Here is a 144,179-nt window from a genome sequence, read left to right on the forward strand (position 1 = left end):
TTAACTCAATTTCCACACACCAAACACAGAAAAAAAATGACAATGTTTTCCTAAATATCATTTTGTGTGAAACAAGCGGAGCCTAAGAATTTTCTTCTTTTCCCTTTGCACCAATAAAAACCTTACTTGTACAATGGGATATCAAATTCTATGTATTCCACTAAAAAGTAAGCCCAAAAATCTGATGGAGAACAATGGCAACAACCTTTGAAGACTTGGAAAAGGCGTGCAAGATGAAGATATGCTGTTTATTTTCTTTGATTGATTTGGAATTTCATTTAGTGTTTGGAGTCTATTAGGAATTTAATAAGTTACCTTTTTACTAGTTGGAATTGGATTTAATGTTTCCTTTTCATAGTTGGCGGTGGATATGTATTTCCTAGTTTTATTAGAATATTTTGGGTTTCCTATCTTGACTTGGAGTACTCTCAGTACTTTAGAGAGTCTATGTACATCGAGTTAATTCTTTCTTTTGATTAGACTTGATGGTTGTTTGAGTTGGCAGTTCTTTGCTTTGGAATTGTGTGATACAATTCTTCTCTTAGGTGTGATGCTTCAAAAACCCTATGTGTGACACTTAGGTATTTTTGGGTGTGATGAAGCCTAACGATTTATTACTTGTTGTGCACTCATTGTCCTACATCAAATCTCCGTATCAGTTAAACTTTTTTGCTTTGTTTCAGTAAGTCTGCACAAGGTATATTACAGAAGCTGCATTACGTGATATTTTTCCGTATTGTCCTTTTAGTATAACTAAGGCCAAATTTTTTTGGCATTTTTCCAGGCATTTCATTTTGGGAAAATGATAAAGAAGCTGAAATCTTGCGCCTTGGTTATGTAAGTAGAGAGTTAATTTGGTATTGTTTTTATCGTATACAACTAGTGGAGAATGCTCGCTTGTTATATTCTGCATACAACCTGTTCCGTTATGGGGTAACTCCCATTTCAGAGATTGAATGTACACATTAGCCTCTGCAATTGGGTGGACAAACAGAGTTTTTCCCTTTCCTAAATTACTGGCCAAGAGTCTTCAAGTGATGGCACAAGTTTTAATGTTATTGTCTTTACTTAACTGCAAATACATCCCTTGACTTTTCATGTCAGTTGTAGAGTCGCTCTTGTCCTTCTCATTTTTGCAATTAACACCTCAACCTTTTAAGTGGTTGAAAATCATCTCCAAGACTGCTATCCATCCAAAATGGCTCATCTTAATAATCTTCTCCTTTTGGGTGACATCATTCTCAATCTGTGGAATCTATCTCTAGCTCTTCAAAGGTGTCCTTTTTCATTTTTATAAAAGTACCCGGCTATTCAGCTGTTTGAATGCCTTTGGTAGTGATTTAATCTCAATAATCAAAATCTTGGAGCGCTTTGCCTAATGTGCCTAGTCCTAGTCTTAGTTTTGTTATAGTTTGATTGCTCTTTTGTTCCTTAGCTATTGCACATCTCTCACGTACTAGAATCTTCTTTTCTCAAGGAAATAATAATGAATCCTTAATAATAAGCAGAGCATGAAAAAATTAATTGGCTTTTGAGCTGCTTTAAAACAAAAAAAAGGGGAAGTGCATTTATATAGAAGTGTCTATTATCTCTCTTTTTCCATTGTTATAAATTGAAATCACTTGATTCTTACTGATATATCAACTTAATCAAGTTCTCAGCATTTGTTTCTCATGAGTAACGTGATTTATTAGACAAAATTAATGCATGAGGACTACACTTTGGTACAAGCCCATTGCATCTCAAGGAAACTTAATTAACAATGATATCCCACTTATTACACATTATTTGGCGGTGACCCCAAGTATCTTTTCTCTCCAAATTTATATGATCCTTCATGATGACATTTAGTGGCAACTGCTATTTGCATCCCTTACTGCTATTGTGCCCTATGTTGCGTCACACCATCTAAAGTTTTCATAAATCTCGATGTTTGTAATTTTGGAAATGTTGCCCTTTTAATATACGAATTAACTGCGTTGTTATATAATATTTTTGTTGGTAGATCTTCTAAGGTTTTCTATGGATATATTTCTTGTTGTAGGTCAAACCTGAGATTATTAGTTGGTCGCCCCGAATCATTGTACTACACAACTTTTTAAGCACGGAGGTATCTCTATCATCACATGTACTACTGCATTTTCCAATAATTTATGTGTTAAATTGTGAGCAGTACTAAGATTGCATTAGTTGGATTAACTTACCTTAAAGTTCATCTTAATTAAACAAAAGATTGAAGATTTCATTTCATGGGCAATTCATGTTATCATTAGAAATATTGCGAGTTTGAATGCTCTATATATTGAACCTTGTTGGAATATACCTCTAAGATTGTGGTGCTTTTGCATATCATAAGGTGATGATAGGTAATCTAGGTCACAACTATTGACCACCTTGTTTGTCGAACCTTTGAAGTATATGAGGTGGAATCTCTCCATTTTAGGTACTATAAATTACTATTATTTTAATGTACTGGTTAGGGAATAATAACTGAGCATATTGATGTAGGCCAATTTTTCATGCAAAGTTTTCGGTTCCAAGATCATATTTGAAGAAGTAAACAAGTAGATGAGGTGGAATCTCTCCATTTTCAATCTAAAAGATCGTCCTTTGGAATTCAAGCTAGAGAAAAGAAAGAACAACTTTCTTGGTACATGGTATGGTTATAGGTATGCTGAATGCTAGTTTCTCTTGTTCGTGGTTCAAGGGGGTGGGGGAGGGTAGGGTTGGCTAAAAATGTTGTCTCAACCTATAACAAGCTTTCGGCCAAGCGGAGCTTGAGTACTTCATTCCTACATTTATAGTGTGAAGAGAAACAGGTCAAATTCTAGTAGAGCAAATAAAATGTTTTTGTTTCACTTTGTTATTTGTTAGATATTTTACTGAAAGGTGCATGATCAAATCGGAAGACGATTCTGTAGATAATTCTACTCTCAAGTTAGACGAGATGAAGTGGTGCTCATTTGTATGTGACTATGACTTTGACCCTAGTAAAATTCATGAAGTTGGTGAAGCCATGCCGTCAAATGTATTGAAGCCTCCTCTAGTTCTAGAATCAATTCCAACTTTTAGGACTGTGGAGCAACCTTGATGATTACTACAAGCTCGTATTGATAATGGTGCTGATGCACAGGGAAAAATCGAAAAAATAATATCGTGAATGATATGCAACGTGTGTGTGCGTTTTCTTTTCTTAAATTTTACTTGCTGAAGAATTAAGGACTAGGACTTGGCAGCATAATGATTGTGGAATATGCTTTCCCTTTGTTTTTATCTTTCCATTACGTTGTTGACTGTCTTATTAAGAAGAGAGTAGACTTTACTGTATTTGTTTCTAAACTAGCTTGAGTATTGATTACTTTAATAAAAACAACACACAAATGCTAGAGGCACATTTTTTTTCATTCATGTTCCTGGATGAAGGTATGTAATTGATGACGACAGTTGGTCCTTTCCTAAAGCTTTCATTATAATGTACATCATCTCTTAATACTTGTCTTGAGCTCAAAGAAAACTGTTCGTAACTGCAAACCACTTTGAGCAGATCACAAATCCCAAAGCACTATCCAACTAAGCCTACCCTCCTGTACAATGAACTGGAGATACTAGCCTTCCACGTACCCGTAACTGCACTGCATACCTAAATGAACCACAACACAAGGAACATTATACTAAATAGGGCTAATAAATGGTGCAAGGAGATTTACGTTGCTACACTTGATGAAGATCACATTTTTGCCTTCTGCATGTTTGCTGTCTTATTGTTGCGACAGTTCTCATGGATTCATTGTCTCCAACCTTGATTCAATTGGATAAATTAATACAGTTTAAATCTCCATGTCTGGAATCTTATCGAGTCGTGAGCGTTTGTCTTTTGATAAGTTTGAGATAATTGTTGCCGGAGACTTGCAGCAATAGCTTAAAATCCTTCTCAGACATAAGATTCTTTTCTTTTTCTGGATAAGGACATGTATGATGCTTGTTAAGATCTGCAGTTTGGCTTGAACAAGCTGTTGGTAATGCAGAGAATCTTTTTGTCCCCCCCTTTTCTGGAACAAGATGACCCTACTTTATATCCCCTGTAGGAGTTGGAGGTTTGTCTGAAGAACATTGGCTATATGATGTTTATTTAGTTTCCAAGGAAAACAAGATGGAGCAGCAGCCTTACCATAATTCCTTTAAAATAATTTTTGAAGGGTATGAAGAGATTAACTATATCTTCTGTCGTGGCCATGAATGGATTAACAATTGGCCAACTCTTTGATAGAACATTTTACAAATTTTTTGAATTGTTAGTGGGATAAGACTTGGCTTATGGTTGTTGTATCATTTTGTGATGAATAGCATCATAGTTTTGCTTGTGCATATGTAGCTACTTAGGAGAATAGGAAACATTGTTTGCTATTGAAATCTGAGGATGCACTCTGCTGATACCTACAGCTGGTTAATTGGAATTTTGTTTATGTTGCAGGAATGTGACTATCTCCGAGGCATTGCCCTTCCGAGGCTTCAGGTTTCTACAGTGGTGGATTCAAAAACGGGGAAGGTCTACTCTTTTTCTCTTTTTTAGATTTGGTATTTCGTTGATTTATCTTAAATAGTGCTGATAATCTCAATCGGATGATATTGAGTCTCTAGTGTGTACTTTTCTGTGACTTTTGACCAGGGAATCAGGAGTGAAGTTAGGACAAGCTCTGGTATGTTTCTGAATCACGAAGAGAGGAAATTTCCTATGGTGCAGGTTAGTTCAGGATCATAAGTCTATTCTTTGAACCTGGAAATGGTGCCAGTATTTACCAATACAACTAAGTGACATCTAGTGCGATTTGCCTTCTCTATTATGGGGGAACTGTGGAGCATTTTCTCAAAATGAGGTTTTCAATATCATTTCTTTTATCAAATTCAGGCAATTGAAAAGCGCATTTCTGTCTATGCTCAAGTTCCTATAGAGAATGGGGAGCTCATTCAAGTCTTAAGGTAGGAATTCACTCGTTCTCCTGTAAGCTGTTGCTCCTGAGCAGAAGACTAATATGTTTCAGTATCCAAGCTAACATCTCCAGAAGCACAGGTATGAAAAGAATCAGTATTACAAGCCACACCACGATTACTTCTCTGACACTGTAAGTCCATTTAATCTCTTTTGGCTGTTGTACTTTCTTTTGCTTCGTCTTGCACTGTCATCTTGTTGTATAAAGATGTGTTGCCTATTTATGAAACTGAAATATATTTTATTTTCCCCTTTTGTAGTTCAACTTGCAGCGCGGTGGTCAGCGAGTAGCCACAGTGCTTATGTATTTGAGTGAAAATGTGGAGGGAGGAGAAACTTATTTTCCTATGGTAAGTATTTTTCCACGTCGATTCTAAATTTCCATCAATATGCAACTTATTTGGGCACTGTCAGTGTCTGTTCTGTTGATGTCATCATTTGGATTTAGATTGATATAAGTTGCTTCTCATAAATATAATTGACACTACACTTAGCTAAAAATGGGCCAACTCTTAGATGAATTAATTAAATTGATACATAGCACCTTAATCGTTTAATTCATAAGGTCCAGTTTAGATCCAACAAATTTCATTCAGGTCATAAAACAGTGCTACGGGTATCTTGTTTCTGTAAATGCTCAGATAACTGGAACTTTCTAATGCTCTCTGGCCACCAATTATATATGAATCAACTTGTGTTTTTCTGGATATGGTTACTGCCTGAAAGCTCCCATTTGTTTATATACTTGTGTAACTCAGCCATTTTAGTTCCAATCTTTTACCAGGGCAAGTAAATTTCGTATTTTTTAGTCATGGTTTGAATACGAAGGACCTTCAGAAACTTTACTTTTGATAAGAAATATGCATTTCTCAATGTCTGCGTCATTTCTTAACTAATTTTTTCTATGCATTATACATGTATCTGTTTTGATTTCGGAGCATATAATGATCAAAATTCCCATATCAAATTGGAATGACATTGATCATGTGGACAACACAATGATGTGGAGGATCAGATTCTCTTCCATAACATTGGCTGGCATACAATATGGAGCTGCTTTATAGGGAGGGGAGGGTTGAGGCCTTCTAGGGCTTTCTTTTCTTGATCTGTACTGTCTAGGTTGTCTATAGTAATTTGTTGAATTCTCTACTCTATGTTACCACCAATTTAGTTGAGCGTATGAGAGAGGAGTCTGTGCAATTGCTCTACTTCTGTGATTTTGTTTGCCCAACTTTTGGCATCCTTCCCTGTCTGATGCCTTTTTTTTATGCTTTCTACTATGTTTAAAATTTGGCATCTCATGGTTCCTACTTTGGTTTGCTGCATAATCAACTTGGTTTTGAGGCAAGCTTTGGATCAAATTCGTAATGGACATTGCTTTCTCTTCACGGGCTAGCATTTTCTTAATATTACATTGATACATGTGACGTGGCCAGCATTGACCGATAAATTGGCATGAAGTGCTCTTGAATTTTATCATTTGCTGCTGTCTATTATCTCTGTATTAGAGGCTGGTTTTTTTCGTTGACTCGGTGTTTGCATTTATAGGCTGGAACAGGTGAATGTAGCTGTGGCGGAAAGATGGTGAAGGGCTTATCAGTGAAGCCAGTGAAAGGAGATGCAGTGCTCTTCTGGAGCATGGTTCGTCTCAATTTATTTGTTACTAGAGTTGGGTGTTTCTTGCTTACGTAGATATCATGTGTCGGCACACATGTCAGAGTGCCTTTTTATTAAAGGAAAATCACTTAGTAATCATTCATGCCAGCATTACATAGACGGGAGAAGTTAGGTATGGTTTGGCGTCCAGGGACTACAATGTAGTAGAAACCTCTGGTCTTCAGATAAGTTCATCAAGTTGCTTTAGTATGCCAAGTTTTTGTGAGGCCTTGCATGTGTATCTAAATGGTCATTTCTTCGGGATATTAGTGATAAGGGAGATGACTGAAGATTGCATCGCTTGTGGTTTGATGGAATGTAGCATTAGGAATGCAAAGTTTTGGGACTCAGTTACTCTTACTGGAAGGAGGAGACTTCGATTTGTAGTTGTAAGTTGTGAGTATGCTGAGTTTTTGTGTGGCCTCGCATGTGTATCTAAATAGTCATTTCTTCGGGATATTAGTGATAAGAGAGATGACTGAAGATTGCATTGCTTGTGGTTTGATGGAACGTAGCATTAGGAATGCAAAGTTTTGGGACTCAGTTACTCTTACTGTAAGGAGGAGACTTTGATTTGTAGTTGTAAGTTGTGAGAGAAAGATAATCAAGATATGCTGAGTGGATGAGATGTTAGACTAACCAAACTCGCAATTTTTTCCTTGAAAGTCCCCCGAGTCCAAGTTTGATGCTGGGTATTATATTTTCTTTTTTGGCCCCATGTGATTGGCAGGACAAATTCTTCATTTTGATCTTGGCTTATCTTCATTTCTTTTCAGGGACTAGATGGACAATCGGATCCAAAGAGCATACATGGAGGATGCGAGGTTCTAGCCGGCGAGAAATGGTCAGCTACTAAGTGGATGAGGCAAAGAATCACCAGCTAAATTGATTTCTGAGTTATTAGATTACACGGGGTGGATTTTCTTGCACATTCGTCACCCCGATATAAGCATCTTAACATGATAGGAATGAAGTTTCATGTTGGTGACAGATACAAAATAGACACGGCGAAGATAATATAGTGATGAAGTGTTCTAAAGTCGGCAAAATGGATTGCCGACCCTATTTTTTGAACTGGCATTCTTTTTGTCCCATGGGGAATCACGGGTTAACACAGATTGTCACAAAAGCAAGGCCTGAAAAGGGGAAAAAAACATTTGGGTCGTGTCAAGTCATCCTAATTTACTCCTTTACTAAGCTGTCCGCCATTGCTCTGTCAAAGCGCCGTAACCCAAGTATCCGAATCTTTCGTTGGCCAAGAAACATACGCAAGAGCCTAGCTTTTTGCATATTGGATCAGTTAATCTTCTATCAGAGCACCTAATTTGCCCGTTCGGTCTTTGCCGGTGACAAACGCATGCTAGTTGGGGAAGAAATGTGCGGAGTATGGCATGACTTCTTGAGGCAAATGTGGGCTGGGAAGCATTGTGGAAGACAGTGGTTGACAGCAGTTGCTGACCTTCTTATGTTGCGTAATTTCTTTATGCAATTGGAGAAGAAACGAGGCATGCAGTGTTGATGTTGGGCTTGAATGCAATGTCACGTTTTGTGCATGAATCCGAATCCAGGTGTAGATCTTTGTATCCTAAAGGATATGAGGTAAAGCACGCTCAAGTATGATACATGGTAAAAAAATGTTACATGAAACATTCGGTACATGTTGGAGCGATAATTTGTGAACTTTTCAATTTATATCCTAAGTGACATATGAGAAGGATGTTTGAATTTGAATCAAGAAACAGAACTTCGAGAGCGTATATCAAAATGTTGAGATACTTGAAAAGATGGGATAAACGCTTTTAAAGTCTTCAAACTTGTAATGAAAATGTAATCGAGTGCTAAAATTTTAAATTTGTGCGCTGAAATATTAAAACTTAGCAAAAATCGCAATTAAGTCTTTGTGTCATTTCCGTCCAATTTGAGTAAAGGGGAATAATAGCACGGCTTTTAAGGTCATGCGGCGATAATTTGATGTCAAGTGGGTCATACGTGAGGAAATAAAAAAAAAGGGAAAAATAAAAATAAGCCAAAAAAATAAAAGCAATAGAAATTGGGGCTAAATGTAATACGGCACCGCAGCCCCACGTTCGTCAGCCACAAGCGAGGGCCCTCACACGGTGGTGATGCCTTACCAACACCATGCAAGGGCCTATAAGACCTCACCGGTGAAGATGAGGCGGCAACGCAACGTCATTCAAGCAATAACGACGAGGGTCACTGTTGCCACCCCCTGTTCTAATTTTTTTTTCCTGGGCTTTCATGCTTTATGCTTTTTGTTCCTTTTTTTGTTTTTTGGGATTGCTCGTTGACATAGCGCCCGCCTGAGATCAAATTAGTCCCACGTGAGCCACTGTTGCCATCCCCTGTTCTAAACATTTTTGTAGATAATGATAATATTTTTCGTTCATTCGTTTTCGAAAGTGATACAAGTGATTATTTTTCAGAAAATACTTTCCAAATCGTTCATTTTATGCAAAACAAATGGAGGCTTAATCTTTATTCTCGTTAACGAGCCAAGAGCTTCGAACCAAAAACGTTGATAAAGAAAAAATAGAAAGGAAGAAACAAATTGAGCGGCCCATTAATATAGTTTATTATAGTTCACGTCTACTTTAGATCTTCCATTAATACTTAAATTAGGATAGAACGTGATTATGTTTAAACTACACCGTATAAAGGCAAATGCGTTACACACGCACAAAAAAGGGAATTTATTTGAATAATTAGACTATAGAATGAATTAATTGTGGAAACATTAAGTATTACGCTATAATCCTTCTGTTAATTGAAAATGTTTTTAATATTTTTTCAAAGGAAAAACGAGAGTGATCTGAGTACTTGCATTTCTTCACCAGACGGATTAGGGTTTCTCCTTCCTCCTCCTCAGCGCATAGTAAGATTTTCTCGCTCCTCTCTCTCTCTCTCTCTCTCTCTCTCTCTCTCTCTCTCTCTCTCTCTCTCGTGCATAAGATTTTCAATGGAGAATCACTGAGAAATAAAATATAGCATAACGCTGTCCTCAAATGAAGGAGAAGAACTGTATGTTAGCTGTATGTGTTGTTGGTTGTTACTATTAGTATTGAGTGGTGGGATACTATTATTTTAGAATCTCGACTTTGCACGGTAAGGGAGAAAAACTTTGTCACTGAGCGACTTGCATCTCCACTGAGTGGAGACTGGACATTGATCTTTCAATGTATCCCAAGGATGGTTGCCATACTAATAATCTCGTTATCACAATGATTCGTGTTCGTGCAATTTTAGTTGATGGTTAAGAAGCTATACATGCCAAATGCAAACTAAGAAACCTGATGTTGTTTTCTTATTTTGATGGGTTTTGACAAAGTCGGGGCTGTTTGTCTAGATGTTATGTTTCTGTCGAATTGTTCGATGAGGGGCTTGATTTGTTTGACCATTCATGCGAAAGCTACTTCGACTGCGTGATACTAAATCTGACTTTTTATCATGATTTGTGTCTCAAGAAACTTTTTCTGCTCAATATATTCTGTAATGGCAAACTTGTTAATGGTGATATGTAGAGATTGCAAATGGTGGAAGTAAAGTTCATGCTGGCTGCAAAACAAAAGAGCAAGAACAAAAATAGGAGTGGCCTGCAGATAAGTGGGTATGACGTTTTCTATTATGATTGAAATATGCACATAGATTTGGGAGTTTTTTAAGGTGGGGGAAGAACAAAAGAGGATTGACTTTTGGCTGGATTTTGCACAAATAAAAGAGAGATTGTGCTCTAACGATGGTTCTCTGAAAAGGAAATTATGAACATAGAAATCCGTCATGTACAAATTCTTTAATGTCATCAGTTGGTGATTAAAATTTGCGACCAATAGAATTGGCTATGTCACTTCTTGATAGTGGACCTTTTCTATTAATGCTGGGAACCTATGGTTCCCTCCACGTATAAGTTGGTAGTTTCTATAGCATCAGTTCTAATTCTGGGGAGCACTCGTGCACATGCACTATCTATGTATTTTCTTTTGGAAACATTCATAAATTCTATCTCAAGTCCAAGTTGGTGGCTCCCCAGTGTACATAATAGACAGAAAATTGGGAAAAGGCGGTTTTGGCCAAGTCTATGTTGGCCGATGTGTTTCTACTGGAAGCTCAAGTGATATTATTACTGGGCCAGGAATTGTAGAGGTGCATATGTTGCTCCAGTTTTGATTGCCATAGTGTGCATATCTTTTTCTTATGATTCAATTAACATTTTTTTTTCACATGTGGCATTGAAATTTGAGCATAGAAGTAGCAAAGGATACAACTACGGCCCACTCATGAATGACAAGTCTACAAGTAAGTATTATTGTCCTATTATATTATTACGCCTTTTTGTCACATTCTGTTATTAAACTTTACATTTTTTTTCGGTCATATATACACAACAATCTCGGTGGTAGTCATGGTGTACTAAGAGTACACTACAAGGTGGCATTGAAATTTGAGCATAGAAGTAGCAAAGGATACAACTACGGCCCACTCATGAATGGCAAGTCTACAAGTAAGTATTCTTGTCCTATTATATTATTACTCCTTTTTGTCACATTCTGTTGAACTATACATTTTTTTTTCTGGCATATATGCACAGCACTCTCGAAAGTAGTCATGGTATATTAAGAATACATTACAAGGGTCGGCAGAGTGTTTTCTATGTCATGATCTGCTGCTATTTCCTTTGTGGTTTGCAGCATCAGATAGTTTCTCCTGTCTTCTTTTAAGTTGTAATAGTCCGTTAAGCATATTAATGATCGCCTGTAGGTAATGGATATACTCGGGCCAAGCCTGTGGGAGGTGTGGAATAAGAATTCTCACTCGTGAGTGTTCGATATTAGCCTATGATCTTATGGTTTATATTTCTTGAATCAATCCTTTTTAATTGCTAATTTGATTGTATCTTTTACTCTAGAATGTCCACTGATGTGGCATGCATAGCCACTGAAGCAATATCCATATTGGAGAAGTTGCGCATAAGAGGGCATAAGAGGGCAAGCGATCTGTTGCCAACCTTACGATTGTTGCTTTTAGTATGTATGGGTGAGATTTTCTCCTGTGTTATTTGCGCCGTGGAGGCTTCATGAGTAGCTAATATAGCCATTTCTTATCCAGGTGGTCGAACTAGATTTCGTTTATCCCAGCGAGGGGAGTCTGGATATCGTATGGAAGCAACAGTTGCGACGTGGGACCATGCTGCATTCGTTCTCAGTAGACCACGAAGAAAACTTGTGGATGAGACCAAGGAGACTCTTCGAACTTCCGCTTTTCCGAGCACATGATGTCAAGGAAGCATGCAGCACCACCTTCTGCTGTTGTTTCAGAACTCGGTTTAGTGTTTCTTCAGTTGAAGTGTTTAATATCATTTTCATCTTCTTATTCAAATGAATAGGATTTCGATATCAAATACTAGAGTGACAGTTTAACCCAATGTTGGGTTTTGCAATAGTTATCACATTTAAATCAGCAAGAGGGCTAATGCCTCCTTGGGTCAGATTCTCATTTGTAAAAGTGTATAACTCTACGAGATGCAGTTGCATCTCGGTATACACGCGCTGAAGTCAAGTTTGTGGTGGCCTGTGATACTAGTTTACCTAATTCGTAAGGGATGCGGCGGCTAATTCATTTACTTGAAAATGGCCAACCACAATGGACATTTTAGGGTTGGTGGTTGTGGATTAAGTGGACCTTGCTTGGAGCTCGTTTTGGTTTATGTTAAGTTTGTATGAAATTCATACTCACAACCGATCCATTTAGTGCTTGGTGTTGCCGTTTCTATGGTGCACTGCATGTTGCACTTGGAGGGTTTTAGGTTTTGCCATAAGGTGTTAAAAGGATTGTGTCGTGTGACGAAAGAAAGATAAATTTGAAAGGTATCTATGACCTTGATTTCTTAGCTTCTTTTTACCCAGGTGGCCTATGCAGAATGCCTTTAATGGCGGTTTTACTTGTTCGATAAGAGGCTAGTGTTTGTTCCAGTGTCCTATTATCAAATTATGCATTACTAGGCACGTATCCTGTACTTGAAACTCGTCGCAAAAGCATAGGTTCAATAGCGGTTGCCTTGAGATGTAAATGATCGTGCAAGAGCTACTTCAGCATTGTTCCTCATTCTTTGTTGACCAAGAAGATGAAAATGATAATATGAACTTCAACTGAAGAAACACTAAACTGAGTTCTAGAACAACAGTAGACTTTATCTTTGCTCATTCAAAATGGCAAACAATGCCACAATATATGAAACAAAAACAAATCATATTGAAAGGGCAACCGTATATGTCAAAAGTTCCCTACGTCCAAATATCAATAACTAAATCCTTCAAAATAACATGATTATGCCCCCAAAACAATCATAACAATTAAGCAAAGGCTGGTGCTGCGTGCTTCCTTGGCACAAAATTCAAATTAAAAAATACAAAAAGGTATAAATTAATAAAAACAGTACCTGCATCACCATCGACTCCATAAATCAGCAAATAAGCCAAAAAAATTCCATCGCCAAGCGCGCAAAAAATAACATTATCTCCAAAGAGCTAAGCTCATGAAATATAGAGCACTCAAAAGGGAGTGGAAACAGCAGACTCTTCCAAAACGAAAAATGTTACAAACTTGCTCTCTAATGGGCAAAATTGAGCACAGATCAAGCATAATCTGTAGGAAGCTTCTCCCATCATGCAAAGAGAAGAACTAAGAATCCTTGCTTTTTGTTGATGTCATAAAACACCATTAACGCCTGTTACTGTCTTCATATGCCAAAAAAGGCGAATTTCAAATGACAAGGATTAGTCTAAACTACAAGATGTAAAAAAAATGGTGTACTTTCTCATATCATGCTATGTACAACTTAAATACAACCAGATTAGACCCATAAAAAGGAAAGGCTTTACTCATATCATGCACTTGGTGTGAGGTGCCTCCTGTGCATGAAAATTCCTTTCTCTTTCGCTTCTCCCTAGCGCCCTTCAACCGAGTATTCGGTACACCTTTTGGCCTTCTTCGAAGGGGATCAAGTATTTGAATTCCACAATTTTCTGCATATTTAGATTCATCACTTTCCAGCAAGAAATTAACATCATTTTTACCTATGAGAGATTGCGTTTTATTCGTGATACAGGAGCAAAGATGCAGTAACATTGTAGTTGCGATCTTCTCCGAAACATCATGATTCGCACTAATGTTCATAACACCGAAAGCCAATTGCATCAACCTCTTTAAGCACAATGTCTTTGACTTTATCACATCATGAGAGTTTTCTCTTGTTGCGGAAGCCAAGCGATCGAACAATAAAATTGACAGAATAAGAAAATAAATCGGACACCAGATTTACGTAGTTCGGTCGTAGTGACCTACGTCCACGGGGAGAGCAGCACGGAATTCCACTATAGATCAAGCGATACAATTGTTGCGGAAGCCAAGCGATCGAACAATAAAATTGACAGAATAAGAAAATAAATCGGACACCAGATTTACGTAGTTCGGTCGTAGTGACCTACGTCCACGGGGAGAGCAGCACGGAATTCCACTATAGATCAAGCGATACAACGGAGATTACAACCACACTCGAGTCACTCAAATACTCTCAGTGTTTCCCAAGCCCCAATTACACCCAATAACTCACGCAGTGTTTAGCCCCACAATTTCTCACGAAATAATCTCTCAATCTCGTAAAAGAATTGTACACAAATCTTACCACAAGATTTAATCTGCTAAATCACTCACGCACGAAGAAAACACCAGGATGTAATTCCACGAAGACTCACGTCAAGCACTCGATTCGGTGCTTCAGTTCTTCTCTGGACACGAACGGCACAAAGACCACACTCTGCACTCTTCAACTTCTTCTTTTCAAAGTGCCCACGATAGAATATAATATATGTGCCCAAGAGTTGACCGAGTCATGATCTGAATCAAAAGCCACGTTGGACTTTCTTGTTCAAGCCGTAGACTCCAACATCAATTAGGAAAGAATATTTGTTTCCTCCGGCACATATTTGGAAAGTAAATTTCCAATATTTCCTTTTTGCTCAATTTCGGATGTCCGCAAAATATTAATTCGGAATATTTAGATTTCGCTTTGGGCTCAACTCGAGACATATTTTCAACATCTCTAACATCATCACAATGACTACTTTGTTTTGCAGCTTTTGTCCACCTTTTCAAAATGTATTGTGACGAAATGCTTGTGACATTTACAACATGTGTCAAGATACATAAAGTATGTCTGCATAACCATCCTTGCATTTCAAATAACTTGCAGCTATATGTGCTGGTAGAATCACTTGGACAAAAATGGACAATGAAATTTCACTACTTTCAGTTCCCAATATATAAGTGTGCAACGGCCCATCAGTTTCCGATATAAGAACATGTTCAAACAAAGCATGCAAGAACTCATACTAGAAATTCCTATAGATGACATGAGTGTAGACATGTGTAGCATGTTTCAATATTCCACTATTTTCAACCATAATCCGCAGCTTTCCTCGAGCATACTCAAAATCATCAACAACTTCGAAGTTGCGCATTTTTTCTGCTTGCTTCTCATAATGACTGACAAATTCGGACAAGATCATGGTCATGCATGCCATATCTTGAAAAACATTAATAGTGCTCTCACTTCTTTGTGTGGATCTGATTCTTGCTCAAAGAGTATCTCGGCCAAATGCAAGACACCATTTATGATGCAGGCGACACATATTAGCCAACCACTTGTTTTCCTCCAAGTTGCACTCGTGATTACATAGCTTTCCAACTATTCTTCATTTCAAGTTCAGATTCGCATTGATATAAAAGCTTATGCCAATATTTATCGCGAAAGCCTGACTTTCCAAGAAGATATGCGATATGATGCGTAACATTTTTTCCAATATGTCATACACATAAATGATGATTAGTGTTCGGAAGAACAATTTTAATGGCATTTGCCATTGCATGATCTTGATCAGTGAAATTAGTCTTTGGTGCTTTGTTACTCATTGCCTCAATAAAGGATTGAAATGCCCTCACAAAAGAAGCAATAGTTTCATCCAATAGAAATGCACAACCAAATAGAACATTTTTCCAATGATAATTCAAGCCAACAAAAGGTGCAAATATCATATTGTATTTATTTGTACGGCAAGTAGTATTAAATACCGCAACATCTCCAAAACTTTTATAATCCAGCTTAGATACACCATCAGACAAAAAAAATTGGTCCGTCTTTGCTTTTTATCCAATTGAAATGCATAAGAAATATTGCTTCCATTTAATTGTAAGAAATTTTGACAATCATGCGTAAAGCCAACATTCTCTTGTCCTCCTGCTTCACCACTAAGGTAAGAATACATTTTCGTAGCCCTTATACCAGCCCTAGCCAGAGAAGTCAAAATACTCCTATTGGTATTTGCTATATGCCGATATGACCGTATGAGATGTTTTTGTTTATCCTCAATGAAAGGATGATTATGTGTGACATCCTGAATTTCATCTAATTGATCAAGGTACTATATGGAATGGAATTAGTGATAAGTAAAGCGCGATCATTTCGACGAGTTAGATTAATCTAGGGACCTTGATTTAAAATCCGTGAGGCACCACAGTTATTTTAAATTGTGGGATTACTCGAAGGAACCTTAATTGGTACATACTTGATGCACCGCTCGCACGGGGGTTATTAGATTGATTAAATGAAAAGATATGGGCGTGGAAATTTTATGGTATATTCTAATTAAAGGTATTAGAGCACAAAGTGTAACCTAACACCCACGCATGGCTCGACGTGAACTTGCACGAAGGAGGAAGAAGTGGCCTTCTTCTTTCTTTTATCACTAGATTACTTTTTTGTCTAATTCATTTGTCCCATTCCCTTGTCTTATTAGTTTGGAGGCTAGTGGGTAGCCATGGCCTATGTTGCACTGACACGCGAAACGACACGCGACGCGACAAGACACGACACAATACGCCGACACGTCATTTCTAAAAATGTAGAGATTCCGACATGTTGGGACACGCTATATATTAAATGTATATTTTTATATAGACATGATAAATTATCATTTTTACGATTATTTCAATCAAATTTACAAATAAATAAATTAATTAATTAATTAATTTGATAAATTATTCATGACATATTTTATTATGTCATGTGATATAGTAAAGTTCCTTTGGTCATATATATTTTTCTCTTGACTATTTTCGTTTTTTTCCCACAAAAGATTAGAAATATAAGCCCAAACGTAGTCGTCTCATTACCCAACCCCCACCCCCTTCTCTCTCTCTCTCTCACTCCCTCTCTCTCTCTCTTAGAGTCAGACGAAACCCTACCCCTCTCCTGAAATCGCAAATTCCTGCCCCGATCCCGACCGAGCTCCCTCACTTCTATTCCATGGCCGCTCCTCTCCCTTACTTCGCGACCTGCCCTTCCTCCTCTCTCTCTCTCTCCTCATAGGCTCTTTTCCCCCTAACACCACCACCACCTCCTCCTCCAATGTCACTGGGAGCTTCGCTTCCTCTCTCGGGACTGCTCTCCTTGTCGGCGCTCCGCCATCTATGTTGCTTTCGCCAGGAAGTCCAGGTTCGTCTCGCTCGACTCTCTTCGGTCGCTTTTCTTTCTTCTTTCTCTCTATTGCTTTTTCCGGACTCACGTGTCGCCGGCACGTCTGGCGCATTGACCACATGTCGGATTTCCAACACCTATTGACCGCGTGTCTGAGCATGTCGGACGCGTGTCCGACGCGTGTCGATGTCGAATACCAACACGGTGGCCTCTGGGACGTGTCGGTGCTATATAGGCCATGGCACTCAAGTATGCTGCCCACCCTTGCTGTCACGCCCCGATCCCCACAAGCACGCAACATCCCACCACGGTCAATAAGAATGCGACATCCTAGGACTTGTCGCTGGCCTAAACAAACGAACTGAAGAGCAACACACACAGAAGCAATTCGAACTCTCTATACAACAAACAATTAAACGAGGTAGTACAGAGACAAATGAATCACATCAACAAAACACTTTTATAAACATAACATTATTTACATTTTCACATCATACAAGCCTTACTAGAGGCCGTCACCACAAACCACGCACATTCAAAAAGGGTTGGGTGGTTAGGTTAGCCTAACTTCACTACTCAAAAGATGTACACCTCGGACGGGAGTACTATGCCTATCAATCACCCCCATGATGGCCAGGCAGCGTCTCTGGATCAGTCTCAAAGAACTCTGGCGAACCAGGATTGGCCATGTCGTCGGACGGCTCAGGCTTGGACACTCCAAGTGGTGGCTCGGGATCAGACTCCATCGGCTTCGACTCGAGCTCCGAATCCTCAAGGCCGGTGTCCGGGCTAATGACAACACCGTCTAGTGGCATGATCTCCATGGGGTCCCATCCCTCTACTCCATCATCCGGGGGACCATCAAACCCACGCAGTGGTCCAAACAAGGCATCTCCCTCCCGGTAAAACCATGCTAAAAAGGTATGGGGTTTCCAAGCGGCCTCACCCTCATCTACTCATATGGTACTCGTATGTCTAATATATACCCTATCCTCCCCTACAGGATACTCCGTCAACATATGGTCCATGTCCATAGGGACCCCAAAATGTTACGGAGGGCCGTTGAGGTCTGTGGTCAGGGGTTTGAAAGGTTTGAGGGAACAACAATGAGAATAATCTCAATAAGTCACTACCTAAGCCTCGCTTAGGCTAATGAATACCACGGGACAATTCAGAGCATGCAAGTTTATCACTCAACGTGCCACAGCAATCACATGCGTCCTTACCTCGCCTCGGCACACACACAAGCCCTGTACGTTAGTAAACAGCCACAACATGGCAACCATTCATCGCACATAACACCCGAATCGGGGCAAGCCCATGCATAGCACACTTAATAATCTGGACATGCCCAGCAACAATCTCAACATGTCATACCCCAATGCATATCACAATCACAAGGTCCAGATTATTAGCGGCCCCTCGAGCTCCTCGAACCCGCGTAAAACGTATCAGGCTATAGGGCTTCCGGCGTAACCGGGCATCGTCCTGCTACGTCGGCGACGGCATCGTCTTGTGTCACACGCATCAAGACGGCATTCCATGAGGAGCATCAATCCGGCCTCCACCGCGATTGGCATCCGGGCCTCCCGGGCATCGTCTCGCGTAAAACGCATCAAGACGGGTTATAACCCCGCGTAAAACGCCTCATGGTATTATGTGAGCATACGGGCATTCAACACTCAAATCAATTTCTCATTTTTCGATTAGCCAATTGCCACACAATTCATGTTCAACTCATATCCAGCCCCGCCCCTAACGTGCAACAACAACATCGAAAAGCTCCCGAGAGAGAAATCAATTTGTATAGAATCGGGCTAAAAATAGGCAATTGCACAGTAACCGAAACCCTTTCGAAATAAATAGTAATTCAACTCCAAAAATTCTGAATTTTGGATATGTCACTGGAAACAGCTTGATAAACATTTTTCATGAGGACACAAAATCCAATTCCGGCTGCAAACAGCTCTTTTTGTCACCCAAAGTCATATCGAAATTAGCCCGCCAAGACAGACCGTTCGGCCTTCAAAATCCATTTCAATTAGTACCCAAATCTCCTTGGAAAACCTTGAAATTTTTATATGTCATATAAACAAGTGTTCTTGACAACTTTCATGAAGGAAGTTTGTTGAAAAGAGGTCTGGAAAATTTTATAAAAATTCAGAAAGACACACCGGTCGGGTAAACAGTAAATCCGGCAAGTTTGAGACGGTCCGAAAATAGACTTCCGAATGCTCCCAAAAATTCTCCAAAATTTCCAGATTTAATATATGACATATTTTAAGATGTTAGGGACAACTTTCATGAAGAACACCTCCTCAAGTTCGGCCCACACTGATCTCCACAGAAATAACAAAACAATAAGGCACCTTAGCAATCAACCCAAGAACCAATCCAGCAACAACCAATCATTAACCAAGCACAACCAGCCGTCAAACCAACTCTAATCAACTCATAATCAGCCCCTAAACATGCCATTGATAACCCATTGTCCTAATCAAGGCTTAGGAAGTTCTTACTAGAAGTCCTAAGCTTAAGACAAGCAAGATTAGCCAAGAAAAGCCAAGTCCAGTAGTTGCTGTTTTGGCGGCCGGATGGGAAGATCGACGGCGACTCTAGTCACGGCGGTCCACAGCTGGGACGAACACAAGCTGGTGATCACGGTGAGGGGTGGTGTTGGCTTCGGTGGTGGCTGGTGATGTCGAAAAAACGGTGAGGAAAGAGAAGGAATGAGAGAGGTGGCGGTGGGGGTGAAGCAGCGGCACCGGCAGCTGCTCCGACGGTTCTCCGACGGCGTCACGGTGGCTGGCGGTGGCTGGAACAGCTGCTGGTCGGGCAAGGGGGGGTGAAGCGAAGCTCCGCCGAAAATGGAGACAAGGGAGGAGAGATTTGATTTTTCCCTTTATAACATACTTTAATTTGAGATTTTTCCAATGTGATTTGGGTAGGACGATGGTCCATTTTCTTCACTGTGCTCAAGTTGTTTTCTACACTATTTTAGTGACCTTTCTGCCTTCACAAAAAATCTTATAGAGTGATTTTGAGAAAACTTTCTTCATAAAAGTTCTTGGAGACATCCTTCTCTACGACATATTTTAAATCCAAAATTTTTAGAGGTGATTTGGGTGCTGGAAAGAGCTATTTTTTAGAGATAATAATTCTGTTTCAGTGAACAATTTTTGTTCTGTCTTGAGCCGCCAAAAAAAAATACTTACCAAAGTTTTTGTGTCTTCGAATCCGCATGAAAGTTGTTCATTTGGGTCTCTCCTAACACATATTTAAGTTTGAGAATTTTTGGAGGTTTGTTTACTATACCTGGTGCGCCAAATTCGTTAGGAGTGTAAAACGTATTGATTCTATATAGTTGTAAAAATTCCCCATTTTCTACTTGTAAACGTGGGAATTGTGGTTCGAGACTTCTGAGAATGTAATGTGAACATCATGAGCTTTCAAATGAAGTATGGTTGGCCTTCATTGGATGAGAAATGGATGAGGAAATGGGATGACCTCGTGGGTGCAATTCTAGTGATAGTAATGAGTGATTGAATTGCAATGATTTATATGTGATACTATCATAATATCATGGTGATATGTTGTTGTGGGTCCATGTGTATTCATATTATATGATCCTATCATGTTGAGTATGGATTTGAGATATTGAGCACCGCCTACGGCCAGCGTCCCGTAGATGCCTACGGATGGCAACCCGTAGATGTTAATGCCTGTGGCCAACGTCCCACAAAAGTCTTGGTCAACAAACCGAGAGTTCCCCGATGATGACCAAGTAGGGTGTCGGGAGGAGATGCCTGTGGCCAGCGTTCCACGGATGCCCCGGAGCGGGAAGTCCACGACCAACGACCCGTGGAAGTACGATCAGTGGACCGGAAGTGACCTGTACGGACCGGTTTGCCCCCGGTTGAACCGTGAGATGGGGGTGGACCCGATATGATGATGATGGAAATATATGATTCAAATGCATGTGATGACTATGAACTTATTTGGTGATTATAAGACTTATGCTGTTAACTAATACTATTTGCATGATTATTCTTGGAGCATGTGCTATTGATGATGCTATGCTGATTGTGCTGGGATTGATAATTGGTTAGATCGCTGGGTTTAAGAAATTGCCTTATTTTCGTGCTGGGCGAAAGCTCACTCTTGTTGATTTAAACATTTTCAGATCATTAAGATGAATGCTCAACCTCCAATCCGTTATGGATCCCCTTTCCTTGTTGATGTTGTCTGGGATGATGTGATTTTTCTTGGGTCCATTACTATTTATACTTGTCAGGTTATTACCGTTTGGGTAGATGTGGGGAGGCTTCCTCATGTTTCTTATAAGTTTGTAGTATGGTACGAGAACCAAGGTGGAGTGTTGATAGGACCCTTGTGTTTTGGCAACGATGGTGGTAGTGGTGGTGGCGGCGACATTGGATCTAGTGGAGTGAACGGTGTTAATGCAGGCGACGGAGGGTTGGTGGATATATCGTCCGACGAAAGTGATCCATAAGAGATTTCCGGTACGATGGTGGACTAAGGAGGATCAATAGAATTGGGAAGACTTGTTAGGGAACTGCAGTGGCTTCTTTTTGTGCATACCGCGATGTTGGGCTTGAGACAGTAGCTTTTGTTTGGGCAAAAGTACACTATAAGTGCCATAACTTGTGTACGGCGATCACTTTGGTGCCATAACTTTTTTTCGGATCACTTTGGTACCAACTTTTTTGAAAATCGATCACTTTAGTGCCAAAGCTGACATGGCATGCCGGAAATCTGATGTGGCTCTTTTTTATTAATAGTCGATGCTGAGATGGTTGGCCGGAGCAGGCCGGAGAGTCCAGTAAGCCCTTATAGCGAAAACGACGTCGTTCAACCTTTCTCCCCCAAATATAGGAACCCTAAATCGGCTAATTGGACATATTCCCCAATTGCAAACCCTAACCGGCCATATTATTTCCTTGTTTTCCCGAAATTGACAGCCAAAGGTTACAAATGGATGGCAGGAGCTTCATCAGCGGCTCAAATTCGTTTGAACGAAGTGAAGAAGAAGGTCGGTTCTTCTGCTATTGTGGATTACCGAGTCCAAGAAGAACATCTTGGACTCGATTGAACCCCGGGAGAAGATTCCATGGATGCGCCAGGTATAGAGAAGGCTCGAAGTGCAAATTCTTCAAGTGGGTTGATGCGAAATTTTCAGATCGAGCAACAGAGGTGATAGTGAAGCTACTTGAAGCTCGACATCAACCTCCACCTGCATTAATGGACGAGTTGGACGAGTTGGACGATGTCGACTCATTGCAAGCTGAAATGAAGGCTTTAGCATCTCTGGCCAACCATTTGAAGAAGGAAGTTCGAAGGATGAAAATCGAAAGAAAGTGTTATCGATTGTTGATTGTGTTATTGATATTTTTCATAGCCTATTTTATGGTCAAATGTAATGTCAGTTATGAGCAAAAGTTTCTTAGTCTACCATAATTTAAAATATGCTTGTACTATGTACGTGTATTTGGCAATTTGTAGCTACGGTTGTGTTATTAGTTTGCTGCAATTTTTGTATGTAACAAGAGGTTTGCTGCAATCTATGACAAATGGAAGGTTGGAATTTATTGGTTCTCAATGTTGAGTTGCTTAGTATTTTGTTGCTGCATATTTTGATGCAGTTTTGCCTCATTGGCAGCATATTTATTGCATATTTTTGCTCATTTGCTGCACTTCCTCATTTGCAGCATATTTTGCTGCATTTGCTCATTTGCTGTCATTTGCTGCACTACCTCATTTGCAGCATATTTTGCTGCATATTTTTGCTCATTTGCTGTCATTTGCTACACTTTCTCATTTACAGTATATTTTACTGCATATTTTTGCTCATTTGCTATCATTGCTGCACTTCCTCATTAGCAGCATATTTTTGCTCATTTGCTGTCATTTGCTGCACTTCCTCATTTGCTTCATATTTTTGCTCATTTGCTGCACTTGCTCATTTGCTGTATATTCACTTGCTCATTTGTTGTATTTTTTTCATCTGGTTAGATGGTTGCATATTATGGAGTAAGGCTTACTACTGAAAAATGAGGTGCTGCAAGTGCTGCAACTCTGCGTAACAGCAAATTATGAAGTCGTCACAAGTTCAGCAATTGACATTTTAGTGCCAAATGTTTCTAATCGTGATCACTTAAGTGCCAGTCGTGGTTCAAAAGTGATCACTTAAGTTCTAGTCGTGGTTCAAAAGTGAGCACTTAAGTGCCAGTCGTGGTTCAAAAGTGATCACTTAAGTTCCAGTCGTGGTTCAAAAGTGATCACTTAAGTGCCAATTGTGGCCGAAAGTTGATCACTTAAGTGTCATGCCGTGTGTTTCTTTGAAAAATGGAGACTTTGGTTCCAACAAACCAATCTTTAAACCAGATCATTCCAGAATCAAAGCAGTAACTGTACCAGCACTGCTCACCAGCACCAAACCGCCCCAAACCATACTCATAAACTGGTTCAAACAGCCCCCAAACCATATTCAATCACCAGCTCCAAACAACCCCTAAACCATATTCAAAACCGGTTCAAAATGCTTGCACCAGCACGTGCTGGCGTGCTGGTGCAAGCACTATACTGCACTCCCAAATATGACAAAATCACCAGCTACCATACTATACTCCCAAATAGTAACCATACTATACTCCCAAATAGTACAAAATCAGCAGCTAGTACAAACACCATACTGCACTCTCAAACAACACAAAATCAGCAGCTGGTGCAAGCACCATATTGCACCTGAAAATAGCACAAAAAACCAGCACTAGCAGCACTAATTCCCACCCTCCCCACCAACTGCATCAGTAAGTTTCTTTGAATATTAACTTACTGATGCAACTTACAAGCACCCCACTACACCAGTACTATACTAAAACAGAACAAACACGTGTGCAAAAATATGGAAATCACAACCACCTTAACCACGGTAAACATCGAATTTAGTCATTACACACAACATCCCATTAGTCAATAACATTCCAGGACTACAAAAAATCAACCTCCTATTAGCCAATACGGCAAACCTCCCTAATTTCACAAAAACTAACAATCACCTCAACACCCTCCCATTAGTCAATAGTGATAAGTCCACCATTTCCTTTTCCTTTCGACGGCTTCTTGAATTGATTCATAATTCTTTGACTCTTTCGAACTGGATGAACTGCAGGTTGTTCTTCTGAAGATGCAGGTTCTTCAACAGCTGGAGCTGCTTCTTCTTGAACTGCTGGAGCTGCATCTTCTTCAACAACTGGAGCTGCTTCTTCTTGAACTGCTTGAGCTGCATCTTCTTCAACAGCTAGAGCTGCTTCTTCTTGAACTGCTCCAGCTGCATCTTTTTCAACTGCTGGACCAGCAGGTTGTTCTACTGGCCTTCTTGCTCGAGATTTCTTCTTAGGCGCAGCAACTATCTTCTTCTTACTGGTGTTGGTGGCTGTTTTGGAGCTGTCAGCATGTGCTGGTTGATCAGGAACTAGTGTTGAGTTTTTTGTTGGTGGCAGTTTACAAACACTCTTCTCTACAGCCACCCTTCTTCTCTTCGGACCAGCTGCTTGCGACGTTGGTTGGATTCTTTTTGGTGCAGCTCTTGACTCTTGGCTTGGGCCAACTTGAGATATGAGAACCTCTGAACTCCTCCCAGGCTACAACATAATCATGGATGAGAAGAAGCAATATTGTCATAAAAGTGAAAAACTCACGAATGAAATGCATGAGATGTACAAAACTTACATGCAAAATAGTCATTCCAGTATTGAAGTCCGTATAAATTCCATAACCATATTGCCTTAATCTTCTGCCGAGGACTCCTCTTGTTTGATATGGTGCCTCACTTTGAGGAACCTGAGCTGCTTGTTCAGTTGGTTTTCTTCTCAACTGATAAGAACAAAACAATGTCAACTAAAGCCAAAGTCTGCTCACTAAAGATTAATACAAATACATATAGCTTACTAGATATTTTATCCTAGCCTGTGCAACAGTTAAGGAGGAGGTTGCCCTTAAACCTGGGCCTCCGGTTGGCTCTTCAGCTGGTTCTTGAACTTGGCCTTCAGCAGGCCCTTCAGCTAGACAATCAGCATGCCTATCAGCAGCCCCTTCAGCTGGTTCTTGTGCTGACGCTGCACTTGATCCAATTTGAGTACCTCCACTTGGCTGTTGAAGCAACTGATGTTGCTTCTTCAAATGACAACCACTTTTGTTGTGACCTACCTCACGACAATATGAGCATTTTATCTCTATTCCTGACCTGCTCATCTTCTTACTTCTGAGCTCTCCCTCCTGCTTTCTTCGTCTCCTTTTAGGCCTTCCCATTTGTTTCTTAAGTGGTAAAGGATGAGGGGCTTCATGATTTGTCGGCTCCCGAATTTTATACTTCTAATAGGTTGCATCATGTCTTTGTATGCTTGATAAGATATGTGCTTTTGTGGTAGTAACCATGCGGGTAATCCTTGGGATTTTGGTACTTCGCTTGGATGGCACAAATGGCATGTGTGCAGGGAATTCCAGAAAGTTGCCAAGCTCGACATGAGCACTTTATTTTGTCCAATTGGACAACATACTTGTCTGTTTTTTCCATGACCTCATAGCCATCATCTCCATTCCAGATAGGATGACAGAACCTACTACTCGCCAAGTTGTCATCCAATCTTTTAGCAATCTTAGGACCACACTGTACGGTCCACTTCGCAGCCTCATCTCTCTGTTTTTGCAGCCTTGTCATGACTATCACTCGAATATCCTCAAGCATGCTGATGATTGGTTTGCACATCGCCTCTAAAATTCTGCCATTGAAGGCTTCACTAAGATTGTTATCAATGATATCGCTCTTGAATTCTTCACTGAAGAAGGCCTTGCACCAATGCCTGGGTTCAGTTTGAAAAAGTGCTTCATAACCGTCCTTCATCAAGTTAAGCAGCTGCTGTTTGTGAATTCTAAAATCAGCCATGTTGGTGCTCTTAGCTATCATCCAAAATTGCTTCTGTAGTTTCTCCCCTTTGTAGATCTTTGCCCAGTTTGCATATATGTGCCTCGCACACATCCTATGTTCAGCAAATGGCATCAACTCAGCTAGAGCAGGAAGAAGTCCCTACAAGAATTCATACATCAAGGCATTAATAAAGGCATGTGCAAGATAAAATGTCATAAATATTGTTTGTGCAGTTGCACCAACATTACCTTTTGTTGGTCGCTCATGAATGCCCAACCTCCTCCATTAGTGATCTCAAGGTCCGCCATCAAATTTTTCAGGAACCACGACCAAGTATCCTTGCTCTCTACCTTCACAACAGCCCAAGCAATTGGAAACATCTGATTATTGCCATCCCTCCCAATGGCAGCCAACAATTCTCCCTTGCACACACCCTTCAAGAAACATCCATCTAACCCTATGACTCGTCTACAACCAGCAACAAATCCCCGCTTGCATGCATCAAAGCAAATATAAATTCGGTCAAAGTTAGTCCCATGGTTAGGCAGTGGCCGCTCCACAACCTCAACATAAACTCGACTACCCGGGTTTTGCAGCCTACATTCTCCAACATATTCCCAAATTTGACCATATTCTTCTTTGTACCTCTCTAGAATTTGTCTCATCACCTTATACTTGGCTCTTTTACACTGATTGAGTGACACGTTAATCCCTACCTGCTCCCTCACCAACTGCTTCAGCTGAGCACTCTTCACATCAGGCATCGCTTTGATGGTATCGAAGAAGTGCTTCGACAACCAAGCACTCGTTACCCTTTTGTTGTCAAACATGATGGAACAAGTATGTTCCTCCTGTAATGACCTAATTTGGAATGACCCGTCCCTCTTTGAACGTGCGCTATATATCTTCCACGAACAACTAGGTTGAGAACACTTTGCTCTAACATAGTCCTGCGTATTTCGAGTGAACTGAAGAGTCCTCTGTTCAGCTATTGAATACTTGATAATCCCTTCTTTGAATTGTTTGGCATCAGAAAATTTCAAACCTACAGTCAACATAGAAGAAGAAGAGCCAGGATCGTATAACGGATACTTACGTTTCCTTCTGCGCACAACGGGATCATCATCTTCATGCTGATTTTCAGAATTATCATTCTGTTCATCAGAGCCACTTTCTTCATAATCAGTGTCATTACCTTCAGCTGGAGCTCCATCAATGCTATGTCCTGGTTCAGCTTCATGCAATCCTCCAAGTGCAGCTGTTGATTTTTTTCCAAATTCCCTTTGCTTTTGCCTTGATTGTGCAAGTTCCTCATCGTCATCTTCACTTGGTAAATTTACATTTGTCACACCCTCATCATCTGATTCACTAGATGCAGCAACTTCCCACGACAATCCAGTGAACTCAAATCCAGTGAACTCTTCACTCGCTGCATGGCTTGCCTCCCTCTCATCCCTCTCATGTCCAGCTTCATCTATAATAGAACTAGCACCAACCTGAGTACTAGGTAAAGCAGCACCATCACCTACGTCTCCTCCCTCAGCCCCTTCATCAGATTCACCATCACTATAGGACTCAACGTACACAACAGCTTCTTTTCCATGAAGATAATGGTAGATGATATCCTTAACACCATTATCATCATGAAAGTTTCTAATACCATCCTTCAAGCTGCTTCCAGGAACACAATAATGCAAACTTCCTATTTTACATCTTAATTGTTGAACTATATCCCTCATGAGATTAATATATGCTGGCTTGCTTCTATCGAAATAAACAATACCTTCAAGTCCCCCAAAGTATTCCCACTCGTCAGTGCCGATGACAAATTCTCCTCCATAGCAAACAATGATGCCGATAATTGTGTCTTTATCCCCCATATTGACCCTGCATTGAAGGAAAAAAGCCAAAAAAATTCAATATTTTAGCTTTCGGGACCACACCACATACGAAAAAGAGCACAGCTTCACATGAAGGTCCCCCACATGGTCGACAAGATTGAAAAAGCCACCATCAGACCACATGGGTGACAATGACAGAGGTCCCCACATGGACCACAGTCTATCGCATATACTCAGCCCGGCACCAACACAATCGAATCCACTTCAAGCCCTAATATCCGAACAACTAGCCATAATTTATGAAGTTCAAGCTTTAATTTCAGAAGTTCAAGACCTAATTTCAAGTTCGAGCCCCAATTTCCCAAGTTCGAGCCCTAATTTCCTACTTCAAACCCTAATTTCCCGAAGGCAGCCCTAATCTACCAATTAATTGAGTGAAACATAGGACAATGAAGCACAATGTGTCGATCAATTCAGCAAAATAGAAATTAACAGCCCTTATTTGAAGACCGACCTTCGTAATTTGCCACGGAGACGGGACCGATGCCAACGGGATGAGTGATGCTCAGTCCACAGGATGAGGGAGCGACGCCGACCGACCGCGAGGGGAAGGCAAGAGACGGCGTTGGCGACAGTGACGGCGACGGCGACGGTGACGGCGACGAAATGAGGGCGCCACCAGCGACGGCGACTGGACGAGGGAGACAGAGCAGGTATGACGAGCGACGCGATGCTAAGACCTTTGAACTGAGCGACGTCGTTTGCTGTCCTAAATGGAACGACGTCGTCCTTCTTGTCCACGTGGACTGAGCGACGTCGTTTTGCTCGTCCAAGTGGACATCAAATGTTGACCCCAATATCCACGTCACACTCTTTTTTTAAATAAAAATGCCAGGTCAGCTTTTTGGCCGGAATTTTGACCGGAGTCACTAAAGTGATAGATTTTCCTCCGACTTGGCACCAAAGTGATCCGAAAAAAAGTTATGGCACCAAAGTGATCGCCGTACACAAGTTATGGCACTTATAGTGTACTTTTGCCCTTTTGTTTGTAGGATTTTTGTTAATCCAAGTGGGAGCTAGTACCTTTTTGAATCCTCTTGTTGTTTTAATGAATTGTTAGTTTCATCTCCGCCCATGTACTTGAATGTTTTAATGAAGTTGTAAGATTTTCCCACTCCACTTTTCTTGATGTGTTGTGTAAACACGTTTATTTCAAGTTATAAGTTCTGACCTCAATCGCACGCTATCTTCCGCATGCATAATGACAAAATAAGAAGTCTAAAGAACGCCTTAGTATGTGTCGGTCCGGGACGTCACGTTATGAACCTCCTCAAACTTGGCAACTACCCATATTCCATCTTCTATTTTGAATTTAATGCAAGTTTTACTTCCGATTCTTTTCACAGTCCTATAAACATCTATTTGTTCTTAAGGTAGGATTGGTGGAGAGAATCCTTCACAATTATACAGAAATGTGCATGTTTGTAATATTCCTTTACTATTGCTTGCCTTTTGTCCTCTTCGCACTCCAAATCCGTTGCAAATTGCATATGCTTTGTATGTATTATAAGCTTCATTCTCGTTATCAAACGTCATGCCAATTCTAAATTCAAATTCTTTATCAATGTTATGCACGATGACATCATCCTTTGCAGCCTCTACAATTTTTTTAAAGAAAATCTAATCATTTAAAGAAGAAAGATAAATTCAAAACAAACTTAAATTCTAAAGAGATAAGTCATACCCATTTATCCCGAGAACAAGTCGAATTAGCTACCGAGAACTAGGAATTATCTGCGGAATATTAGTAAAAATGTAATTTAGTGCAAAGTTTTTGTGTGTGCGTTCTTTATTTCAGTTATAATAGATCAAAAGTGGGTTTCGTGAAAACAATATACGTAAAATAGGATTCACACCATGTGAGCACCCGCTTCTAACCCAATCTCACGGTGATGATCTCAACCCTGCTCCCTTGTAATACTGAAAACATAAACGAATAAAGCGTACAGAGTTTTCAACCCTAGAATTGCACCTAGTTATGTGAGAGCACCTCTCCCTTTATGAAACTAAAGCAAAAGAAAAAAAAAAGCTGAGGTACAATAGTCGAGTTAAAGCATGTACAAAATGTAGACAGAGGAGAATCACTTACTCACACATTGCGAATACACAGTCCCACCCCGTCTCACAGTGACAATCTTGACGCCACTCCCTTTTAACCCTTCGTGAAATTGAAGGGAAAAAAAATTGAGGTTGAAAAGATGGGTTTAAATATATACGAAATGTAGATAGAGGAGAATCACTTATTCGCACCTTGCGAATACGTAGTCTTACCCATCTCACAGCGACAATCTTGACGTCGCTCCCTTCTAACCTTTGCAGAACTGAAGCGAAAAAAAAGTTAGGTAGAACAGATGAGTTAAAAACATGTAGTAATAAGAGCAAACGTTGCACCTTGTGAATACCCAATCTCACCTTGTGAATGCCAGTCTCACCTCAGTTTCATAGACAGCCTCTACGCCCTCCCTTCTAATGTCGAAAACCTAACAAATTCGACGTGATGACTTTACTAAACCAAAACCAAAACCAAACTAAGATTTTGAAAGAGGAAAGTGAAACTACTAAAGAATTCACAATACCTTGAAAAGCAAAATTTGTCTTCACTCCATAGTCACACCTCTCCTCTTGGAGAGTTTCTCCTTGTTTGTGTGTGAGAGCAAATTGCGATGGAGAAGAAAGAGGGTTTTGAAACTCCGTCTGAAACTATATATTTTCTCTAAAGAGAGAGAGAGAGGACAAATGGATAGTTATGCGGCTGAGGAGGAGGAAGGAGAAACCCTAATCTATTTGGTGAAGAAATGCGAGTGCTCGGAGAGTTTGTCGATGGGGCTTCGGAGGCGGAGGTGATGTAATGGAGGCAGAGGTGAAGGCAGAGGAGGCTTGAAACCCAACAGTTGTGACCAACGGGGCTCTTGGAAGAGAAAGGGCCTTGGAGGCCTCTTCCGCTTCAATATCCATAGAAAAAGGACCTCGGAAGCCTTTTCGCCGGAACCTTCAAACTCATCGACGCCAGTTTCGCAGCCTTTGCAAATCGTTAGGGAGCCTGAAATCGGAACCTGAGCTAGTTGTTGGTAGTTTCTGGTGGCAGAGCTGTAAAGGTGACGATGGCGAAGAAGAAGAAGGGTAGGGCTTGAGATGGGTGAGAAATATAGAAAGGAAGGAGGGGAGGGCTTTAGTGGAAGCGTGCTTCATACGAGAGACCTGGGGAGAGAGAAATGGCTCCATTAAGATGAAAAATGGCAAAAGAACACTACAAGTGCCATAACTTGTGTACGGCGCTCACTTTGGTGCCATAAGTTTTTTTTGGATCACTTTAGTGCTAAAATTTTTGAAAAACGATCACTTAAGTGCTAAAATTTTTGAAAAACGATCACTTAAGTGCCAACTCCAGTGCCGTACACAATTTTTCACCGGAAATCCGACGTGGCATTTTTTTTATTAATTTCTGAAGCTGACGTGGCTCGCCGGAGATTGGCACTTAAGTGATCGTTTTTCAAAAATTTTAGCACTTAAATGATCGTTTTTAAAAAATTTTATCACTTAAGTGATCGTTTTTCAAAAAATTTAGCACTGAAGTGATCCAAAAAAACCTTATGACACTTAAGTGATCGTTTTTCCTCCGACTTGGCACCAAAGTGATCCGAAAAAAAGTTATGGCACCAAAGTGATCTCCGTACACAAGTTATGGCACTTATAGTGTCCTTTTGCCGATGAAAAATGCTTTGTTACATAGAAGAGAGAGAGAGGGTGCAATAAATGCCTTGCTTGGCTTAGTGCCTTTCCATACACTACAAAAAAACATGTAATTTGCGACGGAAATTTTCCGTCGGAAATTTGCGACGAAATTTGCGACGGATTATATTTTCCGTCGCAAATTAGCGACGGTTTATTTCCGTCGCAAATTTGCGACAGATGAAAAATCCGTCGGAAATTTGCGACAGAATTTTTATCCGTCGCAAATTAATAAACCGTCGCTAATTCCGTCGCAAATTTGCGATGGAAAAAAGTTCGTTGCAAATTTCCGACGGAAAAAAAAACCGTCGCCAAATCCGTCGCAAATTTGCGACGAAAACGAACGTCCGTCGCAAATTTGTAGTTTATCAGCCCGTGATATTCCAACCCTATCTCTCTCTCTCTCTCTCTCTCTCTCGCTTTTCTCCCTCTTTCATATGTCTGAAATCAGCAAAATCCGCGCACGCACATATTAATCTCGGTGAAGCTTTTGTACCGGTAAGTATCATAGCTAGCTTCGTGACTATTCATCGTTGAATTGTAATTTCTTTTATTTTATATATGTTTATGTTTGTTTTTTTTTTTTTTCTGCATCACCGGTTTAAGGACCGGCGACCGGCGACACCTCGCCGGCCTTTGGATGAGGCCGAATGGCCACGCCGTTTTGCGACGGAAATAGTTTCCGTCGCAAATTTGCAACGAATAAATGAAAATTCCGTCGCAAATTTGCGACGGAATTAACTTTCCGTCGCAAATTTGCGACGAAACCAAGGATCCGTCGCAAATTTGCGACGAAACCAAGGATCCGTCGCAAATTTGCGACGGAATCAAGGATCCGTCGCAAATTTGCGAGGGATGAATTCCGTTTCCATCGCACATTAAAAATTATTAAAAAATGATTCTTAAGTGATTATTCTTTTTGGGTATGTGTCTAATTGAAGGTCTCGCAATCCAAGTGGACGTTGCAATTCTCATCAAATTGACCACTTTCTCCTACCAATATTTCAGTCAAATATTTGGGTAAGTCTTCTTTACATGGTAATTTTTTCTATTTTTGCAATTTCATATTAATTGTTGCGTGAATAACAAAAATTATAATTTCCAAAATTTTATGGTTTTAATTAAGAACAATAGATATGATATTTTAAATATTTTACCAGAATTTTTTATTTTAATACAGACACAATGCAAAGAGAAAGGGCTTGGATGTATAATAAGAACTTACCTGGACGTCAAGGATTGACAGATGAGTTTCGTACTGGGTTGGAACTATTTTTAGACTTTGCTAGTAGTAAATATGAGTTCATGGATGGAAATAAGTTAAGGTGTCCGTGTAAAAAGTGCGGTAATGGTAAATTTCTTGTGTGTGATCAAGTTAGAGAACACCTTACTAGATTTGGGTTTAGTCCGAACTATTATAATTGGACTTTCCATGGTGAACCATTTATATCTGATAAAGGATATGGAAGAAGTGACCAATTTTCAGTTAGGGAAGAATGTGGCTATTATGAGCAATTGAACCCATACGAGAGGATGGTGATTGATGCAGCTAGTTATAATTTTGTCACAGAATCAAATCATGCAAGTACTAGTTTTACTCCTACACGTGAACAAGTGGGTACTAGTCATGCTTCACAATTGGAAGATATAGGAGTAACGGGTTTTGATGAGAATGTCTATAATGAAACTTTTCAATCTAATCAGTTCTGGGATGTGTTGAAAGCAGCAGATGAACCTTTATGGGCAGGTTGTGAGGACCACACTAAGTTATCGGTGACAGCCCGACTATTAAATATCAAGGCAGAGCATAATGTGTCTGCGGATTGCTTCAACTCTTTTGTTGAAGTAATGCGGGAATCATTGCCTCGTGATAACATCATGCCAAGTGATTTTTATGTGGGGAAGAACAGTATTGGTGCCAAAACTTGTGTACGGAGGCCACTTTGGTGCCAAAACTTTCATTTGGATCACTTAAGTGCCAAAAGTTTACGCCGGCGATCACTTAAGTGCCAAATCGGAGAAAAAACGATCACTTAAGTGCCAACGGCGAGAAATTCCGATCAAATTTAATACGTGGCTTTTATATTTAAATTTTAATGACACGTGGCATTTCTATGTGTATAATTCAATTTTTTAAATATTTTTTTTTTCTGATTTTCTTCTTTCTTTTCTTTTTTTTTCTTTTCTTTCTTCTTATTTCCGATGGCCGGCGTCCGGCCACCGGCCATGGCCGGCCTCGCCGGGCATCGCCTTCCTCGGGCGAGGCCCGGCGAGGCCGCCGTGGCCTCGGCGAGGCCGGCCTCGCCGGATACAGCGGCGAGCCCTCGCGGGCTACGCCCCGCCCGGGCGAGGTCGAGGTCGCCTGGGCGGGGCGAGCACCGGCGAGGGTTCGCCTAGCCGGGCAAGGCCCGGCGAGGCAGCCGTGGCCTCGGCGAGGGCCGGCCTCGCCGGATCTAGCGAGGCGAGCCCTCGCCGGGGCTCGCCACGCCCGGGCAACCTCGACCCTCGCACAGGCGGGGCTCGCTCGCCGAGATCCGGCGAGGCCGGCCCTCGCCGAGGCCACGGCGGCCTCGCCGGCCCTCGCCCGGAGGAAGGTGATGCCCGGCGAGGCCGGCCATGGCCGGTGGCCGGACGCCGGCCATCGGAAATAAGAAGAAAGAAAAGAAAAAAAAGGAAAAGAAAGGAAAAAAGAACGAAAAGGAAAAAAAAAGAAAAGAAAGGAAAAAAGAAAGAAAAGGAAAAAAAAAGAAAAGAAATGCCACATCGGCCTCCGGCGAGCCACATCAGCTTGAGAAATTAATAAAAAAATGCCACGTCGGATTTCCGGCGAAGTGGCACTTAAGTGATCGTTTTTCATAACTTTTAGCACTTAAGTGATCCGATTGAAAGTTTTGACATCAAAGTAGCCTCCGTACACAAGTTTTGGCACCAATGCTATTCTTCCCCCGATTTTTATGATATGAAAAAGCTAGTGGATAACTTAGGTTTTTCGGTTGTAAGGATTGATGTATGTAGTAGGGGTTGTATGATATATTGGAGAGATGATGAAAATGCAGAATCTTGCAAATTTTGTAGCCAACCTAGGTACAAGATTAACAGGAGGCCGGGTCGTAATCAGAAGCGTAGACCATGCAAGCAAATGTTTTATCTGCCCTTAATCCCCAGATTGTAAAGGCTTTATGCGTCTAAAGCCACTGCTGAACACATGACTTGGCATGCAAATCATGAAACAGAAGAGGGTCTAATGTGTCATCCTTCAGATGCGGAGGCATGGCAACATTTTGATAGAACATACCCTGAGTTTGCGATGGAGCCTCGGAACATCAGGTTAGGTCTCTGTGCCGATGGATTTGCTCCATTTGGGAAAACAGGAAAAAGTTATTCATGTTGGCCAGTTATCTTAACGCCGTACAATCTTCCACCTGGTATGTGCATGAAGACACCTTATATGTTTTTGACATTGATCGTGATAGGGCCGCAAAATCCGAAAAAGTTGATAGATGTTTATATGCAACCATTGATTGAGGAGTTACAATGGCTATGGGTTGAAGGTGTCCCTACGTATGACGTTTCTACCGATCAAACATTTGTAATGAAGGCTGCCCTTCTTTGGACGATAAATGACTTTCCAGCTTACGGAATGTTATCTGGATGGAGTACAGCTGGGATCTTAGGATGTCCGATATGTTTGGAGAGGTCAAAGTCATTTAGATTAAAACATGGAAAGAAGCCCAGCTATTTTGACTGTCACAGACAATTTTTACCGCCAAGTCATCCTTTCAGAAGGAATAAGAAAGAGTTCACCAAGAATGGGACTGAAAGAACGCGTCCACCATTGAGGTTGACCGGCGATCAAATTTGGGAGCGTGTGCAGGACTTTCCAACAGTTGTTGAGAACCCGCACGGCACGACTTTTGCGTACGGAAGTACACATAAGTGGACAAAACGCAGTATATTTTGGGATCTACCATATTGGAAGGCCCATCTTATTCATCATAATCTTGACGTCATGCACATAGAAAAGAATGTTTTCGACAATGTCATAAATACTGTGATGGATGTCGCCGGAAAAACAAAAGACAACTTGAACGCAAGAAAAGATATGAGAGATATTTGCGATCGGCCAATACTAGCTGTGGATGCAAGCAGCAGGGGACCAAAACCGAAAGCAGTTTATACATTGGATAAGGAGCAGAGGCGAGTTGTTTGTCAATGGTTGAAATCTGTGCGGTTTCCTGATGGATATGCTTCGAACCTCGGGAGATGTGTTGATTTGAATGAATGCAAGTTCACAGGTTTGAAGAGTCATGATTGTCACATCCTGATGGAAAGACTAATTCCAATAGCTTTGAAGGAAGTTCTACCGAACTTTGTATGGGGCGCCATTACAGAGTTAAGCAATTTCCTCCATGATATTTGCTCGACAGTGTTAAAAGCATCGCACATGGAAAAACTAGAGAGAGATATTCCAATTATTCTTTGCAACTTAGAAAGGATATTTCCTCCAGCGTTTTTTGATTCGATGGAGCATCTCTTAGTTCACTTGCCTTATGAGGCCAGAGTTGCAGGTCCCGTCCAATTTCGATGGATGTATCCATTTGAGAGGTAATTTTTTTTTTTAAAATACAGTTCAAATTAGTTTATCATATAATATGTTCTGATAAGCTTCTTTCTATTTCAACTAGATTCTTATATCATTTGAAGAAAAAAGTGAAGAATAAGGCACGTGTTGAAGCTTCAATTTGTAATGCATATATTGTGGAAGAAGTGACAACATTTGCATCATACTATTTTGAGCCGCACGTTCAGTGCAAGAGGCGGAGAGCAGGCAGAAATGATGAGGGCCCCATTGATCCCAATTGCACAGCATTCTCTATTTTCAATTATCTGGGTCGACCAAGCGGCGCATGTCAGTTTCGTTACTTATCAGGCGAAGAATTTCATGCAGCCCATACTTATATTTTACTGAACTGCCCAGAAGTCGAGCCATACTTCAAGTAAGTGTAAATTTGCAAATATATGTTTTGTGTGTCAAATATTTGCTAATATTTATATGGTTTTTAATATTAGGATTTTCCAAACTTCAATGTTTGGACTACAACCAAATGAGTTTGACCGTTTGTGCGATGAACAATTTGCAGCATGGTTCAAGACATATGTAAGTTGCCTATGGACCAAAACCAAGTTATTAAAATTATATACATCATTTAGTATAATATATATTATTGACTTTGCATGTGTAACCTTAGGTTCACAGTAATTATGATGAAATTGGAGGGCAAGGATTGCTATATCATCTGTCATGGGGTCCACAGTTAAGAGTTCGAAGTTGGCCAGCATATTTCATAAATTGATATAATTTTCATACTCAAGAATATGGAATGGGAAAATCCATAATGAATAGTAGTGTGTCTGTTCGGTCATCCAATGGTGGCAGTTCAGAAGATGATTTTTATGTCTTGTTGGATGAAATCATAGAGATAGAGTACCCTGGACCATTAATGATGCGGGTTGTGTTATTTAAGTGCACGTGGTTCGACTCCGTCAAAGGAATGAAGGTGCATACGAAGTTCAATTTGGTTGAAATAAATCACAAGAAAAGGTATATGAAGTATGAACCATTTGTCTTGGCACAACAAGCAATTCAAGTATGTTATGCATCATATCCTAGTTTGAAACGTGACAAAGCTGATTGGTAGGCTGTATGTAAAATCAAAGCACGGAGGAAAATCGAGGAACACTGGAAGGATAGAGCCTACCAACAAGAGGAAGTGTGTAACACGGTTGAAATTGAGGAATATAACATACCAACTTTACGAGATCCGTGTGGAGCAATGATAGATGTGGATCCAACTGAAATTTGCGAATTAAATGTACAAGAATGTTCAGAATCTGATTTTCAGACAGATGACGAAGACGAGGACGAAGACGAAGACGAAGACGAAAACGAAGACGAAGATGAAGATTAAAATTTTTGTCACAAAACACTACAGATGTGTAATTATTAATGCTACAAGTGCTATTTTGGTTGTTATCATTATTGTTATTGTTATTATTGTTATTGTGCTTTTTTATTATTGTTATTGTCGATTATTCTTTTTATTTTAATTGATCATCCGAAATTTTGTCCCTAAATGCCGACAAGTCAAATATTATTAACGTGCCCTAACATTTCCGACATTCTAATTTCCATTGCAAAATTTTAGATGCCAAAATTTTGGACTGAAAAAAAGACGTAGCAAATTTAGGACCCAAATAAATGAGATGCTAAATTTTTGACCGAAAAAAGACGTCACAAATTTACAACGATCACGTAGTATGTCCATATTTGCGACGGACTCAACCTGTCCGTCGCAAATTTGCGACGGACTCAACCTGTCCGTCGCAAATTTTGCGAGGGAATTTTTACCGTTCGAAATTTGCGACGGATTTTTATTTCCGTTGCAAATTTGCAACGGATTTTTTTTACGTCGCAAATTTGCGACGGATTTTTATTTCCGTCGAAAATTTTTTGTCGGTCGAAAATTTCCGACGGACATAGAAAGTCCGTCGCAAATTTGCGACGGAACAAATTTGCGACGGAAAGTGGAGTTCCGTTGCAAATTTGCGACGAACCAGTATAGTCCGTCGCAAATTTGCGACAAATTCAACCTGTCCGTCACAAATTTGCGACGGACTATAGTGGTCCGTCGCAAATTTTGCGAGGGAATTTTTACCGTTCGAAATTTGCGACGGATAATTTAATCCGTCGCAAATTTGCAACGGATTTTTTTTTACGTCGCAAATTTGCGACGGATTTTTATTTCCGTCGGAAATTTTTTGTCGGTCGAAAATTTGCGACGGACATAGAAAGTCCGTCACAAATTTGCGACATTATTACCCCCTCCTCCTCCTCCCCCCCTTCCCCGACGTCGCCCAAGCCCAATCTGCGCAGCTTCCCTGCCGCCGTCGCCGTCGCAGCCACGTCGGCCTGTCGCCGCCGCCCAATCGCCGCTGCCGCCGCTCCCAGGCCGTCGCCCGCCATTGCCTGTCGCCGTCGCCGCCCAGCCTCGTAGCCGTCCCGCAGCCTGCCCCGCCCATCGCCGGTCGCCCCGCAAGCCCCCCGCCCCGTCGGCGGTCGCGGCCCGGCCGCCCCGCGTGCCCCGTCGCCGCCCCCCCTCCCCCGCCGGTCACGCCTCGCCGTCACCATCGCCGCCCAGCCTCGCGGCCGCCCGCAGCTCCCCGCCCCGTCGGCCGGGTCGCCCACAGCAGCCCTCGCCCGTCGCGGGTCGCGGGCCCGCCCGCCCCGTAGCCCCCCGCCCGTCGCCCACCCCCCCGCCCGGTCGCGCCTCGCCGCGTCCGAGCAAGCCAGCCTCGCCGCCGCCGACCAGCAGACCGACGCCGTCGCCGCCGCCCAGCCCTCGCCGCCTCGCCCGCCCGCCCGCCGGAGCCGCCCCACGCCGTCGGCCGCGGCCGCCGCCGTTGCCGTCGCCGCCCACCATTAGTCGGCCGAGGCTCTCGCCGAGCACTGACCACCGTCGCCACCGGCCAACCCCGCCGCCGCCGTTGTCACCGTCGCCGCCACCCGGCCACCGTGCCGCGCCGCCACCCGCCTCCTAGTCGCCGGCCGACGCCTGCCGCCGCCGCCCGACGCCGTCACCGCCACCCGACACCGTCGCCGCCGAGCTCCGCCGTCGTTCGCCCGGTCGTGGCCGAGCACCTGGCCGACTAGTCACCATTTGGGCCCACGCCCGCGCCGGGACCGCCACTATTCGATCGGCCGATTTTTGTTGTCCTTGAACCAAGTAAGCAACTCCCTAAACCCTAGTTAGTATAATTAGGTAATTAGTCGGACTTGTTTAGAGATTATTTAGGATCACTTTTCGTTGGCTAAGTGACGGGTCGATTTCAGGATTGCATGTGGCTTTGATCGATGGTCGACTGGTTAATTTGTCTATTATGTGGATGATTAAGCGTTAAATGACGATAGGGTGATTGATTAAACGTTTTCACAGAAAATGCTTGAAAATTGAACAATTCTATAAAAAATCATGAAAAATTATGGAAAATTTAAAAAACGGTATATGTTGGCAACAAATATGAAATTTGACCGTAAAAGTTTTTTAAAATTTTTAAAAAACTAAAATTTCATAATATCACAAAATGGCAAAAATTTCATAATACCACCCATTTTGAGTGAAATTTAGATTTTTTAACGTTCCGGGAAAAAATATTAAAAAATTAAAAATTTTCATAACCTTATAAAATGGCTTAAAATAAATGTGGTCACCCATTGTGAGGGAAATTTCTATTTTTTTTTGTGAAAAAAAAAATTTTAAAAAAATTAAAAAAATATAAAATTTCAAAACTGCACAGAATTGCCTAGAAAACATGTGGCCATCAACTTGCAGTGAAATTTAAATTTTTTTAGGTGGCAAAAAAAAATTAGAATTTAAAAATTTTCAAAACTTCACGGAATGGCTTATAATACCACTGGTCACCCACTTTTAGTTATATTTAATTTTTTTAACATGCCCTAAAAATTATTAAAATAAAGAAGGACAAAAATTTTGGAAACTTACCACCCGCCTGGGTGGCGCTGCTGGAGCGCGCACTCTTCCTCTCGCAAAAGGTTGAGTGTTCGAATTCCAGGTGCCGCAGGGTGACTTAACCGGTGCACGTGTGTGGTGGTTAGCACGTGTCGCCCCCAGGGTTTACCTTCCGGCTGTCAGCCGTGCGGGGGTTCCCTGGGTCATAAAAAAAAAAATTTGGAAACTTTACCTAATAGCTTAGACTACCTGTGGCCACCCAATTTTAGTATGGAAAAAAAATTTTATTTCACAGAAAAATTTTTATATTAAAAAATAATAATTTAAAAATTCTAAAAATTTTTAAATTTCAAAACTTTACAGAATGTCTTAGAATATCGGTGGCCACCAACTTTTAGTGAAATTTTTTTTTTAGGTCCCAAAAAAAATTTAACAATAATAACAATTTTTCTCTTACAAAACTTTACAGAATGACTTAGAATACCTGTGGCCACCCACTTTCAGTGAAATTTAAATTTTTGTACGTGGTCAAAAAAAATTTAATCAAAATGAATGCGATTCATATAGTGATGTTTGATACTTGTGGCCACCCATATCGTGCTCATATATTGATGTTTCATATCAAAATGAATGGGATTCATAGTATATTTGTTCGTAGGAAATTGCACGTCATAAACACTCGATATTGGCTCATTTCAAGGAAACATTTTCTCAGTCTTTCCATCAAAATGGTAAGCTTCGTCATGTACATCATTATGTGTCCGTAATACGTGTCAATAGTTCTTTACATATTCGAATAACCTTCCTACTTGTCAGTATAAATGTGGAGGTCATTCGTATAGAAGACAAGTCTCTTCCTCGTCCTCGTCCCCATCCCTTTCCTCTTCCCCTGTCCCGTCATCTAACCCTCAACCACAATATGGTCCTTCACAATATGGACACGTTGGCCCTTCCTCCAACACTCAACAACATGTTACGGGACTTGGCCACATGCGAACTGAATCTCCTCCAGTTCAATCTTCTTTAGCTCCCTCTCCTTCTGTTCCACCCCATTATTCGGCGGAACAATCGAATATTAACGGAAACACAGGTCAAGAAGATAACCGATTCTTCATATGCCCATTTGGAGATTCGTAAGTACTTCATTTTTATTTTAGTATATGTAATATTTAGGGCTTTAGATATTGATGTCAACTGAATTGTCGATGTTGCACAATATCCGTATGATTGCAGATTCACGGATGCTCCGTCTGTTGTGAGGGAATTGAACAAAATAGTAAGAAACTTTTAGATGGGAGAGTATATTACTTACAGAAGTGTTCCACAAGAAGTGAAAGAAATGTGGTGGAATGAGTTCAAGGTAAGTTTTACATATTTTATTTTCTCACCAATTAAGTTTGGTGTAGTATATTGATGGTTAAGAATGATGTAAAGGGACCAGAACAACTCTGTAGTTTTTGATACCTAAAGACCAGATATTTTCCCCGACATGAACTTTACAAAATCTGTCTATATTTGTCTGGTGCATGGTTATGGATATGTGATCATCATAATAACTTTCAATTTGTGTTTTTATTCATTGCAGCGGAAGTTCAAGTGGGAGGAAGCGGAAGACAATGAAGTGAGAAGAATTTTCGATAAGAAAATCGGTGATTTTATGCGAAATGTCATGAATAGAGCAAAGATCAAGCAAGTGAAGCCGTCTTTCTTTACAGCTGACAATTGGGCGGCAATTAACAGATTTTGGGCATCTGAACAGAGTCGGCAACTCTGTGAGCAGAATAAGAAGAATCGATCTTCTAGTTCTAGTGATGGGTCGCCCACATATGCTGGGGGCTCTATCAACATTGCGGAGCATCGCAAACGACTGGTAAGTCTGTTAAATGAGTTATAAGTTAATTTAATTCAATTACTCATGTTTACATTTTGTAGACACAAGAATTGGGGACGGAACCGACATTTGCAGCTACATTTGAACGCACATTTCAAAAGAAAGATAAGACATGGACTGGCAATCGAGCAAAAGCTATTAAGGTATGTAAGGTTATACTTTGGCTTATATGTAAACTATAATGAAAACCGTGAATGCTTTCAATATTTATGGTAGATATATATATAGTGATTTTATTTTCATCTACATTGTTAATGTAGGAAAAATATGATGAACTTTTAATGAGCAGTGCTAGTAGTAGTGATGATTGTCCTGAGTCCGGGCCATCAGTTGATAATATGGCATTATGGATGGAGGCAACGGGTGGGGTGAAAAAAGGGAAAATATTTGGGATGGGATCGTTGTCAAGGATGTACATGCCGAATAATCCTGGAAGTTCATCATCCACTGCGACTGGTCAAAGGAGATCACGACAAGACGAGCAATTGACCCAAGAAGTGCATTGTCTGAATAATTTACTTGTTCAGAAGGACGAACAAATAAATAACTTGGAACAACAAATGAGACTCGTTATGCGACACCTTAACCTCAATCGCTATAACGATCCTCCTGTACCTCCAGCCAATCCAATAGGTGATGGGCACAATGATGACCAACACATTGATGCCGAGAATGCTGATGATGATGATGATGATGATTTTCTTTAGACTTTCTAGTTAAAATTCTCAAAATCGGGAGTAAGCTTGCTTCATAATCTTGGTTTTTCATAATTTCACTCATATTCATATGTAAGAACATTTATGTTCGTCCCGAAACGTATTTTTGTTAACCCTCTTGTTATTTTACACCTAGTTCCCCATCCATGCATAAACGCTTCTTTTATATTCTGGACTGATTTATGTATCGACATTTCCTCAGGTCTCAACAAAAGTGACTACTTTTGGTGTCCTGCCATCGTACCAAAGCTGCGTCTTCTTGTGTATGATTTTTCTGCGTCTTCTATGGTTGTCCCGTCTCTTAGTTCATGTTTTGAATGTATTGTAAGATTGGATATCAAATAGCATCATGTCAGACTCTGCAACTTTCCTTTAGTTATTTGTTTCAATTATATGTCATTGTGGCTGGTTTGTCAGAATCTATGGTTTGTTCGTTTTTCTGTTTCAATTATATGTCATTGTCTCCTTTGTTTGATATGGACAAGAATTTATGGCCGAAATGATGTAAAAATAGCGACGAATATTTTAAGCCGAATTTTGCGATCATTACAGTTCGTCGCTAATTTGCGACGAATACATTTTGCAACGAATTTTGCGACGAATTTTCCGACGAAATTTGCGACGAATTTTGCGACGATTTTGCGACGAAATTTGCGACGAATTTGCGACGAAATTTGCGACGAAATTGCGACGAAATTTGCGACAGATAGCATTCGTCGCAAATTTGCGACGAAATATTTGCGACGAATTTTGCGACGGATTGTATTCGTGGCTAATTTGCGACTAATTTTGCGACAAACTTTTAAATTTTCCGTCGCAAAATTTTGCGATGACCTAGTAGCGACGGAATTTTTTCCGTCGCAAAATTCGATTTGCGACGGATTTTTCCAAATTTTCCGTCGCAAATTTCGTCGCTAATCCGGTGTTTTTTTGTAGTGATAGCCTGCGCAAGAGAAGAGAGAAAAAAGTGGCTTTCTATTCTAATTTTTTATTTCGTGTCAATCGCCATGTGTCGCCTTCTGAGTGGATCTGAGTAGGCTTTATCACGCCACGTGAGCTGATGACATGGCGATCACAAACCGTTGAAATATTTTCTCCCCAAAGGGCTTTGGGGGTGAAAGCTGCCTTGGGAATGGAATGCTGAAGCCTTTTATTAATGAAATTTTGTCGAGTTCCTTTTTTGCCCTAAAAAGCTCACTAGAAATCCAAGTTTATCCCTTTTTTAAAACAAAACCCTAGATGAATTTCCTCCTGTAACCCCTAGCATCTCTCTCATTTCCTGCTCTAGACCCAACGCTCATTCGTGCCTACTCTCTCCCTTTCCTCCGTGACTACTCTCTTGCTTAACGATGCTTGCTCGATTGTGCTCCTTCACTCACTCTCTCCCTCGCTCGACTGCTCTGCTTCTCTCGCTCTCTCCCTCGTGACTACTCCTCAGTAGGTTTAATCTCTCATTCACCTCATTTTTGGGTTTTCTCTTTACATCTTTTTCTTGGGTGAAGTTGCTTGCTTTTGGGTGAATATGTGAGATTGGTCCTTTCGGGTGTTGTTGATTGTGCCCTCTAGATCTCGAGGTGCCTGGTAAGATATGCGGTAATCCTTTCTTGACCACTTCACCTCGATTTCTTTTGGTTTGTTTTTGGTTAATATGTGATGTATCGTTACTGCCTTTTGTCTTGGTCTATCATTAAGCTAAGTAGTGTTTCGTCTTTGTGAGAAATTTCTGCAGTTAACTCTCTTGGATTAGTTCAGTTCATGATAGATGGTAAACTGGGAGACTGAAATAGGTTTTCTTCTATTCGTTATGATATAATGGGGTGAGTTTTAACAAATGGCATACTCTATGGGAGATTTACATATCTATATTGGATGCCTCTTATGCATGCTTACATCAGTAGATTCTGTGTTCGGTTGCATTAGCATGATGAACGTGTGCTTTGTCCAATTTGGATGCCTAGTTATGCGTTTGAGTTGCGGTTTGCGGTCAAATTCTAGTCATTGTAACGACTTTCATTATAAGTGAAGCACAATCCATGAATTGGATGATATGTTTACTCGTATTGATATGGATTCTAATTGTGAATCTGGTTCAAGGATTTAGCATGTAGGTGGATGATTATGGCATAACATTCCCTATTTCTATTAGCTTATTTTCATTATTCGAATTTGTTCATGTCGTTTCACTAGTAGATGGCAAGTTCATTAAAGAAAAGGCATTTTGGAGCTTGAAAGATGTAGAAACCTTTTATAAGTTGTGTGTTGAACAAATTAATAATAGCAATCGTCCTGCAAACAACAAAAGGAATGGATGGACAGTCAAAATTAAGAGATTTGAGGACTTAAGGGGCAAAAAGTATGATAAAAGTCAAATGAAGAGTAAGTGGGATAATCTTAAGGAAGAATGTAAAAGATTAAGGACATTGGTTTTGAAAGAAATAGGATAAGGATGGGATCAAAAAAAGAATACCATTTATGCAAGTGATGAATGGTGGGAAAGGAAATTTCAGGCTTTTTCCCATTCTTTTGTTAATTTTTTTTTAAGTTCATCTTTTACGATACAACTCACGAACATGTTTATCACAACAAGAAAATCCTACGGTTAGAGTTTTTGGAATGAAAAGTATACATCCAGATCTTCAAGTTTTATTGGATAGAATGTTTGGAGATATAGTTGCTATTGGAAGTGTTACAAGGTTTATGTGTTGATGAGAATATTGTGGCCACAGAACTTGAAATTGATGATTGTATAGGATCTAATGATAATGATATAGAGGTAATGTAGGTGAAAAGATTGTTGAATGAGCTCAAAGCCATAAAAGAACGGTGTAGAGTTCGGTGAGGCAATCTCAAGAAAATAAACAAAAGAAATTGACCACAGCTGCTAAAGGCCTGTTTGGTAACCGGCCAAACAGTGACTAACTCTATTTTTTTTGTTTCCGGGAACAAAAAAAATAGAAATCTGTTTGGTAAATTTTTTGTTTCCGGGCACAAATTTGTTTCCAGAATCAGTTTTGAAACATAATCAAGAATAAAAAAAAGTTGATTATTGATTCTGGGAATAAAAAAAAAATCAAAACTAACAATAGAAACCGACATGCTCATGGTGAGTTCACACATTCTTTGGACCGCTGCTGCTCCTTCACCAGCGCTTTCTTCTCATGACGACGACTACTCCTTCATCGATGTCTTTCTTCACGACGACGACTGCTCCTTCACTGACCAAGCTTTTCGTTCAAAGTGAGTTCTTGCTGATGACTCGCAACTATGGGAGGGACGCCGTCACCATCGGTGAGGGCTCGCTCGAGCGAGCGCCAATCGGTTAGGTGACGGCTCGCTTAAGCGAGCGCCGCTCTCGCCGATTTGGGCTCGTTCTCGCTCGAGCGAGCACGATTCCTAGCTCCCGAAGAAATCCAGTGGCCCTACCTAGCTAGCTGTAACTCACAGTGTGCGTATAGGTTGACGTGCTGATCCATCGCGTCAATTTTGGCCCTCTATCTCTTTTGGCTCGGCCCTCCTCAGCTCTCCTCCGTGTAATCACCGCATTACCTCGCCGCCTCTACTCTGCCGTTCGTCTCAGGTACGTTCTTGGATCACCCTCCAAGAGTGGTGGCTGGTCATGTGCATTTCTGGTTATCGTTCATATCTTTGCGTTCTGCTCGTTTCGATAGCTAAGAGCCTTGTAGAGAGTTTCTAGCCTGTTTGGACAATGGAGTTCTTGTGCTGGTTGATTGGTGCGATTGTTAGGCCTTTCTTAGCTGGTCCACTAGTTGGATTTTGGTTCTAGAGATTCTGATTTTCAACGGGGCTATAACCCTTTTGACTAGCTCGGCGACTTGTTGATCTTGATTCCATTTTCTTTGGTGGGTAATTGAATCTGAGCTCCGGTTGGGTTTTTGGTAATGGGTGAATGCAGAGAATGCGACCATTCTCAAACCTTGAATCTTGTATTACTTCAGCTTAATTCTTACTTGCCACTTGGATCTCGTAAATAAGACGTGGAGAATGCATATCTTTTTTGGCAATGATGTATCCCTATGCCCTCTTTCTTTTCCCCTTCTTTGTGCATTTAGCTTTACCAGAGCATATGCTTCTTTGTTTAGCTCAAATTGTAGCTTGAGATTGTATTTTCCAAATTTTCTTGTGCTGCCGCTTCTCTTGAGAATGGTTGCGTGTATTGCTTGTAACTTCTACATGACTGTTATTGATTTAATGCATAACTCATATGATGCTCAACCGGTCAAGGCTAAATGGCATCTCAGAAAGAGATATTCAATGCAAAGTGGACCGAGCCTTTCACCAACCTGTTTGTAAGTTTGTTGGTTGAGGAGGTCAAAAAGGGAAATCGCACATCTTTTACTTCCAATAAAGATGGGTGGAATAACATACGGATTGAATTCATTAAACATATAGGAAACCAATATAGCCTACTTTAGTTTATGAACAAGGTGAACAAACTGAGAAAATAGTATGATAATTTTAAGAAGCTTCTTTCACGATCCGAATTTAGCTGGGATAATGTGAATAAAACAGTAGTTGTCGACGATTCAAGTATATGGGAATCTCACATCAAGGTATCTTTTAACTTTTGATTATTTTGATGTCATTGTAGATGTAAGTTTTAAAAGGTTTGATTATGTTGCTGACATATGTCATTATTGTAAAAATTGCAGGATAATAGTGGGTGGGTAAAATTCAAAAAAAAAATGGATTTCCTCAATATCCCAGGCTATGTATTGTATTTGATGGTACATATGCTACTAGGGATCATGCTGCAGGAAATGCCGAAGATTTAACGGTGTCAGAGGAAGGTGACAATGGTGATGGCAATGCAGGAGGTAATCCAGAGGACTTAAGTGATCACCACATTGATGAGAGAGTCTTTACATCCAACAATACTACAGCTCCAATTCATGACAAGCACAAATTGGATAGGACTCCAAATACCAAGAGGAGAAGAAAGAGTACCTCATTTTGCATTGCTGACACTTGCAAAGCTATACAAGAGGTGATAAAAGCTAAGACAAGTCAATTTGTGGGTGGCTTTGCCACCTCATAGGTCACACCACCACTTGTGGACCCCTTTTCTGTATCCGCTATCATTGATGTCCTAGTTAGTATGTTTGAGTTGGGGCAAGATCTTTACAATAAAGCAGTGGAACGAGCATGTGTAAGTGCCGCATGGAGGGAGGCTTTCATCAAATCCCCAGCTGAAAGGAGAAATGGACTTCTTCAATGTCTTTCGTAGATGTTGGGAAATGTACTGTGGATTGCGTGGGGTTTCATTTGATTGTATGACTTATGTTAATACTTGATATTTGGTTTTTAGAGATATTGATGTCGAGACTCTTGTACTTTTGTGGTGCCATGGGCACGACAAACTGCTTGATATTTATATATTTGATTTGCTTTCACTCTACGACTTATGTTATTGGTTGTTATTGGATTTTTTTTTCCAGATATCGATATTGATGTTCTTGTATTTGTGTGATGATATAGGTACTATGGAAGGGAGATCAAATAGTGTGTCTAATGGGCAAGTAAATCCAGATGAACAATTCTTGGATGATGATAATCTTCACGTATTGATAGCATGGTTGTGCATCGTTTCGGTGGACATGTCCATGCATACGAAAGAATCTATTAGGGACAGCAAACTATCATGACGTTAATGAATAAGGGAGATTGTTCATGGACATTCAGATAGAATATATGAAGCCTTCGGGATGGAGAGACATGTTTTTCTGAACCTATGTGAATTAATGAGAGCAAAAAGTTAGTTGAAAGATAGTCAGTATGTTAGGATGATGAACAAGTTGGGATTTTCTTATCTATGGTTTGTCACAATAACTCAAATAGAGATTTATGTGAGAGATTCCAACGTTCAAGAGAAACAATTAGCAATATTTTAATATAGTGTTGAAAGCAATTCTCAAACTCTCAAAAGAGGTTATCAAACCACCATCCTTTGATGTTGTCCCACAGGAAATTCTTATAGATCCTAATCATGAATGATACTTCAAGGTATGGTTTTTATTTAGAGTTTACACTATCAAATACACGAAGTTGATAATCTTGTATAACTTTAGATTTTTATAAATGCACAGGGCTGCGTAGGTGCTATTAATGGCACCCATATAAATGCTTCCATCCTTGTGTCTCAGCAGGTCCCATTTAGAGGCAGGAAAGGGAATACCACTCAGAATGTGGTGTGTGTTTGTTCATTTGATATAAAGTTTACTTTTGTGTATTCTAGGTGGGAAGGATCTGCCAACGATTGTCGGGTGCTTTCGGCAACACTCAAGACTCCTTGACTGCAATTTCCTCAACCACCATTAGGTATTTGCTTTGTCTATAAGAATAAACTTTCTTTATGATTGTTGTTACATCCTCAATCCGAGGACGTTTAATTACGTAACATTAGACTGTTAATCTTGGACAAGTGGACACAAGCCAAGCATTGGAAGCCCAACGAAGGCAAATGGACTTGTTCAGCCTTGTTAGGCGCCAATTAAGAGCGTAAAGCCCATTATAGCCTACATTTACCCTTTGGTGATTTTTGGAAGATTACACATTAATGAGCCATGTGCATGATTGGTGTTCTAGGTTTATTAACCTATACTTTGCATTTAATGCCCTTAATTACACCTTTTAGAAGCCTTGATGGAGAAAAGACAAGATTGTTGGTCTTGCTAGTGGGGGTTGGGCACCACTTTAGGGGGGAAATAAGAAAACTAGTTGGTTTCCCATTTGAAGCATGTGGTCTTTGTCTTGCATTTATAAGACTTGATAGAGATATTTCAAGAAGGCTTCTTGGCCTTTCATTCACTTGGATAGGAGGGTTTTAAGGGAAGGCTAGGCTAGCCAAACTTAGAGCCATTGAGTGCAAAGTGAATTATTGGCTTTTCGCTCTCCCTTGCAAGAGACTTAAGGGGAAAGACTCTTGCATTTCTCTATTATTTTCTCATATCTCACTCTCATTTCTCTCTTTCTCTCCCTTTCACACCCTCCCTTCTCTCCACCATCCACCACCGCGCCGTGCCATCCTTGCTGCCGCGCCACTGCCGTTTGCCACCGTTGTGCCACGCCATTCACCACTGTCCACGCCGTGCTGTGCTATCCGTGCCGCCGTCCATACCGTCGCCGTGCTGCCGCGCCGAGCTGTCCTTGTCCTCATCGTCGCCACGCCGTCCTCACCGCCGAGCTATTCACCGCCGCTGCACTACTGTGACACCATCACCGTTCGTTCGCCGTCACCGTTCATCCATCTTCGTATGTAGTCCAACTGGTTTCGTAAGTAGTTCTTCTAATTTGTAGATAGGACGTTATTCTATACGTGTCGGACCTAGGTTAAGTATTGTTTGAGCTTGTTCTACCATGACATTGCTTGTGCCGTAGGTAGATCATATGTACCTTGATTCGGACTTGGTTCTTCGTAGTTGGATTGAGTTTCGAGTTTAGATTCCGTGATTGTTAGGATTGATTATTGCTTGTTCTAAGAAGAGGAAGCACGTATAGCAATTTTGTAAGGTTTGATCATGAAATGCTTCTGCTATTCTTATTCTCTCTATTAATCGCCGTGTGAGTTTATATGTTTCCTTGACGCACGTATATAGGTGAAGTGTATGTGCGCATGTGATTGTTTGGTGCAACAGAAGTCTCATGTGGTTACATAGTTATGAGTTTATGAGAAACCGACGTTATATGTCATCTTGCGTGTGTTCATCTTTATAAGGGAGGTTTGTAAGTAAAGTGTGTGCAGTTTTGCATATCGAAGAATAGCGATTGTTCACATATGATTATTTTAGTGCATTTTTATGTGTGCGAGATTTTAGATGTTCTAACCATGTAAGCATTAAACACTCTTGCATTGGCCTATGTAAAAAACAATAATTGGCTTGAGTGCTTGATATGCTTGCGTGATCACATAAATGGTTCCGTATCCGTATGATTGCGGAGGACAATGCCCGATGGATTTCGGTTGCCGTTCGCGGATAGATTTTGGAACGATGCTCTTAAGTGAACACCATTTTCGAGTGAGATCGAAATGTTGTCGTGCCCGATGGATCGGGACCATGCTCGATTACGCCGGATGACCACCGACGCTAGTGTCGATCGTGGCCGTGAGCGGTCGTAATAATCGAAACACGTGTGGATGCATTGTGCATGAATATGTGATATGAAGTGTTATTGATTACTATGTGTAATTACTACATGACAATTAGAAGCGAGGCTTTACGTGTGATTATTTGTGTGAATTGCATGTGCGATGAGAGGTAAGAACTAATGTGTGATTATTTGATTGTGTTTTTGGCATGTCAAGAAGATGAAGTTATCTTTCATGTAATTAAATAAGGCAAAGCAAAGGGTTTGCTATCGGTTTGCCATCAACTTGTTAAGTCCTAGGTTTGGTGTGTTTCTGAGACAAGGTACTCTCCTATATGAGGCTTAGAGGATTTATTTATTGAGTTTTACTCATTTGTTGTTGTTCACTTCTTTTCAGACTCATAAGTATGGATAGCCTCTTCGTCCGTTTTGGGTACCCCGTTGCTAGGGATGTGGACGTTACCGAAGTGATGGTAGCGGGTTATCGAAGTGGGGGTAGCGGGAAGTGATCTAACCTATAATAAGTGTACCACTATGGTATGGGTCGATGAGGGCCTAGAACACTTGGTTCCTCATCGTTTGTGGCCTGGTTCTTGTGGTTCGATGGGGATCTATTTGGTCCTCTTCGTGGGTTTGATGGACCCCTGGGTGATCTTGGCGGAGCCCCATTAGACCCCTTGGTGGGGAATCCTCCCGATGGCATCGTGAGTGACCCCAAGTCTAACTTGGACTATGATCCCGAGCCCGAGCCATAGAGAATCGGTCTCCCGTGGTGGAACCACTTTTTGGAAGCCACCCTCGTAGATAGAGGAGCTAAGTCTAATCCCAACTTCTTTTGTTTGAATCGGAAAAAGGCCCTTAGTAGCGGGTTTGTATTTTGCTAACGTCCGGTTGTTAACAATGTGTGTGTGTCTATATATATATATCAAGTGTGTTTTTGTGTATGTGTTTTCTATGCTATCCCCTTTATGTTGTTGGTTGGGAGATTTTGAATTCGTTTCCGCGTGTGTTAATCAAAAGATAAAATGGATGGGTCGGCAATGCCTCCTGAGATGTCGCAATTCAATGACCTATGAAGGGAAGTCGTACGCCTGAGCCTGGGGGAAATAGGACTGGGGCGTGACAATTTTATTATGGTTGCATATCATAACAAATTTATATATACCATGTTATAGGCAAATACTACATGGTAGATTTTGGTTATGCATCACTTCTAGGATTTTTAACTCCGTTTAAAGGTAAACAGTATCATTTGAACGATTATAGGAGGACTGGGAGACGGCCAAGAACAGCAAGAGAATTGTTTAACCACAGACACTCTTCACTAAGGAATGTCATTGAGAGGTCATTTGGGGCATTAAAGAATCGCTTCACCATTTTGAGATACATGCATCCATTTAAAATAAAAAAAGCAATCACTTATGGTAATTGCTTGTTGTGCTCTCCATAATTATATTCGTGACCAAGACAGGATGGATAAAAACTTTTCCCTTTATGGAGATTCGGAGTACCTATTTGGATCTAGAGAAGTGAAGGTTGCAGATGATACATCACATGAACAGGCAGCTGAGATAAACATGCTTAGGAAAAGTATTGCAAATAAAATGGCAAGGGATTACAATTTGCTCAAGATTCCATGATATTGTGTTTCCGACTTTTGTAATATTGTTTTTAAATACTAGTGACGATGGGAGAGAATCCGTATGTGTCTTGAGTTTTTGAGTGCCTCTCTTGTTTGCTAACTTGTTTAAGTACGATCTTTAGGCTGTACACATAAGCACGAAGTGATGAATTTCAATGGTGTTTCTTGTGTGTGTGTGTGTGTGTGTGTGTGTGTGTATATATATATATCACCATGTTTATACATATCACCATGAGATGGGAGTAGTTCATTTGGCACTCATCAATATCGTTGATGGCTAAGAAAAGAGTTGCCCTTAGGAGGCATGAAAATCGTTCTATGGCTAGTTTGGCGATGGATCCGGTGTTGTTCGAAACCATCATGCAGAGTAATACACTTAAAGCTCGGCTGTGAGCTTCAAATTGAGATAGAACACTGATAGGAGTGATAGAGTGAAGAGTTTATACCAAGTATATACCATGTTTATACATATCACCATGTATATACCAAGTATATACATATCACCATGTTCACCATGTTTCCTTCACTTACAAGAAAAAGATAAATTGACGAGTGCTCCATGAGAATTAAATACCAAGTTTAAAAAAGCACTTGAAAAAAAATTGGAATAAAAATTTTGTGCAGATATCAAACACATTTCTGTTCTTTTTCTATTCTAGGGATAGAAATTTTGGTCAGTTACCAAATGCCTTCAAATGTTCAAAAATTGATCCCGGGCATAAAATAAAAACAAATCATTTCTAAGCAGAAATTATTTTCGAGAACAGAATAGTTACCAAACGCACCCTAAGTTAGCAACGTAAATAGACATAATTTTTCAGTTATTAAAAGTAGGAACCATGCGAGGGAGTTTGACCCTTACAAGGAAATCATAGAGACATTGAAAGCCATATCAAGATTGAGAAAAATAGAGAATTATACTTTTTTTTCATTAGATCATTTTGCAAAAAAGAAAGACCATCGGCAAATCTTCATGAACATGGATAGCGATTAGGAAAAAGTCAAGTGGATCAAGTATAAGTTCACATAGCGTAGTTATCACTAGGATGTTAGCTACTTATTTTAATTCTTTTATATGTTACGTTGTTATAATGTGAGACTTATTTGAACTACTTATTTGTACTAGTTGAGACATGTTTATGTTCTATTGCGAGACCTATTTCTAATTGGTGTTCTCTTTATTGAGTGGAGTTTATACATACATATATATATATATATATATATATGATGGTTGATAAGTGTTCTGTTGATGGATGATCTAGATAATTTGTTACATCTCTCATTCTAATTTATATTTTGTTACTTTAACTAGTTATTGATGATTCTCCTAAAAGGGAAAACCATGAAAAAGAGGAAGATGAATGTGCCGTGCTTACGGTAATTGTTTATCAGACAATATACCGTCACAAAGAACTGTGCATAACCTCATCATACATAGAAAATGCATGGTTAAGAGAGTTGATGGACATTGATGATAATCCGATAAGCTGTTTTCTAATGTTTAGAATGGATAGAACCGTATTTAATAATTTAAGGTATGATTTAGGGACACAATAAGGTCTCTAAGGATCTAGGAATATTGATATTGTAGAAATGTTAGGAATGTTTTTTCATATCTCTAAGGATAGAAATGTTAGTACAAGAGCGCTCTCAGCACTATGGTAAAACCATGTGCAGGCTATTTGGCTTAGTTTAAGATAAAGTATGTGAAATGGGAGTAGATTTGATCCAATCATCTAATTAACAATTTAAGGAAGTTCCAATGAAGATAAGGAATTATCAAAGATTTTATCTGCATTTTAAGGTAAGTTATAATTGTACAATAGAAAATATAAACTAAATATAAATCAAGCAATATTTGCGTTCTTGTTTTAGGATTGCATTGGAGCTATAAATAGTACACATATCCCTGTGGTGGTACCTGCGAGCGACCAACTTCGTTTTATCGGTCAAAAAGGAACATAGACGCAAATGTATTGGCCATGTGCAATTTCAACATGGAATTTTCTTACGTTTGGGCCGGTTGGGAGGGAACAACTCATGATACTCGTAACTTTTATGAAGCTATTAGGAGACGTGATTTACAATTTCCTCATCCTTCGAAAGGTTCGTTAATTAATGGTTTTTATACATTAATAAATGCATGTGGTATATGTTAACTAAATTTACAACATTTTTGTGTAGGTAAATACCATTTAGTAGATGCTGGATATCCAAATTACACGGGTAATTTGGGTCCATACAAAGAAGTTAGATATTATTTGCTTGAGTTTCAACGAGGTCCGGCACCTACATGCTATAAAGAACTGTTCAACCGTGCCCACTCCTCACTGCAATAAAAAATTGAGCGTGCCTTTGGCGTATTGAAGAAGAAGTGGAAGATTCTAAAGATTATGCCAAGTCATCCATATAAAAAGCAAGTGAAAATTGTGATAGTGGCAATGACTTTGCACAATTATATACGAAGAAATGTCGTGAATTATGCACATTTTACGGAGTAGATTTGGATCCCAATTTATATACCGATAATGTAAATGAGGAGGGTAGTGCTTCAAATGATGACTCTGCTTCTAATATGGCACGTTTATGTGATCAAATAATTATAAGTTTAGGAAATATTTAAGGATGTTTGTAATTTTTAAGAATAATGAATTTGCTTCATCGAGGCATATGTTACCATGTTTATTGTATTGAAAGTATTTTTATTTGGATTACAATTTATATACCAATGATGTAAATGAGAAAGGTAGTACTTCAAATAATGACTTTGCTTTTTACATGTCATGTTTACATGATTAAATAACTATAAGTTTAAGAAATATTTAAAGATGTTTGTAATCTTTAAGGATAATGAATTTCTTTCGGCGAAGCATATGTTACCATGTTTACTGTAATGAAAGTATTCTTTTTTAATTGAGAAAGAGACCACTTTGATGTGAATTTTTTTCAATTGAATTTGTTTAGCGAAAAAAGAAATTTTATTTTTTTAATAAAATTTTTTACACGATATCTTTTAACATTGTTGTCGATATTTAAATTAAAAAAATTGCAGATATTTTTTCAATTTTAAACTTAAAAATTAAGAAGCTTAAATTAATAATCCAAAGGGACTTTTCAAATGTGTTTTTACTAAACTACTTTTCTCTTAGAGTTACTTTTCAAAGTAGAATTTACCAAACAATCTTTGCATTTCCTCAAGACCCTTTGGAAATGTTGCGCCAAACACACTTGTAAGCTAAACAGCTTTGCATTTCCCCATAGCCTGTCACAAATGCTGAATCAAACGCACCCCAAATCGATCGACTCAATTTCCTCAAATAAAGTACATGTCCAGCAACTCGGGAGCTAGCCGAAAAACACCGAGCCCAACAAAAATCCGGCCCGACCTGAATTAACGGGCCCAGTTCTGCTTGGGCCAGGTCGGCGGGCCCAAATAATATTTGGAATTCAGGTCGGTTTAAGCCATTCGGGCTTCACCGGCCCGAAATGGCCCGGTCCTAATCAGTCCGGGCCGAGAGCGCCAAGCCCGAAATATCCGGGTCGGGCCAAGGTTCTCTCATTTTTTCCGTTCTTGTTATTTTCCCTCCACCCCTCCGGCTTAAACCCTACGAGGAGAAAACAAAGCAGACCTGTTCTTGTTATTTTCCCGCCACCCCTCCGGCTTAAACCCTACGAGGAGAAAACAAAGCAGACTTCAACACTCTCTCTCTCTCTCGCGCGCGAGTGGCAAAATTCGCAGGATTCTATCGGTCCGGCGTTGCAAGAATCTCGCCTCGGACAACTCGGTCTGTCGACGGTCTCGCTCTCTCGCTTGGGAAGGTAATTCGATTGGAATTCCTGGGCTTGATGATCCTCCGCTTGCTGTCTCTGTTGTTGCATCGCGCGCTTTCCAGAGTAGCTTCGGGGCGCCGGCGAAGTGGGGCGCCTAGGGGAAAAATCGATTGAGTTATCATAGGTTGTACGCAGAAGTTGATGGGAACGAGTTGTTCGAGGCTCGGGTTCGGGTTTTTTCTCTTTTCGATTGGGGGATAGTGTTGGGTGGAGTGTGCGTTCTGATGGGTCAAGGTGAACTTTTTTTGCAAATTTCGATGCTCTTTTGTCATGTCAGTGGTGAAATGGGTTTTATGTCGTGAAGTGAGGTTTTGAATCGAATTAAGTCCGTTGGTGTTGGTGACCCCTGAAAGAGGGAAAAAAAAGAAGAAGATAATGAAAGAACTCTGTTGGTGTCAGCTTCGATGTTAAAATATTGAGTTTGTCAGTTAAATTACCCAAAGAAGTTCCCAAATGGGTTTAACCGATAACCCGGAAAATGTCCCCCGTCGCCAAAAGACACAAACTTGATTGGACCCGTAATTCGGTCGGCCTTAGCAGGGTTGATCTAACCAGTAGCTAATGCTTCTCTATTTATGTACCTAAGTGTTGGGAGATATAGCTAACACCTTCAAGTCCATTGGAACTGCTATCTGTATATTCAGTGGTTAATCAAAGCTATATGTCTATCCTTGATTGTAATTAGCAGCTGCAGTTAGCCTTCCGAGACAAATTTTTAGTTTCCGCAGACGAGTGTTGCATTTGGGGTCTGAAATCTACATCTGCGTATAGTTCTTGAACCCCAAATGATAGAGTGGAAAGAAAGACTTGCAATGAAGTCATTTTAGAAGAAAATGATTTCTATGTTTTATATGTGCATTGGATTCAAAGAGAACTCATTGAAGATCCCCAAGGGTAAGTAAGAAAGCAAGGAAGTAACAGTTGGAATGGTGTATAGGACAAGTTACTTGGGGGACACACAAGGATAATCATCTCTGGTTGATTGGTTCACTTGGAACTGATAATGTTCTTATATTTGTTTGTTTGAAAGGATGGAGACTCAGAGAGAAAACTCGTTAATAGCTTTTTCACTTTCAAGCTTTTGCAGTTACTGCAATTGGAAATATATATCGTCCATTAGTGCATCATCAATTTTTTTTATCACAATGGAACTGATAGATTGTCACATGTGCACACATATTCGCAGTTTTTCTTTTGGCCTTTGTGGGTGGAATTACAGATATTGCGAGATTTTATTTTATTATGTTTATTTGTTTTTTGGTAACCAAGGTGTCCGGGCCAGCTTGCGCGCACCTCGATTATTCCTCGGGGGAGACTAGCACAACAACCCACCGCCATGGACCCCCACTTAAATCACAAGTGCTCAGCTGGGGAATCGAACCTGGGACCAGTGCGCCTAACCACACAATCCCAAGTACGTCCTAACCAACTGAGCTACTCATGGATGGGTTTATTATGTTTATTTGTTCATTCTTTTTTTTTTTTTTTTTTAAGATTTGAGTAAGTGTATTCTTTCTCTTTACCTACGAATTGTGGTACATGAATTCTCTGATTGTATACTGATCCTGTTTTAAATTACTTTATTGGGAGCATGATATTGATACATCATTCTTTTTTCCCCATACTTCAAAAGTAATGATTTGCCTCTTTCATGTTTCCAGCATGATTCCAAGTATTGGAACCAAAACCGAGTTGTTAAAATCTCTTGTGGTCTCAACTGGACCATGTAGTCGGAATCCACATATGTCTGGTTCTTATCAATGCAAGATTCCCTTAGACTTAACCTCGAGGAAATTTCTGCTGCTATCAATGAATTATGGAGGAACACAAGCTAGAGCACGCACAAAGAATATTTTTAGGAAGTATAGCATAAGTTCAAAAATGGCTGAAGGTCTTACATACAAGGATGCCGGTGTGGATATAGATGCTGGCTCAGAGCTTGTTAGGAGAATTGCGAAAATGGCCCCCCGGAATTGGAGGCTTTGAAGGTCTTTTCCCTCTTGGTATGATATCCTAGACCTTTATACTTTTAATGCTAGTTTAGTAAGATTCTTTCGTTTTTTTTCTGTTGGTGAGAAGTTTAGTTAAACTCTAATTGGCAGAACAAGGCAATCTGTTATGTATTGCGGTAAACTCCAATTGATGTTCCAGCTCAAGGAGAATTGTTATGACAGGGTTGAACTCCTTTGAAATTATGCCATGTGCTAGATCATGGCAGGAAAAATTTGATTAGATGTTGTTGTTTATATAAAGTTCATTTGAGGCTTGTACAGACTAATGTTACCATTTGTGATTGTAAGTAGAGCATTTCGCTTCAATTATTTTTATTATGGAATGTAGGTGCACGAAGTTCAGAACATGTTAAATGGTTATTATTTTTCTGCCATAAGCAATAAGATTACTGGTTTCAGGAATTCCTTGATTGCGATTGGCTGGTTAAGCCGAACCGAAAATTATCTTGGGCTCTCCCTCCATTAGGAAAGAAAGGACATATAGAAAACTTGACTTTATATGATAGCTGGAAAGTACATCAGTGTGGTAGAGGAAGTCCTTAGTTTCTACACACTCGAATGGTTATCCCCATTCTTTTCACCGAGGCTTCTGAGACACATGAGGATATATCTCACTTCAGCCCTATCTATGCCATGAAAGATAATTCTAAATTATCTAGTTCAATGATTGAATGTCCCAACTGTTATATTAATTTATACTTAGTCCTTTGTTTCTGAATAAACCGGTCTTAGAACAGCCGGTTCATGAACTTGTTTATGCTTCTCATTGTACTTAATTTGTTCTGAGGAATATTTTTCTTGGACTCTCGATTGCATATTCTTGTTGAGCTTGTTTTTGTTGTGGTTAAACTTGGATGGCAGTTGTTTCAAGATAATGTGTATTTGCGTGTAGGTTTTTTACTAGTTAATAATTAGTTTTTCATGAGCAGGGGATTCGTACCTTGTAGCTGGTACAGATGGTGTTGGGACTAAATTGAAACTTGCATTCGAAACTGGGATCCATGAAACGATTGGAATCGACTTGGTATTGACCGGAAAAGATGATGGTCTCTTACAATCTATTTTTGTGTGTCTAACACTCTTATTTTAGGTCGCGATGAGCGTTAATGACATTGTTACTTCTGGAGCAAAACCTTTGTTTTTCCTTGATTACTTTGCGACAAGCCATCTTGATGTTGACCTTGCTGAAAAGGTAGCAGCTGATCTTGTATATCATAGCTGACTCCTAGAGCTGTTAAAGTTTACTTGAGTTAATACAGAGTTTATGCAGGTTATAAAGGGCATTGTGGATGGCTGTCGGCAAGCTGATTGTGTGCTTTTAGGAGGAGAGGTAATTACGTGCTTTATATTTCATTTTATGCTACTAATTGTAATCCTAGACAAATTTGGTCAGAATTTGGAGGTCACTTCTTTTCAGCAGCTAAGCAATTTCAATGGCAAAGTGGGAGATTGTGGGACTTAAAGCAATTAAGTAGTCCAATAGATTTCACTATTGAGCTGTTGTTCTTGTTTCGGTGAAAAGCGAGCTGTTGTTCCTGTTGGCTTTTGCTACTATTTAATTTGGCATTCTCTGTCCCTGGAAGAGTTTGTTGTATCTTTTCTTCATTGTGAGCCGAACAAAAATAAGAAAAAATTGTTGACTTACAGAAAGGGTGTTTGAAACTGCACGATTACTTGATTTTCGATACTGTATGAAACTAACATAGTCAATTTGCCATCCAGACTGCAGAAATGCCCGATTTCTACGCGGAAGGCGAGTATGATCTCAGCGGCTTTGCTGTTGGCATAGTGAAGAAGGATTCAGTTATAGATGGAAAAGACATTGCTGCTGGTGATGTGCTCATTGGCTTGCCGTCAAGTGGGGTGCATTCGAACGGTTTCTCTCTTGTCAGAAGGTTAGTTTTATCCTGACCCAAGTATGCTCACGTGTGCCCTCTCATTCTATGATCTTAATTTGCTAATTCTTTTCCAGAGTTTTGGCCCGAAGTGGTCTTTCCTTGACAGACCAGCTTCCTGGTGAAGCTGTGACGGTAGGTGAAGCTTTGATGGCTCCTACTGTTATTTATGTCAATCAGGTATCTCTCTCTTTCTTTCACGCTCTGATATATTTCCTCAAAAATGTAGCTGGAGTATTAAGACTGAAGCAAAATATTTGAGCCAATTACCACCCTAATCATAGCTGTCGTTGATGTACAGGTTCTTAACCTTATCAACAAGGGAGGTATCAAAGGATTAGCCCACATTACTGGTGGTGGGTTTACTGATAACATACCGCGTGTATTCCCAAAAGGCCTTGGTGCCACCATCTATGGCGACTCCTGGATGGTTCCTCCACTATTTAATTGGATTCAAGAGGTTGGTTTTTCGATTTGTTCTAGACTAGAATCTTAGGTTAAGGGAAAGAACCTACTCAAGCATTGTATATGATATCATAGAATGTAGTCAAGCTATTGCTAGCTCTTCTTAGTAACTTAGAAGGTCGAATACATGCTTATGTGGTTTAGTGATTTCTTCTCCTCTATTAGGTGGGAAACATAGAAGATTCTGAGATGAGGCGGACCTTCAATATGGGCATTGGGATGGTTTTGGTGGTTAGCCCTGAAGCTGCCCTTCAGATACTGGGCGATAATGAGATAACGGCATATCGCATTGGTGATGTGGTTAACGGCGAAGGGGTGAGGTACTGCTAGGAAAAATTCTGTACCCTTCTAAAATATTTTGTATTTTTCATCGTTGTATTATAGTGAATAAGTTCTACGTTGATGTAAGGCCCTTTTTTTCCCCACTAGATGTGCATGATTGACTGGTGAAAAGATCAAGGAAATTCTAGTTTTTTTCGGGTCAGAGGGGAATTGTAGTTGTGCTGAATCTTTTCAAGGCAATTTTAATTCTCGAGCTGAATTTTGATCTTGACATGATGCAGTAATTTTTTTTTAATCCGTTCTAAGCGTAATCTGCTTTTTATGACCCTTCCTGTGTGCTAGAGGTAAATTTGCAGCCTTGGGGGTTGGAAAGAGCATGTACAAAACTTGCAGAAGAGTTACTTAGCTGATGCAGAATGATTTTTGTCCTGAAGTTCTCATCTCTGTTTGCATCATATGCTATGACATTTGAGTTGTTCTGGTTGTTTTCCTCTTAACAAAGAAATTAGTCACGTACCAATCAGGCAACTTAGTCATATGGGACTCTGCAATTTTGTGCAAAAAAGCTGTAGAAAAGAATGAATGAAACTTTCGAGAACTTTGCAATTTTTACAAAGTGCCGCGACTCTACAAAAATGCATGGACAAAAATGGAATTTGGTGCGAAAATCATTAATGCTGAGCAGGGTTTATCTCGCGCTTCGGTTTTGCATCTCATTGTACTGAAGGTATGAAATTTGCCTTTGCAGCTTCATCTGTTCGTAGAATTTAGCTATGAACTCCTCTGCTCTTGTGTCAATACCTTGCTCTTCCTCAATTTCCATTCTTCCATCCTCCTCGTCAAAACGAGTTTCCTCTTCCCCTCCATTTTTGAGGAAGCTCTTCCTCACAGCTTCATACTCATAGCATAGCCGGTCGTCGTCGTCATCGAACTCTGGATCGAAATCGACATGGGGCGGTGCATCTTCACGTGGACAACCGGGGTCTTCTCAAAGGAGAGCGCGAGCTCTCCATACCAGATTTGGCTGCGTGGCGTCGCCTGGCCGAGGGTTTTGAGGAACTTGGGCATGAGGCGGAGCTGCAACTTGAACGCCCCGCCTTTCCTCACCCAGAGCAACGCTGCGCGCAAGAGGTTCCATGCGCTGCGAGAAGCGCTAGACGACTTCCTTGGCATTCTTCTGACTTTCAAGCTGAGTAGTGTTGCTTTGAGAGAAAGTAGTGCAGCTGCAAAAGATAAATGACAGAAGATGAAAAGAGCGTGCGGAGCTGTTTATGTCTAGGATGATCTGAGTGAACGAGCCCAGTTATAGAAGTATTTATATATGGATGGAATTTTGTGTGGCACGCGGTGTTGTGGAGAGAGAGTGGTTTGGTGTGGGGACGTGAATAGTGGGCGGTGGGATCTGGTGAGCAACACGCGGTTAGCTGTACTTTGCTGTTAGAAGTCCCTTCATTACTCTTTCCTTTTCTTCTCATGCAAGATATCGAAATTCTTCAACTCGATTGATCTTGATGAGTGCATTTAAAATTGTTCCATTCACATGCGTCGGATAAATTTCACCAACAGGATCGCCAGCGTGCTCTCAAGGTTGCTCGGAGTGAAAAGTCATTTATTCGAATGCATCATATGCCGTATCTATGCTTAACGGTCAATTACTTAATCCACATCTCTTCATAGAGTCAACAAAGAGCAATTGTTTCATTTTCAGTATTGTGTTAACGAGTGCCCCCCTAAGGGCACTGGTAAAACAATCAATTGAGCAAACTTTACATTTTCAATATATTGATTATTTTTATATAGTACGCAATTAATATCATAAAGATTGAATTATTTCAAATAATATAGACCTTAAATATAATACGCGATTATGTTTTGGAAGCTACCAAGCCTTTATTTTGTCAGAAAATTCTTCTCCGTTTTTTTTCTTTTTATGGTTTTCCCTATTTTTTGGCCAAATTGATGAATGTTTAAGTGCACTCAATCCCATGTCATGATATGTACTTCTGCTGGTATAGTTGGGGAACTCGAAAGAATATAAAAAAATCAAAATTTATTTCTAGCCTTGCTTTATCTTTCACATTCACACTAGCCAATTTTGTTTTCCTTCTCAGTCGAGCTCACGAATTAGACTTGAAGATTGTGGCAAAATTTTTCTTTTAAAAGATCTTGATCTCCCGGCTCACCGACTTGAACGCGGGAAGAACTCAACAAGCAAATCCTCAACCTACCCATTAAATTTGCATTCAAATTATGAATATTCATATCATTACCATGAAGTTTTAGTTTCCCCCTTTTTCAAATTTTCAAAATTTACCATTATTTAATTTTTTTCGCATTTTCGATTGGCGACGCTCAACATTACATTAAATCCAGAAGGAAGTCAATCATTGATCATTCATGACCCCATGAATGGTAGGCTCCATATTTTAATTCACAAAATCCTAAACAAAGGTCGAGGGCTTCTTTGCCTAAGTAAACGGTTGTTGATTGTAGAGAGAGAGAGAGAGAGAGAGAGAGAGAGAGAGAGAGAGAGACTAATGGAAGAATGATGGGCTGTCTTGTTGCCTGGATCCTTCTAAACCGTGTAAAGGAAGCTTCACTTATTGATAGGATGTTTCGTTTCTTTATGAGTGATTATCAGTCAAAATCTTTCTTAGTCAACAATTGATTATTTATAATACAATACAAGTAATAGTTAAAGTCCTTAAAAAATGCAGCATAGAGAGTGAGAAAATTGACAACCCGAGTCATTGGGGAAAACATTAAGTAGGCCAAGAATCTATAGTTTCATGTATTTCAAATTGAATTTTTTTACATTTTGTTTGGTTTATGTGTGGTTCATGAACATTGGCTTTTTTTTTTCAATTTAAAACACTCATAAACTTTCACTTTCTGCCACCCTATATAACATTTCCATGAAATTTTTCAATAATATTTTAAAACTTAGAGGATAAAAAATGTTTTCCTTTTTTTTTATTGATCGAAACCAACAGACAAAATGTTGAGTCTAGTTTATAGATTTAGGAAAAAAAAGAAGGTCACAATGAACACAAATTTCCATTCAATTTAAAGAAATATTGATTTGTCACTTTCTTCTGATTTCCAAGACAACAAAGCAAATTGAGCTGGACCAAAATCGCCGGTTTGGCCCAAATTTCATGGCAGTTCGTGGGCAACCAGCAAGACATCGTTATATTGTATTAATTAAAAAAATTAAAAGAAGGGATGTGGTGCCAATTTGCTAGATTTTCTGAGGCCGGCCCTTGCCCTGGCCTTGGTGAGGGCTAGCCTCGCCATATTTGGCGAGGGGAGCCCTCACCGGGGCTTGCTTCTCACCCAGGTGAGGCCTGGTGAGGGTTTGCAACATAAAAATAGAGAAATATGAGTGTTACCAAACAGGCCCTTAGTTGCCTGATTTGTACGTGACTAATTTCTTTGTTAAGAGGAAAATAAGCATAACACCTCTAATGTCAAGCAGGGAAAAATGTCAGAAAAGTGTGAAACCTACTGCATTGATGTTAATTTAGTCATAAACATTTTTATTGTGTCCATGTAGTCTTAAACCTTTTGACCTAATACTCCTTCAATCCTTTTGGCTAATTTTGGCCGAATATTGCTGAGATGGAAGCTAGTTGGCTTATGTGACACTGACGGCGCTGACGTGAATAATTTTTAATAATATTTTACTTTTTCTAGATTTTTTTTCTTTTTTTTTCTTTTTTCCTTTCTTCTTCCTTTTATCGACAATTGTCTAGGTTTCCATGGAAAAGAAAAATAACAAAAATCCATTTGGTTAAGTCAATTAATATTTATATTCCCCGAAATAGAAAAGTGGCCAGGGAATAGATTTGAAACAGAAACAAGAAGTACAAAAAAAAAATACACTTCTTTATTCCCAGGAACAATTTCTAAAATAAGGTTATTTTCTCTTTTTTTTTTCTTTTCTTATTTTCCTTCCTTCTTCTTCCTCCTCTACTCGGTCTTCAGGCCTCGGCGATGGTTAGTGAGGCTAGACCTCGCCCAACCACAACGAGGTCGGGCTTGCGATGGTCGAGTGAGGTTGACCTCGCGGTTGCTAGGCAAGGTCAAGCCTTAACGGTGGGTGGGCAAGGCTCGACCTCGTCGGTCCTTGTCTTTGGCCGGTCGCTGACCATCGCCGAGGCTCGGCGACCAGCTAGAGGAGGAAGAAGAAGGGAGGAAAAAAAAGAAAAGAAAAGAAATTCAAAAAATTAGAAAAATCTCAAAAAAGCATTTATTTCCAAATCACAAAAATTTTTTAGGGTCGTACCAAACGCTTTTCTATTTTTTTTTCTAGGTTTAATATCACGAAAAACCCTAAACTGGTACACCTATGACAAATTTAGCCTAAACTATTTTTTTGACCACAAAAAACCACAAACTGGTACACATGTGACAATTTTACCCCGAACTATTTTTTTAAACCACCAAAAATCACAAACTGGCACATCTGTGATAATTTTATCCTGAACTATTTTTTTGACCATCAAAAACCCTAAATTGATATACCTGTGATAATTTTACCCTGAACTAATTTTTTAATATTATTTTTTTACTTTTTCAATTTTTTTTTATTTTTTCTTTTTCCTTTCCTTTTCTTTTATTTTTTCTTATTCTTCTTTATCTTCAACCTATGGCTGGTCGTCGACCGGCCAGAGGCAGGGGCCGGCGAGGTCGGCCCTGCCAGCAGCTGGCGAGGCCGACCTCGCCAGCAACTGGCGAGGTTGGCCTTGCCCACCCCTAGCAAGGTTCGACCTCGCCAGTTACCGGCGAGGGGTCGTCCTCACTGTCGCTGGCGAGGCTCGGCCCCGCCGGCAACTGGCGAGGTCAGCCTCGCCTAGAAGCGACGAGGTTGAGCCTCGCCAACGACAGCGAGGTTGGCCTTGCCCACCCCTGGCAAGGTTCGACCTCGCCAGTTGCTGGCGAGGGGTCATCCTCGCCGTCGCTGGGGAGGCTCGGCCCTGCGGCTTCTGGGCGAGGCCGACCTCGCCAGTTGCGGGCGGGGCCGAGCCTCGCCAGCGGCGGCGAGGACGACCCCTCGCTAGGGGTGGGCAAGGTCGACCTCGCCGATTCTGCGGCGAGGTCGGCCTCGCCGCCGGCGGGCCAACCTAGTGCCAAGCCGGCCCCCGCCTCCCGGGTCAGTTCTGCCGGACCTTTGGGAAAATAAAGAAGATGAAGGAAAAAAAAAAAAGAAAAGGAAAGGAAAAAGAAAAGAAAAGAAAAAATAAAAAAAATTCCAAAAAGTAAAAAATAATATTAAAAAATTAGTTTAGAGTAAAATTGTCTCAGGTGTACCAGTTTGGGGTTTTTGGTGGTCAAAAAAATAGTTCAGGGTAAAATTATCACAGGTGTACCAGTTTGGGATTTTTGTGGTCAAAAAAATAGTTTAGAGTAAATTTGTCACAAGTGTACCAGTTTACGGTTTTTCGTGGTATTAACCCTTTTCTCTATTCCTATAAGAGAAATTTTGTACGGTTACCAAATGCGTTCTTCTGATTAGAAACTCGTCAAGGAATAGAAATAGAAAAAATTATTTAAAAAAAAAAATTATTCCCGAAAATAGAAATGTTACCAAGTAGACAAATGTCATGGAAAAGAATGAATGAAACTCTCGAGAACTGTGCACTATTTACAAAGTGCCGCGACTCTTTTACAAATATGCATTGACAAAAATGAAATGTGGTACGAAAATTATTAATGCTGAATGGGGATTAGCGCGCGCTTCCGTTTGTCATCTCATCGTACTGAAGGTATGAAATTTGCCTTTGCAGCTTCATCTGTTCGTAGAATTTAGCTATGAACTCCTCTGCTCTTCTGTCAATCCCTTGCTCTTCCTCAATTTCCATTCTTCCATCCTCCTCCTCGTCAAAACGAGTTTCCTCCTCGCCTCCATTTTCGAGGAAGCTCTTCCTCACAGCATCGTACCCGTAGCATAGCCAGTCGTCATCATCGTCAAACTCTGGATCGAAATCGACATGGGGGTTTATGCACGGGATGTGCGGCAAGTGACACCGCATCGACCCTGGGCGGTGCATCTTCACGTGGACAACCGGGGTCTTCTCAAACGAGAGCTCGCGCTCTCCATACCAGATTTGGCTGCGCGGTGTGGCCTGGCCGAGGGTCTTGAGGAACTTGGGCACGAGGCGGAGCTGCAACTTGAACGCCCCACCTTTCCTTGCCCAGAGCAGCGCCGCGCGCAAGAGGTTCCACACGCTGCGAGAAGCACTAGACGACTTCCTTGGCATTCTTCAGACTTTCAAGCTGAGTAGTGTTGCTTGAGAGAAAGTAGTGCAGCTGCAAAAGATATATGACAGATGATGAAAAGAGCGCGCGGAGCTGTTTATGTCTAGGATGATCTGAGTGAACGAGCAGAGTCATAGAAGTATTTATATATGGATGGAATTTTGTGTGGCACGCGGTGTTGTGGAGAGAAAGAGTGGTTTGGTGTGGGGACGTGAATAGTGGGCGGTGGGATCTGGTGAGCAACACGCGGTTAGCTGTACTTTGCTGTTAGAAGTCCCTTCATTACTCTTTCCTTTTCTTCTCATGCAAGATATCGAAATTCTTCAACTCGATTGATCTTGATGAGTGCGTTTAAAATTGTTCCATTCACGTGTGTCAGATAAATTTCACCAACAGGTCGCCGACGTGCTCTCAAGGTTGCTTGGAGTGAAAAGTCATTTATTCGAATGCATCATATGCTGTATATATGCTTAGCGATGAATCGCTTAATCCACAGCTTTTTATAGAGTCACCAAAGAGCAATTTGTTTATTATCAGTGTTGTGTTAACTAGTGCCCCCTATGGGCACTGGTAAAATAATCAATTGAGCAAACTTTACATTTTCAATATATTGATTTTTTTTATATAGTACGCAATTAATATCATAAAGATTGAATTATTTCAAATAATATAGACCTTAACTATAATACGCGATTATATTTTGGAAGCTACCAAGCCTTTATTTTGTCAGAAAATTCTTCTCTGCTTTTTTTTTTTTGGTTTTCTCTATTTTTTGGCCAAATTGATGAATGTTTAAGTGCACTCAATCCCATGTCATGATATTTACCTCTGCTGGTATAGTTATTTATTTCTACCCTTGCTTTATCTTTCACATTCACACCAGCCAATTTTTGTTTTCCTTCTCAGTCCAGCTTACGAATTAGACTTGAAAATTGTGGCAAATTTTTTCTTTTAAAAGATCTTAATCTCCGGGCCGACCTTAACGTAGGAAGAAATCAACAAGCAAATCCTCAATGTACCCAATAAATGTGCATTCGAATTATGAATATTCATATCATTACCGTGGAGTTTTAGTTTCTCCCCTTTTTCAAATTTTCAAAATTTACCATTATTTAATTTTTTCGCATTTTCGATTGGTGACACTCGATATTTACATTCAATTTAGAAGGAAGGCAATCATTGATCATTCATGACCCCATGAATAGTAGGCTCCATATTTCAAATCACAAATTAATAAACAAATGTCGAGGGCTTCTTTGCCTAAGTAAACGGTTGTTGATTGTAGAGAAAGAGTAATGGAAGAATCGTGGGCTGTCCTGTTGCCTGGATCCTTCTAAACCGTGTAAGGAAGCTTCACTTATTGATAGGATGTGTCGTTTCTTTACGAGCGATTATCAGTCAAAATCTTTAAAGTCAACAATTGATTATTTATAATACAATACAAGTAGCAGTTAAAGTCCTTAAAAAATGCAACATAGAGAGTGAGAAAATTGACAACCCAAGTCATTGGAGAAAACATTAAGTAGGCTAAGAATCTATAGTTTCATGTATTTCAAATTGAATTCTTTACATTTAGTTTGGTTTCTGTGTGATTCATGAACCTTGACATTTTTTTTTTCAATTTAAAACGCTAAAAAACTTTAACTTTCTGCCACCTTATATAACATTTCCATAAATTCTTTCAATAATATTTTAAAACTTAGTGGATAAAAGTTTTTTTTCTTTTTATTGATCGAAATAAAACCTTAAATTTTTAATTGACCAACAGACAAAATGTCGAGTCTAGTTTGTAGATTTATGAAAAAAATAAGGCCACAATGAACACAAATCTCCATTCAATAGAAAGAAATATTGATTTGTCCCTTTCTTCTGATTTCCAAGATATTGAACTTGACCAAAATCGCCAATTTGGCCCAAATTTCATGGCAGTTCGTGGGTAACCAGCAAGACAACATTATATTAAATTAAATTTAAAAACTTAAAAAAGGGCTGTGGTGCCAATTTTTAAGATCTGTCAAGGCTGAACCTCGCTAGATTTGGCGAGGGGAGCCCTCGCCGGGGCTCACTCCTTGCTTGGGCTCGCTCCTTGCTTAGGCTAGATCTATCGAGGGGAGCTCTCGCTTGGCTGGGCCTCGTTTGTGGTGGGCGGCGGTGACCCTCACCCAGGCGAGGCCAACATGCCATCGGCAAAAGGAAGAAGAAAGGAAAAATGAAAAGAAAGAAAGAAAAATATTATTAAAAATTATTTACGTCAGCGCCGACGGTGCCACATAGGCCGACTAGCGTCCACCTTAACAATATCTGGCCGAAATTAGCCAGAAGGTTTGAAGTGACAGTAAGTCAAAAGGTTTATGACTAAATTGATACAATTAAAAGGTTTAGAACTAAATTAACACCAATGAAATATGTTTCACACTTTTTTGACATATTTCCCTGCTACAACATTAGTGGTGTTCTGCTTGTTTTCCTCCTAACAAAGAAATTAGTCACATACCAATCAAACAACTAAGGGCTTGTTTGATAACACTCATATTTTTCTATTTTTCTGCTCTTTTGTTTCCCAAAACAGAAAATGAACAAAAATTTGTTTGGTAACGTCAGTTAATTTTTCTATTCCCCGTAATAGAAAAGTGGTCAGGATAGATTTGGAACAAAAACAAGAAGTAAAAAAAATCCACTTCTTTGTTCCCGACAACAATTTCTAAAACAAGGTTATCTTCTTTTTTTCTTCCTTCTTTTTTCTCCTCTAATTGGTCGCTGGGCCTCGGCAATGGCCGGTGAGCCTCCACGGCGAGGCTCGACCTCGCCTAGCTACTGCGAAGTCGGGCTCGCCATATGGGGAGCCCGACCTCGTCAGTCCTTGTCTTTGGCCGGTCACTAGCCATCATCAAGGCCTGGCGACCAGCTAGAGGAGGAAGAAGAATGGAGGAAAAAAAGAAAAAAATTAGAAAAATCTCAAAAAATTAATAGAAACTATAAAAAAATTTCACATCACAAAAAAATTATAGGGTCGTACCAAACGCTTTTGTATTTTTTTCTATTCCGAGAATAGAAATTTTGTACGATTACCAAACGCGTTCTTCTGCTCAGAAACTCATCAAGGAATAAAAATAGAAAAAACCTTTTTTAAAAAGAAATTATTTTCGGGAACAGAAATGTTACCAAGTGAACAAATGTTGTGGAAAAGAATGAATGAATCTCTCGAGAAGTTTGCACTATTTACAAAGTGCCGCGACTCTTTTACTAATATGCATTGACAAAAATGAATGTGGTGCGAAAATTATAAAATGCTGAATGGGGATTAGCTCGCGCTTCGGCTTAGCATCTCTTTGTACTGAAGGTATGAAATTTGCCTTTGCAGCTTCATTTGTTCGTAGAATTTAGCTATGAACTCCTCTGCTCTTGTGTCAATCCCTTGCTCTTCCTCAATTTCCATTCTTCCATCCTCCTCCTCCTCGTCAAAACGAGTTTCCTCTTCGCCTCCATTTTCGAGGAAGCTCTTCCTCACAGCGTCGTACCCGTAGCATAGTCGGTCATCATCATCGTCAAACTCTGGATCGAAATCGACGTGGGGGTTTATGCACGGGATGTGCGGCAAGTGAAACCGCATCGACCCCGGGCGGTGCATCTTCACGTGGACAACCGGCGTCTTCTCGAACGAGAGCTCGCGCTCTCTATACCAGATTTGGCTGTGCGGTGTGGCCTGGCCGAGGGTCTTGAGGAACTTGGGCACGAGGCGGAGCTGCAACTTGAACGCCCCGCCTTTCCTCACCCAGAGCAGCGCTGCGCGCAAGAGGTTCCACGCGCTGCGAGAAGCACTAGACGACTTCCTTGGCATTCTTCTGACTTTCAAGCTGAGTAGTGTTGCCTTGAGAGAAAGTAGTGCAGCTGGAAAAGATAAATGACAGAAGATGAAAAGAGTGTGTGCAGAGCTCTTTATGTTCAGGATGATCTGAGTGAATGAGCAGAGTTACAGAAGCGTTTATATATGGATGGGAATTCTGCGTGGCACGCGGTGTTGTGGAGAGAAAGAGTGGTTTGGTGTGGGGACGTGAATGGTGGGCGGTGGGATCTTGCGAGCAACACGCTGTTAGCTGTACTTTGCTGTTAGAAGTCCCTTCATTACTCTTTCCTTTTCTTCTCATGCAAGATATCGAAATTCTTCAACTCAATTGATCTTGATAAGTGCCAATTCACGTGTGTCGGGTAAATTTCACCAAGAGGGTCGCCGGCGTGCTCTCAAGGTTACTCCCAGTGAAAGTCATTTATTCGAATGCATCATATGCTGTATTTATGCCTAGGGATTAATCACTTGATCCTTAACTCTTTAAGGAGTCGCTAAAGAGCAATTTTTTCACTATCAGTATTATGTTGACGAGTGCCCCCTAAGGGCACCGGTAAAACAATCAATTGAGCAAATTTTACATTTTCAATATATTGATTATTTTTGTATTATACGCAATTAATATCATAAAGATTGAATTATTTCAAATAACGTACACCTTAAATATAAAAACGCGGGCATTATATTTTGGAAGCTACCAAGGCTTTATTTTGTCAGAAAATTCTTCTCTGTTTTTTTTAATGGTTTTCCCTATGTTTTGGCCAAATTGATGAATGTTTAAGTGCACTCAATCCCATGTCATGATATGTACTTCTGCTGGTATAGTTGGGGAACTCGAAAGAAAAAAAAATCAAAATTTATTTCTAGCCTTGCTTTATCTTTCACATTCACACTAGCCAATTTTGTTTTCCTTCTCAGTCGAGCTTAGAAATTAGACTTGAAGACTGTGGCAAAATTTTTCTTTTAAAAGATCTTGATCTCCGGCTCGCTGACTTGAACGCAGGAAGAACTCAACAAGCAAATCCTCAATGTGCCCAATAAATTTGCATTCGAATTACGAATATCCATATCATTACCATGAAGTTTTAGTTTCCCCCTTTTTCAAAATTTCAAAATTTACCATTATTTAATTTTTTCCCATTTTCTATTGGCGACACTCAACATTACATTCAATTTAGAAGGAAGGCAATTGTTGATCATTCATGACCCCATGAATGGTAGGCTCCATATTTTAATTCACAAAATACTAAACAAAGGTCGAGGGCTTCTCTGCCTAAGTAAACGGCTGTCGATTGAAGGGGGACAGTAATGGAAGAATGATGGGTTGTCTTGTTGCCTGGATTCTTCTAAACCGTGTAAGGAAACTTCCCTTACTGATAGGATGTTTCGTTTCCTTATGAGTGATTATCAGTCAAAATCTTTCAAGTCAACAATTAATTATTTATAATACAATACAATTAATAGTTAAAGTCCTTAAAAAATGCAGCATAGCGAGTGAGAAATTTCACAACCCAAGTCATTGGAGAAAACATTAAGTAGGCCAAGAATCTATAGTTTCATGTATTTCAAATTGAATTCTTTACATTTAGTTTGGTTTCTGTGTGGTTCATGAACCTTGACATTTTTTTTTCAATTTAAAACACTCAAAAACTCTCACTTTTTGCCACCCTATATAACATTTCCATAAAATTTTTCAATAATATTTTAAAACTTAGAGGATAAAAAATGTTTTTTTTCTTTTTATTGATCGAAATAAAACCTTAATTTTTTAGTTGACCAACTGACAAAATGTTGAGTCTAGTTTATAGATTTATGAAACAAAAAAAAGGTCACAATGAACACAAATTTCCATTCAATTTAAAGAAATATTGATTTGTCACTTTCTTCTGATTTCCAAGACAGCAAAGCAAATTGAGCTGGACCAAAATCGCCGGTTTGGCCCAAATTTCATGGCAGTTCGTGGGCAACCAGCAAGACATCATTATATTAAATTAACTAAAAAACAATTTTAAAAAAGGGATGTGATGCCAATTTGCCAGATTTGCCAAGGCCGACCCTCGCCCTAGCCTTGGCGAGGGCCGGCCTCGCCATATTTGGCAAGGGGAGCCCTCACCGAGGCTCGCTTCTCACCCAGGTGAGGCCTGGCGAGGGTTGGCAACATAAAAATAGAAAAATATGAGTGTTACCAAACAGGCCCTTAGTTGCCTAATTGGTACGTGACTAATTTCTTCGTTAAGAGGAAAATAAGCATAACACCTCTAATGTCAAGCAAGGAAAAAGGTCAGAAAGGTGTGAAACCTATTGCATTGGTGTTAAGTTAGTCATAAACCTTTTTATTGTGTTAATTTAGTCTTAAACCTTTTGACCTAGTACTACTTCAATCCTTTTGGCTAATTTTGGCCAGATATTGCTGAGATGGACGTCGGATAGGTTATGTGACACCGACGGCGCTGACGTGAATAATTTTTAATAATATTTTACTTTTTCTCGATTTTTTCTTCTTTTTTTTCTTTTTTCCTTTCTTCTTCCTTTTACCGACAATTGTCTAGGTTTCCTTGGAAAAGAAAAATAACAAAAATCCCTTTGGTTACGTTAGTTAATATTTATATTCCTCGGAATAGAAAAGTGGCTAGGGAATAGATTTGGAACAGAAACAAGAAATAAAAAAAAAATACACTTCTTTGTTCTTGGGAACAATTTCTAAAATAAGGTTATTTTCTTCTTCTTTTTTCTTATTTTCCTTCCTTCTTCTTCCTCCTCTACCCAGTCTTTGGGCCTCGGCGATGGTCAGTGAGGCTTGACCTCGCCCAACCACAACGAGGTCAGGCTTGCGACGGCCGGACGAGGTTGACCTTGCGGTTGCTAGGCAGGTCGAGCCTTTGTCTCTAGCCGGTCGTTGACCATCGCCGACCATCGCCGAGGCTCGGCAACTAGTTAGAGGAGGAAGAAGAAGGGAGGAAAAAAAGAAAAAAGAAATTCAAAAAATTAGAAAAATCTCAAAAATCATTACTTTCCACGTCACAAATTTTTTTTAAAGTAGTACCGAACGCTTTTGTATTTTTTTCTATTCTAAGAAGAGAAATTTTATACGATTACCAAACGCGTTCTCGTCAAAGAATAGAAATAGATAAAATTATTTTTAAAAAAAAATTATTTTCTAGAACAGAAATGTTACCAAGTAGGCAAATGTCGTGGAAAAGAATGAATGAAACTCTCGAGAACTGTGCACTATTTACAAAGTGCCGCGACTCTTTTACAAATATGCATTGACAAAAATGGAATGTGGTGCGAAAATTATCAAATGTTGATTGCGGGATTAGCTCGCGCTTTGGTTTAGCATCTCATTGTACTGAAGGTATGAAATTTGCCTTTGCAGCTTCATTTGTTCGTAGAATTTAGCTATGAACTCCTCTGCTCTTCTGTCAATCCCTTGCTCTTCCTCAATTCCCATTCTTCCATCCTCCTCCTCGTCAAAACGAGTTTCCTCTTCGCCTCCATTTTTTAGGAAGCTCTTCCTCACAGCGTTGTACCCGTAGCATAGCCGGTCGTCATCATCCTCAAATTCTGGATCGAAATCGACGTGGGGGTTTATGCACGGGATGTGCGGTAAGTGAAACCGCATCGACCCCGGGCGGTGCATCTTCACGCGGACAACCGGGCTCTTTTCGAACGACAGCTCGCGCTCTCCATACCAGATTTGGCTGTGCGGTGTGGCCTGGCCGAGGGTCTTGAGGAACTTGGGCACGAGGCGGAGCTGCAACTTGAACGCCCCGCCTTTCCTCACCCAGAGCAGCGCTGCGCGCAAGAGCTTCCACGCGCTGCGAGAAGCACTAGACGACTTCCTTGGCATTCTTCTGACTTTCAAGCTGAGTAGTGTTACTTTGAGAGAAAGTAGTGCAGCTGCAAAAGATAAATTAGAGAAGATGAAAAGAGTGTGTGCAGAGCTCTTTATGTTTAGGATGATCTGAGTGAATGAGCAGAGTTATAGAAGCGTTTATATATGGATGGGAATTTTGTGTGGCACGCGGTGTCGTGGAGAGAGAGAGGTTTGGTGTGGGGACGTGAATAGTGGGCGATCTGGGGAGCAACACGCGGTTAGCTGTACTTTGCTGTTAGAAGTCCCTTCATTACTCTTTCCTTTTCTTCTCATGCAAGATATTGAAATTCTTCAACTCGATTGATCTTGATGAGTGCAACTTCATGTGCGTCGGGTAAATTTCACCAACAGAGTCGCCGGCGTGGTCTCTAGGTTGCTTGGAGTGAAAAGTCATTTATTCGAATGCATCATATGCCGTATTTATGCCTAGCGATTAATCACTTAATCCACAACTCTTTAAAGAGTCACCAAAGAGCAATTTTTTCATTATCAATATTGTGTTAACGAGTGCCCCCTAAGGACACTGGTAAAACAATCAATTGAGCAAACTTTACATTTTCAATATATTGATTATTTTTGTATTGTACGCAATTAATATCATAAAGATTGAATTATTTCAAATAATATAGACCTTAAATATAATACCCGATTATATTTTGGAAGCTACCAAACCTTTATTTTATCAGAAAATTCTTCTCTGCTTTTTTTTTTTTGGTTTTCCTTTTTTTTTGGCCAAATTGATGAATGTTTAAGTGCACTCAATCCCATGACATGATATTTACTTCTGCTGGTATAGTTGGGTAACTCGAAAGAAAAAAAAATCAAAATTTATTTCTACCCTTGCTTTATATTTCACATTCACACCAGCCAATTTTTGTTTTCCTTCTCAGTCGAGCTTACGAATTAGACTTGAAGATTGTGACAAAATTTTTCTTTTAAAAGAACTTAATCTCCGGGCCGACCTGAACGCGGGAAGAACTCAACAAGCAAATCCTCAATGTACCGAATAAATTTGCATTCGAATTACGAATATTCATATCATTATCGTGAAGTTTTAGTTTCTCCCCTTTTTCAAATTTTCAAAATTTACCATTATTTAATTTTTTCGCATTTTCGATTGGCGACATTCGACATTACATTCAATTTAGAAGGAAGGCAATCATTGATCATTCATGACCCCATGAATAGTAGGCTCCATATTTCAAATCACAAATTAATAAACAAATGTCGAGAGCTTCTTTGCCCAAGTAAACGGTTGTTGATTGTAGAGAGAGAGTAATGGAAGAATCATGGACTGTCCTGTTGCCTGGATCCTTCTAAACCGTGTAAGGAAGCTTCACTTATTCATAGGATGTGTCGTTTCTTTATGAGTGATTATCAGTCAAAATCTTTAAAGTCAACAATTAATTATTTAAATAAGATTAATATCACGAAAAATCTCAAACTGATACATTTATGACAATTTTATTTCGAACTAATTTTTTGACCACTAAAAGCCTCAAACTAGTATACATGTAACAATTTTAGCTCGAACAAATTTTTTGATCACCAAAAACCCCAAACTGGTACACCTGTGATAATTTTACGCTGAACTAATTTTTTAACCACCAAAAGCCTCAAACCGGTACACTTGTGACAATTTTACCCCAAACTAATTTTTTTACTACTAAAAATCTCAAACTGATAAATTTGTGACAAATTTACCCTCTGTTAGTATCCATTAAATTGGATTAATATCACGAAAAATCACAAATAGGTAAACTCGTGACAAACAGAGGGGTAAAACCTCAAATTAGTACACCCTTCAACTATTACGTGCCATCAAACTTAGCAATTTGACAGTAAAATTTAACGAAAATTAATGGAGGGTAAATTTGTTACAGGCGTATCAGTTTAAGGTTTTTGATGGTTAAAAAATTAGTTTGAGGTACAATTGTCATAGGTGTACCAGTTTGGAATTTTTGATGGTCAAAAAATTAATTTGGGGTAAAATTGTCACAGGTATACCAGTTTGGGGTTTTTGATGGTCAAAAAATTAGTTTCGGGTAAAATTGTCACAGGTATTCCAGTTTGGGGTTTTTTGTGGTCAAAAAAATAATTTGGGGTAAATTTGTCACATGTGTACCGGTTTAGGGTTTTTCATGGTATTAACCCTAAATAATACAATACAAGTAGCGATTAAAGTCCTTCAAAAATGCAGCATAGAGAGTGAGAAAATTGACAACCCAAGTCATTGGAGAAAACATTAAGTAGGCTAATAATCTATAGCTTCATGTATTTCAAATTGAATTCTTTACATTTAGTTTGGTTTATGTGTGGTTCATGAACCTTGACACTTTTTTTTTCGATTTAAAACGCTCAAAAACTTTAACTTTCTGCCACCTTATATAAAATTTCCATAAATTCTTTCAATAATATTTTAAAACTTAGAGGATAAAAAATGTTTTTTCTTTTTATTGATCGAAATAAAACCTTAAATTTTTAATTGACCAACAGACAAAATGTCGAGTCTAGTCTATAGATTTATGAAAAAAGTAAGGTCACAATGAACACAAATTTCCATTCAATTTAAAGAAATATTGATTTGTCACTTTCTTCTTATTTCCAAGACAACAAAGCAAATTGAAGTTGACCAAAATCGCCAGTTTGGCCCAAATTTCATGGCAGTTCGTGGGTAACCAGCAAGACATCATTATATTAAATTAAATTAAAAAAATTAAAAAAAGGGCTGTGGTGCCAATTTTTAAGATCTGCCAAGACCGACCTTCGCTAGATTTGGCGAGGGGAGCCCTTGCCGGGGCTCGCTCCTTGCCTAGGCCAGATCTAGCGAGGGGAGCCCTTGCTTGGCCGGGCCTCATTTGTGGCGGGCGGCGGTGACCCTCACCCTGGCGAGGCCAGCGTACCATTGGCAAAAGGAAGAAGAAAGGAAAAATTAAAAGAAAGAAAGAAAAATATTATTAAAAATTGTCCACGTCGGCGCCGGCGGTGCCGCATAGGCCGGCCGGCATCCACCTTAACAATATCTGGCCAAAATTAGCCAGAAGGATTGAAATGATAGTAGGTCAAAAGGTTTATGACTAAATTGGCATAATTAAAAGGTATATGATTAAATTAACACCAATGAAATATGTTTCACACTTTTTTGACACTTTTCCATGCTACGACATTATTGGTGTTATGCTTGTTTTCCTCCTAACAAAGAAATTAGTCTTGTACCAATCAAACAACTAAGGGCCTGTTTCGTAACACTCGTATTTTTCTATTTTTCTGCTCTTTTGTTTCCCGAAATAGAAAATGAACAAAAATCCGTTTGGTAACGTAAGTTAATTTTTCTATTCCCCATAATAGAAAAGTGGTTAGGATAGATTTGGAACAAAAAAAAAGAAGTAAAAAAAATCCACTTCTTTGTTCCCGAGAACAATTTCTGAAACAAGGTTATTTTTTTACTTTTCTTTTTTTCTTCCTTCTTTTTTCTCCTCTAGCCGGTCGCTGGGCCTCGGCAATGGCCGATGAGGCTCCACGGCGAGGCTCGACCTCGCCCAGCCACTGCGAAGTTGAGCTCGCCATATGGTGAGCCCGACCTCGTCAGTCCTTGTCTTTGGCCAGTCACTGGCCATCGTCAAGGCCTGGCGACCAGCTAGAGGAGGAAGAATAAGGGAGGAAAAAAAAATTAGAAAAATCTCAAAAAATTAATTAAAAACTATAAAAAACTTTCACATCACAAAAAAATTGTAGGGTCATACCAAATGCCTTTGTATTTTTTATTCTATTTCGAGAATAGAAATTTTGTACGATTACCAAACGCGTTCTTCTGCTTAGAAACTTGTCAGGGAATAAGAATAGAAAAAAAAATTTTAAAAAAAAATTATTTTCGGGAATAGAAATGTTATCGAGTGGACAAATGTTGTGGAAAAGAATGAGGGAATCTCTCGAGAAGTTTGCACTATTTACAAAGTGCCGCGACTCTTTTACAAATATGCATTGACAAAAATGAATGTGGTGCGAAAATTATCAAATGCTGAATGGGGATTAGCTCGCGCTTCGGCTTAGCATCTCATTGTACTGAAGGTATGAAATTTGCCTTTGCAGCTTCATTTGTTCGTAGAATTTAGCTATGAACTCCTCTGCTCTTGTGTCAATCCCTTGCTCTTCCTCAATTTCCATTCTTCCATCCTCCTCCTCGTCAAAACGAGTTTCCTCTTCGCCTCCATTTTCGAGGAAGCTCTTCCTCATAGCGTCGTACCCGTAGCATAGTCGGTCGTCATCATCGTCAAATTCTGGATCGAAATCGACGTGGGGGTTTATGCACGGGATGTGCGGCAAGTGAAACCGCATCGACCCCGGGCGGTGCATCTTCACGTGGACAACCGGGGTCTTCTCAAACGAGAGCTCGCGCTCTCCATACCAAATTTGGCTGTGCGGTGTGGCCTGGCCGAGGGTCTTGAGGAACTTGGGCACGAGGCGGAGCTGCAACTTGAACGCCCCGCCTTCCCTCACCCAGAGCAGCGCTGCGCGCAAGAGCTTCCACGCGTTGCGAGAAGCACTAGACGACTTCCTTGGCATTCTTCTGACTTTCAAGCTGAGTAGTGTTGCCTTGAGAGAAAGTAGTGCAGCTGTAAAAGATAAATGACAGAAGATGAAAAGAGTGTGTGCAGAGCTCTTTATGTTCAGGATGATCTGAGTGAATGAGCAGAGTTATAGAAGTGTTTATATATGGATGGGAATTTTGTGTGGCACGCGGTGTTGTGGAGAGAAAGAGAGGTTTGGTGTGGGGACGTGAATAGTGGGCGGTGGGATCTGGGGAGCAACACGCTGTGAGCTGTACTTTGTCGTTAGAAGTCCCTTCCATACTCTTTCCTTTTCTTCTCATGCAAGATATCGAAATTCTTCGACTTGATTGATCTTGATAAGTGCCAGTTCATGTGTGTCGGGTAAATTTCACCAACAGGGTCGCCGGCATGCTCTGAAGGTTATTGTGAGTGAAATTCATTTATTCGAATGCATCATATGCCGTTCTATGCCTAGCGATTAATCACTTAATTCACAGCTCTATAAAACCGAAGAGCAATTTTTTTATTATCAGTATTGTGTTAATGAGTGCCCCCTAAGGGCACTGGTAAAACAATCAATTGAGCAAACTTTACATTTTGAATATATTGATTTTTTTTGTATTACATGCAATCAATATCATAAAGATTGAATTATTTCAAATAATATAGGCCTTAAATATTTTGGAAGCTACTAAGCTTTTATTTTGTTAGAAAAGTCCTCCGTTTTCTTTTTCTTTGGTTCCCCCTATGGTTGGCCAAATTGATGAATGTTTAGGTGCAGTCAATCCCATGTCATGATATTTACTTTGGGAAAAGTGTCATAATAATCATAAACCTATTTTGTTGGTGCAAATTTAGTCATAACATTTTAATTGTGTCAATTTATTCATAAACCTTTTGACTTAGTACCAATTAAATCATTTCAGCTAATTTTGGCCGGATATTTCTAATGTGGATGTCGGCTAGACTACTTGGTACCATCGGTGCTAACGTGGACAATTTTTAAGAATATTTTAATATTTTTCTGATATTTTTCTTTCTTTTCTTTTTTCTTTTCTTCTTCATTTTGCCGATGACCGACCACAGGCTTATAGCTGGCCAGCAGCCATGGCCAGGTGGGCTAGCCTCACTTGGGTGAGAGTTGCTATCGCCTGCCGCAGGAGAGGCCCAACCGGGCGAGGGTGAGCCTCGGCAAGGGTTGGCTTTGCTAGATCTAGCCTGGGTGAGGCCGAACCTTGCCAAGCCTTACTGGGCAAGCCTTGCCAAATCTAGTGAGGTCGGTCCTCTCCCAGGCTAGGGTGGCTTTGTTGGGCGTCGCCTAGGCGAAGGCGAAGTGAATATGGAAAAGTGTCAGAAAAGTCATAAACCTCTTGCATTTGTAACAATTTAGTCCTAAATCTCTTAATTGTTCAAATTCAGTCTTAAACCTTTTGACTTAGGGTCAATTTAATCGTTCCAGCTAATTTTGGCCGGATTTTGTTAGCGTGGACGTCGGCCAACCTACGTGACACCGTAGGTGCTCACATGGACAATATTTAGTAATATTTTATTAATTTTTTCATTTTTTTATTTTTTTTATTTTTTCCTTTCTTCTTCCTTTTGCCAGCCACCGACCATGGCCGGGCGGGCTGGTCTTGCTTGGGCGAAGGTCACTGTCGCCGCCCTAGGTGAGGCCCGGCTGGGCGAGGGCGAGCCCCACAAGGACTCCCCTCACTAGATTTGGTGAGACCAGCAAAAAGAAAAAAGAAAGAAAGAATAATAATTAAAAAAATCAAAAAGAATATTAAGATATTATTAAAAATTTCACGTAGGTCGACCGACGTCCACGTCAACAATATCCGGCCAAAATTAACCGGAATGACTGAATTGACACTTGGTCAAAATGTTTATGACTAAATTGGAACAATTAAGATATTGAGGACTAAATTGTCGCAAATGCAATAGATTTAGGACTTTTCTGACACTTTTCCCTATTTATTTCTGTTGGTATAGTTGGGGAACTCGAAAGAAAAAGAAAATGAAGATTTATTTCTAGTCTTGGTTCATCATTCACATTCACTCCAACCAATATTGTTTTCCTTCTTAGTCGGGTTACGAATGAAAGTTGAAGATTATGGCAAAATTTTCTTTTAAAATATCTTAATCTCCGGCTCCCCGATATGAATGTGAGAAGAATTCAACAAGAAAATCCTCGATGTACTAAATTAATTTGCATTCGAAATGCAAATATTCATATTATTACCATGAAGTTTTAGTTTCCCCCCTTTTTCAAATATTATAATTTTACCATAATTTAACTATTTCGCATTTTCGATTGGCAACACTCAACGTTACGTTCATTTGGAAGGAAGGCAATCATTGAGTATACGATGACCCCATGAATGGTAGGCTCCATATTTTAATTCACAAAATCCTAAACTAAGGCCGAGGGCTTTTGCCCAAGTAAACGGTTGTTGATGGGTAGGGGGAGAGTAATGGGTTATTGGGTTGTACTGTCGCCTGGATTCTTGCAAACCGTTTGAGGAAATTTCACTTATTGATAGGATGTTTCGTTTCTTTATGAGTGATTATCAGTCAAAATCTTTCAAGTCAACATTTTATTATTTATAATATAATACAAGTAGTAGTTAAAGTCCTTCAAATTGCAGGATAGAGAGTGAGAAAATTGACAATCCAAGTCATTGGAAAACATTAAGTAGGCCAAGAATCTGTAGTTTCATGTATTTCAAATTGAATTTTTTACATTTTGTTTGGTTTTTGTGTGATTCATGAACTTTGACCCTTTTCTTCCATTTAAAACACTCAAAAACTCTCACTTTCTACCACCCTATATAACTTTTCCATAAATTTTTTCAATAATATTTTAAAACTTAGAGGATAAACAATGCGTTTTCTTTCTATTGATAAAAAAAAAACCTTAAATTTTGAATTGACCAACAGACAAAATGTTGAGTCCCGTTTACAGATTTATGAAAAAAATTAAGGTCACAATGAACACAAATTTCCATTCAAATTAAAGAAATACTGATTTGTCACTTTCTTCTTATTTCCAAGACAACAAAACAAATTGAACTCACCCAAAATTGCCGGTTTGGCCCAAATTTCATGGCATTTCGTGGGCAACCAGCAAGACATCGTTATATTAAATTAAATAAAAATAAAAAGGGCAATAGTGCCAATTTGCCAAAGTCAACCCTCGCCGAGCAGGTGAGGACCTTCTTTAAAATAAGGGCCTAAAATGCCTTCATTTTCTCAAATAAGGATTTGAAGTGAATCTTGTTTCAAATAAGGGTATGGAGTGACTATGTTAGTCTCAAAAAAGGTATGACTTCACTAGGGTCAAGGGAATTTTCGTCTTTTAATTTTTTTGATTTTTTTCCTTTTCTATTTTTTTTCTTTTCATAAAATACAAATTCAAAAAGAAAAAAAAAAGCTAAAGTTAATAAAAGAAAAAAAAAACAAGCGGACCTATGATCGCCGTCCCATCGCTAGTGGGGCGGCGGCGATGGCCGGCGGGGTCGCCAACCAAAGGGGAGGACTAGCAAGCCCTCACCAGAACCGGGAGAGGGCGGCGACCCACTCCCAAATCTGGGCGAGGGTCGCCGGCTCTTGCCCAAGTTTGGCGGCCCTTTCCTAGACCGAGCGGAGGGCCGGCGACCCTCGCCCCAATCTACGAAAGGGTTGCTGCCCTCTTCCAATTTTGGCAAGGGTCGTCAACCCTTACTAAGGCACCGGTGGCCATAGGTGGGAGGGTTGGCAGCTAACCCTCCCGCCTGCTTATTTCCTTTTTTTAAAAAAAATGTTATTTTGTTAATTTTTAATCTAATTTAACTAAAATTTATGTTAAAATCATTTTTGGATGAAAAATGCCCTTGACTGGGCAAAAAATTTGGTCGGCTGGCAAGTTGACTGGGTTAGGTCTTATTTGAAATTGTTATAGCCACTTCATACCCTTATTTGACATATAGTTCACTTTAGATCATTATTTGAAAAAATCATGATACTTCAAGTTCTTATTTGGAATTTTCCCTATTTTGGAAGCTATCCGGCCTTTATTTTGTCAAAACAATTCTTCCCTGTTTATTTATTTATTTATTTGGTTTTCACAATTTTTTGGCCAAATTGATGTATGTTTAGGTGCACTCAATCCCACATTTACTTTTGCTGGTTGTTGGGGAACCAGGAATAAAAAAAAATGAAGATTTATTTCTAGTCATGCTTCATCTTTCACATTCACTCCAAACAATTTTGTTTTCTTTCTCAGTCAAGCTTAATAAAATTTGAAGATTATGGCGAAATTTCTTTTTGAAAGATCGTAATCTCTGATTCCTCAATTTTCAACAAGTAAATTCTCGATGTACCAAATAAGTTTTCTTACGAATTACGAATATACACATCATTACCATGAAGTAGTTTTAGATTCCCCCTTTTCAAATTTTCTTATCTTGCCATAATTTAATTTTTGGCATTTTCGATTGGCAACCCACAACATTACATTCAATTTAGAAGGAAGGCAATCATTGATCGTTCATGACCCCATGAATGGTAGGCTCCACATTTTAAATGACAAATTAATAAACAAAGGTCGAGTGCTTTGCCTAAGTAAACGATTGTTGATTGAAGAGAGAGTAATGGAAGAATGATGGGTTGTCGTGTTGCCGGGATTCTTCTAAACCGTGTATGGAAACTTCACTTATTGATAGGTTGTTTCCTTTCTTTCGGAGTGATTATCGGTCAAAATCTTTCAAGTCAACAATTAATTATTTATAACACAATACAAGTACGAGTTAACGTCCTTAAAAAATGCAGCATAGAGAGCGAGAAATTTGACAACCCAAGTTACTGGAGAAAACATGAAGTAAGCCATGAATCTATAGTTTTATGAACTTTGATTTTTTTTTCAATTTAAAACACTTATAAACTTTCACTTTCTACCACCCTATATAACTTTTCCATAAAAATTTTCAATAATATTTTAAAACTTAGAAGATAAAACATGCTTTTTCTTTCTATTGATCAAAATAAAACCTTAAATTTTTAATTGACCAACAGACAAAATGTTGAGTCCCATTTAAAGATTTATGAAAAAAATAAGGTCAAAATTAACACAAATTTCCATTCAATTTAAAGAAGTATCGATTAGTCACTTTCTTCTGATTTCCAAGACAACAAAGCAAGTAGAACTCGACCAAAATCGCTCGTTTGGCCCAAATTTCATGGCAGTTCAAGGGCAACCAGCAAGACATCATTATATTAAATTGAATAAAAAAATTAAGAACAGGGCTGTGATACTAATTTGCTAGATCTAGCGAGGGGAGCCCTCGCCGGGCCTCGCTTGTGACGGGTGACAGAACCTCCGTCCAGGTGGGGCCAGCTCGCCCGGTCATGGCCGGTGGTTAGTCATCGGCAAAAAGAAGAAGAAAGGAAAAAAGAAAAAAAATCAGAAAAAAATAATTAAAAAATTGATAAACATTAAAATATTATTAAAAATTATCTACGTCAGTATTGGTGGTCCCTCGTAGGCCAACCGGCATCAATGTCAGTAATATCTAGCAAAAATTAACCAAAAGGATTGAAGTGGCACTAGGTCAAAAGATTTAGAATTAAATTGACACAATTAAAGTGTTTAAGACTAAATTGACATAATGCAATTGGTTTAGGATATTTCTAACACTTTTTCCAGCTATGACATTTGAGGTGTTCTACTTGTTTTCCTCTTAACAAAGAAATTAGTTACGTACCAATCAAGCAACTAAGGGTGTGGATCATAACTATTCTGTTCTAGAAATAGATTTTTCTATTTTATTCTCTGGATGAGTTTTTGAACATACGTACGCGTTTGATAACAACATAAAATTTCTTTTCTCGAGACAAAAATTCATTTGATAATGACACAAAATTTCTTCCTCTTACGCTATTTTCCATTCATTGACGGGCAGCGATAGGAGGCGACAGCCGGCGGGGGGTGGCGGCGGCCTGCGGAGGGAGGCGAGGGCAAGCGATAAGAAGAGTTTTTATTTACTTTTTTTTTCATAAATAGAAAAGTAGAAAATTTTTTCTTCTCATTTCTATTTCAAATTTATTTCTACCAAATGGAATTATATTTCAAACCCATTTTCGAAAACTAAAAAATAGAGAAATAAAGAAACACAATTATTATTATGCGCGCCTACAAGTCACACGAGACTCTGCAATTTTGTGGAAAAAAGCTGTGGAGAAGAATGAATGTAACTCTCGAGAACTGTGCACTATTTACAAAGTGCCGCGACTCTTTTACAAAAATGCATTGACAAAAGTGGAATGTGGCGTGAAAATTATTAATGCTAAATGGGGATTAGCTCGCGCTTCGGTTTAGCATCTCATTGTACTGAAGGTATGAAATTTGTCTTTGCAGCTTCATTTGTTCATAGAACTTAGCTATGAACTCCTCTGCTCTTGTGTCAATCCCTTGCTCTTCCTCAATCTCCATTCTTCCATTCTCCTCCTCCTCCTCATCAGAACGAGTTTCCTCTTCGCCTCCATTTTCGAGGAAGCTCTTCCTCACGGCGTCGTACCCGTAGCTTAACCGGTCGTCGTCGTCGAACTCCGGATCGAAATCGACGTGGGGGTTTATGCACGGGATGTGCGGCAAGTGAAACCGCATCGACCCTGGGCGGTGCATCTTCACGTGGACAACCGGGGTCTTCTCGAAAGAGAGCTCTTGCTCTCCGTACCAGATCTGGCTGCGCGGCGTGGTCCGGCTGATGGCCTTGAGGAACTTGGGCACAAGGCGGAGCTGCAACTTGAACGCCCCACCTTTCCTCGCCCAGAGCAGCGCCGCGCGCAAGAGGCTCCACGCCCTGCGAGAAGCGCCGGACGTCTTCCTCGGCATTCTTGGACTCTCTAGCTGAGGCAGTGTTGCTTTGGGAGAAAGTACTGCAGACTGCAGTTGCAAAAGATGAATGAGAGAAGATGAAAAGAGTGTGTGTGCAGAGCTCTTTATGTTCGTAAGCTTTTATATACGGCTGGAAACTTTGTATGGCACGCGGTGTTGTGGGGCGACAGAGAGAGTAGCTTTGATGTGGGGACGTGAATGGTGGGCGGTGGGACTTGGTGAGCTACGCGGTTGGACGAGGTTAGCTGTTTTCTGCTGTTGAAGTTCCTTCATTACTTTTCTTTTTCCCCTTCTCATGGAAGATATCGGGATCTTTCGACTCGATTGATCTCAACAAGCAGACGTGAATTGTTCCTTCTCGTGTATCGGATAGGACTTTACCAACAGGGTAGCGGGCGTACTCTCGAGGTTACTATGAGTGAAAGTAATTCATCTGAATGCAAGATTCTTCTAAGCACTTACCCCGTTTCAATTAAGACAAAATCATAGTTTTCAATGCATTAATTTTTGTGTTATATATAATCAATATCATAAATATCGAATTATTTCTTCTTTTTTCGTTGAAATATCCAATTATTTCTAATAAAAGGAAAGTGAAGTATTATATTTTGGAAGCTACCCAGCCTTTATTACAATTCTTCGCTATTTTTCTTTGGTTTTCACTATTTTTTAGCCAAATTGATGAATGTTGTTTGGTGCACTCAATTCCATGTCGTGACATTTACTTCTGCTGGTTGTTGGGGAACTCGAAAGGAAAAAAAAAATGATGATTTATTTTCTAGTCTCGCTTTGTCTTTCACATTCACTCCAACTAATTTAGTTTTCCTTCTCAGTCGAGCTTACGATTTAAACTTGAAGATTATGGCAAAATTCTCTTTTAAAAGATCTTGATCTCCGGCTCGCCGACCTTAACTTGTGAAGAACTTGACAAGCAAATCCTCAATGTACCCAATAACATTGCATTCGAATTCCGAATAGTCATGGCGTTACCATGAAGTAGTTTTAGTTTCCCCCCTTTTTTTCAAATTTTCTAATCTCACCATTACCTAATTTTTGGCATTTTCGATTGGCAACACAAAACATTTCATTCAATTTAGAAGGAAGGCAATCATTGATCATTTCATGACCCCATGAATGGTAGGATCCATATTTCAAATCACAAATTAATAAACAAAGGTCGACGGCTTCTTTGCCTAAGTAAAAGGTTGTTGCCTGGATTCTTCTAAACCGTGTAAGGAAGCTTCACCTATTGATAGGATGTTTCGTTTCTTTACGAGTGATTATCAGTCAAAATCTATCTTAGTCAACAATTAATTATTCATAATTTCGAAAAAAATTATTTATTTATAATGCAATTAGTAGTTGAAGTCTTTAAAAAATACAGCATAGAGAGGGAGCAAGCCATGAATCTGTAGTTTTATGTATTTCGGAATCTAATTTTTTGCATTTTGTTCGGTCTTGAGCAGTTGGTGCATTTTGACTTTTTTTCATTTAAAGCGCTAAAAAACTTCCACTTTTTGCCACCCTGTATAAGTTCTCCATAAAATTTTCAATAATATTTTTAAATTTAGTGGATAAAAAATGCTTTTTCTTTCTATTGATCAAAATAAAACGTTAAATTCTTAATTGACCAACTGGCAAAATGTTGAGTCCCGTTTATAGATTTATGAAAAAAATAAGGTCACTATGAACACAAATTCCATTCAATTTAAAGAAATATTGTCTTGTCACTTTCTTCTGATTTCCAAGACAACAGCGCAGATTGAGCTCAGACCAAAATCCCCGGTTTGGCCCAAATCTCATGGCATTTCGTGGGCAACCAGCAAGACATTACAATATTAAATTGAATCCAAAGAAAAATAAGAAGTAAAAAAATAAAAACAAGGGCTGTGATGCCAATTTGCTAGCTGTCTTATCACCCGTAAATCAATCAAGAATTTTAAAAAGAAAAAATCTAAATCACTGGCTGAAGCTGAACCATTTCTATTGGGACACAGCCTGTATTCATTTTTTATCCTTGAAAGATTCTCTATCTCTTGCCTGGCAGATGAATGCCAGTAGTTGCTCTTCAACTAAAACAAAGAAGCCAAACTGAGAACCAACAATTTTTTTGTCTGGTCGAGTGTGTTTAGAAGGTTTGCTCTCATGATACCTTAGTTATGTGGAAAGGTTAGGGTTGCGCAACAGTAACACCGAAAACGTGATGAAGTCGGGATGCAGTAAGAGGAGGAGCGGGTAATTTTGATTAGCTCGGATTTCAGGTGGTAGGCGAGAGTGTCAAGCCGCTACAAGTTGAGAGAGTGGTGAATTGGGTGGGGAGTTCTTTATGGTTCAATGGATGGAATCCCAGTGCCCAAAATGCCAATGTTTAGAAGTGCCTGAGTATAGATGAAATAAATGTGCCAATGATCAGAAGCGTCCAAATGAACTGGTGGCCTTATAATTATAGTGAGAGGGTTAGGGTAGCTAGCACACAGGATGGTGCCATGTGACAATTCATGTAGAGAAATTGACGGTGGATAGGTTATCGCATGTTATGGGACACAATCCAATGATTTAGTTGGTATGCAGCATGAGGACAAGGCCCAATAAGGGTTTGCCGCATGTTGGGAATGTGTGCCTACACTAAGCCCATTAGAAAGGATCAGAGGTTGGACAAACTATTCATAATGAGCCCCTTTCTAAACTCACCCAGTGAAGACTCTCTAAGATATCTCAATTGACCAATTCTAAACTATTTCTGCATATTACAATGCTTTGTGAAATAATCTTGCAATAAGTTCCCAAGGAAAAGTATTTGAACAAGAAGATACATATTTACTTTTCATATACATAAATGACCAAATTATGCATTTACATTTTACTTTCTTCATGAAAAATCTTTGAGGCATTCAATAAAAAGAAGTGTCATGCACGAAAAGAATGCACAACAAGATAAATTGCACAATTAATGTGATGATGAAAATGGTGCACGATTAATCTGGTAGAGTGTGTTTAAAGGGTTTGCTCTCACGATATCTTATTTATGTGGAAAGGTTAGGGTTGCACAACACCGAAATCGCGATGAAGTCAGGATGCAGTAAGAGGAGGAGTGGGAGTAGGTAATAGTAATAGGGGATTGCCGCATGCTTGGAGGATACGGGCTGACACTATCCTTGTTAGAAAGGATTTAGGGGCAAGGCAAGCCATCCATGACAAGACCCTTCCCGGGCTTTCTAAGACATCATAGTGGACTAATCCTAAGTTATTTCTGCATATTACAATACTCCGCGAAGTAATCTTGCAATAAGTTCCTACGCAAAGATATTTGTTAGTAATTTAGGAAATTATGACGAGAAGCAACATATTATTTTTCAAAAACATAAATGATCAAATGCTAAATATAATTGTTAAAAATGCCAAGGGTCAACCGGGACAGCCCCCATGCCCCCTCAAGGCGAGGATTGAGAATTTTTAATAATATTTTCATATTAAAATATTAAAATATTATTAAAAATTATCCATTAAAAATTATTCACAATAGTAAGACGGCCGGCGTCTACGTTAGTGATTTCCAACTAAAATTGGCCAGATTAACTTAATTAATAAAACGTGAAAATATTTAGGACTGAATTGGTAAAATAAAAAGATTTAGGACTACAAAAGTACGATAGGTTTAAGAATTTTTGGATAATTTTCCCCCTAAAGTTCTTAAAAACCAACTTAATTTTTTTTTTTGGGTCGGAATAGACCAACTTAATTTGAGTAGACCTTTATTCAACACAACCATCAAAAATCTATATTGAGTTACCGATCTGTTTGACCTATTTTGAGCCCAATACTAACTTTTTATGACTCAATCGTGAAAATCCTTTCTCATTTCTTAAACGCCCACACAGAGTAGCCCGCCAAAAAAAATCAAAATCTCAAGACCTTTCTTCATTCACTAAGCACGACTTGCGAGCCGCCACTATCGCCAGGCCATTGAGCCTTAGCCATCGTCAAGCTATGCACGGACCATCCTCCTTCTTGTCTCATTTCTGTCTCGATTCTCTCTCCTTGTGCCATGCCCGCTCAAGGACCTACCCGTGAGGTCCCCAAGCTCGACTTTGACAGGGGTTGCGACCTCATATCTCGCTCAAATCCATCATTCTTGAGGTTGGCGGCCTCGCAATGAGTCTGAGAGAGAGAGAGAGAGAGAGAGAGAGAGAGAGAGAGAGGACATGAGGACGGCTGTGGTCTATTGGTGGCGCCATCACAGTCTGCAAGCAACAACCTTCGCTGCGGGTGGTTGTTGCTACCATTGCCCCCTCCACAGTTCACCTCTGTAGATTAGGGTTTCGTCGACAATATTCAAACCAAGATAACCCCATCCAATTAATGTGAGTTAAAAAAGTCGGGTACATGACCCATTTTGCCACCACTTAACAACCACTTCAACAATTAACATGCAAAAGAAATCATCTAGCCTTACTATCTGATTTATTGCTAAGTGCTCAACACAACCACCTAAGATGTTCCTGCAAATCCACAGCAGGCAATTGCATAATTATGGTAACACAGCTTTCATTACTTCGAAGACCATTATAGACTCCTATATTGTGCTTCCTTAAACATTCGTGGGAGGGAATAATAAGAGAATATTAACACTCATCTATAGTACTCATCGTATTGAAGTCAATTCGAACTGCAGGAGGGAACGTATTTAAAATTCAACCGGCTAGATCATTACAGGTAAGGCAAAAGTCTCGAAATCAAATTAATCACACGGTACAGGCAAGAACTTGATTTTTTCAGATTTCCGCTAATCATCGTCCTCGAGGACATTACGACGCCTCTGGATCTGGGACAAAATCATCAACCAAAGCAACATCAAACATTAACTATTCTCGTCACTCGCACCTTGAAACGAATTTTATTTATTTTGACACACAAACACGACACAAAAAAACAAGAGAGGAACTTACAGTGACTTTTGTCTGCTTAGTTGTCTGGGTATTAATCTGTTCCAGCAGTGATATGAGTCTCTCTTCAGAAACCTATCAGATAAGCTTTCTGTAATTCACACAGAATTTAACAATATAATGGTAAAAACAGTCATCTGACCAAGAAGCCTCAGCCATACCTTCTCAACTATCTGACCCATTTGAGCAGCACGCAGTACGACATCTTCAACACCTCTGGCCTTCTCAGGCTTCACCAATGCAATTCTAGCAACTGTCCAAATGACAGCAGTCAAAAAGGAAGTGAGAATGAGAAATCTCGGTATACATCTCCCATTTGCTCATAGCAGCTACCAGGCAAGCGGTCTATTCTTTAATTAGTTCACAGCAGCTATAATCCCACTTACTCAGTAACGTTCTTACATCTCATCCAAAATCCTCCACAATTGACCCCAAGAAAATAATTCGTATATCCCTTAATCTCCGGACAGTTACTTTAGAGATCAAAATAACTTTCAAAAAGAGAAACTTCAATGGCAGCTTGAGACTTAAAAGAAATATTATCCGTGATGTAACAAAGTGATATATTTAAGCGGTGTGAGATCCAGCCACCAGATCCACAAAACACCAGTGATGAAGTTGTACATATCATCATGCAACTTGGGGTCCAAAATTAGACAAGTGAATATTAGAGTACTTTAGAGCAAGTTCAGAGGTCTAACTACATTAGCAAGTAGATCTGCAACTACTGAATGCATTAGAGAGACTAGATAGCCATGTCCAAACATTCTTAAAAAATTATCCTCCCAGCTGACGAAGTATTTTTCTTCCTGGTAAGGAAGACTTTCCCATATCTGTTTGGCTCTCACACTTTCTTGATTTAAATCTTCAACCAGGAGCAACTACTTTTAAAGTATAAGTCTTAGATTTAGAAGATTTTCAAGGATTTTAAAAGGAACGATTAAATATGCTCAGATCACATCCCTAACAAACCAATGAGGTATAGTATATTTGTTTTGAAGGAAGTAGACAACCAACCATCATCCGATATCTTTAAATTACATGAAAACAAGCTCTTGGCGATGAGAAGCGACCATACACCATAACTTCTTATCAATTTCTAATGCTGTTATTTTGTCTAATATATTCCAATTTCCATATTAAATACTAAATTTCAAGAAGAGGTTGACACACGTCACCTTACCACCCACACCACATCAAAATACCACAGTTTGATAATTTTTTGGATATGATTTCTCATGAAGTGCATATCTTTATCAATATGCATTTCAAGTATTCACATAATGAGATTGCAAAAATAATCGTTTCTTTTGAAAATCATTGTTTATTACCCTTGTCGGAGGTCTTTTCTTCAACCCTAAAATATAAATGAAATACATTGACTCGATATCTTGTGTATTTTTCATACGCTAAATAACATTGATGTGAATATATTCTTCCATGCAAATAGCCGACTATGCCTCTGGTACATCATAGGTTAGAAAGCCAGCTTGCCCCAAATAAAAGTTATCACAAAAGAATGGATTTTCGTTCTCTTGCTCACAGCTATCATCTCAGAGTTAGTACAAATATTGTGGATTTAGGCTTAAAGGTGTCCAAAGAGACACCGATTCTCATGGTATGACTACCTTTCCTCCATTTCGGTGTTCCCAAAGACTTGCCATATGAAAGTTTTGAGTTGAAGGAATTGCTGTTTGCCAGCAAGAAAGGCTACAATGCATGAAGAGCCATGGAAACTTACGAAGAAAATTAACAGTGATCCCGAGTTTTTTTTTTGTTTGGTCGAAACAGTGATCCCAAGTTGAAGCAGTGCAACTCGCAACAAAATCAAGAGCGATCCCAAGTTGAGGTGGTCAAATCTTAAAGTTGCTTTGATAAGTAGATTGTGTGTGGAATAACAGATTCTTTACCAACCTTCAGCAAATTGAAGAACAGATGAAAGCTAACCCTTGAGGATGGGGTTTCCAAAAGGGAGGGGTCCGATGTATGAAAAGTAGTTGGGTGAAGGAGGTATAAGTAAATTTATATTAGTTTTGTTAGGTGTTAGTTACTTAAAAGACAACTAGCTTCTGTATTTGGCAGAGACATAAAAAATGGCTGCAGATGCAGAAGTCGCAGCAGAATTGAAGAGTAAACTTCAGTGCTTAATTATCTCTCATAGTTCTCATCTCCTCCATTCCCTTCCTCCTCCCCTGATATGATCTCTATCCATATCTTCTTCCCTATTTCGCTCATAATTCTGTGTTCTTAGCTACACATAATAAATATGCTTTTTCCATGGTTCTCCTTCAACAAAGGCTTCCTGATTCCACTTACAGATCTAAAACATCAGGAATCTCAAATTGCATTTTTACGATAAGCAATCACTGCACTTTGTTACTGAAAAAAATTAAAAACATTTTCATCAAATAGCAAATAGATTCTGCATTTCAAGCTGTCTCACATGAGAGAAATCTTCTTGATGACAGCCTGACCTCACATATGCACGCACACACGCATTGAGAGAGAGAGAGAGAGAGAGAGAGAGATGATGACGACAAGGAGGAGGAATTGTTGTCGATGAACCCTAAGTATCCGCGCAAAAACAAAAAATCGAGAAGAAAAAGGAGAAAAATTAGAAACCAAGAGATCCTAATTTCAACAGTAGCATAACATGGACATGGATGACCGGTTTAAGAAAACATGTGGACCAGGTAGGCTGGATAAGACCACCCACAGCTTCCAATATAAAGTAAAAATCGAGCCTCTACCAAATAATAGTCCAGAGGAGAAGAAACTAATCAACAAAGACACCAGAACCCTCCCATTCCAAGCATAGTGTTCAACGAAAATGCTTTTTCACTTACGTCTTTCTCGTGCTTCAGATGACAAAATTTGACTAAGCATCATTTGCCTTCTTTCATCTGCCTCCCTAAAACATTTATTGAAATTCTTAGTCCAACTAATGCTTAGAATCCTGAATCTGAAGAAAAAATAAACCAATAATTCACTACAGTAACCTCTTTGCTTCATCCTGGGCATTCTGCTGTTCGGAGTTATTCTGATTTCCCTGTCACGTGCACGAGCGTTAATAACAAATGAAAAAGAATAATCAACAACTAAACTGCAATTGAGATACAGTTCTAATCATGGTCATTACCATCTCACGTTGAGCCATAAGCTCCTGCATTCTTCTCTGTCTAATTGCTTCTAGTTCAGGATCAGCCTGAAACATAATGCCAGCTAGTTGTTAGATAGAAAGGTTTATCCCCGAAAAAAAATATAAGCAGCATTGCATGAAGCTGACTATAAAAGCGAAACACTGCAACTGAATCTAAAACTCTCAGCTGACACTTTTAGGGTTTCCAACTTTTCCAAGGGAAATCCAATTTTCTGAGTTCTCCACAAGCCACTACAAAGTTTTTATTTCTTAAGAACAGTAAAACAGACTGCTGAGTTATCATTAAGAGGTGTTGGAGAGAGGTAAGCTAAACATTAGCAACAAGAATTATTGAGAACAACACCATTCACCAACATAATGCATCCTTTGTAGATGATGGAAATATAAACTAATTAGCAGTCGCTGCTATTAACTCTGTAATAGCACAATTTTGAAAGCAAAATACGAGGATAGTCACTTTCAGCTTGTATTAGCGGGACGTCCATCAGAAGAAACCCAATTGTCAGACTATTACCAGGACTTATTCTCTTTCATGGCAACTTCACACGAGCGAAAAAAGAGCATCTTCGACAGAAGCATACTCAAAATGCCACCATCCAATATCACAATGACAGTTTCAGATACCGGAGCAACAATTCTCAGCTTCCCATAACATCAGCAGATAAAGCAGTACAGGTGAAATCAACCCATGCCCAATAATTACTGCACTATTGCAAGCTATCAGCCTACCAAAATTCAGGGCCAAATGGAGGAACCTCCAGACTCCAACGCGACAACCAGAACACCATTCACACGAATCCCAGACGGACATCATCAGCAAGAGACAGAGACTAGAAACTTCATAATTCAACACCCATTCCGGTAACGAAGCGAAGCCCACGACAACAAATCCCAGACCCACAACCACGGATTGCACGAAAAATCAGTAGAGACCGTAGCATCGGCACGTTTCGCAGAAGACGAAGATGCCATCAACTCGAACCGATTCTCAAAACACACTCGTTAAAGAGTATGCGAAGACGACGGGAAGCGAATCATCCCCGAGGGAACGAACGAACGAACGAACGAACGCAGAGAGATCGCAGGAGGCGGCGCACCATGGCGGTTCGGGCGGCGGCTCTCAGGCCGAGATCGACTCGAGCGGGCTTCGGCGGCGATCGGCGTTCGCAGCTCCGGCTCCGGCCTCGCGTTAACCCGACGCGATTTTACAAGATTCGCTCGGGAGAAAATGCCTGACCGTTCCGGCGATCCGTGCCGAAACATAAAAGGGCCTGCCTGCAAAGTCGAATTTACGAATATGCCCTTTGGTGTTTGAGTGGAAATTGAATTTGGATTCCCGAGGAAAATTAGCGATTTGAAAAAAAATTTCTCAGAAAATAATCCTTGGTGTCATTTGAAATGATTAGCCAAAAAAAAATATTTTCATTATCAACAATAATTTTGTTTAAACATCCTCGTGGAAACTGAAAGCATTTTTCGTCCATTCGTTTTTGTGAGCATTATGAGCAATCGTTTTTATAAAAAAATATTTTTCAAATCGTTCATTTTCTGCGAAATAAATGAAATTCCTATAATTGCTATTTTTTCTCTTTGGGCAGAAAGAATTGCATGGTTTGATTTGGTTGGATTCGGATGTAATTCAACCCGCACCCATTCTATCGGTTTTGAAAAATCTCGACCTAAATCCGTACCAAATAAATTGTTATAACTCAAATAGAATCGATAATTTTTCGATTAGTTATCGTTTTGGTGCGATTTTAAATGGGTACTATGATGTCGAGGTATAAGCAAGATGTGCAACACAAACTTAAGACCATGAATCTTCAATGTATGAAATTAAAGCACATGTTTTTACACACCCATTGAAAGGGGACTATAATCACAATTGCATATGACGGAAATATATGTAATTTAGCTAGACATAAGATTCAATTCATCAAATAAAACGGAGCAATCTCCTATAGGAAATGACTTACTTGGTTAGGCGAAACTCAAAATTCATTAGTCAAAAGAACATAGTTACTCATTAAGCTTATCAACTTGGGTCGTTTGATCGGGTTTTCAAGATCGAGAATTGAAACTTGTCGCGACCGACCTCCCGAGCCTTTTCGAACGACAACATGCAAAAAGAAGGGGGGGCTCGCCTGGTACGTGCTAAGTCTAGGTTCGGGACTTAACTCTAGCTCTCCCAAGCCCATACCATATCGCAACTTAGGATTTAATTTTTTAACATGCAAACGGTTTATACCAAGGAGTCGCCACTAATCGATTTGGGGTGGGTCGATTAGAAACCCAAATAAGGTGACGGGAGAATCACCCTATTCCTACGAACCAGAGATTAACTGAGTTCGGGGACTTGGTTACACTAGTTGGATAACTAATGCCCTTTCGGTACCTTTTTACCCTGTTCATTTTTTTAAAAACATTTGTCAGGCAATTTGGACTGATTTTAGGACCTTTCTCCTAACATGTGAGGTGATTAAGCGAGTGCATAATCAGAAACGATTAGCAGTAAAAAACACAACAATTCATGCAGCCTAAGGTTCTAACCTTAACTAAGTCAGATGACATTCAAAAACAAAACAGCTCATGCAATTGTATTAAAAAACATGCATAATAATACCACGGTAATAAATTAAAACACGTAATACCGCGCGACCTTAGGTTTGTCTAATTTAAATAAGACAATAGCATACATAATGATTACAACAATAAATTAAAACATTTAGATAACCCATATATATAAAATAAAAAAATTATTTTTTATTTTTATTTTTATTTTTTTCGGACTAAAAAAAGAAAATAAAAAGAAAAACTTTTTGAAAATCTTTTCAAATTTTAAAATTTTTTTAAAATTTTTTTTAAAAATAAATAAATAAATACGGAAGAAGAAGAAAATAAAAAAGAAAAAAAAATTTAAAATTTTTTTGTAAAAAAATTTAAAATAAAATAAAATAATAATAATAAAATAATAATAATAAAATAATAAACCGGGTCGGGTCGGATCCGACCCGGGTCAACGGATTCGCCCCGAGGCGTTGACCTGGGTTGGATCGGCTGATCCGGGTCGAAATTGACCCGGGTCAACGGATCCGAACCGGGGCGTTGACCCGGGTCGGATCGGCTGATCCGGGTCGGGTCACCCCCATGTGCACAAATGCACGGGGGCGCCGGCGGAGCCAAAATTGGCCTTCCGCTGGCCGACCCAGACTGGCGCCGCCCCAAAATCGAACTCTGGAGTTCACCTTCGAGCTCCGCCACCCACTAAAGTCGCCGTCCGACCGCCGCTCGCCGACTGACGACTGGATTGAAAATCGGTCTCTTTGGGGAATTATATCGAACACCTGGCGTGCAGAGGTAAAAGAAGAAGACTTCGACCTGTTCCGGCGACCTGATCGACTCCGGCCGCCCAGCTTACCTTTAATGACGACGTATGCACGGTGGAGGAAGACGGTATGGGCCGGGATTCGCGTGATTCGGCCGGCGCGAGTCCCGGCCAAACTGCACCAAAAAATAGAGCAAAACAGGGGGTTTCTCGGCCGGGGGGAGCTCACCAGTGACGGCGCGCCGGGGCGGCTTTCTGGCTATTCCGTGGGCGACGGCGATGCTGCTGGTTGTCCTTCCTGTTCCGGCGTGGCCTCGATTTGTCCCCTCTCCCTCTCTATTCTCTCTTTTCTCCCTCAGTCTCTCTCTCTCCTCTGTTTCTCAAATGGCCGACCGGGGCCTCTCTCTCTCTCTGGCTTTTATAGCCGGCGACGACGATCACTCTCCGCCTCTCTGCGTCGGCGTGACGATGGCCTGCATCGGCCTACGCCGCTCGAAGACTTTTGTGGCCATTGTAGGCCGGTGTAGAGCAGAGCAAGGGGGCCGATGCAGAGAGGGTGCAGAGAGAAGGGGAAGAGACGGAGAGAGAGAGCCCGAGAATTGGGGAAGACGGGACTGGCCTTAATGGCCAGTCCCGTTGGTGTGCTTCCCCGGCTCTCTTCTGGCTTGATAGCGACGGTGAGGAGGCGCTCGGCCGTTCGTCGAGCGAGATGTCAGCAGCAGGGGAGAACAGGGGAGAGACAGAGACGGCTCGGTGCAGGGGGGAAGAAGGAAGGAAGAGGCTGGGCCGGGCCGGGCCCAGCCGCGTGAGGGGAAAAAAAGGAAAAAGAAAGAAAAAGAGCCGAAATTTGGGCCGTGAGGGGAAAGGAAAAGAAAAGTGGGTGGGTCGGCCCGGTAACCCGGCCCGACTCGTTTCATTTTTTTTTTTTTTTTTTGAAATTTTGAATTTTTTTTTTGTTTTAGACCCTATTAATGCAAATATACCTAATGTCTATATGCAATGTATTTAAATAGAAATATTTTTTGTTTTAGGAATTACAGAAAATTAATTCCTAAATTTTGCGTAATTAATTTTTGGCAAATTAAAAATAGGTGTCAACAGTTGCCCATCTTTGAAGGTGAGCTCGCAGAGATTGAGCTCGTAGAGGTTACGCTCAAAGATAAAATGACACATAAATTTGGCCCATGTATGCTCAATGAATGCTATTTTTGGCGAGACCGTGAGTCTTATTTTTGTAATGCGATAAGATAATGCATGCTAAAGCCAATAAAAAACATACCTGGGGCTACCTACCTTACCGAAGGGTATAGTAATTCCAGATATTTGGTATCATGTGTCGAGGACTCGAACCTATCTTCGGTCGCCTCAACTGAATTTCCTTCGTCTAGGATTCGAACCTATCTTCGATCGCCTTGACGAGAGAAACTATTTGTCTAGGGCCCGAACCTTTCTTCGGTCGCCTTGACTGGGGAAATCGCTTGTCTAGGACCCGAACTTATCTTCGGTCGCCTTGACTGGATTTCATTTGTCTAGGACCCGAACCTTTCTTCGGTCGTCCTAAATAGGGAAATCATCTGTCTAGGACTCGAACTTATCTTCGGTCGCCTTGACTGGATTTCATTTGTCTCGGACCCGAACCTACCTTCGGTTGCCGTGACTGGGGAAATTGCTTGCATATGACCCGAACTGGATTTTGTTTATCTTCAGTCGCCTTGACTAGATTTCATTTGTTTGTCTAGGACCCGAACTTTTCTTCGGTTGCCTTGATTGACTGGATTTTGTTTATCCAGGACCCGAACTTTTCTTCGGTTGTCTCAACTGGATTTTGTTTGTCAAAGTACCTGGGGGTCCTCGCCCGAGGATTTGACGGTTTGCCTAGTGGGTTCTCGCCAGCAGGTCTTGAAAAGACTCAACAATGAGCACCTGGGGGTCCTCGCCCGAGGATTTGATGATTTGCCTGGTGGGTCCTCACCAGTAGGTCTTGAAAAGCTCAAATGATGAGCACCTGGGGGTCTTCGCCCGAGGATTTGATGATTTGCCTGGTGGTCCTCGCCAGCAGGTCTTGAAAAGCTTAAACGATGAGCACCTGGGCACGTTCCCGGAGGTTTGATGCATCATCTACTGAATAACCGACCTTCTTCGGGGCATCTCTCTTAGGAGGATAGTGAGGGCTTCTCCAGCGCCCGAATTTTCGTGTCATATCACTGGGGATTAGAACTCTGAGCTATCAAAGATGATTGAGGCAAACATGCATGCATTCATCGAGGATAGACAAGCTAGGCTATTCCAGAATGTGTATTTGAAAGTTCATGTATGATGATCTTGCCATGTTTGCATCACCAAACATCCACCGAGGGTCAATCAAGACAATTTTTGTTCGCGAGGTGGACTTCTCGATATGATGAACGAGGGACTTTCAGTCAAAAAGGACTTTTCACTCACTCTCATTGAAAAGGGTTGTTTGTCCCGTCCATTAATGCGGGAACATCGAAAACACTCAATCTGACCGTTATCACATCAACAAGGATCTGAGTTTTCTCGCAAGCGGTACGACGCTGCCTGTCACATCCCGATTTTTTGCCCTGGGAAGCCGCAGGTAAATTGTAATATCCTCAATTTCAGTCCCTGGGAAATGACTATGGTTTAAGTTTGATGGTTTTCCAATCAGAACTAAATTGTTTTCTCTTGTTTTGGAAAACCCAGTTTCGGATCCTTTGTACCCCTTCATTTTGTTATTTTTGGGAAGACTTTTGTGATCCGAATTTTAGAATACTTTCTTATTGAAAGTTGTTCCAAACATCTTGATGTTTTACATACTTTAATTTCAGAATTTTTGGAGTTGATATGATGGACTGATTTTCGGACCGTGTGAAACTGCCCAGAATGGGTATTTCGGTGATGTTCACACCGTCTTTATTTTCTACAAGCTTTTCTGGGCCGATTTTGGAAAAGTTTCCTTCATAAAAGTTGTTGAGAACTTCCTTTTCTATAACATGTATAAATTTGGGAATTTTACGAGATGATTTGGATTTTGGACAGAGCTTACTTTGAGAAACAAGAATGCTGTTCCAGCGAACTATTTTTAGTCTGTCTTTGAGCTACTAAAAATAGTGTTTACAGAGAGATTCAGATTTCGTGTTCTTCATGAAAAATGTTTGTTAAGGTCTTGTTTATGACATATTCAAATTTGAGAATTTTCGGAGTCCATTTACTATATTTTCAAGTCTGATTTCGTGAACAGTGCAAAGCTGTCCGGTTTTGGCAGAGAACATTGGAATTTCGAATTTAGGCCTTCTAGAGAACAAGTTGTGACTTAGAAGACTCTAGAGAGTCAAGAATTGGTGAGCAAGTTAGTCTAAGCTTAGTAAGCAAGTTCGTCAAAAACTTGACGAACAAGTTGGACTTGGAAGAGTCTAGAAATGGTCGAAGCTTGAGGAGCAAGCCTTGACTCCAAAGCTTGGTGAGCAAGTTTGGCATGCCTTAATGGCCATGTGAGGTAAGCAATGACCTCATGTCCCAAATGACTTAAGCCATGATCTCATCCTTGGATGACACGCGCGCTTACCTCATGCTCCCCGATGACACGTGCGCTTACCTCATCCAAGCTTTGGCCCCAAGTTTGTCTCTCTATAAATAGAAAGAAAGGCCATTTGTCCATGGAGAGAGAGAGAGAGGCCATTCGGCCAAGAGAGAGAGAGAGAGAGAGAGAGAAAGAAAAAGAGAGAGAGAGAGAGAGTGTGCCGAGAGAGGGAGACAGAGAAAGAGCCGAAATAGAGAGAGAAAGAGAAAATCGAGAGAGAGAAAGTCAAGGGAAAAGAAAGAGGTCAATACCGTGAGTTGCCGAGATCCCGAGGCCATCGTCTTTCCTATCCATTTTCTACTCTCTAGTTCTGGTTTCGTTAAGTGTAAGTGAATTCCCTAATATCGGGAAAGGATGTTGAGATGCGTTGTGACGTGGTTTGCTTGGACCGTTTCTCGGTTGTTTGGTTGGTCGTAGTTGGTTCATTTCTCGATTTGATCATGTTTCATGTTTGATGTTGTTTTGAGATAGAACTGAGCCTTGGTTTGTAAAGTGTGCAAGATGTGGCCATGCATGATGTTCTCTTGTTTGAACTTTGCTATTGATCTGCTATCGATGCGGGTTCGGTAAGGGCCGACTTATGTTAACGGCGATCGATATATCCTCACTTGATATTAGTGTTTTCACTTGCTGAGTCTCCCCGACTCATCCCCCGTTTTTCCTCTCAGGTCCATAGAATGGTCGAACGGACGGCGGCGACAGGGGGAGTTTGAGCCATGTTGGAGTTCGGGGAAAGCTCGGACCTGTGAACCCGAAGTAGTGGGCTTAGGACACCCAAGCCACTTGTTATTGTTGTGTAAATGGCTAAAATCGGCTAAGTTGGCTTGTAAAATATGTTTGCGTGTCCTATAAATATAAGGTTTGCTCATGATGCTGTTTGTCTTAATCCCGCTGTTTGTTTTCAATGTGATTGTCTCGAGATATGCTTCCGCTTGTATTTAAAGAAAGATAATAATGAACGGGACGTCACGTTAATGACCCCGAGGTCGGGGCGTCACACTGCCAATATGAGAGGTCTTCTTCGGGGGTCGTAATGTAGGCTTGGTTAATGGCTTAACAAAGGTGACTGTTCAAGTCAAGGCCATGAAAGAAAATATTCTGTAATTATCACCAGTTTACAAGTCAAGAACCCTGCAAAGCGTGGTAAAAATAGACTTGCCTGCACTTCCTCGAGCGTTGTTTATAAACATTGGAAATTCCACGTTAATTCAAATGCCCCAGTCAGAAGAGACTTCATGAGGGATGTAACGTGGGCTTGGTTTACATATTGAGAAACGAAATGATCGTTGGGCTCAAAAATGTGTATAAGGGTGAGAATTGGTGATTATCTTGGCATTGTCACCAGTCTTCTTCTCCACCGTCAGGATCCTTTTAGAAGACTCTCTGGGCAATCCTGTGTTTTAGCATGTTTGACAACTTTTTCTTGAGGAGCTTCTATGTCAAACATTTTCCTGGATACCATTCTATCTCTGTCCCAATTGCTTTCTCAAGAATAGGTTCGTCTTCATCTATCATGTAGCAGATCTTTGCCAAGACAGAGTTCCTAAAGTAGGAATTTATATCAAAGAAGAACTCAAGCTTAAACCCTTTGGGGTCGTCTATTCTACACCACTTAATATCTTTGAGATATTTGAGAGTGCCTTTATCACGCACAGAGATCTTCTTAGCTAAAACTTCATTGTTTTTCATAGCAGTTACCCAGAAATTAGGGACTCCTTTTTCTTCATCTTTTTCATCATTTTTCTTCTTCTCCTTTTCTTTTTCTTTGTTTTTTTATTCATGGGCATCGGCCTTGCTTTTACCAGGTACACTGCTTTTTCATGTCCCTAGTCTGCAGCATTTTTTGCTCTTCTTTTAGTGTTGTCAGGACTAGCCTAAACAAAGTTGAACAGAATAATGCTATTAGGCTCTTGGGGTCTTCTTCTTGATTCAGTACTTTAGACCCTGACGTTCAAGCTGTGGTGACTTTTGCCTTGCCCCGGTGTGGGGGATGATCACTAACTGGGTTCATACGAAATGAAATCGCTGGCTCAATTGGGCTAGCAAGGGATACAAGTGTATGGGATAGAAAAAGAATCGCTCTTCGTCATCCTAGGGCACTTAAATTACCGTGAGAGTTCATATGCAATAAAAACACTCGAAGATTAATGCAAGTGAGAGCAAGAAAACTTCTATTTATCTTTTCACCTTGTGCGAGCTGTTGCACTGATGATCATAGAAAATTTTAGATATTACAAGCTCCTCATCCTTCTTGTCTTGCTCAGTGATAACATCACTGTTATCAATAAGATGTTGGCATTTTGGACAGGCTTTAGTTTGCTGCTCCTCTCTTGACAAAGCCCTCTTAGCCTTTATTGTCCGGCCGTCGATGGTGTGCTTGTCTTGGAGGACTCCGTCGAGGATCACGGGTTCCGTGAAAACAACGAGGTCGAAGCCACGGGGGCGGTGACCGAAAGGGAGGGAGGCTCTTCTTGCTCTCTCTGAATTTGAGTCCTCCCTGTGATGCTGGTTTACCTCAAGCTGCCCTAATGTAGGGTGGTTCTTGACAGGGGTGATTTAAAAGGAATCTCTGAGTGTATGGGCTCAAAAATGGTTGAGCAAAGGATCAATGGTAGTGTATGGGGTAGAGAAATGAATGGCCTCTCGTCATTTTGGCTACCGTACCTTATGCGAGAAATCCCTTTACCTTGTAGAAATGAAACCTTTTCACTCATATTGCAGGAGTTTGGTACGTGAGAATGTGTATAGACTAAGGATTGCCTCTCATCATCCTGCCACACCTCGTTCAAAATATCGGAGCAGTTTGACACCATTCGTCGAATTGTCAAAATTTTCAAAGGGGATTGGTGAATTAAGCAGGTAAAATTACCATGCAAAATTCTTTTCAAAAGACATGTGATGCACTTGGAGAAATGTTAAGCATTCATTTGCTTTAACATGCTTCCTCTTTCTCTGTTTCTTTGTACTCTTATGAGAAGTGTTTTTAGGGAAAGAGATACTTACTTGTGTTGTGACAGTGAGGCATACCTGCAAGGTAATAAGAAAGATCGTGTTAATGAATGGCTTTTTAAGGGATAGGAATTGGAAACGATACAACATTACCCTTCGTGACTCCCTTTATTGGAGATTAAACTAACAATTCCTTGAGTTTTCTCGGATGTTAATAATTCCCTTCTGACAAAAACATGAGCTTATGTTAGAAGTGAGATGATTGAGGGTAAATTGAGAACGATACAGATTACCCTTCTTCCATTTTGCCTTCAAAGCTAGCAGAGTCTTTTCTCCTCTTTACTTTGTTCAGCCTTCTCTGTCTCAATTTGCTCCTCCATGCTCTTGGTCTCGAAGCTCGAATGAAATCCTCTATAATTAGGGGTGCTTTCAAATAAAGGATTCTATTGTCAGCGTATACTGTGTCAATGCGGTTCCAGCATTTTGAGGAGTTTCTCGTGAACGCTCTGATTCTTGACTGCACAGGCATGTGCAATTGCTTGCATGGGGATCTTCGCAGCAAAGCTAATCTCTGCAAGGTCTTTGACTGATATAGGCGTGATTACCATCGAGACTTCCGTGGTTGTCGGGATCGGCCTTGACGCCATTTTGTCATATGCAAAGTCCCTTCCAGCTGCTTGCACCATGAGTGTTCTTTACTCAATTTCGTCGTTTCATTGAAGGTTGGATGATCTTCGCTCGGATTGCCCCTATCAGATAAGTTGATCTGCTAGCATTATCAGGATCCGATGTACTCTTCAGTTTGTGTCATTTCCAAATGTCTCCTTTGTAATAACAATAAAAAAGGAGTATGCTCTGAGACACGAAGTGAGCGAGTTAGAAAAACAAACAAGGCTATGAGCATGCACGCTTTCCCATCACTGTTCTCTTTCCCTCTTGAAAAATGATAAAACATTTGTTTTATTTTCAAAAACTTCAAAACAAGGGAGCATGAGGAAGCCCGAGCCTCAGAACACTTTCTTTTACATGGCTGGATATCATCAACGGCCGGTTTGGGATACTTTCTTAGGCCCTCAAAATAAAATATTTGTAATTCTTTTGAATAATTCAGGCGAATTACATTTGTTGGAATGGAAATTGCAATACTAAAATTCTAAGCATAATTAAAAATTCAGAAAACTGGGAATCTTAGAAAACAGCTGAGACTTTAGAAAGCAAGAAAAGCTCCCACATAGGAGTATTCAAACTATTAAATATGCCTATATTCTAAGGGAGGAAAATTGAGTCTTCAGTTTACTCAATGACAACATCTGCGCCTCCTGCTTGATTGGGTGATGTGTTGCGGAAGGAAAACATCTTTGCATCCAACAATTTCTGGACTTTATTTTTCAAGACAACACAGTCATTGACGGAATGTTCCGTTTCACCCAGATGATAGTCACATGCCTCGGAGGGATCGTAGTTGAGGAAACGCTCAGGATTTTCACGCTTTGGCTCTTTAGCAAGCAACCTCTTTTCCAAGAGAACAGGCAGGATTTGAGACATAGGCAAAGGAAGTGGCGTGAACTACTTTTTGATATTTCGCCTTTGAGGCGGCTTACGACCTGAGGCCGGTTGCTGTCCACTGCTCATCTGAACCATTGGGAAAGGACGAACGGTTTGGGTGTATGCAACATCCGCATCTGTCAAGGGTTCTTTCTCCTTCTTCATGCTGAGTTTCTTGGAAGTGGGGTCTGTGAACCACCCCTTAGGCAGTCCCGTTTCAATTCGTTCGCCCACAGGAACAAGACGATTAAGGGATTCAGCAGTGGCACCTACTAGGTGGTGTCTGTATTCGTACGGAAGAGACTTTATGAACAACTTCACTTGTTCATGATCGGTGAATTGTGGGGTAACCTGGGCGGCCAAGTTTCTCCATCTAGTGGCGTACTCCTTGAAGGACTCACTCTTCTTCTTTTTAGTGCGTTCCAGATCGTCACGGGTAAAGGTGACGTCGAGATTGAATTGATATTGCTTGAGAAATGCATCAGCGGCATCATCCCAGGACTTAAAAGCATCCACATCCTTCGACATATACCATGTCAGGGCTGGTCTTGTCAAACTCGCTTGAAAAGTCTGAATTATGAGGGGTTCATTATCAACTTATTGGGTCATCCGCACATGATACATGTGCAGATGATGCCTAGGGCATGAGGTACCATCATACTTCTCGAATTCTGGCATCTTGAACTTTTCTGGTACTTTGACCCGTTTGTATATAGACAGGTCAAGTGGAACAGCATGCTGCTGGCCTTGTAGCTGTTTCAGCATCTCCTCGACTTTTGCAAGGCGTTTGTCATGCTCTGTCGTCGGTGTAGCTTCAAGTTCAGGCTCCCTGACAGCAAGGGGAAGCGGATCGTCCTCTAGCGGAGGCATTTTGCTATCGCTAGCGGAGGCTTTGTCTTTTCCAGTGGACGGTGGTGATAACACCACCTCAACTGCTGCAGGCGTGGGCGTGAGCTTGCCCTGAATGGATTCCACCTGCTTTGTGAGATTTTGGATCGCGTTGAGGACCATCTTCATCTCGTCTTCCATGTTATTGAGGCGGATGTTTTCTTCGGCCATTTTTTTAAATTTCCTGGGAAAACGTTGAAATAAATGAGTATAATGCTCAATAAAGAATCATTCTATGACCTAGTCATATTATTATTGCATAATTTGTTTATTTTCAAAGAAAAAATGAGAAAAAGTGTTTTTATTAATATCAACATTACAGGTGGCGTCCCCGGGGTTCGAACCCCGGTTGCCTCGGACCGTGACGCTACATCCCCGGATACCACTGGGCCGAAGGCCGCGGTGGTGTTATTAAGGGGCAAAAAATTTATTTATAGCATAAAAAACGGCCCGCGTTATATTAACATTAGTACAGTCTATAAACAGCTTTAAGGATGAAAACCAAAACCCCTAAACATAAATACTAGGAAAATACAGGGGCTTTTAACAAAAGGGTGCCCTTCTCGGATACTTATTCTATAAATGATGGGGAAACCATGGTCTCTCGGAGGTGCTTATTTTTACGGACAAGCTCCGCAATAATCGTATCCCTGGTATATAGACTGCAATCAACGGTTGGCCTAACAGTAACAAATCAATTGAATAAGTAGGCCGTATAATAAAATGAGAAGGGATATAATATATACCTTTTCTTGAACCATGGCAATCACAATAACATGCCCATGAAGAGTGAGATTCGATTTCTATCTAGACTGGCTCAGCAAAATGAAATTAAAAGGATGCTTGACCGTCGCAGTCTCGCGTTGGTGTCAAGTCCTTTTAACCTCGATCAAATCGAAAGGAATATCTTATAGTCACGCGAATAGCGGCTAAAGATATTTATTTACAATTTTTTTTAGAAATAAATTTCGGGGAAAAGAAAGGCAACCTCTACATCGCGGACTCGCGTTCGAGGTCGTATCTTTCTTAACACCATCCTAAAATTCCCTATTGCGGCCTAGGTCTGGCAGCGTGGTTGTGTGTGCAATAGTGTAGTGCTAAATCATTAAAGCATGCACAACAATTTATAAACAATCAATTCGAACCTGCAAGACAAATAACACCTTAATGTCAGAATCATACCTGGGATCCTTGCTGCCAAAAATTATTTTGAACAGGATAAAGAAAATGGCTTAAGTCTACTTTTAAAAAAATGCAAGTCCCCAGCGGAGTCGCCAGTCTGTCGCGACCGACCTCCCGAGCCTTTTCGAACGACAACATGCAAAAAGAAGGGGGGGCTCGCCTGGTACGTGCTAAGTCTAGGTTCGGGACTTAACTCTGGCTCTCCCAAGCCCATACCATATCGCGACTTAGGGTTTAATTTTTTAACATGCAAACGGTTTATACCAAGGAGTCGCCACTAATCGATTTGGGGTGGGTCGATTATAAACCCAAATAAGGTGACGGGAGAATCACCCTATTCCTACGAACCAGAGATTAACTGAGTTCGGGTACTTGGTTACACTAGTTGGATAACTAATGCCCTTTCGGTACCTTTTTATCCTGTTCATTTTTTTTAAAACATTTGTCAGGCAATTTGGACTGATTTTATGACCTTTCTCCTAACATGTGAGGTGATTAAGCGAGTGCATAATCAGAAACGATTAGCAGTAAAAAACACAACAATTCATGCAGCCTAAGGTTCTAACCTTAACTAAGTCAGATGACATTCAAAAACAAAATAGCTCATGCAATTGTATTAAAAAACATGCATAATAATACAACGGTAATAAATTAAAACACGTAATACCGCGCGACCTTAGGTTTGTCTAATTTAAATAAGACAATAGCATACATAATGATTACAACAATAAATTAAAACATTTAGATAACCCATATATATAAAATAAAAAAATTATTTTTTATTTTTATTTTTATTTTTTTTCGGACTAAAAAAAGAAAATAAAAAGAAAAACTTTTGAAAATCTTTTCAAATTTTAAAATTTTTTTAAATTTTTTTTTAAAAAAAATAAATAAATACGGAAGAAGAAGAAAATAAAAAAGAAAAAAAAATTTTAACATTTTTTTTAAAAAAAATTTAAAATAAAATAAAATATAATAATAATAATAATAATAATAAACTAGGTCGGGTCGGATTCGACCCGGGTCAACGGATCCGCCCCGGGGCGTTGACCCGGGTCGGATCGGCTGATCCGGGTCGGAACTGACCCGGGTCAACGGATCCGAACCGGGGCGTTGACCCGGGTCGGATCGGCTGATCTGGGTCGGGTCACCCCTGTGTGCACAAATGCACGGGGGCGCCGGCGGAGCCAAAATTGGCCTTCCGCCGGCCGACCCAGACCGGCGCCGCCCCAAAATCGAACTCTGGAGTTCACCTTCGAGCTCCGCCACCCACCAAAGTCGCCGTCAGACCGCCGCTCGCCGACCGACGACCAGATTGAAAATCGGTCTCTTTGGGGAATGATATCGAACACCTGGCGTGCAGAGGTAAAAAAAGAAGACTTCGACCTGTTCCGGCGACCTGATCGACTCCGGCCGCCCAGCTTACCTTTAATGATGACGTATGCACGGTGGAGGAAGACGATATGGGCCGGGATTCGCGTGATTCGGCCGGCGCGAGTCCCGGCCAAACCGAACCAAAAAACAGAGCAAAACAGGGGGTGTCTCGGCTGGGGGGAGCTCACCGGTGACGGCGCGCCGGGGCGGCTTTCTGGCTATTCCGTGGGCGACGGCGATGCTGCTAGTTGTCCTTCCCGTTTCGGCGTGGCCTCGGTTTGTTCCCTCTCCCTCTCTATTCTCTCTTTTCTCCCTCAGTCTCTCTCTCTCTCTCTCCTCTGTTTCTCAAATGGCCGACTGGGGCCTCTCTCTCTCTCTGGCTTTTATAGCCGGCGACGATGATCACTCTCCGCCTCTTTGCGTTGGCGTGACGATGGCCTGCACCGGCCTACGCCGCTCGAAGACTTTTGTGGCCATTGTAGGCCGGTGCAGAGCAGAGCAAGGGGGGCCGGTGCTGAGAGAAGGGGAAGAGAAGGGAGAGAGAGAGCCCGGGAATTGGGGAAGACGGGACTGGCCTTAATGGCCAGTCCCGTTGGCGTGCTTCCCCGGCTCTCTTCTGGCTTGATAGCGACGGTGAGGAGGCGCTCGGCCATTCGTCGAGCGAGACGTCAGCAGCAAGGGAGAACATGGGAAAGACAGAGACGGCTCGGCGTAGGGGGGAAGAAGGAAGGAAGAGGCTGGGCCGGGCCAGGCCTAGCCGCGCACGGGGAAAAAACGGAAAAAAGGAAAGAAAAAGAGCGGGCTGGGCCCGCGGGGGGGGGGGGAACGGAAAAGAAAAGGGCCGGGTCGGTCCAGCCCCGACCCGGCCCGACTCGTTTCGTTTTTTTTTTTTTGAAATTTTGAATTTTTTTTTGTTTTAGACCCTATTAATGCAAATATACCTAATGTCTATATGCAATGTATTTAAATAGAAATATTTTTTGTTTTAGGAATTACAAAAAATTAATTCCTAAATTTTGCGTAATTAATTTTTGGCAAATTAAAAATAGGTGTCAACAAAACCCAACCGACAAACCAATAGCAAAAGCATTCCGACCCAATAAACTGAACTTATCAATTTGGTTCGGTTAGGTTCGGCTCGATTCGACTCGGCTTGGCTGTTCGGTTTGTATGAACACCCATATTGTTACCTCTGCTTTTCAACGTGAACTCATAGAAGACTAAATTAAAACTTGGATCTGCAATAAAAAAAAGGGGACAATCGATCTTGCGCATATATTTTGAAATTGAAAAACGAGATACCACTCTTTTAAGGTCACTTGAGTGATGAAAAAGTGATTCGCAATTCCTTTTAGGGATAAAGACACAAATAGTCCCTGAAATTTGTTCTAATATGCAATGTAGTCCATGAACTTTTTATTTATTTAATGTGATCTCTGAACTTTAGTCCCATGTGCAGTGTGTTCCCTAAACTTTTAATTTATTCAATATGGTCTCTAGACTTTTGGTACATATTCAACTTAGTACCTGAATTATATGAAAATGTTTAATATTGTCCTTCCATTAATTCAAGTTCAGGGACAACATTAAACATTTTAATATAGTTTAGGGACTAAGTTGAACATGTAGCAAAAATTTCAAGAACCAAATTGAACAAATTAAAAGTTTATGGACCACATTGCACATTGAAACAAACTTCAGGGACCATTTGTGTCATTTTCTCTTCATTTTATGCTAAACCAGAACATGTGTTGGAGACATCCTGTTGGCAACATTCGTAGCATCGCTACCTCTGACGGAACAAACCAAATAGAAACATCACCCGGGCATATACACCTAAGTAGCACCGACATGCTGACATGTCATTTCTCAAAAAATAGAGAAATCCGACACGTTGAGACACGTTGTATATTTAATGTATATTTTTATATGTACATAATAAATTATCATTTTTATAATTATTTCAATCAAATTAATTTGATTCAAATCTAAAAATAAATAAATAATACAAAAAGGAGTGTCGGACAAGTGTCAGTATCCAACACGTGTCCGACACGACACGAAGGCTATCACGCCTCGGACCCCACTGAGCCCGCGACATCCCTCCGTGGTCGTATTTTGAATGCGACGTCCCAGGACTCGTCGCCGACCCAAACGAAACTTCAAGCATAGAACGCACGCGGAAGTAATTATAACACCCAGACAAGATTAAGACAAAGGGTAGTAGGAGAACACTTGAACAAATCAACCACATACTTCATTAAACGCCACGTACTTACAAAATCCAACCTTATATACAAAAAGCCACTAGGGTTAAAATCACCATCATAAAAAAGGGACAAGTAGTCGAGTAGGCTGGCCTAGCTATACAAAAGGGTCCACTGTGACATTCTGAATTTCGACCCATTTTTTGGATTTATAAAATGTGTATTTCGTCAACACGCTTGTAGTATAATCTCGCACAGAACTGATCACTCTCGGGTTATTGACCGTTAGGGAAAGGCTAATTGAAAATTGATTACGTGGACCTAAGAACTTGACCATGGTTCGACCGAGGTCGCCTTGGCTCGAGTAAAGCTTAGATGTGGCTCGATTTCAAATTGGCCACGAGTCAATACGCGTAACTCCTAAAAGCCACCTGTTAATTTTGAGATTCGATGAAGTCGTGTTTGATCGAATTTGGCTATTATTTAGAGCCTGAATTTGGGTGTCGAATTTCTCGGAGTTTCGTGATGAAATCAATTGGACGATGTCAAAATAAGTGTGGCCAACCTCGAGATTGCCCGGATTTGTCGGAAAGTGAAATTTGGACCGGGTGCGGATTTGAGCCAGTATACCTTCCTCTTTATTTAAATCATTTTTATGCATTTTAGCCTTTTATTTAGAATTGGGATTAATTGTCACGCCCCGGACCACACCGAGCCCGCGACACCCCTTCGTTGGTCGTATTGAACGCGACATCCCAGGACACGTCGCCGACCCAAAAGAAACACTCACACGAGTTTGCAAGTGGAAGCAAAATTTAAACAACCCAGACAATTAATAAAGACAAAGGGGTAGTACATGCACAAACCAAGTAAATACATATACTCGACATAACTTGCAGCATTCACAAATACACAACAACAACCCAAGCTACTAACTTAAAACCACAATTGTCAAGAGAGGGCGGTGGTTTGTAAGCATAACTCCTCTATAAAAAGGGGGCACACAAAATACGAGGTAACTTGACCCGTCCTCCATCCCCGAGATACCTTGGTGGCGTCTCCATTCAATCACGGTCGCGGATCTGAAAATGGTTATATAATAACCGCGAGAACGAGCCTCAATAAGCAACACCCTAAACCCCACGTAGGCCAATGCGTACCTAGACAAGTCTTGACATGCAATCTAACCAATAACGTACATAATTCACATACACACACTTACCTCGTCTCAGTCTACACGTCCACTCCACATATTAATTAAACACCATAATGCAATAATAGTCCAGAAACATAACATCACCACTCAAACGCCACAACCACACATATTCAATCAATTCAATCACACTCAATTCACATGCGTGGCCGAATAACTTTCCACGACCTCCCAGGTCCTTTTACACTGCCCGCGTTAACACGCCTCAGGCCAGCCCTCAGATCAAGTCGGGTTTCGTCCCTCATTGGACATCTCACACATTCACAGGACCCGCGTCAACACGCCTCAGGTTAGCCCTTAGATCAAGCCGGGCTCCATCCCTCACTAGACATTTCACACATTCACACGACCTGCGTCAACACGCCTCAGGTCAACCCTCATATCAAGCCTGGCTCCGTCCCGCGTAACCACGCCTCAAGACATTTTTCCCCTTCCAATGACCCGCGTAACCACGCCTCAAGACATTTTTCCCCTTCCAATGACCCGCGTAACCACGCCTCAGGTCTGGTCATGCCTTTCTCGCCACACCCGCGTAACCACGCCTCAGGTTGGCAGCCCTCCGATCAATCCGGGCTTTTCTCATGCACATGCACCACAACACAATTCGCCATTCTCACAAGTCGTACCATTCAAACTCAAGGCATGCTCACCACATCACAATTCGCCATTCAACACGTCGTACGAATCCAAATCACATCACAAGCCCATCACACTAGCCCACCAATCCGACATTCAAGCCGACCACATACGAACATCAAATCCACCCACGAATGCCACAATAAGCCAATCATTAACCCACCAACATTAGCCACTAATATGCACCCAAAATCATCCCAATTCCAAACCACGAGCTCACCAATCCGACATTCACGTCGGCCACAATCAATCATCAAATCACCCACAAACACTACGATAAGCTGACCATTGGACTCATAAAATTCAACCACAATTAAATCCCCACAACTATCTCAATTCACCCCACAATTCAACCATATTCAACCCACGTAGTCCAGTATAGCAATTCAACCATAACAGTCCATAATCTACCCTGTCTAATTCCTAAACAAGTCTAAAAATACTCATAGCTCTAAGTAAGGATTAGGAAGTCACTTACAAGGTTTTGACCTGGGAAAAATCCACATGGGCTCAAAATGGCCCGGGTGAACAGTGCTGGGATTGGCACGGGCGAGGGCGCGACGGGCGCGGGGCTCGGCCACAGCTTGGCACACGGCCCGGCGACTCGGCGCGGCGCTTGGCCACAACTGGGCACACGGCCCGGTGACTCGGCCACGGCAAGGGCAGCGGCCTGGGGCTTAGCCACGGCCCGGGCAACGATGGGCACGGCCTGGACGAGCTGGTTGGCTATCCGGCCACGGCTGGGCACGCTTAGCCGGCGAGCTTGGGCACGGCTAGGCACGCTCGGCCGGTGAGCTGGCTAGCCGGCTGGTTGGCCGGCGAGTTGGACTGGCCGAGACGACGGTTGGACGGCGATGGCGACGGCGGTTGGGCGGCGGAAACTCGGACAAGGTCGGGACAACCTGGCTCGGTCAAGGGTTGAGCCGAGCCGATTTAGGGCGGCCAAGTGCACGGTGACCCAGTGGATCCTGCAGTGGCGGCGAGGGCGGGTGGTGGTGGACGCGAGCAGGCGGCGGTGGCTGGAACGACGCGCGCGGGTACTGGAGGCCTGACGAGCGGAGCGACATGTGGAGAGCTCGGGAAGGAGAAACATGGGAAGGAAGGTCGGTATGAGGGGACGTGTGGGCAGCGCTGGGCCGTGATAGACGCGGCGGCGGTCGGGCGTGGCGAGCTCGAGCAGCAAGTTGGGTGCGAAGGAGAGGGAAAGAATAATCGGTCGGGGCGGCGGCTGGCGGACGGTCGGCAGTGCGCGAGGCAGGTGAGCTGGGCAAGCTGGAGCAGCAAGATGCGGTCGCGAGCAAAAACAGGAACATGGGCAATCGGGCGGTCGAAGAAGCAGAAGCAGCGGCATCGGGGAAGAAGGAGGGAGAGGAAGAGAAGAAGGAAGAAAAAAAGGAGGAAGAAAAGAAGAAAGAAGAAAGAGGAGAGAGCGTCTGATAGAAGGGGGGAACTTGCATGAGGGGACGTGTGCATGGGGGGAGATGTGCGCGGCAGGTGGGGCGCGCAGAGGAGAGAGAGAGAGAGAGAGAGAGAGAGAGAGAGAGAGAGAGAGAAAGAGAGAGAGAGGACAAAAGTTAATTTTTGTCCTCGAGTGCAATCCAACGGTCACGATTCGAATCCGAAAACGATCTAATGGTCCACAAAAATCCTAATTAATAAATAGGAGAAAGGGCCAAAGATATTAAGAAAAACAAACTGCGAGGGAGGTCTACTAGTCCAAAATCTGCACCCGGTCCAAAATTTCACTCGTCCACTATTCCTGACAATATCGACGCTGGCCACAATAATATCGACACCGTCTAATTAAATTCGTCATAAAACTCCGAAAAATTCGATACCAAGGTTCGGGCTCTAAATAACGGCCAAATTCGATCGAATGTGATTCTAGCGAAATCTCAATTTTAAAAACAATAACCGAGAGTGATCAGTTCCCGGGCAAGATTTTACTATAAGCACACTGACGAATTACACGTTTTATAAATCCTAAAAATGGGCCGAAATTCGGAATGTCGCAACTCTTCCCTCCTTACAAAAATTTCGTCCTCGAAATTTACAATCCAACCCAACTATTCAAACAAATGGGGGTATTGGTGTCGTATCAACTCTTCGCTTTCCCACGTCGCACCTTCGGTTCCATGGTGCTCCCAAATCACCTTGACCATCGAAATTGTCTTGTTCCGCAATACTCGTTCCATTCTGTCCTCGATCCTTACTGGCTTTTTCACGTACAACACTCTGTCGTCCACGTCTATTTCTTTATAATTTAGCACGTGGGTCGGGTCCGTTTCATACTTCCTTAGCATAGACACGCGGAACATATTGTGAACATGAGATAAATTTGGCGGTAGCACGAGACGATAGGGCAAAATGTCAATTCTCTCTAAGACTTCGAATAGACCCACGTACCTCGGGCTCAATTTTCCTTTCTTGCCAAATCGTGACAATCCTCTCATCGGCGATACCTTGAGGAAAACGTGATCCCCTACTTGAAACTCCAAAGGCCTACATCTCCGGTCCGCATAATTCTTTTGGTGGCTTTGAGCAGTCTTAAGCCTGTCCCGAATCACCTTGACCATTTCGATTGACTGCTGAACCAACTCGGGACCCGTGATGCTCCTCTCACTAACTTCATCCCAGCAAACCGGTGTTCTGCAAGCTCTGCCATATAGCCCTTCAAATGGCGTCATTCTGATACTTTGCTGGTAGCTATTGTTGTAGGCAAATTTAACCAAATGCAACTGTTTCTCCCAGCTACCTTTAAAATCCAATACACATGCCCGTAGCATATTTTCCAAAGTGTGAATTGTCCTTTCAGACCGGCCATCCGTTTGGGGGTGATAGGCCGTGCTAAATTGTAACTTTGTCCCTATTGCCGTATGAAGACTTTTCGAAAAAGCGACAGTGAATTTAGGATCACGGTTTGAGATAATCGTCATTGGCACTCCGTGCAGACGGACTATTTGTTGTACGTAAATCTCGGCATACCTTTCCAAGGCGAAGTCCTTTCGCACTGGCAGAAAATGGGCTGACTTGGTCAATCAGTCGACTACCACCCAAATCGAATCGTGACCCTTCTAGCTCCTCGGTAATCCCATTACAAAGTCCATCGTGATGTGTTCCCACTTCCACTCGGGGATTTCCAATGGCTGCAACATTCCACCCGGCTTGCAATGTTGTGCCTTTACTTGCTGACATGTTAAACACTTGGCCACGTGCTTGGCTACATCAACTTTCCTGCCGTTCCACCAATAATGTTGTCGTAAGTTCTGATATATCTTCGTACTACCCGGGTGAATACTATAATTACCATGGTGTGCCTCAAACAAAATCTCCTCCTTAAGTTCTGCATCATTGGGTACACACAACCGTCCGCGGAACTTCAAAATCTCATCCTCGGATACCTGAAAGTCTGATTCCTTCTTTGTGACATCCATACTCAGAATCTTTTGAATCTCTGGGTCCGTCGACTGTAAGGCCTTGATCTTAGTCTGGATTTCCAGCTCAATCCTTAATGCTGCAAGCAGACTTGAGACATGACTCACCTCCAACTTAAATTCCGAATCTCGAACTTCCTCCAACAGAGTCCATTCCTTGATCATTATATGCGCGATGCTCGATTTCTGGCTCAGTGCATCCGCTACTTTGTTAGCTTTTCCGGGATGATACATAATATCGCAGTCGTAGTCCTTAAAGAATTCCATCCAACGACGCTGTCTCAGGTTAAGTTCTTTTTGGGAAAACAGATACCTTGGACTTTGGTGGTCAGTATAAATCTGAAACTTCTCCCTACACAAATAATGCCTCCAAATCTTAAGGGCGAAAATGATCGCAGCGAATTCCAAGTCGTGCGTCGGGTAATTCGACTCATATGGTCTCAATTGTCGCGATGCGTATGCCACCACTCTTCCATGTTGCATCAACACGCATCCGAGTCCTCTTAGCGACGCGTCACTGTAGGTCTCATAACCTCCCGGTCCTGACGGGATTGTCAATACTGGCGCGGTCGTCAACCTCTACTTTAATTCCTGAAAACTCCTTTCGCATTTATGCATCCATTCGAACCTTGTTTCCTTCTTCAGTAAACGCGTCAGCGGCATCGCCAATGCCGAAAACCTTTCCATAAAACGTTGGTAATAACCCGCTAAACCCAAGAAACTCCGAATCTCGGTTACCATTGTCGGCCTCGGCCAATTCATGACAACTTCGATCTTGGTTTGGTCTACTGCAATTCCTTCCCTAGTTATCACATGTCCTAAGAATGCCACTCAATAAAACCAAAACTCGCACTTACTGAACTTAGCGTAGAGTGCATGTTCCCTTAAAGTCCGTAGAACCTTTTCCAAATGCAACTCATGTTCGGCGGGACTCTTTGAGTATACCAAGATGTCGTCTATGAAGACTATGGCAAACTGATCCAAAAATTCCTTAAATACCCGATTCCTTAAATTCATAAAGGCAATAGGGGCGTTAGTTATTCCAAATGGTATCACCGTAAACTCGTAGTGCCCATATCTCATCCTGAATGCCGTCTTTGGCACATCCTCTTTCTTAATCATCAATTGGTGATAGCCAGTCCTCAAGTTGATCTTTGAAAATATCGACGCCCCCTGTAACTGATCAAATAGGTCATCTATCCTTGGCAACGAGTACTTATTCTTAATGGTCACCTGATTCAGCTGTCTGTAATCGATACACAATCTTAACGATCCGTCCTTTTTCTTCACGAACAACACCGGCGCTCCCATGGAGACGCACTTGAACGAATAAAACCTTTATCCAATAACTCCTGCATTTGAACTTTCAATTCCTTCAATTCTGACAATGACATCCTATAGGACGCTTTCGAAATTGGTTCCGTCCCTAGGGCCAACTCAACCACAAACTCCACTTCACTATCAAGTGGCAATCCCGACAATTCCTAAGGAAAAATATCGGGAAGGTTACACACCTCGGCTATGTCCTTTAGCCTTGGTTCCTCAACCAACTAGTCAACCACAAAATAATTATTTTTCTATACCTCAAAGACAAAACTCAATCCATCCAATTTCAATCCACAGTCTCCCAAAACAAATTACCCCAGTTCTTTATAGAATCCGAAATTTCCAAGCAACACACATCTTCCCAACCGTCCAAAAATGTCATCAATAATTCAGAAATCCTCAAACTGATTGCGCCTATTCACCATAAGTGATTATAAGTCTTACATAGCCATTCAAGTTATAATTTCAAAATCCTCTCTTATTGCACCTACTATCATCACATAACGCATCCAGACTTTCAAGACAAATCTTCTGATTCCTTCCCAACCACCGCGTACATCTTTCCTTGTGCCTGCGGTTAATCTGGTTATTCCGCGGGGCAGCTCCCGCTTAATGTCCTACTTGCGGTTGTTGTTGCTGTATTAACGGTCTAGCTTATCGGTTCGGGCAGTTTCTCACTTGGTGACCATATTGGCCACATCCAAAATACACTCTAGGTCCACCTAGGCAGGGCCATTTCCGTGCCTCTTTCCATAAGACCGACATGTGGTATTGGAGTAATAATTCGGCTTTACAAAGTTCTTTCTTACTAGAGGGACAAATCTCCGATTCTCTGTCATAGACTTCCTCCCAAGTTCCTATTGTCCCTAACCGGCGCGTACCGCGATCCAGAAGCAGTAGCCTTTTCACTCATATCCATTTCAACCATCAAGCCCTCTCATGCAGCTCATTGTAATCCCTTAAGACTCAAGAGTACTAACTGATTGCGGAGTTCTGATTTCAATCCATCCCGAAACCTCCTTGTCCTATCCACATGGTCCTTGACCATTCTTGGTGCGTACTTAGACAACCTTACAAACTTGACCTCGTACTGATCGACTGCCATCCGATTTTAGCGAAGCCGAAGAAACTCTATCTTTTTTTGTTCTCGCGCACTCTCCGAAAAGTACTTCCCATTGAAAGCCTTGACCAAAGCACCCCAATACTTCAAAGCCTTTTTCCAACTCTTATATCCAAAGTGATGTAGCCTTGGGGTCACTTTTCCCATCAAACTTCGGAGGTTTCAATTTAAAAAATTGCTCAACCAGTTATTGTATTTGTCTGACTGTATTAACTTGCCCTTAACCTTGGTTCCCAATCATTCCCATTAAAATTTCAACTTTTTCGAGTGCCCCCAAAATCCCATCCACTCTGGGATCCTCTGCAACTACAACTTGTGGACCTACACGACCTCGACCTCGACCTCCACCTGGACCTCTACCTCGACCTCTACCTTGACCTCAACTACTTATCGTACCAGTTCTCACAAATGCTCACCTGCTATAATTCCATACATGAATTAGAAACCTAGGCCAATTATACCAGTCTAAGTCCTAGGCAGTGAATCACAACAATAATTCACAAAGGAGGCAGCCAATCACAAACAGCACCGAATCACAACCAATAGAGTTCGCGCACTTACCTCAGGTCCTGACGCACATGCACCTCACATATTATTACATAAAATCACTCAGCAATCACAATCACGCAGTTTGGGGTACACATGGCACACAAGTCTCCCTAACTGGCTACCCCAAAGTCATCGCTCCTTATCACTCCAGGCTTCGACCAACTTGGATCGAGCTGACCTTGCTCTGATACCAAATCAACGGGGATGTCACGCCCCGGACCCCATCGAGCCCGCAACATCCCTTCGTTGGTCGTATTGATCGCGACGTCCCAGGACGCGTCGCCGACCCAAAAGAAACACTCACACGAGTATGCAAGCGGAAGCGAAATTTAAACAACCCAGACAATTAATAAAGACAAAGGGGTAGTACATGCACAAACCAAGTAAATACATAACATATTCGACATAACTTGCAGCATTCACAAATACACAACAACAACCCAAGCTACTAACTTAAAATCACAATTGTCAAGAGATGGCGGTGGTTGGTAAGCTTAACTCCTCTATAAAAAGGGGGCACACAAAATACGAGGTAACTTGACCCATCCTCCATCCCCGAGATACCCTGGTGGCGTCTCCAATCAATCACGGTTGCGGATCTAAAAATGGTTATATAATAACCGTGAGAACGAGTCTCAATAAGCAACACCCTAAACCCCATGTAGGCTAATGCGTACCGAGACAAGTCTTGGCATGCAATCCAACCAGTAACGTACAGAATTCACATACACGCACTTAACTCGTCTCAGTCTACACGTCCACTCTACATATTAATTAAACACCATAATGCAATAATAATCCAGAAACATAACATCACCACTCAAACGCCATAACCACGCATATTCAATCAATTCAATCACACTCAATTCGCATGCGTGGCCGAATAACTTTCCATGACCTCCCAGGTCCTTTCACAATGCCCGCGTTAACACTCCTCAGGCCAGCCCTCAGGTCAAGTCAAGCTTCGTCTCTCACTGGACATCTCACACATTCACACGACCCGCGTCAACAAGCCTCAGGTTAGCCCTCAGATCAAGCCGGGCTCCGTCCTTCACTAGACATTTCACACATTCACACAACTTGTGTCAACACGCCTCAAGTCAGCCCTTAGATCAAGCCGGGCTCCGTCCCGACTAACCACGCCTCAGGACATTTTTCCCCTTCCAATGACCCGCGTAACCACGCCTCAGGTCTGGTCATGCCTTTCTCGCCACACCCGCGTAACCACGCCTCAGGTTGGCAGCCCTCCGATCAATCCGGGTTTTTCTCATGCACATGCACCACAACACAATTCGCCATTCTCACAAGTCGTACCATTCAAACTCAAGGCATGCTCACCACATCACAATTCACCATTCAACACGTCGTACGAATCCAAATCACATCACAAGCCCATCACACTAGCCCACCAATCCGGCATTCAAGTCGGCCACATAGGAACATCAAATCCACTCACGAATGCCACGACAAGCCAATCATTGACCCACCAACATTAACCACTAATATGCACCCAAAACCATCCCAATTCCAAACCACGAGCTCACCAATCCGACATTCAAGTCGGCCACAATCAATCATCAAATCACCCACAAACACTACGACAAGCCGACCATTGGACCCACCAAATTCAACCACAATTAAGCCCCCACAGCTATCTCAATTCACCCCACAATTCAACCATATTCAACTCACGCAGTCCAGTATAGCAATTCAACCATAACAGCCCATAATCTACCCAGTCTAATCCCTAAACAAGTCTAAAAATACCTATAGCCCTAAGTAAGGATTAGGAAGTCACTAGGTTTTGGCCCGGGAAAAATCCACACTGGCTCAAAATGGCCCGGGTGAACAGTGCTGGGATCGGTACGGGCGAGGGCACGGGGCTCGGCCACGGCTCGGCACACGCCCCGACGGCTCGGCTCAGGCCCCCTCAATCGGCGCACGGCCGGCGACTCGGCCACAGCAAGGGCAGCGGCCTGGGGCTCGGCCACGGCCTGGGCAACGACAGGCACGACCTGGGTGAGCTGGTTGGCTGTCCGGCCACGGCTGGGCACTCTCGGCCGGTGAGCTTGGGCACGGATGGGCACACTCGGCCGGCGAGCTAGCTGGCCGGCTAGTTGGCCTGCGAGTTGGGCTGGCCGGGACGACGGTTGAACGGCGACGGTGGTAAGTTACGGTGGCGGCGGCTGGGCGGCGGAAGCTCGGCCACGGCCGGGATAGTTCGGCTAAGGTGAGCAGGCAAAGCATTAGGCGGGGCTAAGCAAGGCACTGGTGGCCGGGGAGCGGGGAAAGGGCGAGGGCTAGGTAGTGGCGGATGGAGCACCGGCGGTGGCCGGAACGACGGCGCGCGGCAGCTGGACGAGGCAGAGCCGGACAGAGGAGAGCTCGGGGAAGGAGAAACATGGGAAGGAAGGTTGGCAGCGGGAACGGCAGGGCCGGCGACGGTCGGGGATGACACGGCGATGTCGCAGGCGGCAGAGCAGAGCAAGACGGCCGGCTAGGCAGCTTCGGGCCGTGACAGGCGCGGCGGCGGTCGAGCGCGGCGAGCTCGAACAGCAAGCTGGGCGCGAAAGAGAGGGAAAGAATAGTCAGTCGGGGGTGGCGGCTGGTGGACGGTGCGGCACGGCGGTCGAGCTGGACGGCGGCGGCACGCGGCGGTCAGTCGAGCAGAAATAGGAACAGGGGCAGTCGGGTGGTCGAAGAAGCAGAAGCAGCGACGTCGGGGAAGAAGGAGGGAGAGGAAGAGAAGAAGGAAGAAAAAGAGAAGAGGAAGAAAAGAAGAAAGAAGAAAGAAGAAAGAAGAAAGAGGAGAGAGAGTCTGACAGAATGGGGGAACGTGCATGTGGGGGGAGACGTGCGTGGTAGGTGGGGCGCGCAGAGGAGAGAGAGAGAGAGAAAGAGAGGACAAAAGTTAATTTTTGTCCTTGAGTGCGGTCCAACGGTCATGATTCGAATCCGAAAACGATCTAACGGTTCACAAAAATCCTAATTAATAAATAGGAGAAAAGGCCAAAGATATTAATAAAAACACACTGCGAGAGAGGTCTACTAGTCCAAAATCTGCACCCGGTCCAAAATTTCACTCTTCCACTATTCCTGGCAATATCGACGCTGGCCACAATAATATCGACACCGTCCAATTAAATTCGTCACGAAACTTCGAAAAATTTGACACTAAGGTTCGGGCTTTAAATAACGGCCAAATTTGATCGAATGTGATTCTAGCGAAATTTCAATTTTAAAAACAATAACCGAGAGTGATCAGTTTCCGGGCGAGATTTTACTATAAGCACACTGACGAATTACACATTTTATAAATCCCAAAAATGGGCCGAAATTCGGAATGTCACATTAATGGGAGCCTTTGGATCTTGGCTTGACCCACAAGATAGAATTGTGGCCCTTAGATCACACTTGAGAGGGCTAGGACCTAGTTTGTACCCCTTCTTCCCCTCTCTCTCTCTTTTCATAATATCTTTCTCTCTCTCTCTCTCTCTCCCTTCACTCTTTCTCTTTCTCCCTCTCTCACGTGGCCGACTCCTTCTCCTCTCTTCTTCTTCTTCTTCTTCTGTTTTCTTTTCCTTCTTGTTGGTTCGTTGCTCCTGCTGTTGCTTCTTGTTCTGCTTCTTGGCTTCTTCTGGCTGCACGCCTGAACCGCAGTCGCCATCCAGGTCACCGGAAACCACCGCTCACCGCTGGAGACCGCTGCTGCCCACCGCACCACCATTATTTTCATTTCTTGCTCGGTTTGCTTGGATTTTTTCTAAGTGGCTTTCTAACCCTTGACTAGGCTAAGGGGTGACTAATGGACATGTTAGGGATGGTTTAAGGGCTGTGGATAGTTGATTTAGTGGCTGGTTGTGCTTGGTTTCCTTGGAGGTGCTTGTTGGTTGATTTCGGTAAGGTTGCTACTGCGTCGCTGGATCTTGCTTTTTTTTTGTGACTTGTGTGGGCAGAAATTGAGGAAATGTTCTTCATAAAAGTTGTTCATAACATCTTGAGGTATGACATATATTAAATCTGGAATTTTTAGAGATCATTTAGGGTCATTCGTAAGTCCATTTCTGGACCGAATTCAGTTTGCCGGATTTACTATTCACCCGACCTTCTTGTCTTTCTGATTTTTTATAAATTTTTCCAGACCTCTTTTCAACAAACTTTCTTCTCAAAAATTGTTAAGAACATCCGCGTCTATGACATATAAAAATTTTAGAGCTTTCCAAAGTGATTTGGGTGCTGGATGAGTTGTATTTTTTATGGCCTGAGGGGCTGTCCAAGCCAACCTCTGTTCGGCTTTGTGTGTCAAAACGAGGCATTTACAGTCAGAAATGGATTTCGTGTCTTTCATGAAAAATGTTTATCAACATGTTTTGTACAATATATCCAAATTTCAGAATTTTTGGAGTTGATTTACTATTTATTTTAAGGGAAATTCGGCGACTGTGTTACTGCCCATAATTGCCCGGAATCACCCATTTATGTGTATACTCGGTTTTCTCATTTTCGGGCAATTATTCAAAGGTGCGGTTATCAATGAAAAGTGTGGCATTTTATTGGCCGAGTAAGTATTCGGTTGGCATGTGACCGATTCTCATAGATAAAAATTGGCATTGAGTGGATAATGTGCGTGCATGATCACGTCACGTTCCGTCTAGGCGGGAGTTTTAGACGATGCCCGGCGGGAGTTCGGATGCCGTCTAGTACCCGGGGTTGCTGGGGGGTGTTCGATCCCAGATGATGTCGATCGCGATGGAGGCCGAATCGATGCTCCTAAGTGGAATGCCGTTGGGTACCCGACTTGTCACGCCCCAAACCCCAACGGGCTCGCGACACCCCTTCGATGGCCATATTGAACGCGACGTCCCAGGACGCGTCGCCGACCCAAACGAAACACGCGAAGACACACGCGAAGACAAACGCAAGTGGAAGCGGAAATTAAACATCCCAGACAATAAACAATGACAATAGGGTAGTACTTGAAGAAAATCAATAAACCCATAACATTAGCTTGAGACCATAAAATTCATACATTAGGCTTCTAGGGTTAGTATCCACCTTCGTCATAAAAAGGGACAGGTGGCCGGGTAGACTACGGAATACATAAAAAGTGTAACAGCCCGAATTTCGACTCAATTCCGAAATCAATAAAATGAGTATTATTTCTCATTTCATTTTACCAAGTCTCGCCCAGAGCTGATTACTCTCGGGATACTAATCAATGGGGTATGGCTAACTAGGAAAATGGTACGTGGACCGGGGACCCGATCGTCAACCTGGCACGGATTTCGAGAAATGATGAGGGAATGTTTTGGGCCAATGTAGGCAGATCGTAGGATGGTGACGGATATGGTTTGGCCAAGGCCAACGACGTACGATCGGATAGCAGGTGATTCTGCCAGACCGAAAGTACGCATGGCCAATCAGTCCCGAACTTAAACCGAGCGGTCGTGACCTTTAGGACTAGCAATAATTCCTCTCGTTATCCTGATAACCGAGGCCATGATGACTCGGATAACCTAAGTCGATACGCGTAACCCCTAAACAGTCGCTCGTTAGTGAGAGACACTGAAATTTGAAATTGAGCAAGTTTTGATCGCGTAATTGGGCCTGGATTTCGATGTCAATTTTCGAGGGCTTAAGAGGCTATTTTTGAGAATCCGACGTCATATTATGTTGGCCACACACATTATGGGTTGGTACGATCGAAAAATGGAATTTCGACCCGGGACCGGAAAAATGACCGTTTTGCCCCTGGCCTAATTTTGGGTTTCGAATTTTGGATATTATTTGGGATAATTAAAAATAGATTTCAGCTCAATTATTGGACCCATTTACCATCTTGCCCCTCAATTATTGGATAGGATTGAATTAGAACCGTTAGATTAGGGGTATTTTGGTCAATAAGCTTAGATCGGCGACACGTGGCGCCCCCTAGCCACTATATTTGACTGGTTTGAACCTCTCTCTCCTCATTTTTCCCTCCACCTTCTCTTTCCTCACTCGGCCACCTCTCTCCCTCACGATCTCTCTCTCTTCCTCTCTCGGCCAAGGATGCCGGATCACTATCGCCGCCGCTCACCGGATCTGATCACCGCCACGCCGAGCCACCGCCATCCTCGCCGACCCCCCAGCACCACCACCTCATTCCGCTCTCTCTCTCTCTCTCTCTCCCTCGGTCGCTTGGAGGCCGTCGCCCACCGAAGTGCTGCCGTGCCGATCGGGCGCCGTCCGCCTGGTGCCGCCGTCACCCATCCCCACCGTACCACCTCCCCCTTCGCCATCTCACCTCCACCTCCTTAGCCGCTGTACGGTTCGGCCAAAGGACCACCGTCCGTACGCCGCGCCGCCGTGAGTCGAGCTGCCGCCGTCCGTTCGGAACGCCGCCGCCGATTCGCCGTTCATCTACAATTGGCCGCCCGTTCTCGTCGTTGTAGTTTAGAATTAAGTGAGTATAACTTTCTAAACCCGATCTAGGACAGTATACATTTTTAGACGGACACGGTTTTGATTATACTAGTACGATTTGAGGAGAATTTGATATTGGTAGTTCGAGGTTGAGATTACGATTAAATTGGTGGATTTTTGTGGTGATTTAATGGTGATTTGGAGGCCGATGTGGGAGTGAATAGTGGCTGCCCATTTGGTGATTTATTAGGTTAAAATGGACAAATTAAGGTTTACGTGCCTGAATTGCCGGGTATGCTCGGATTGACTGATTGATTGGTTGTCGTGCTCAATTATGACAAATCGAGTTATGCCATGTCGTGTGTTCGTGTGACCGATCAATGCGCAGTGTGTTTGGCCAATGGATGGCGTTGAGTAATTATTTGACTGGTGAGATACGCATTGGGCCGCACGGTATTACTTGGCCAAGTGAACTCGTCGTTTGTGAATTAGGCACTGTGTGGTGACGGGTATCTATGTTATGTTAATGCTCATGTTGCATTGTATTGCATTGCATGGCCACGCATTGTATGCCGAGAATGAGGCATGAGTTGAGATTGTGCAAGAATGCGTGTCTGCCATGAGCATGTGATCACCTAATCGCCCTGATGAGTGTTACGCGGGGTTCAGATAATAACTGGCTGTGTGTACGTGTGATCACATTTCGCCCTAATGCGTTTAACGCGAGGTGTGCTGTCCTCATGCACTTTGTAGCAGGACGATGCCCGGTATGTCCGGAAGACGACCAACCTGATCCGTTTAACGCGGGCTCTGGTTCGTAAGGAGATCGGTGTTGCGCCTCAGGCACTTTGTAGCAGGCTAGAGACACTGGGCCGGGAATGCGTTTTTATGCTGGCCACAGTGTTGTGATGAGAACAGTGTTGCGCCTCATGCACTTTGTAGCAGGCTATAGACACTAGACCCGACGAGTTTCCCGGGTCGTAATAAATTAATAAATTGAGCATTGAGCCAGTGTGCGGTGTGAGCCAGAATGAAACACGACATGATGATGACATTTGCATGCATAAGAATGCATGAGCTAGTGTGCGAAAGTGTGAGACTCGGTGAATGGCATGCGAAAAGAACATTATCGAGCATGAGCATGTGCATGGCGTATGTATGGATAGTGTGTTCGCGCACGTGACTTGATTATCATATTGAAATGCCTAACCTGCAGGGTCAGTGAGGTGATTGATATTGGCCCAAGGGCCTAGGTCATTGTTGATGTATTGTGTTGTTTTGCCTGTCAGGAGAATGTATGTTAGCCTAGCCTAGATTTAGGGGGTTTTACTCACTGAGACGTGTTCTCACTGTTGTACAACCTAACATTTCAGACCCTCGTCCCTGACCATGCCGAAGCAAAATACACTTTTTGGGATTCCAACGCAAATCCAGCAGTCAACGAGTGTATTTCCTTTTGGCAACGGAGAAGCTTCTATTAGGTATAGATCCATGGTCTTTGTTAATGTTAGAGAGTACTTCTATCAGACTCAGGAGTACGTTGCTTGGTGTCTTCGAGACGCTGACAGGAATATAGGCCGGTCTCTCAAGACCTTCGATGCCCCACTTGACGAGAATGGCTTGATGAAACCGATTGTTGCTGATGGTGAGGTGATCGACCCCCAGGATGATCACGATTGGGGTGTCCAGGTGGAAGCCATGCACGAGGAGCCGCAAGTGATCGTTGAAGACCCCAATTAGTTCGTAAATGAAGAGGAGGAGATGATAGAGGCCATGGACCTAGATTCAGAGGAAGATGGAGAAGTTGAAGAATTAGGCAACGATGAGGAGATAGGAGCAGATGATGAGTTAGGGTGGTACTTGGACCCGGAGTTGGAATTGGACTCAGAAGATGAGAGGGCCGCGGCAGAAGATATGGAGTCAGAGGAGTCTGAGCACCCTAAGAGTTCTTCAGAGGAGCCGTTGGATGATTCTTCGGAGTCCTCAGACCCTGACTAGGAGCCCTAGTTTAGGTCCTAGTTCTAGCAAGGGAAGCTCGTACCTTTTTGACTGTGACCTTCCCTATAGTAGCCTAACCTCCTCCCTAGCCACTTGCCCCTTTTTGACCTTGTGGTTGTTGACTACTTTTGTTGTATGTTCTTACTGTACAAATGAATGTTGTAAAAAGGGTTCCTCGTAGAAATGAAAATGTATAGTTGTAAGTATATTATCGTTTGTTTGTTGTTCTATCTTTGGTCTCATGTGTTTATTTTGTACGGGTGTTGGTTTATTACTTCCGCATGTGCCTTATCTCTGTTTGGGGGTTAGGTCGGCGACGCGTCCTGGGAGCGTTGCATCAAATTCGACCAGTGGCGGGATGCTCTCGCTTCGTTGGGGTACGGGGCGTGACATCCTTGTTTGATTTGGTATCAGAGCAAGGTTAGCTCGGTCCATTTTGATCGAAATCTGGAGTGATAAGGAGCGATGAGACCATGGGTAGTCCATAGGGTGACCTCGTGTGCTAAGTACATCTCCTGACAGTTTGTACTTTGAGTGATTGATTGTGTGACCCGTAATAATGCAGGTGCGGCAGGACCCGAGGTAAGTGTGCTAATCTCCTTGGGTGAAGTTGTGTCAGTTGTGTTGCAACGCATGCCGAATGCTAGCTTGTTGTGCTAGATACCTGCCTAGAGTTTAGACTAGGCTAAATTGGTTTAAGTCTTTAATTCCTTAGTGGAATTTTAGCAGGTAGTTGAGTAGCCGAGTTCGTAAGGATCAGTAGGAGAAGAGGAAAAGAGCCCCAAGGTCAGTCTAGTGAGGGAGTCCGTGAGGCTAGAGATCCAAGGTTCGATGATGTGATGGATACCCTGCGGGAAATAGGACACATAATGGGCATGCAAGCGCAGGAAAGGGCCGCAGCTTATGCGCAGGCTGCTGAGGCTGCACCAATAACTGGTAATGAAGGTAATCAGGCCCCTCAAGGGCAGGCCCAACCCGCAGTAGCCAGACAGATACCCCAGTTGGTAGAGCAATTCTTGAAAATGAAGCCGCCGAAGTTTAATGGCAAAGGTGACCCCGAAGTTGCCCTAGGTTGGATAGAGGAGTTAGAGAAGGCATTCGAGGTGTTGGGGTGCACCGATGCGGAGAAAGTGATGTTGGCGGCATATCAGTTGCAGAGTGGTGCGAATGATTGATGGAAAGCCACCAGGGGTAGGGTATTCCCGGTAGGTGCAGAGTTGAATTGGACAGTGTTTGTTGAAATTTTTTATGAGAAGTATTTCTCGGAGAATGGCCAGGAAACAAAGTTAATGGAATTTATGCGATTACGCCAAGGTCAGATGACCGTTGACCAATATGAAGCAGAATTTGCGAGATTGGCGAAGTTTGCCCCGATAATGGTAGAAAACCCACGAGATAGGGCTAGAAGATTCCAAGACGCATTGAAGCCGGATCTTTGGAGTCAGATATTTTCGCACGACATTAAGGATTATGGAGAAATGTATAGGCGGGCTCAGATTATAGAGCGAGATCAGCAAGAAAGAGCAGCCGCTTCTGGATCGCGGTTTGCTCAGAGCAGAGACAACCGTCGTATGGGAAAGAGACCTATGGCAGGAAACAGGCGGTTTGTCCCACTCATTAGACGGAATATAAGTAAGCCGAGCCCCCAGCCGAGTAGATTTGGGCCATGTTTTAGGTGTGGGAGTTTGGATCACCAGATTCGGAGTTGCCCACAGTAGCATCCCTCAGGACCGCCCAGGTTGCCGCCTTCTCGAGTTGGAAATCAAGCCGGACCTCCCCCACCGGCCAATCAAGGACGACCACCAGCTCAAGGAAGAGTTTATGCCATGGCGCGCAGAGAAGCTGAGAATGTGCCGGGCGTGGTCACAGGTACCATTTCTCTCTGCGATCATGCTGCTTATGCGTTGTTTGATCCGGGGGCGACCCACTCTTTTGTTTCGGAGCAATTTTTTAAGTTAGTTGGTTTGGAACCGATGTTGCTTGAGACTATGCTTAGTGTGTCGACGCCTATGAATGATAAAATGTTAGTCTCTTTTGGATGTCCCAACTGTAAGATTGTGATTGGGGATAGAGAATAAAGTATCGACTTGGCAGTGTTGGCCATGTTCAATTTCGACGTGATAATTAGGATGGACTGGCTAGTGAGCCAGAAGGCCGTCATGGATTGTGGCAATAGGACGATTCAATTTAATCCGATTGGACGTCCAAAGTTTGAATTTCAGGGGAACCGAGGAGGAACCTCGATCCCTTGGATTTCTTCGCTCGAAGTGACGAAATTGTTGGATGATGGATGTGAAGGATATTTGGTGAATGTTGTGGGTCCAACAATGGCGGAACCTAAGTTGGAAGAGATACCCGTAGTATGTAATTTTCCCGAGGTCTTTCTTGAGGAATTGCCTGGTTTACCGCCCGAGCGAGAAGTGGAATTTCTGATAGAATTGGCCCCTGGAACTGAGCCAATTTCAAAGGCACCGTATCGGATGTCGTTATCAGAATTGAAAGAGCTGAAAGTCCAGATACAGGAATTGTTAGATAAAGGTTTTATTCGTCCTAGTGTGTCCCTGTGGGGAGCACCAGTCCTATTTGTGAGGAAGAAGGACGGGACGTTGAGGTTGTGTATTGATTATCGACAGTTGAATCAGGTGACGATTAAGAACAAGTATCCACTGCCTAGGATTGACGATCTATTTGATTAGTTGCAAGGAGCATCTGTGTTTTCTAAGATTGATTTGCGGACTGGATACCATCAATTGAGAATCCGAAAGGAGGACATACCTAAGACCGCTTTTAGGACGCGGTATGGGCACTACGAGTTTACAGTGATGCCCTTCGGATTGACCAATGCCCTTGCTGCCTTCATGGACCTAATGAACATAGTGTTCAAGGAATTTCTGGACAAATTTGTTATGGTGTTCATCGACGACATTTTAGTGTATTCGAAAAGCCCAGAGGAGCATGAGGTACATTTGACTGAGGTTCTACGGACTTTGAGAGAACACGCGCTCTTCGCCAAGTTTAGTAAGTGTGAGTTTTGGCTAAGTAGAGTAGCGTTTCTTGGGCATATAGTTTCGGGAGATGGAATTTCTGTAGACCCAGCTAAGATTGAAGCGGTGATGAAGTGGCCAAGACCGACCTCAGTAATAGAAATTCGGAGTTTCTTAGGATTGGCTAGCTATTATCAGCATTTTGTAGAAGGGTTCTCATCGATAGCCATGCCACTGATGCGATTGTTGAAGAAGGAATCTAAGTTTGAATGGAATGATATGTGCGAGAAAAGTTTTCAGGAGTTGAAGCATAGGCTTACAATGGTCCCAGTATTGACCATTCCGTTTGGGCCAGGTGGATTCGAGGTTTATAGTGATGCTTCGTTAAGAAGACTTGGATGTGTTTTGATGCAACATGGAAAAGTGGTGGCATATGCGTCGCGTCAGTTGAGGCCGCATGAAATGAATTATCCGACGCATGATTTAGAATTGGTAGCGATTGTCTTTGCCCTTAAGATCTGGAGGCATTATTTGTGTGGAGAGAAGTTTCAAATTTATACCGATCATCAAAGCCTCAAGTACTTGTTTTCACAGAAGGAGTTGAATATGAGGCAACGTCGATGGATAGAGCTTTTAAAGGACTACGATTGCGACATCATGTATCACCTAGGGAAAGCAAATCGAGTAGCGGATGCGCTAAGTCGTAAGTCAAGTATGGCGCATATGATGGTTAGATAGTGGACCTTGCTGGAAAGGCTTAGAGACTCCGAGTTCAAATTTGAGGTGAGTCAGATGTCTAGCCTGATGGCTGTATTGAGGATTGAACCGGAAATCCAGGCAAGGATTAAGACACTCCAGTCTACGGACCCAGAGATACAAAAGATTGTTAGATTGGATGCCGACTTAAGGAAACCGGAATTTCAAGTGAGTGAGGATGGAATTTTGAAATTCCAAGTGCGATTGTGTGTGCCTGATGATGTAGAGCTTAAGGAGGAGATTTTAAGTGAGGCACATCGCAGTAATTATAGTATCCACCTAGGTAGTACAAAGATGTACCAGAATTTGCGGCAATATTATTGGTGAAATGGACTGAAGAAAGATGTGGCCAAGCATGTGGCCAAGTGCTTGACTTGTCAGCAAGTGAAGGCTCAGCATTGTAAGCCCGGAGGGTTGTTAAGACCGTTAGAGATCCCTGAATGGAAATGGGAACACATTACTATGAATTTTGTAACGGGATTGCCACGAAGTCAGAGAGGACATGATTCGATATGGGTGATAGTAGACCGACTGACTAAGTTAGCGTACTTTCTGGCAGTGCGAAAGGATTTTGAATTGGAAAGGTACGCAGAATTGTATGTTCGACAGATCGTCAGATTGCATAGAGTACCAGTATCGATCACGTCGGATCGAGATCCGAGATTTACGGCCACCTTTTGGAAAAGTTTACAATCGGCCTTAGGAACGAAGTTGCAGTTCAGTACGGCCTATCATCCGCAGACAGATGGCCAGTCTGAAAGGACAATTCAGATCCTAGAGGACATGCTGAGAGCTTGTGTATTGGATTTTCAAGGTAAATGGGAGGAACAGTTGCATTTAGTGGAATTTGCCTATAATAACAGCTATCAGAAAAGTATCCAGATTGCACCATTTGAAGCCTTATATGGTAGGGCTTGTAGGACGCCTTTGTGTTGGGATGAAGTCGGTGAAAGGAGTATCACAGGCCCAGAATTAGTGCAGCAGTCGGTTGAGGCAGTTGAGATTATCAGGGAAAGACTTAAGACCGCGCAAAACCGCTAGAAAAGTTATGCCGATCGGAGAAGACGACCCTTGGAGTTTCAAGTTGGAGATCATGTTTTTCTCAGGGTGTCACCTATGAAAGGATTGTCCCGATTCGGTAAGAAAGGAAAGCTCAGTCCAAGGTACGTCGGCCCATTTGAGGTTCTAGAGAAGATAGGTGATATGACTTATCGACTTGCCTTGCTACCCAATTTGTCCCAAGTGCACAATGTAATCCATGTGTCGATGTTGAGAAAGTATAAACCGGATTCGACCCACGTTTTGAAATACAAGGAGATAGACGTGGACGATAAGGTGTCATACGTGGAAATGCCAGTCAGGATCGAAGATCGGAAAGATCGTGTGCTAAGGAATAAGACGATCCCAATGATCAAAGTCGTTTGGGAGCATCATGGGACTGAAGGTGCCACATGGGAAAGTGAAGAGGCCATGAGACGTCAACACCCCCACTTGTTCGAGTAAATAAGTGAGTTCGCAAATTTCGAGGGCGAAATTTTTGTAAGGGGGAAGAATTGTAATAGCCCAAATTTCGACTCAATTCCGGAATCAATAAAACGAGTATTATTTCTCATTTCATTTTAGCAAGTCTCGCCTAAAGCTGATCACTCTCGGGATACTAATCAATGGGGTATGGCTAACTAGGAAAACGGTACGTGGACCGGGGACCCGATCGTCAACCTGGCACGGATTTCGAGAAACGATGAGAGAATGTTTTGGGCCAATGTAGGCAGATAGTAGGATGGTGACGGATATGGTTTGGCCAAGGCCAACGACGTACGATTAGATAGCAGGTGATTCTGCCAGACCGAAAGTACGCGTGGCCAACCAGTCCTGAACTTAAACCGAGCGATCGTGACCTCTGGGACTAGCAATAATTCCTCTTGTTATCCCGATAATCGAGGCCATGACGACTCGGATAATCTAAGTCAATACGTGTAACTCCTAAACAGCCGTTCTTTAGTGAGAGACACTGAAATTTGAAATTTAGCAAGTTTTGATCGCGTAATTGGGCCCGGATTTCGATGTCAATTTTCGAGGGCTTAAGAGGCTATTTTTGAGAATGCGACGTCATATTATGTTGGCCACACACAATTTGGGTTGGTACGGTCGAAAAATGGAATTTTGACCCGGGACCGGAAAAATTACCGTTTTGCCCCTAGCCTAATTTTGGGTTCCGAATTTTGGATAGGATTGAATTAGGACCGTTAAATTAGGGGTATTTTGGTCAATAGGCTTAGATCGGCGACACGTGGCGCCCCCTAGCCACTATATTTGACTGGTTTGACCCTCTCTCTCCTCATTTTTCCCTCCACCTTCTCTCTCCTCACCCGGCCACCTCTCTCCCTCACGATCTCTCTCTCTTCCTCTCTTGGCCAAGGACGCCGGATCGCCACCCCCGCCGCTCGCCGGAGCTGATCACCGCTACGCCGAGCCACCGCCATCCTCGCCAACCCCCCAGCACCACCACCCCGTTTCGCTCTCTCTCTCTCTCTCTCTCTCTCTCTCTCTCTCTCTCTCTCTCTCTCTCCCTCGGTCGTTTGGAGGCCGTCGCCCGCCGGAGCGCCGCTGTGCCGATCGGCCGCTGTCCGCCTAGTGCCGCCGTCACCCATCCCCACCGTACCACCTCCCCCTTCGCCATCTCACCTCCACCTCCTTAGCCGCTGTACGGTTCGGCCAAAGGACCGCTGTCCGTACGCCGCGCCGAGCCGCCGCCGTCCATTCGGAATGCCGCCGCCGATTCGCCGTTCATCTGCAATTGGCCGCCCGTTCTCATCATCGTAGTTTAGAATTAAGTGAGTATAACTTTCTAAACCCGATCTAGGACAGTATACATTTTTAGACGGACACGGTTTCGATTATACTAGTACGATTTGAGGAGAATTTGATATTGGTAGTTCGAGGTTGAGATTGCGATTAAATTGGCGGATTTTTGTGGTGATCTAATGGTGATTTGGAGGCCGATGTGGGAGTGAATAGTGGCTGCCCATTTGGTGATTTATTAGGTTAAAATGGACAAATTGAGGTTTACGTGCCTGAATTGCCGGGTATGCCCGGATTGACTGATTGATTGGTTGTCGTGCTCAATTATGACAAATCGAGTTATGCCATGTCGTGTGTTCGTGTGACCGATCAATGTGCAGTGTGTTTGGCCAATGGATGGCGTTGAGTAATTATTTGACTGGTGAGATACGCATTGGGCCGCACAGTATTACTTGGCCAAGTGAACTCGTCGTTTGTGAATTGGGCACTGTGTGGTGACGGGTATCTGTGTTATGTTAATGCTCATGTTGCATTGTATTGCATTGCATGGCCACGCATTGTATGCCGAGAATGAGGCATGAGTTGAGATTGTGCGAAAATGCGTGTCTGCCATGAGCATGTGATCACCTAATCGCCCTGATGCGTGTTACGCGGGGTTTAGATAATAACTGGCTGTGTGTACGTGTGATCACATTTCGCCCTAATGCGTTTAACGCGGGGTGTGCCGTCCTCATGCACTTTGTAGCAGGACGATGCCCGGTACGTCCGGAAGACGACCAACCTGATGCGTTTAACGCGGGCTCTGGTTCGTAAGGAGATCGGTATTGCGCCTCAGGCACTTTGTAGCAGGCGAGAGACACTGGGCTGGGAATGCGTTTTTACGCTGGCCACGCAGTGTTGTGATGAGAACAGTGTTGCGCCTCATGCACTTTGTAGCAGGCTATAGACACTGGACCCGATGAGTTTCCCGGGTTGTAATAAATTAATAAATTGAGCATTGAGCCAGTGTGCGGTGTGAGCCAGAATGAAACACGTCATGATGATGACATTTGCATGCATAAGAATGCATGAGCTAGTGTGCGAAAGTGTGAGACTCGGTAAATGGCATGCGAAAAGTACACTATCAAGCATGAGCATGTGCATGGCGTACGTATGAATAGTGTGTTCACGCACGTGACTTGATTATCATATTGAAATGCCTAACCTGCAGGGTCAGTGAGGTGATTGATCTGGGCCAAGGGCCTAGGTCATTGTTGATATATTGTGTTGTTTTGCCTGTCAGAAGAATGTATGTTAGCCTAGCCTAGGTTTAGGGGGTTTTACTCACTGAGACGTATTCTCACTGTTGTATAACCCAAATATTTCAAACCCCCGTCCCTGACCATGCCGAAGCAAACTACATTTTTTGGGATTCCGACCCAAATCCAGCAGTCAACCAGTGTATTTCCTTCTAGCAACGAAGAAGCTTATATTAGGTATAGATCCGTGGTCTTTGTTAATGTTGGAGAGTACTTCTATCAAACTGAGGAGTACGTTGCTTGGTGTCTTCGAGACGCTGACAGGAATATAGGCCAGCCTCTCAAGACCTTCGATGCCCCACTTGACGAGAATGGCTTGATGAAACCGATTGTTGCTGATGGTGAGGTGATCGACCCCTAGGATGATCACGATTGGGGTGTCCAGGAGGAAGCCATGCACGAGGAGCCGCAAGTGATCGTTGAAGACCCCGATCAGTTCGTAAACGAAGAGGAGGAGATGATAGCGGCCATGGACCTAGATTTAGAGGAAGATGGAGAAGTTGAAGAATTAGGCAACGATGAGGAGATAGGGGCAAATGATGAGTTAGGGTGGTACTTGGACCCGGAGTTGGAATTGGACTTAGAATATAAGAGAGCCGCGGCAGAAGATATGGAGTCAGAGGAGTCTGAGCCCCCTGAGAGTTCTTCAGAGGAGTCGTCGGATGATTCTTCGGAGTCCTCAGACCCTGACTAGGAGCCCTAGTTTAGGTCCTAGTTCTAGCAAGGGAAGCTCGTACCTTTTTGACTGTGACCTTCCTTATAGTAGCCTAACCTTCTCCCTAGCCACTTGCCCCTTTTTTACCTTGTGGCTGTTGACTGCTTTTGTTGTATGTTCTTACTATACAAATGAATGTTGTAAAAAGGGTTCCTCGTAGAAATGAAAATGTATAGTTGTAAGTATATTATCGTTTGTTTGTTGTTCTATCTTTGGTCTCATGTGTTTATTTTGTACGGGTGTTGGTTTATTACTTCCGAATGTGCCTTATCTCTGTTTGGTAGTTAGGTCGGCGACGCGTCCTGGGAGCGTTGCATCAAATTCGACCAGTGGCGGGATGCTCTCGCTTCGTTGGGGTACGGGGCGTGACAAAAAGGGCCCTACCAAAAAGCTCCTAGGCCCCAGCACCCAAATCCTCCTACGGTGCTCAATCTGAATCGGACCCTAAAGGCTCCGACTCCGTGTCCGAGTTGATCTCAATCGGCTCCTCCTCGTGCTCGGACACCATAGGCTCCTCCTCAGGCTCAGACTTGGGCTCTGGTTCTTCTAATTCTTCCTCGATCTAGGGCTCCATGGGCTCCTCCTTGGGCTCGGGTTCGGACTCCTCAAACTCCTCTTTGAGCTCGAGGTCTGCAAGGGCCACAGATTTAGGTTCAGGCTCTGGTTCAGGACTAGGGTTTACCGGGGCGTCTCTAGCGTCCAAAACCTCACCATCGGGGGCAAGGACAGCTGAGGGGTCCCACTTGCCTCCCCCATTAAACAGGACATCAAAATGCCGAAGTAGTCCATAGACTCTGTACAAATCCCGATAACAGTATGCCCATTATGTATTGGGCTGCAACTCCAGTTTTCCCACATCTACTCACACCACCGTAGTATTCTTAACATTGGCCTCCCCGTTCCCTACGGGGTACTCTACCGCCGAGTGCTTAGTATGCCTCGAGATCCCAAAACTTTTAGCCGAATCACTCATGGTCAGGGTTGGGGGTCTGAAATGGTTTGCATTACAACAATGAAAATAAATCTCAATAACCAGACAAACTATACCCCATCTAGGCCAATGCATACCCAAACGAGTCTAACATGCGATTTAACCGCTAACACATTCAATTCCACACAAACATACTTACCTTGCCTTAAATCGAGTGCTAACCCTGCATATTAGCTAAATCACCATAATGCGATAATTACTCAAGAATGTAATATAAACACTCAAGCACCAAAGTCACGTACGTTCACCCAATTCAATCAAACACAATTCGAATGCGTGGCCGAGCAACTTTCCACGACCCGCATAAACACGCCTCAGGTAGCCCTCCGATCAATCCGGGCTCCGTCCCTCATTGGACATTTCACACTTTCTCACGACCCGCGTAAACATGCCTCAGGTCAGCTCTCCAATCAATCCGGGCTTTGTCCCTCACTGGACATTTCACACTGTCTCACGATCCACGTAAACACGCCTCAGATCAGCCATCCGATTAATTCGAGCTTACGCCCCAGGACATTCCTCATGCACATACACCACATCACAATTTGCTATTTTCACATGTCGTACAAATCCACTTCAAATCACAAACTCATTACACTAGCCCACCAATCCGACACTCAAGTCGGCCCAATCAAACGTCAATTTCATCCACAAATGCCACAACAATCTAATCATCGCACCCTCATAAATCAGCCACTAATTATGCCGCGTAATCATCACAATTTAATCTACCAATTAACCACATTCACATATTGATCCTAATCCAAGCTTAGCCACTAAACTGGTACTAATCACACCCTAAACAAGTCTAAATGATACCCATTATACTAGGTAGGGTTTAAGAAGTCACTCACTAGTATTTGGTCCAACGAAAACCGGCTAGGGGCCGAAATGGCCCGATCGGGGTAGCGGCGGCTCGGCGCGGGCAAGGGTGCAGTGGGCAAAATGGCCAGCCAGGCTCAGCGTGGCACTCGGCCACGGCCTGGGACACTCGGCCACGGCTAGGTACTCGGCCAGGCAAGCGGGCGACGGCTGGACACGGTCTGGCACGGCCTGGGCAACGGCCAAGCGAACTCGGCCACGGTCCGGGACGGCGGCCAGGCGAGCGGCTAGGTGTACAACGATGGCGACGATGATAGCGGCGACGACGAGCTGGCGACGGCAGCAACAGCAAGCTGGCAACAGCGACGTGCGACGGCGGTGACGACAATGACGACGGTCAAGCAGGCGACGGCTGGGCTGGCTGGCGAGTGAGTAGGCCGGCGTGCTGGGCGAACGGTGACGGCGGTGAGCTCGGCCAGACGAGCGGCGACGACGGCGGGCTCGGCCAGGAGAGCGGTGATGGCAACAGCGTCAAGCGAGCAGCGAACTGGGCTCGCAGCGGCGAGCTGCTGGGCGAGACCTGCGGTGGCGAGCTGCTGCTAGGCTAGCGGCGGCGAGGCTATGGGCGGCGAGGCTAGCGGCGGCATTGCGGGTGGTCGGGCAATGCCGGGCGAGCGGCTGGCCGCAACGCGAGCAAGGCGCTGCGCTCGCGGAGGAGAGAGGAAGGACAGCCGGGTCAGGGGAGTCGTACGGCGCGGCTGGGGTGGACGGCGCAGCGGTTAGGCGAGCGGCGACACGAGGCAGGTGATGAGGGGCGGTCGGCGGTGACTGGTCAGGCGAGCAGAAGCAATCGCGGGCGAAGGAAAAAGAAATCGGAGAATAAGAAGAAAGAAGGAGAAGAAAGAAGAAAAGGAAGAGAGAGAGAGGAGTTTGCATGGGGAGAGGGGGGAGGGGACGTGCGTAGCTGGGGGGAGCGGACGCGCGCATAGGGTGTGCGCATCAGAGGTGAGAGAGAGAGAGAGAGAGAGAGAGAGAGAGAGAGAGAGAGAGAGAGAGAGAGAGACAGTCAACGCAATGATTACGCGATCCAACGGCCCCCGATCAAATCCAAAATCGATCTAACGGTCCACGAAAAACCCTAATAAATTAGGAAAAAGGCCGGATACACTAAATAAAATAAACCCAGAGGGAGGTCTACTAGTCAAAATCCGCACCCGGTCCAAATTTCACTTTTCGATTATTCTTGGCAATATCGACGCTGGCCACAATAATATCGACACTGACCAATTAAATTCGTCCCAGAACTCCGATAAATTCGACACCAAAGTTCGGGCTCTAAATAACGGCCAAATTCGATCGAATGTGATTTTACCGAAATCTCAAATTTAAAAATAACCCGAGAGTGATCAGTTCTGGGCGAGATTCAACTATAAGCGCACTGACGAAATACACATTTTATAAATCCCAAAATGGGTCGAAATTCGGAATGTCACACGACTTGCCGGGGGGTGTTCGATCCCTAACGTTGCTGTCCCAACGTAGCAGGACGATGCCTGGTTACACCAGAAAACCGGCGGGAGTTCGGTGGCCCGAGGGGTCGTTAATAACCTAGATACATGTGAACGTATGCTATGCATTGGTGGATGCTCGAAATCCGGAATATTGAGTATGTTTCTTATGATTATGCCATGATTTGAAGTGTGCTTGTTTGATGAGCAATTGGCCATGTTATGGCGATATTCTAACGTGCAGGGCTCGTGTATGTGCCGAGGCAAGGTAAGGACGCCTGTGATTGTTTATGGTACATCCATTGTTCGAATTGCATATTTAGAATTGTTCGGAGGTACGCTTTGGCCTAAGCGAGGCTTTGGTAGTTGCTTATTGAGATTTATTTTCATTGTTGTAATATAACCATTTCAAACCGGCGACCATGATTGATCCGGAGATGTTGCCAAGGTACTACGGGGATTGAGAATAGGTTGAGTTACCTCGTCTTTTGAGTGCCCCTTTTTGTAGAGGAGTCAAGCTTACCAACCACCCGATTCTTTTTGTTGTGCGCGGTTCGTCGATAGTGGCCTCTAGTAAGGCTTGTACCTTGTGCCGTTTATAAGTAACATTATGTTCTAAAAAAAAACGGTTTGTTGATGTGTATCGTTCGTCTCTCTCTACTACCTTGTTTCATTATATGTTGTATGGTGAGTTCGAATTTGCTTTCGCTCGCGTTCCTCGTTTGAGTTAAGTTGGGTCGACGACAAGTCCTGGGATGTCGCATGCTTGATGACCCCAGAGGGATGTTGCGTGCTCGTTCGGGTTCGAGGCGTGACATCCACCAACTCCATGGGCTCCTCTTCGGGGTCTTGGTCCATCAGCTCTTCCTCGGGATCCCAAAATGGTCTGGTGGATTGCTTATAGTCGAGGTCGAGGGTTTGAAATGGTTATATAATAACCATGAGAACGAGTCTCAATAAGCAACACCCTAAACCCTACATAGGCTAACGCGTACCTCCAGACAAATAGAATAACACCCAACACGTTCAATCAACATGCAATAACATTCAAAGGCACTCTCTAGCCTTACCTTGGCATATGTATTCAACCCTACACGTTAGTTGAATCACGACAACATAACCAACTTCTCAATGCATATGCACTCCAAGATATAATCAATTTCTTACACATGCATCCATAATAACATTCCAACCTATTTCAATCTCAATCTCTACTCATGCTCACATCTTTCAATTTTTGACACACACATGTGTCCACCCCGATCAATACCGACCCGCGTAACACACCTCAGCCCACCTCATCGTACAACTCGCGTAACACGCCTCAAGTCCACGACATGACTCACGTAAAGACACATCAAGTCCACAGCACGACTCGCGTAAAGACGCATCAAGTCGACGGTCCTCCGATTTATCCGGGCATTGTCTCGCGTAAGGCGCCTCAAGACAAATCCAATTCCTCGCGTAAACACACCTCAAGGATTATAGGATGAAATGTACATCCTCATTCAATTTCATGCCTTTCCCTGCGTCAACATGCCTCAGGGATTATAGAACCAAACGTACATCCTCATTCAATTTCATGCCTTTCCCCGCGTCAACAAGCCTCAGGGCCTATCAATCATACGCGATACGCGTCTCATTCCCTTCACACAACATCCACATGCCCTAATCACACACAAACATGCTCAATTCCAAATCAACAACTCAGCCCAATCAATCCATTCATAAGGGCAGCAATGTAGCTCAACCATATCACCCAATCATTCCAACACCTTTCAATCTACAATTTAAGCTATACATTCAATGGCATAAATCTACACATCTCAACATTCAACTCAGCCACCAAGCACTATAATATTCAACTCAACCGCCAAGCACCATAACTCAGCCACAAGAAACAAGGGAAAATTAAATACACAGATTCGGAGCAAATCTGGGCCAGCGCACAGTTCTGGAATTCCTTTTAAAATAAATAATAATTCAACTCCAAAAATTATGAATTTCGGATATGTCTTAGACAACATCCTGATGAACATTTTTCATGAGAACACAAAACCTAGTTCTACCTAGAACCATCTCTTTTTTTCATCCAAAGTCAGACATAAAACATTTCATTCGGACTGGCCATTTGGCTTTCAAAATGCATTTCAAGCAGTAATCAAATCTCCTTAGAAAGCTTTGAAATTTTTATATGTTATAGCCACAAATGTTCCCAACAAGTTTTGTGTATGAAGTATTTTGAAAATAGGTCTGAAAAAATTTATAAAAATTCGAACAGACCTGAAGGTCGAAGGAACAGTGTTTCCGGCAAACAAATTTCGGTCCAAAGATGGACTTCCGAATGGACTCAAATGAATTCCAAAAATTCCCAAATTAAATTATGTTATATTCCAAGATGTTTTGAACAACTTTTATGAGGAAAATTACCCCAGATTCGGCCCACACAGGTCTTGGAAAAAATAGTAAAACTTGGCGACACAGCAGTAACGAAATCCGGGAACACAACCAACAAGCCAATCAACTTGTCTAGCCCTTAAACCAACTAACCACAGCTACTAACCAACCCCTAATATGCCCATTGGTAACCCCTTAGCTTAGACAAGGTTTAGAATGCCACTTACTAGTGAAAAACCTAAGCAAATACAAGCAAGGAGGGCAGCACCAGGCCTAGAACAGCAGCAGCAGAGTAGAAGCCAATGGAAGAAGTAGCAGCAGAAGCTAGAAGCAGAAGAAGCCAACGCAGGAAGCAGCGGCAGAAGGGAGAAGCAGAAGGAAAAGAAGAAGAAGAAGAGAGAGAGAGAGAATGAATGAGAGAAAGAGAATTCATCAGATTTTTCTCTACTAATCCCACTAAAAACCCCATCACCCACCCCTACTCACATATCCAAGGGCTCACATTCCATTCCCTTCTCCAAGTCAAGATCCAAGGGTCCACATAATTCCTCACATGAATTTCCCCAAAATTACAAATGGCAACCAAAATAATAAGCAAGATGGGGAGGGGCAAACTTGTCCAAGAATTTTGGCCAAAGGAGGGAAAGTTCAAAAGTCCAAACTGCCATTCAACCTTTTAAATGAATTCAAATAATTCTAGGGGTAAAACGGTCATTTTCCACTCCTGGTCCAAATTCCCAACAAATCTAATAAACCTTAAGGTTGGCCACGCTTATATGACGTCGTCCAAATAAATTAGTCGTGACACTTCGAGAAATTCGACATCCCAGTTCGGATTCAAATGACGATCAATTTTACTCAAATACGACTTTAGTGTATCTTTGACTAACGGGCGGCTTTTTAGGATTTACGCGTATCGACTTGCGGTTACTCAAGTCATGGCGACCTCGATCGTCATCGAAGGTCGACTCATGGTCGAGTTCTTAGGTCCACGTACATTTCCCTAGGTAGACATTCCCTAAAGGTTGATATCCCGAGAATGATCAGTTCCAGGCGAGATTTAACTACAAATGCATTGAAGATTATACACATTTCATTTATCCCAAAAGTGGATCGAAATTCAGAATGTCACAGAGCCCCTGGAGAGTGTTCGTGCTTCCTAGGTATACACGCTACCCAAACATCATAAATGATCTTGCTAGTCAAGGGAAGACTGCACAAATGTAAATAATGTCAACAAGCTACTCCGAGCCCTAATAGAAGAATGTCGTATTTCCTATGATTATTTGTCTTGTTATTTCATCACCAAATTTGTCATGTCACATTAGATGTGATTATCATCAGGTTACTTTGTTATCATGCTTCCATGTTACATCACATGTGATCATCCATCATGTTATCTCGTTCTCATGTTTGCAATTGTTTATGTGGCACATGATTATCATCATGCCATTTCGTCAACACACATCGCCTATGATTATAATCATGTTATCTCATCGTCCATTTTCCCATGTCATGTCGTATGTGATTATCTA

The 144,179-nt window shown here is 41.9% G+C and overlaps 7 protein-coding genes and 2 pseudogenes across 7 annotated transcripts in view; 3 read left to right on the forward strand and 6 right to left on the reverse strand.

Annotated features, from left to right (window-relative positions):
- Nucleotides 1-7,717, forward strand: part of LOC115693221 (prolyl 4-hydroxylase 1) — an 11,548-nt gene extending 3,831 nt beyond the window's left edge. Inside the window, exons 6-14 of the mRNA XM_030620199.2 lie at nucleotides 785-837; nucleotides 2,045-2,110; nucleotides 4,472-4,546; nucleotides 4,667-4,741; nucleotides 4,907-4,977; nucleotides 5,069-5,120; nucleotides 5,248-5,337; nucleotides 6,536-6,628; nucleotides 7,420-7,717. Coding sequence (XP_030476059.1) covers nucleotides 785-837; nucleotides 2,045-2,110; nucleotides 4,472-4,546; nucleotides 4,667-4,741; nucleotides 4,907-4,977; nucleotides 5,069-5,120; nucleotides 5,248-5,337; nucleotides 6,536-6,628; nucleotides 7,420-7,527 — 683 coding nt within the window. The 3' untranslated portion in view covers nucleotides 7,528-7,717. The remainder of the gene's footprint in view (nucleotides 1-784; nucleotides 838-2,044; nucleotides 2,111-4,471; nucleotides 4,547-4,666; nucleotides 4,742-4,906; nucleotides 4,978-5,068; nucleotides 5,121-5,247; nucleotides 5,338-6,535; nucleotides 6,629-7,419) is intronic.
- Nucleotides 7,718-46,517: 38,800 nt separating this feature from the next.
- LOC115693896 (uncharacterized) lies at nucleotides 46,518-48,280 on the forward strand (annotated as a pseudogene).
- Nucleotides 48,281-57,261: 8,981 nt separating this feature from the next.
- LOC115693897 (phosphoribosylformylglycinamidine cyclo-ligase, chloroplastic-like) lies at nucleotides 57,262-61,400 on the forward strand (annotated as a pseudogene).
- Nucleotides 61,401-66,735: 5,335 nt separating this feature from the next.
- LOC115669210 (uncharacterized) lies at nucleotides 66,736-67,409 on the reverse strand. Its single transcript, XM_030590484.2, has one exon. It carries the CDS (start codon nucleotides 67,392-67,394, stop codon nucleotides 66,861-66,863), a length of 534 nt encoding a protein of 177 aa, XP_030446344.2. The 5' UTR covers nucleotides 67,395-67,409; the 3' UTR covers nucleotides 66,736-66,860.
- A 3,159-nt stretch (nucleotides 67,410-70,568) lies between these two features.
- LOC130134857 (uncharacterized) lies at nucleotides 70,569-71,334 on the reverse strand. Its single transcript, XM_056302607.1, has one exon. The coding sequence runs from the start codon at nucleotides 71,228-71,230 to the stop codon at nucleotides 70,694-70,696; it is 537 nt and encodes a 178-aa protein (XP_056158582.1). The 5' UTR covers nucleotides 71,231-71,334; the 3' UTR covers nucleotides 70,569-70,693.
- Nucleotides 71,335-74,371: 3,037 nt separating this feature from the next.
- Nucleotides 74,372-75,190, reverse strand: LOC115669291 (uncharacterized). The gene has a single exon (XM_030590533.2). It carries the CDS (start codon nucleotides 75,084-75,086, stop codon nucleotides 74,553-74,555), a length of 534 nt encoding a protein of 177 aa, XP_030446393.2. The 5' UTR covers nucleotides 75,087-75,190; the 3' UTR covers nucleotides 74,372-74,552.
- A 3,827-nt stretch (nucleotides 75,191-79,017) lies between these two features.
- Nucleotides 79,018-79,800, reverse strand: LOC115693900 (uncharacterized). Its single transcript, XM_030620960.2, has one exon. It carries the CDS (start codon nucleotides 79,674-79,676, stop codon nucleotides 79,143-79,145), a length of 534 nt encoding a protein of 177 aa, XP_030476820.2. The 5' UTR covers nucleotides 79,677-79,800; the 3' UTR covers nucleotides 79,018-79,142.
- A 6,085-nt stretch (nucleotides 79,801-85,885) lies between these two features.
- LOC115693895 (uncharacterized) lies at nucleotides 85,886-86,620 on the reverse strand. The gene has a single exon (XM_030620957.2). The coding sequence runs from the start codon at nucleotides 86,532-86,534 to the stop codon at nucleotides 85,998-86,000; it is 537 nt and encodes a 178-aa protein (XP_030476817.2). The 5' UTR covers nucleotides 86,535-86,620; the 3' UTR covers nucleotides 85,886-85,997.
- Nucleotides 86,621-91,057: 4,437 nt separating this feature from the next.
- LOC115663657 (uncharacterized) lies at nucleotides 91,058-95,893 on the reverse strand. The gene is made up of 7 exons (XM_030585644.2): nucleotides 95,738-95,893; nucleotides 94,620-94,685; nucleotides 94,480-94,529; nucleotides 94,327-94,391; nucleotides 91,642-91,733; nucleotides 91,484-91,555; nucleotides 91,058-91,359 (listed from the first exon to the last, which is right to left on the reverse strand). Exons 1-7 carry the CDS (start codon nucleotides 95,738-95,740, stop codon nucleotides 91,321-91,323), a joined length of 387 nt encoding a protein of 128 aa, XP_030441504.2. The 5' UTR covers nucleotides 95,741-95,893; the 3' UTR covers nucleotides 91,058-91,320.
- Between the last annotated feature and the right edge of the window lie 48,286 nt (nucleotides 95,894-144,179).

This window comes from Syzygium oleosum, unplaced genomic scaffold, assembly GCF_021117445.2.
Source record: "Syzygium oleosum isolate NSW1041296 unplaced genomic scaffold, Sole_v2.1 Sole_v2.24, whole genome shotgun sequence".
In the NCBI taxonomy this organism is placed as follows: Eukaryota; Viridiplantae; Streptophyta; class Magnoliopsida; order Myrtales; family Myrtaceae; genus Syzygium; species Syzygium oleosum.

What these genes read in the sequence shown, in the direction of transcription:
- LOC115669210 (XM_030590484.2), bottom strand. Translation starts at nt 67,394, where the DNA reads ATGCCAAGGAAGTCGTCTAGTGCTTCTCGCAGCGTGTGGAACCTCTTG.
- LOC130134857 (XM_056302607.1), bottom strand. Translation starts at nt 71,230, where the DNA reads ATGCCAAGGAAGTCGTCTAGTGCTTCTCGCAGCGCGTGGAACCTCTTG.
- LOC115669291 (XM_030590533.2), bottom strand. Translation starts at nt 75,086, where the DNA reads ATGCCAAGGAAGTCGTCTAGTGCTTCTCGCAGCGCGTGGAAGCTCTTG.
- LOC115693900 (XM_030620960.2), bottom strand. Translation starts at nt 79,676, where the DNA reads ATGCCAAGGAAGTCGTCTAGTGCTTCTCGCAACGCGTGGAAGCTCTTG.
- LOC115693895 (XM_030620957.2), bottom strand. Translation starts at nt 86,534, where the DNA reads ATGCCGAGGAAGACGTCCGGCGCTTCTCGCAGGGCGTGGAGCCTCTTG.
- LOC115663657 (XM_030585644.2), bottom strand. An exon ending in TTATGGCTCAACGTGAGATG is followed by an intron (nt 94,530 to 94,619) that starts GTAATGACCATG and finishes TGCACGTGACAG; the next exon opens with GGAAATCAGAATAACTCCGA. An exon ending in TGGGTCAGATAGTTGAGAAG is followed by an intron (nt 91,556 to 91,641) that starts GTATGGCTGAGG and finishes CTTATCTGATAG; the next exon opens with GTTTCTGAAGAGAGACTCAT.